This window comes from Paroedura picta, chromosome 8 (genome assembly GCF_049243985.1).
Source record: "Paroedura picta isolate Pp20150507F chromosome 8, Ppicta_v3.0, whole genome shotgun sequence".
NCBI lineage: Eukaryota > Metazoa > Chordata > Lepidosauria > Squamata > Gekkonidae > Paroedura > Paroedura picta.
The window spans coordinates 4,719,217-4,849,791 of NC_135376.1; the positions used below are offsets into that span (position 1 = coordinate 4,719,217).

Here is a 130,575-nt window from a genome sequence, read left to right on the forward strand (position 1 = left end):
CTCACTTTCCATGGAGGCCCAGGTCACTAAGGTAGCCCGGACGGCGTTTCTCCATCTACGCCAAGCTCGGCTACTAGCGCCCTACCTGCCCCCGGAACACCTGGCCACTGTGATCCATGCAACGGTTACTTCTAGATTAGACTTCTGTAACTCGCTCTACGCGGGCCTACCCTTGTCTCTAACCCGGAAGTTACAGCTGGTACAGAATGCAGCTGCACGGGTCCTCACTAAATCATCTTGGAGGTCCCATGTTCAGCCTCTGCTGAAGCAGCTGCACTGGTTGCCAGTTTGTTTCCGGATCAGGTTCAAGGTTTTGGTACTAACCTTTAAGACTATACGCGGCTTGGGTCCTGCATACTTGAGGGACCGCCTATCTCCTTATGCCCCCCGCAGGGCACTTCGCTCTGCGGGTAAGAATCTGCTGATGATCCCAGGACCCCGGGAGGCACGCCTGGCCTCGACAAGGGCCAGGGCCTTTTCGGTCCTGGCCCCTACCTGGTGGAATGAGCTCCCTGAAGAGCTGCGGGCCCTGTCAGAGCTCTCTGAGTTCCGCAGAGCCTGCAAAACGGAGCTCTTCCGCCAGGCGTTTGTCTAAGGCCGGGTGATGGCCCGGGGCTAAGATCGGACCCCTCTCCCCGGAGGGGGGAGGCCAGTACTAAACTGACCTGGTTCCCCAGAGTGTTCCATCCTATGCCCAATTATCCTCCGTTCCCTTTTGCTCATCCAGTGGGCCTGTACGGGAATAGTTTTAATCGCCATCATTGTGACTTAGTCATTGTTTTAATGGGGTTTTAATGGGGAATTTTAATGGTTAATATATTGTATTGTATTAAAATGTTGTGAACCGCCGCGAGCCGGTTTCCGAGAGCGGCGGTCATACAAATCAAATAAATAATAAATAATAATAAATAATAATTAATTAGACTTATTACCCGCCACTTCCAAAACCGGCTCATGGTGAGGTACAATTTGTCCATATAAAACCCTATAAAACCACATTAAAATTCCAGACATAAAAAGACAGTAAAATCAGACTCCTAAAAAGACATGGCGGTATGGAACTCCCCTATTCCCCCCCCCCAAATGTCTACATAGAGGAGTGGGAAGAGGGAGAATAGATGACAAATGCTAGATCACTTACCCTCTTAGCACCGGGGGTGGGGGGTGGGCATCAGATCTTTCTTGCTGCGCCGGCCTCAACCACTAACATTGTTTCTCCCCAATGGCCAATGGTGGCATGGAGGGGTAGGAAGGGGAAGGGGGCCTTGGGTGGACATGTACATGATTATGCTTCCCAACCATATTCCGCACAAAATTAGCTTAGGTTTAAAAAGGACTGTATTACATGTATTTCAATATTCCCCCAAATTGATGTTTTACTCCCTGTGACTTCAGAATTTCTGGAAATTTTAGATCTCTAGTCCCCATCCGAATTGGGCTGTTGTATACCTGAGAACCAAGTTCTCAGCACAGAAAATACAACACATGTCTGATCACCAGGGTTCACCAAAGTAGATATCGGGGGGAAGTGAAGACAATGTAATATACAGTATTACAGTCAGAGCAGCAGAGTTAGGTTTTATGCGCTCATTTAGTACTTCTTTACTTTTCCCTCATCCGTATTCCTAAAAGCACACCTCTGTATGAAAACATCTGTCAATTTCATCCTATGTTCCTAGGCATTCCTCTAAAGCGGGCATCCCCAAACCTTTTGAGCCTGTGGGCACATTTGCAATTCTGACACAGTGTGATGGGTGCAGCCAGAAAGTATCTTCTGTGGGAGGTTTAGTCAGATACAAAATGGCTGCTGTAATTTACCTTCAATCACACACCGAAGATCCTCTTTAGGGATGGATAAGAGAAAGGAAAATAAAGTTTTGTTTGGTTTTGCGATATCCCCGGTTCATTAAAAGTTGTTAACTTTTAAGGGCTAAAAGTAAATAGCAGCATGCCCGCTCTTGGTGCTCTAGAGCAGGGGTAGTCAACTGGTGGTCCTCCAGATGTTCATGAACTACAATTCCCATGAGCCTCTGCCAGCGTTTGCTGTAGTCCATGGACTACAATTCCCATGATCCTTCCTTCCTCCACCCCCAGGGAGTGTACCTCCCCCTTTGGGAACCCCTAATCTAAAACAGTTTTTTTCTTTTCAGGGGACCACTGTTATTGCAGATTTCCGATCTGCTCTTCTTGATCCTAAGAAATGGGAAAGCCCTCAGGAGTTTAACCCAAATCATTTTTTGGACAAGGATGGACATTTTGTGGAGAGTGAAGCATTCCTTCCCTTTGGAGCAGGTAAATGTAGAGTAGTTTATGACTGATAGTCTTATACATATTTTCCCTATTTAGCGTGCTGAGTTTTGCAGAAAAGTTAATTAGATAAGAGTTGATTAGTTAAGAGTTTTTCATAAAATATGAGACCTCCCTATCAATATTGTATTTTTTTTGTGGAGGAACCATAAGATCTTATATCTACAAGTCTAAGAAACCTTTCTTTGCCCACTCTTCCCTGGAAGCTTTCTGGGTGACTTTGGGTCAGCTACATACTCTCAGCTTAACCAGATCTCGACGGGCTGCTGCAAGGATGAACTAGAGGAGAGGAGAAAAGTATAAGCCACTAAAAGGTCCACATTGGGGAGAAGGGAGGGGGATAAATGAAGTATATGAAAGAATAACTTTTCTGTAACAACATAGAGGTATTATACAGAGTCAGGCCAAATGTATTAGTAATGCTTGTTTAGATGGAACCCTGAACCTAAGTCGGCCTGGGTAGTCCAATCTCATCAGATCTCAGAAGCTAAGTAGGATCAGCCCTGGTGGGTACCTGGATGGGAGACCACCAAGGAAGTGCACGGTTGCTACATGGAAGCAGGCAATGGGACACCACCTCTGCTTGTCTCTTGCCTTATGAGGTCACTGTAAGTGGCTTTCACTTGACACCACTTTCCACCACAGTTCAGCTGAAAAGCAGCCATGTTGTCAGCAGAAATCTTCCTTGGTTACTTGACCTCAGATTGCAAAACCAGACATGACCAGTGCAGAATGTGTGACCTCTGCTTTATCATGGAGTGATGATTTCTGTGCAGCTCCCTGCTTAGGCAGTATGCCATTACCAGTGTTTCACTGCAATGAGTCTTCTTCTGTGCTAGATCCCCATGACCCCATATTCTTCCTCCTTTCTTTGTATGGCCTGAAAATGGCCCACACCCTGCCTGTTTACAGAGTACAAATTCTAAACCTCACGCAGCTGTCAGGATTCCAAATACTTAATTTGGGGCTGTAGTCATCCATCCATTTCAGACTCTGATCTAAATCAATTCCTAGCAAGGCATCTCCCCTCCACTAACGCTCCTCCTCAGGTTTCTCCAAATTTCTTTAGATGTTTCCTCATTCAGGCATCTGACAACCCCCATGGAAAGAACAGCCCTATGGAAAGAGTTGTACTACTGGGAATTGCTGTTGGGCCTCTTGGAGAGAGGTTTTATAATCCACGACCTTCTCCAAGTCTAAGCTAGCTGTTGGTCAGGGAAACATATGAGTACATATTGAGTAGGTACAAGTCATTTGCTGCTTTTCTGTATTCCCTTTGAAGGTGCCCGTGTGTGTCTGGGGGAGCAGCTGGCAAGGATCGAACTCTTCATCTTCTTCACCAGGTTGCTGAGGTCATTCACCTTCCAGCCACCAGAAGGAGCGAAGAAAATCAATGAAGAACCCGTAGTACGAATGGTGACCCCTCCCCATCCTTACAAGATCTGTGCTATTCCCCGCAACAATGGATCATAAGCCTCAGATGTATTTAGAGTAGCGGCTTTGTTCCTCTCCGTTTGATGCTCATTCAATGAAACGTGATTAGTCATGTTCATGATTAGTCATAGTTGGTTATTGGATCTTCGTGTCTTTCAAAGATTAAATGGGAGACTCTTCAAGGGATAACATCAGTTGATCCGGCACTGTTTATTCTGTTAGATGGTATGGAGAAAAAGTGATCTCTTTATGATGTTGGAAGTCCTGAAGTTTTTAAAGTCTAGGAATGTCAAAATGGGCAAAGTGTCCCTCTTTTGGCATACCCTTGAAGCAACTCTAGGTTTCCTTATCTGAGCTGCGGGCCCTGCAGGAGCTTTCGACATTCTGCAGGGCCTGCAAAATGGAGCTCTTCCGTCAGGTCTAAGGTTGAAGCCGGCATGGCGAGGAAGATCTGATGCCCCCCCCCTCGGTACTAAGAGCGTAAGCATTCGCTATGTTATCTATGCTCCCTCTTCCCAATCCTGTACTAGATTTCTGGGGGTGTTAGTGTGTTGCCATGGCTTTTAAAAGGTTTTTAGGAGTCTTTTTATTGTACATGGATGGATGTCTGGAATTATTTTAATGGGGCTTTTAATAAGGACAGTTGTAACCCGCCACGAGCCAGTTTGGCAGTGGTAGGCAACAAGTCTAAACAATAAATAAATAATCACCTGGCAAGATGTATTCCTCAACAGCTTTGTTTATTTTGGGAGTAGTATACTGGCAAAATATTACTAGAGAACAGAAATGAAAAATTATAGAAGTTTTGAAGCCACTGGAAACAAGAAAAACACAAACAATTTTCCCAAGAAATACCCAAACAATTTTGGGGACATGATTACAGTGTATGTTTTAGATTTCTATTGTGTAAATTGTAATTGAAACGGAAATAAAATTGAAACTGAAATGAACAGACACCCTGTGAGGTGGGGGAGGCTGAGAGAGCCCTGATATACCTGCTTGTTCAGAACAGCTTTACCAGTGCTGTGGTGAACCCAAGGTGGCTGCATGTGGGGGAGCGGGGAATCAAACCCAGCTCGCCAGATTAGAAGTCCGCACTCCTAACCACTACAACCAAGCTGGCTCTCTACTGTATTTCCACCAGTCTGATGTCTGTTAAGGTTTGTAAGGTTTGTCAAAATGGGCAGTGTCCCTCTTTTGGCATACCCTTGAAGCAACTCTAGGTTTCCTTATCTGAGCTGCGGGCCCTGCAGGAGCTTTCGACATTCGACATGTGAGCATGGGTACTTTCATTGTAGGGTGTGAGATGCTTTTGTAACACTTTTTAAATTTTAGAATGTTAAGCAGCCTATTGCATCTTTCATAATAAACGCATTGATACATAAACCATAATTATACTAATGATACTGAACACAATTCTAAAATGCAATAGATAAGAAATAACATGGATGAATTCTCAGCCTGAAGCGCATATCACACCCACCCCCAGCCACCCACCACTGGGGTTACTTCATGGACAGTCCTCCCTTTCAACAACAACAACAACAACAACCCCCCCCCCAATGAAGCAAAATATACAAACAATCTGGTTGAGGCCAGGGCGAGGACCAGTAAAGACATCAATGGATCCCTCCTCATAGGTACAACCTGCCCTGGATGGACAGAATTAGGGAACATCTGCTGATCTGGTTGGAACTGTCTTTGGGGTCATGATTCCCGTCATCTTCTTGGGATTATTTTTTTAGTTCGTATAATCGGGGCTTTGTGGGGTTTTAATGTTGTATTTTACTGGTTTTATGTGTAAACCGCCCCGAGATGACTTCTCGTGAAGAGCGGTACAGAAGTTCGAAAAATAAATAAGATAAATAAAAATGTATTTTGTAAAGGAGAGTGCATGGCCCCATTCTGCAGGCATGCAAACGGCCAATGGAGTGAGGAGTCTACCTGAATCATAGAATCATAGAATCATAGAGTTGGAAGGCGCCATACAGGCCATCTAGTCCAACCCCCTGCTCAACGCAGGATCAGCCCTAAGCATCCTAAAGCATCCAAGAAAAGTGTGTATCCAACCTTTGCTTGAAGACTGCCAGTGAGGGGGAGCTCACCACCTCCTTAGGCAGCCTATTCAACTTCCTTCATCCCCAAGAATGAAATAACGTGTGTCGCAGAAGTAGCCAACATGGACATTAGATCGCTGAGCTAGTTATCCTTTTGTCCTTTCATGTAACCCTTTTCATGATATTTTTAGGAATATTTTTTAGAAGCTAAACATGCATTGAGCATTAATCGTCTATTTGCATGATCAAATTTCCCCACCAATACCTCTCCTCCATGCGTCTCATCTAATCCCTTTTCTTCTATCAAAGCTGTCTGTTCCTGCGGCCATCACTACATCCTCTAGCAGCAAATTTTGCACTGCAATCACTCTTTGTGTACAGAAGAAGAAGAAATGTAAGGGCAGGGAGTGCGCTGACAACTGCTATGTGGGAACTGAGCTGGCTAAAAAAGTATTCCCTTTTGTCCACCCTGAACCTACGTCCTATAATGTAGCGATCCCCAACCTGTGGGCAGCGGCCCACATGTGGTCCTTCGACTAATTGGAGGTGGGCCCCGAAGGACGCCTTCTCCCCCCCCCCCCGGCCCTTTACTTCATCTCCCCCCGGCCCTTTACAACACACTTCGGGTGTCATTGTCTCCCCTCACTCCCAGATGGGACCATCTCATTGCAGAGAAACAAGCTCAGGGTTCCCATTGATTTGTCATTGTCATAAGTTAAAATTTCCATGAAAATAAAATGTTCCTTATGTTCATTGTTGTGCCGTGTCTGTATCTTATTTTGAAGGGATGTTTAAACATTACCATAGCGATCAGAGAGCGTCAGGGCAGTGGTTGAGAGTAGAGGAGTAAACTACCCCCCCCCCCCCCGGGCCTCAGTAAAAGGTGTTGAGTGGTCCCCGGCGTTGAGTGGTCCCTGGTGATAAAAAAGTTGGAGACCACTGCTATAATGAACTACAAGCGTGAAAAGCAAACTAGTATGGGTTCCTGTTTTGTCCTCGGTTAAGTTCCAGCTACCCGTCTACCTTCCAAAGAGCTACAGGGTCAACCAAATGGCCCTGCTGTTCATTAACACAGAAAGGTAGCTTGAGTTCTCTATATGGTCTCCTCATCTAAAGGTTCTGGAATCTCCCTGGATGTTTAAAAAGTAGCTCAAAGACAGTTACTACTCCCACATGGACATTCCCAACCACTCGCCTCATCTTCAAAGGCTCTACTTCAGGTACTGCCACCAAATGATGCTAGACACGTAGCAAACCTCAAAGCTTCTCTCAAAGTGAAATAAAAGCAATAAATGACTCTTAGCTGGCCTTAACAAAAAAGGGCAAGCACTCAAGTAGTTCAGGGTGACTCTGAGATCAGGGTTTTGATAGGATATTTGTACCTGGAAGAACGCTATGTGTACTCTCAGAACAAATCAGCTCCCAGGGAGGAACCATCTAAATTGGTTTTTCACCCACATACAGGATGCTTCAACATCTAGAAAACTAAGATCATGGCATCCGGCCCTCTCAATTCCTGGCAAATAGATGGGGAAGAAATTGAGGTGGTGGCAGATTTTATTTTCCTGGGCTCCAAGATCACTACAGATGGGGACTGCAGCAAAGAAATTAAAAGATGCGTACCCCTCGGGAGGAAAGCTATGGCAAATCTAGACAGCATCCTAAAAAGCAGAGACCTCACCCTGCCAACAAAAGTGCGTCTAGCCAAGGCTATGGTCTTCCCAGTTGCAATGTATGGCTGTGAAAGTTGGACCATAAGGAAGGTCGTGTGTCAAAGAATTGAGGCTTTTGAACTCTGGTGCTGGAGAAGACTCTTGCGAGTCCCTTGGACTGCAAGGCGAACAAACCGGTCAGTCCTAGAGGAGATCAGCCCTGACTGCTCCTTAGGAGGCTAGATCCTGAAGATGAAACTCAAATCATAGAATCATAGAATCATAGAGTTGGAAGGGGCCATTCAGGCCATCTAGTCCAACCCCCTGCTCAACGCAGGATCAGCCCAAAGCATCCTAAAGCATCCAAGAAAAGTGTGTATCCAACCTTTGCTTGAAGACTGCCAGTGAGGGGGAGCTCACCACCTCCTTAGGCAGCCTATTCCACTGCTGAACTACTCTGACTGTGAAAATTTTTTTCCTGATATCTAGCCTATATCATTGTACTTGTAGTTTAAACCCATTACTGCGTATCCTCTCCTCCGCAGCCAATGGGAACAGTATCCTGCCCTCCTCCAAATGACAACCTTTCAAATACTTAAAGAGGGCTATCATATCCCCTCTCAACCTCCTTTGCTCCAGGCTGAACATTCCCAAGTCCCTCAACCTATCTTCATAGGGCTTGGTCCCTTGGCCCCAGATCATCCTCGTTGCTCTCCTCTGTATCCTTTCAATTTTATCTACGTCCTTCTTGAAGTGAGGCCTCCAGAACTGCACACAGTACTTCAGGTGTGGTCTGACCAGTGCCGTATACAATGGGACTATGACATCTTGTGATTTTGATGTGATGCCTCTGTTGATACAGCCCAAAATGGCATTTGCCTTTTTTACCGCTGCATCACACCGCCTGCTCATGTTTAGTTTACAATCCATAAGTACCCCAAGGTCTCGTTCACACACAGTGTTACCTAGAAGCGTATCCCGCATCCAGTAGGCATGCTTTTCATTTTTCTGACCCATTTTTCTGACCCAGATGCAGAACTTTACACTTATCTTTATTAAAGGTTATTAAATAAAGATAATTATTATTATTATTAAATAAAGATAAGTCTGTCTCTTGCCACCTCATGAGAAGGAAGGACTCCCTGGATAAGAGCCTAATGCTGGGAGCGATCGAGGGCAAAAGAAGAAGGGGACGACAGAGAATGCGGTGGCTGGATGGAGTCACTGAAGCAGTCGGTGTGAACTTAAATGGACTCCGGGGAATGGTAGAGGAAAGGAAGGCCTGGAGGAACATTGTCCATGGGGTTGCAGTGGGTCGGACACGACTTCGCAACTAACAAAAACAACTGGATGCTAGTGCTTAAAATCCAACAACCCGCTGATTCAGCAGGATCCGAATTCTGCTTACGGCCGCTTGGTTTTGTTATTAGTTTTTAGAGGTGTGGGTTAAGGGGGTGGGTATGGGTTGGGTGGGTTGAGTGGGTGGGTGGTTAGATTTAATTAGAATAGCTAAGTTAGGTCAGTGGTTGGGACTCAGTCTCCATTTTTGTGCTCTGCTGTGAACAACCCCAACCCTCGTATAGTTGCCGATGGAAGTTCTACAAATGAGCAGAAATGGGGGTAACGGGAAAGCGACCCTGCCCGGGACACAGATTCCAGCTATTCTGGGCCAAGGGAGACATAACAGTGGGAGGATATTCAATAATAGGAAGGCAGTGAAGTACGAAGGTCCAATAAGGCCCTGCTCATGGGTTTCCCATGACTGGTGGCCTGGTTGATTCATGCACTGCCCTTCAAATCTCCGTACCATCCCCAGATTTGGGGGAGAGAGGGCTAGGGTGGAACTGTTGTTGATGCTTTGCAATCCCAGGTCAATTAACCATGAGGCGTCAACCTTGTGGGACTATTTTGTGAGGCATGAGGTTGACCTGGCTTGCGTAACTAAGAGCTGGTTGGGAAGATGAGCTGGTCACCTTGGAAGATCTGGCCCCACCCAGTTTCATGGTCCTGCATCAGCCTTGGCTCCATAGCAATGTGTGTGTGGGGTGATCCTGGTCCGGGAGACCTTTCCTTTCAGGGCTCACCTGAAGTACCTCAAATTATTGACTTGTGGGGACATCAATGTCCATGTGGACATGCCATCTCCAGGACCTGGCCTGGATCTGGTGTTGGCCATGATGACACTGGGGTTCTTGCAATTTGTTGCTGGTCTCACCCATCAGGCTGGCCATATTCTCAATTTAGTCTTTGGTGCAGGAGTAGAGGTAGATCTGGTGGCAAATAAAATCTTTCCATGGTCAGACCACAGTGCCCTAAAGGCCTGACTAAGGATTCCACCTCTTTCCCATTGGGTGACAGACGTATTTTAATCGTCCTGTGGAGACTTAGGGATTTCTGGATGCTCTGTAGGACTCGATGTCCTCCAGCATCTCATTAGTGGCCTTGATGGAGAACTAGCAGTCCCACCTGACGGCTGCCATTGATGAGATTGCTCCTTGGCACCCTCTCCGCCTTCACCTCAAATGGGTTACTTGGTATTCCGAGGAGCATTGGGAAAGGAAGGAGGTGAGATGGCTAGACCCAAGTGTGGAGGAAGACTTGTGATGAGGCAGCAAGGACATCTCATCGCATGCTTATGAAGGCCTATGAGATGCCGGTGAAAATGGCGAAGTGTGACTTCTATGTCACAGAAATTGTGTCTGCTGGGTCCCGCCTGGTGCAACTATTTAGGGTAATTCTCTAACTACCCTCGAAGAAGAGTGCCAAAATACTAGTCAATTGGATTTGCAATGTGAGGCTTTAGGGAGCTATTTTGCAGACAAAGTCTGGTCACTCAGCTCGGATCTACCTGCCACATTTGATATGGATTGTAAACTGGAAGCCCTGTGGCCATCATGGGGGTTAGTGATGGCTTCAGGTGACTCTTGTTAAACAAAGTGGACAAATTGCTGGGGTCAGTGAGGGTGACCACTTGCCCCTTGGATCCCTGCCCATCTTGGTTCCTCAAATTGGGTGAACAGCAGATAGGAGGCCCCTTGAGGGAGATTGTGAACCTCTCCCTATTATCAGGTGAGTTCCCTGATGGGCTTAAGGGGGTAGTGGTGCACCCTCTCTTGAAAATACCATCGCTGGACCCTGCCAGCTACCACCTGGTCTCACATCTTGCATTTCTGGGAAAAGTAGTAGAGTGGGCCCCAGCCCCAACCTGGTGGAATGAACTCCCAGATTAGCTGAGGGCCCTGACAGAACTATTTAGGTTCTGCAGGGCCTACAAGGTGGAGCTCTTCCCCTGGGCATTTGGTTGAGGCTGGACAGATGACCGGGGTTGTCAGCTGTGGCTCCCCCTTATTATGCATTGAGACCATCCCCTGGGCTTATACTATCTAGGTTATGCCTATATCCCCTATAGTAGAACTGTGACTGAGTCCCTTTTTGTAGATTCAAATGGGTATTCATGTTGGTCTGAAGTAGCACAATAAAATCCAGTAGCACCTTTAAGACCAACAAAGATTTATTCAGGGCATGAGCTTTGGAGTGCAAGCACTCTTCCTTACATGACATGCCGTCATTTATTGTTCTGTTTATTGTTTTGTAATTTTTATTGGGGAATTATGGGGTTTTATTGTGATTTTTATTACTCTTACGTTGTAAAGTCAACCCAATCCTGAAGCTGACTTGGTTTGAACCATGCTGCAGGAGAATTGGGCCCTAGGATCAGTATGTAGTAGGGAGCTGTCTCCCTGCTGCATGGCTTTGGGCTAGCTACTCATACTGGAGAAGCCATCCCCAAGCCAGGAACATCAGGGAAGCCCATTGGACGAACAGCAGTGCATCTATGTCATGGCCCATGTGACCCAGAAGTGATGTCATCATGTCTGCTATGTCAGAGCAGAGTATTTGGGCCAAAGAATTTGGTATCTACCAAAGAGTTTTTGCCCACTTACCTGAGCATTGGTCTGACATCCCAGATGTAATGATGTCACTTCTGAGTCATATGGGCAGTGACGTAGATACATTGCTACATATCAGGTGGATCTCCTTGTTTTGTGATGGCGTAAGAAGGTTGTATTTTATTGGTACTATCTGGGACATATAAAAGGATATTACCAGATGGCACAGAATGAGAGAAGCTCCAGCATCTTTGAAGAAAACAAAGGGCCACTAGATTATACCAGAAAGCTTCAGAAACAGGACGGGTCATGTGGATATCAGGAACTCTGATGGCAGGACTACTGAGTATTATGCTTCTGCTCTTTCTGAAACAACTCTGGCTACACAAGAAGTATCCTCCAGGGCTTCTTTGGCTTCCCCTCATTGGAAGCACATGGCGACTACTCATAAACTTCTCTCAGGATTCTTTCATGGAGGTATGACTTTTAGAATTATTCATTGGCTGAGTAAGGGGACATAGGAAGAACATTTTGACTTGGGTTCCTCCTATGGGAGAAACATATTTGCAGCAGTTATTCTGGGCAGATGCACACCTGAGTGAGACATTTGCATCAAGGTGACCTTGGGAAAGTTATTTATTGTTGTTGTTGTTGTTGTTGTATTTTTATATTATTGGATTTCAAGGGATATCACAAAGAAGGAGGCTCCTTTCAAGAGGAGGCTGGGGCATATGCCAAAAGGGCAGAGAGTGACTTCCTTCAGTTTCTTCAGCTTCCTACTTACGGTAGCCCTATGAATTAAGGAACCCCCTCAGGTCCTATCATTAATTAATTAATTTATTTTCTTCAGTTCTCTTTGATTAACAGCCTTGTCCCGGTTTTGCAATCTGAAGGTCATGATTTCCTTTACCAAGTCATCATTTCTTGTTTCATCCTCCTCTTTTTCAACTGCCTAGTTTGAGTTGGGAGCCAGATTGTTAAAGCCAAATTGATTCAGCTTTTGATTTGGTGAGCTTTGGGATTCCCAGCTCAGCTCCATTATACCCTGTCAAGGGAAGGAGGGCGATATCGTCAGTATGCATTTGGAATCATCTCCTTTGCTTGAGGGTAACACTTCTCTCTTTTGGCCCCAATGACAGCTGGCAGAGCAATATGGAAACATTTACACTATATGGGCTGGGAATTTGCCTGTGGTGGTGCTGTCTGGATTCGAAACAGTGAAAGAAGCTATAATCAAGCACTCAGAATATTTTGATGAGCGACCAATGAATCCGTTCTTTGAAGTCATAGGGAAACGAAAGGGTAAGGTCTTGAGAAGATGTCAAGGTTTTCCTTCTTTTCTCTCGGGAGAAATCCCAAAGGAGGGTCATGCAAATAAAAAATAAACTGGAATCTATGAGCATACCAGTAAAGGTTGGCAGACTTGTGATACCTTTTCAATGATTGCTGAAAATTATTATTATCATTATAATTTTAATTATCATTATCATTATCATTATCATTATATTTTAGACCGCCCTCCAAATAGGTCTCAGGGCGGTTTACAACATAAACAGTTAAAACACAATAAAATCCCCAATTTGATATTAGCTCTGCAGAGATGCCATGTATTAGGCATTGAGGATGAACATTCTGATTTACCCTGAATACCTTAACAGCATTTTTCAGTATCCCAAAGGTATCTAGGATATTTTAAGAAAACCAGCAATCCCCCCCCCTCCCAAATCCTGGATATAGTTAGAATCATAGAGTTGGAAGGGGCCATACGGGCCATCTAGTCCAACTCCCTGCTCAACGCAGGATCAGCCCAAAGCATCCTAAAGCAGTTAGGAATTACTGGAAAGATTGGCAAAGCCCTCTGAACAATGTTCCCATGGCTCAGCTGTATTTTGAGAAAATAATGCGTAGCTAAAGAGCTGCATGCGTTGGTGGACACATTTCAGTATTGGATCGACTCTGGTGCTTTTCAGTGGGGGCAACATGTCTGCTGCTGAAATGTGTCCCCCCATGGAGATGGGAGAGAGGTTCCATCCTTGGAGGGGGGTGTTTTTTTAAATTTTGCAGGAAAGTAGGATTGCATGGGAACACAATCCCACCTTCCTGCAAACATTTTTTAAAGTCCCTGTCCACCCGTTGTGCTGCAAAGCTGTGTGGTAAATAAAACAACCAGAACGGACTCTAGATTTTGTTCCGTTTTCAAATAAACCTTTCATCAGTGGTTGTTTCCTATGTGCAGAAAGTCACAGAAAGATTACAATCAGTGTGAACTCCAACATGGTACATAATTTAACAAACCCAGTTTGTAAAAATACCTCCTATGATTTTGAAACTTATCCTAGAAGTTTTCAATATTTCAACCTGTAACACAATATAAAGAATGTTTGCCAACTAGAAAACATATTTAAGATTATTTAAATTGTATAGCTCTTGAAAAGTCATCTTACCAACTCAAATTTTTAAATCAAAGTTCTCTGCATATAATGCTGGTCTTCAGCTTGCTAGTATGGGAGAGCTTTATTTATTTATTTATTTATTTTATTTATTTGGATTTTTATACCACCCATTCTTTAAAGCTCTGGGCGGTTTACATGGAACAATTATGAAATTTTTTACATGGAACATTATATAATTAGCCCCACATCCATACTGACGCTGCCCTGGCCTTTTCTGCCCGTGTAGAATCGGCCTACTAGATCTCCAATATGCCACAGAGGTTTGTCAGGTGATGCCCTTTCAGGAAGGCCTACCTCACAGGGTTCTCATGAGGGTAAAATGGAGGACAGGCGATCTCTGCAGCATAATGTGTCCCCATTGAGGAGAAGGACTAGGTAGAACATTTTTTTTACCAATCTAATTTTTAATGACATTAAAAAGATTGCGCAATTTGTTATCTCACAAAGTACTCTTTAAAAGGGCTATTACATCTCATGCTAACATAATAATAATAATAATCTGTACACCGCCCGTGGCGCCGCGGGCGCCACGGACTAAATAAAAGAGTAAGGGGTTCTGGGGCGGGATGTGTCCGGGATGAGGAAGGGTCCGGATTGGACCCTTCCTCATGACAGACAATCGGAGGGACCAATCGGCAGGCGCTTCGCGCCTGCCGATTGGTCCCTCCGATTCCCAGCCCGAGCAACTGCGAGCCGCGCGCAGCGCGGCTCGCAGTTGCTCCCGGCCTGACGCAGTGAGAGGCGCGAAGCGCCTCTCGCCGCATCAGACCGGCCCCCGAGGGAGACCCCGGCAGTCGCGCAGAGCGCGGCTGCCGGGGGCTCCCTGCCCGGCAGCCTGACGCGGTGAGAGGCGCGAAGCGCCTCTCGCCGCGTCAGGCTGCCGCCACCGAAAACACAAAACTCCAGCTGCTCACCTGACCTCCAAAGCCACAGCCTCCGAGGCCCCAAGGGAGCCTCCGGCAGTCACCGCAGCCCTGGGAGCCCCGGCAGCCGCAACATGGAACCAAAAAACAAACCCCGGAGCAGCCTTCCGCCCCTTCAAGCCGGCGCGCCGGTGAGAAGCGGCAGGATAAAGAAAAAAAACACCCCGGAGCAGCCTTTTGCCCCTTCGAGCCGGCGCGCCGGCTAGAAGCGGCAGGATAAAAAGAAAAAAAACGGAGCAGCCTTTCGCCCCTTCAAGCCGGCGCGCCGGCGAGAAGCGGCAGGATAAACAGAAAAAAAACGGAGCAGCCTTTCGCCCCTTCAAGCCGGCGTGCCGGCGAGAAGCGGCAGGATAAACAGAAAAAAAACGGAGCAGCCTTTCGCCCCTTCAAGCCGGCGCGCCGGCGAGAAGCGGCAGGATAAACAGAAAAAAAACGGAGCAGCCTTTCGCCCCTTCAAGCCGGCGCGCCGGCGAGAAGCGGCAGGATAAACAGAAAAAAAACGGAGCAGCCTTTCGCCCCTTCAAGCCGGCGCGCCGGCGAGAAGCGGCAGGATAAACAGAAAAAAAACGGAGCACCCTTTCGCCCCTTCAAGCCGGCGCGCCGGCGAGAAGCGGCAGGATAAACAGAAAAAAAACGGAGCAGCCTTTCGCCCCTTCAAGCCGGCCGGCCCGCCGCCCGAAGCCTCCCTGCTTCGGCCCTCCCGATCCAACCCCCTCCAACCTCGCCCGGCTGCTGAGAAGACGCGCCATCCCCGGCCAGCCCCAAGAGGCAGCAAGAGGATGACGCCAAGGCCGCGGCTTGCATGCCCTGCCCACGCCCGCAGACTGGAGGAAAAGCCCGACGAGAGAGCCGCTGGCCGCCGATCGCCAGAGAGCCGGTGCCCGGAGGACACAGACGCCGGGAGAGGCACCCGGCCCCGCCCACCCGTGCGCGCACCCCGCGCCATCGCTAGCCGCCCGACCCCGCTCTCTCCTGAGTCTAACCTCTGCAGTCTCGCCCAGATTCGCCCAGCTGCCGCCATTGGCTGCAGAGCCACCCACACGACCCAACAGCCTCTGCAGCCGCTACGAAGACGAAGACGCCCCACCCACGACCAGGCCCAAGAGGCGGAGCCCGCCAGCCGCGCCCGCCTACCGCCACCAGCAGCAAAACAACAATGTCACGCCCGCGGCTCACGTGCCCTGCCAAGAGCCAATGACCGCCCAGAAAGCCTGCTGCGAGAGCCGCTGCCCCCCCGCCGCCGATCGCAAGAGGGCTGCTGCCCGAGAATGTGGACGCTGCAACAAGCACCTGGCCCCGCCCGCACCCAGCACCGCCGCCGCCAATGAGCTGCCCAACCCCGCTCTCTCCCGAGCCCACCTCTGACGCTCCGTTCTACGCAGACACCACCAACGGTAGGAAGGCTCCAAGCACGCCACCTGGCCAGCCTCACCTGCGGGGGGCCCGGTTTGGATGCTGCCAGCCGGTCCGGGAAGGGTCTCATGGTGCCTAGCTCCCGCTGTATTTAGGAGACAGCGGGCTTATTTACTAGTAATAATAATAATAATAATAATAATAAATTGATTTTTATACTGCCACTCCCATAACTGGCTCGCAGCGGTTAACACAATGAAAGAATCCTTACCATTAAAATCCCCATAAAGCCATTGAACAGTTTACACATATGGCAATGACAATGGCGACGACCTAATATAACCATCCCCCCCTATCCTGGGCATCGGTCAGTATAGCTGAAATAATAACTGAAGTAAAAACATAAGGGGGAAAGACCAGCTGGAGGAGAAAATTAGGCTCCTCAACAGTCTAGCACTGCCGTTCAATAGGGCCTTGGGGGGGGGGGATTGAAAACTCTGTGGCTGAACTGAGAGTTCTGTCTTCTGCTCCACGTGTATAGCCACTAAAACGGATTGTGTATGTAAAGGTTTGAGGCAGGGGGAACATCCTTTGACTTCTTTGACTTCTTTGCTAGATTCATGGGGAAATATTAACTGCCCCCTTCTGTTCATAATATGAATAAAAGGGTGATACTATAATACCATTAAGAACATACTAAGACCTTGACCTGGAAATAAATTGGGGGCCCCCAGGGAGAACGGGCAGGGGGAGAGAGAAATGAATGAGAAAAGAGCAGAAAAGGAGAAGAGAAATTAAAGAAAAAAGATTTGCATAGCACAATCTGCTTGTTTCTGTCCTGCTCAGACTTCCCTGAATCTCTAGTGGTTCATCCAGACCTGCATTAAAAAGTTTGGGATGGATGGATGCCGCCTGTTGCTGGCTTCAGGGACCCTCTAGCTGCCTCTGGATGCCTGAATTTTGTCCCCCCGTCCCCCCAGCAATGGACCTTTCTGAAACATTTAACATGAATGGTTATCTTTTTTTTTCATTGAAATCTACAGGTATTATCCTTTCAAATGGTCACAACTGGAAGCAACAGAGGAAGTTTGGGATGAGCACCATGCGGAAGCTGGGACTGGGGAAGAAAGGCATGGAGCCCCAAATAGAAGAGGAGGCCCATCAGCTTGTACAGACATTTGCAGATATGAAAGGTATATCTATTAATACTAAATTAAGACTAAATTACTCCATAATGTGTCCCTATCTGCAGAATTCTGTGCATTCCCTTTTCTCCTTTAACTCATTAATTTCTTTTACAAAAGTATTTACTGTTTCTCATTCTCTGAAAAAACCTATCCTGCTAGACCAGGGGTGGGTAAACTGTGGCCCTCCAGATGTCCATGGACTACAATTACCATGAGCCCCTGGCAGCAAATCTCGACATCTGGAGGGCCACAGTTTGCCCACCCCTGTGCTAGACCATTTCATCCTGCTGTGATAAAATTTGTACAATCATTTTTGTCTTCTTCCTATTAATCTTATATCCTGAGAGACAGCCAAATTCTTCAATACAGTAATGATTTTTCTGGGTTCAAAGCTGCTCAAACCCTATCATCTGCATAGATTTCACTTTAAATTCTTATGGCATCCACTTTTCTTCCTTTAATGCTTATGTTTTGTCTTATCTTTGCTGCTAAATTCTCTATCACCAAGATGAATAGTAAAGTTGAGAGAGGACAGTCCTGCCATGTTACTGTTTCAGTTGATATTATTTCTGCTAATTTCTTCTGGAATAAGCAGCATGACCACCAACTTAACCCACCAAGCACAATATATAGGTTCAAGGGCTTCTCAGAGATGCTGTCTGCTTTAAAAAAAGAATAATCTGTTCTCTTAAAACGCTACCATTTTTCAACCAAAAGCAAAAGGGGTCAGAGAAACTATACAGAAATTTCAAGACGTGCCCCATTCCTTTCCTCAGGCATGAAATGCAACACTCGAATATTCGTGGTAAATCACGGAGGTATTTTGGGCAGGATTTAAATTGTGACATTTTTAAATACAATTTTTATTAAACCTTTTCTAATTAAAATCACAAGATCACAAGATGTCATAGTCCCATTGTATACGGCACTGGTCAGACCACACCTGGAGTACTGTGTGCAGTTCTGGAGGCCTCACTTCAAGAAGGACGTAGATAAAATTGAAAGGGTACAGAGGAGAGCGACGAAGATGATCTGGGGCCAAGGGACCAAGCCCTATGAAGATAGGTTGAGGGACTTGGGAATGTTCAGCCTGGAGAAAAGGAGGTTGAGAGGGGACATGATAGCCCTCTTTAAGTATTTGAAAGGTGGTCACTTGGAGGAGGGCAGGATGCTGTTCCCGTTGGCTGCAGAGGAGAGGACATGCAGTAATGGGTTTAAACTTCAAGTACAACGATATAGGCTAGATATCAGGAAAAAGTTTTTCACAGTCAGAGTCGTTCAGCAGTGGAATAGGCTGCCTAAGGAGGTGGTGAGCGCCCCCTCACTGGAAGTCTTCAAGCAAAGGTTGGATACACACTTTTCTTGGATGCTTTAGGATGCTTAGGGCTAATCCTGCATTGAGCAGGGGATTGGACTAGATGGCCTGTATGGCCCCTTCCAACTCTATGATTCTATGATTCTAAAAAAACAACAACCCAGAATCCTGTAGCATCCCTCTCCTGGGGACCAGCGCCACTAAATAATCCTGCTCTTGGTATAAACGAGAAAGGCAAAACTAATATGAGCGCTATTTGTTTTATCTTTCAGGACAGTCACTTGACCCTTCATTACCCATGACCAATTCTGTCACCAATGTGATCTGTGCTCTAACTTTGGGCCAGCGGTTTTCTAGTGGAGACGAAGAATACCTCAAGTTCAGAGATGCTTTGCTTCTTCTTGCACAGTTCCCGGCAACCATATCCCATATTGTATGTTGCCTTTCACCCTTCCTACTGTAAAAGATGTGCCTCATCCCCCAAAGCTCATCCCGAACATACATAACTAAAGCTCTATTTCTTCATCTAACCTGAACACGAATTCAGACCCCTTTCTGAAAATAGTCTGTCCTTACGGGCCTGTAGAGGAGAATCGTGGGATGAAGGAAGAAGATATTTGCTTAAACCAGGGGTAGTCAAAATGCGGCCCTCCAGATGTCCATGGACTACAATTCCCAGGAGCCCCTGCCAGCTGGCAGGGGCTCCTGGGAATTGTAGTCCATGGAGATCTGGAGGGCCGCAGTTTGACTACCCCTGGCTTAAATTATACTAAAATATTCTAGCTTTTTTTTTTCTCAATGAATTTGACTTGATTGGCGAAGGGTCAGTAAGTCAAGTTTTGGGAACTTGAGCCACGGGCGGGGAGATATAGCCTGGGGGGTCTGGTGACCGAATGATATTAAATAATGAAATAATAATCAATCGCTATTCTTGCAGTCTGCCATCCCTGTGAGGCTCAGGGCGGGTGACATTGGACAATAAAGACAATTGTAAATAACATTAGAGCTGGTGGCAGGCAAATCTTCGGGGGAGGTTATATCAGTCATGGAGGGGTATGTGTGCGCGATCAGAGACAAAAAAGTTAAAGCTCACCATCAGCAACCATTGAAATGTGTTTCTTGCAATGCATGGCTTTTGATCATTCACATGCAGATTGCATTGCAATAACATCCTAGTTACCAAGCCTGATATACAGAGAAGAACCCATTGCCATCGACTTGATTAGATGAACCACTCATAAGCACACTTATTTTATCTAGATTTGGTTTACCAATCTTCATCTATCTTGTTGTTGATTTCACAGCGCCTATCCAGAATATCTATGGTTGCATCCAGACCACGGAAAAGGCAGAAATAACAATAAGCAGCTGTATGTTTATTGAAAGATTTCTGTCCCGTCTTTCCTTATGGCTTAAGTGGCTTATAAATCCCAATTAAAAACCATCCAAAATAAATTAAACCCCTCCAAACTATCTTATTTGCAGTTTGAGGAGATTTAAATCCAATTACACTCAGAGTAAGAATCCCACAGAACTGGAAGAGACCACAAAGGGCCCACCAGCCCAGCATCCCACCTTCTCAGGGACCGGACGACTTCTACCAGGAGTTTCATGTAGATACTGAAAAAATAAGGAACAAAGCAGAGCTTTGCAGGACACTTGGGTCAAGCAGGAGAGACCCAACAATTTCCAGCTGCCATGCACAACCTACTGGATAAACCCAGGGCAGGGCAATTTTTCCCAAGACCTACCATTGGCTAGAACAGCCATCAGCACCAAACCATGCCTGGAATAAATGACAGCTGAAGAGAGGGTTGGTGTAGTGGCATCTCCTATCCCAAGAATCTCTCCTTCCGCAGCTCATAATTACCCCCTAAAAGCGGAGAAGGAGAATCACCCTCAGTGGCTGTAATTGGTTGAGGAGAGTGATTGGGGGCGGGGCAGGGCAGGGCAGGGCGGGATAGTGGGATCTATTCTTTTTTTTTCTTTAAAGAAAGAGAGAAGCAGCTGGGAGGGGGTGATGGGTTGAAGAGAGAAATTAATTTCTTTATTTCTTTTTAGATTTATACCCCACCTCTCCCAGCAACTGCCGGCCCACGGTGGCTCACAATAAGACAATAAAAACAAGAACCCAATATCGACAATAAAACATCCCCAGCCCCAATAAGAACAACCTAATATTAAAACAAGAGCAACAGCAAGATGGCGGAAACAACACAAAAGAACCCCATAGCTCTGCCTCTCCAGCCACACCTCTCTGGGCATCCTTTCCCCGGCCTCAGCCAAACACCTGGCAGAAGAGCTCCGTCTTGCAGGCTCTGCAGAACCTTGATAGCTCTGGGCCTTGATAGCTCAGGGCCTTACCTCTCCCGGGAACTCATTCCACCAGGTTGGGGGCCGAGGCCAGGCAGATTTCCTGGGGGGCCTGGGATATAACCAAAAAATAATAGCCCAAGGAAGTTGCCAACTTCCATTTTGGCTCTGCAGTAGCCATAGCTGGACATGTGGAGGTTAAAGTTGTGAGAGATAATTCCTCCTTAAGGAGAGAAGTTCTCTCATGCTGATTAGTGACACCTGCAAGTAAGTGAGGCTTAAAAGAACACCTGCCAGTGAAGAAGATCAGTGCTAACACCTGATGCCCTTTAGGAAGGTGTTGGAAGAGAGCCTTTCACACAGGATCTGGATCTCAGGTATTTTCAACAGTGTCAGCTTACAAGGCCATCTCAATGTTTTATTTGGGGTCAGTATATTTTAGCTGTGATAGAGATACTTTCTTGTTCTTGTTCTTGTTCTTCTTCTTCTGAACCTTCCTGAGTATTATGGGGTTTATCTTTATCAACTGTAGCATTTTCTTTCTGTGAATGAACTTGCGCTTGAGACCTAACGAGGTGCATCCGGACAGTAAAAGAACCCTTAAGGCAAAAGGACAGGATAGTCCTTCTCTTTTCTTTATTTTAAGGCTCCCTGTCCATACAAATAAGAGAAAACAAACTAGCATGTATGCTGAAGAAATCCATTCCCCACAATTCATAGAATCATACATTTGGAAGGGACCTCCTGGTCATCTAGTCCAACCCTCTGCACTATGCAGGACACTCACATCCCTATCGCTCATCCACTGTCACCTGCCACCCCCTTGAGCCTTCACAGAATCAGCCTCTCCATCAGATGGCTCTCCAGCCTCTGTTTTAAAAACTCCAAAGATGGAGAACCTGCCACCTCTCGAGGAAGCCTGTTCAACTGCGAAACTGTTCTCACTGTCAGGAACTTCTTCTGGAGGTTTAGATGGAATTTCCTTTGCATTAATTTCATCCCATTGGTTCTGGTCCATCCCTCTGGGGCAAGAGAGAACAACTCTGCTCCATCTTCTCCATGGCAGTCTTTTAAATACTTGAAGATGGTTATCATTCAATGCATCCCAAATATGCTTTTCAGAAAGACAAAAAATTGAGATGTTAGGCCAGGTTCACTGGCAGGGGCTCATGGGAATTGTAGCCCATGGACATCTGGAGGGCTGCAGTCTGACTACCCCTGGGTTAGGCCATGGTGTCTAGATTCTGTTGCGGAGCTTCCTTGTGTCACTTATAGGACAATTCCTTTCTTTGTCTGCAGCTGTACGACCTCTTCCCCTGGCTCATGAAACATCTCCCAGGACCTCACAAGCAGGCGCTTGCTGCTTATGATTGTGTGATTTCATTTGCCATGAAGGAAGTACAAAAGCACAAGGAACACCAGGCTCTGCACGAGCCCCAGGATTTCATTGATTACTATCTGATTCAGATAGAAAAGGTGAGTCTTGCTTTCGCGTCCTCGTGGATGATCTTGGGGCATTTATTCGCTCTAGGCCTAGCTGACCGCATACATTTGCTCTGAGGAAGTAAATGAGTCGAAGCCATGTGTGCTTTTCCTGAGTTTGGAAAAATGTAATACTGTCTTTAAAAAACAAAACAAGCAAACAAACATGAATTAAAATGTCGTTGTGAATCATACTCCTGAAGTATACCGAATGTGCAGGGTGGGGTGTGAGAGGTAAGCTAATTTGTGGGCACACACACTCTCGCCTTGGTGTAGTGGTTAGGAGTGTGGACTTCGAATCTGGTGAACCGGGTTTGAGTCCCTGCTTCCCCACATGCAACCAGCTATCTTGGGCTTGCCAGAGCACTGATAAAGTTGTTCTGACCAGGCAGTGATATCAGGGCTCTCTCAGCCTCACCCACCTCACAGGGTGTCTGTTGTGGGGAGAGGAAAGGGAAGGCAACTGGAAGCCGCTTTGAGCCTCCTTCGAGTAGAGAAAAGCGGCATATAAGGACCAACTCTTCTTCTTCTTCAGTAATCTCAGGGCTCTCCCAGCCTCCCCTCCCTCACAGGGTGTCTGTGGTGGGGAGAGGAAAGGGAAGGCGACTGGAAGCTGCTTTGAGACTCCTTCGGGTAGAGAAAAGGGGCATATAAGAACCAACTCTTCTTCTTTAGTAATATCAGGGCTCTCTCAGCCTCACCCACCTCACAGGGTGTCTGTGGTGGGGAGAGGAAAGGGAAGGCGATTGGAAGCTACTTTGAGTCTCCTTCAGGTAGAGCAAAGCGGCATATAAGAACCAGTTCATTTCTTTGTCATGCATCATGAACTTTTCCAGAATCTCATTTTCCTCACTAGTATTTTCCAGTTTCATCGGGGATAGGGGAGCTGTTTTTATTTCCCTCCCTCTAATGCAGCCTTTTCCAGCTTTTTTACCATTGAGAAACCCATGAACGCGTCTTCAGGCTTTGAGAAATCCCAGAGGTGGTGTGATGTTGCACAATATGGTTGGTGAGCATAGTTGTGTACATGTCCACCCTGGGTGCCTCCCCTTTCCACCCCCTCCAGGCCCATCATTTGCCTTTTTGGGAGGGTGGGGGGTGGATCATGACCATATATGGCCAATCATACATTAAATGTTTCAGAAATTTAAAAAAATATATAAACAATTGATTAACTCCCACCCATTTGGGAAACCCTTCCACGGCCATCAAGAAACCCCAGGGTTTCACAAAATCCTGGCTGAGAAAGCCTGCTCTAATGGTTGATTCAATATTACACAGGTTTATGCCTGGTATAAAAACCTGCACTTTAGATGCTGGGCATAAAGGTAAAGGTATCCCCTGTGCAAGCACTGGGTCATGTCTGACCCTTGGGGTGACGCCCTCCAGCGTTTTCATGGCAGACTCAATACTGGGTGGTTTGCCAGTGCCTTCCCCAGTCATTACCGTTTACCCCCCAGGAAGCTGGGTACTCATTTTACCGACCTCGGAAGGATGGAAGGCTGAGTCAACCTTGAGCTGGCTGCTGGGATCAAACTCCCAGCCTCATGGGCAGAGCTTCAGACTGCATTTCTGCCGCCTTACCACTCTGCGCCACAAGAGGCTCTATGCCCAGTATAAAAATCTGCACTTTAGATGCTGGGCATACATGACATTAATTTGTCCACTAGAGGGAGAAACAGGAATTAACATGCACGGAAAATTGAAGAAGGATATAGACAAACTGGAGCATGTCCAGAGGAGCACAAAAAAGATGGCGAGGGGTTTGGAGACCAAGACGTATGAAGAAAGGTTGGGGGAGCTTGGTCTGTTTAGCCTGGAGAGGAGGCGACTGAGAGGGGATCTGATGACCATCTTCAAGTATTTAAAATGAGTGAGGAATCAAATCTGGTTCTCCTGATCAGAATGTACCTCCGCACCATGCTGGCTCTCCCTACAACAGTCACTTGGGATATAGGTAGGGCTGAGAGACCCAGCAAGCTTCCACAGCAGAGTGGAAAATCCAGATTCGAGGGTTCAACTCGTAACCATGCTGGCTCTCTAACCCTTCAAATTTTCCTGTTCAGATTGTTCTGTCTCCCAGAATTTTCAGTTTATTGAACAGCAGCAAAAGGCTTAACATTCACTGTAAACTCTATTTTCCACCTCCAACTGACAACAGCAGAAGAAGAAGGACCCCAGTTCTACCTACGACGAAGAGAACCTGGTGCAGTGCATTCTAGAATTGTTTAGTGCAGGCACAGAAACAACAGCTACCACGCTTAACTGGGGGTTGCTCCTCATGGCAAATTATCCAGATATTCAAGGTAAGAAACTCTTATGGTGGCAGCCTCCAGGTGGCAGCTGGCTCTCTCCTGGTTTTGCAGCTTATTGCCAGAAGACCAAAGTCAGTTTCCCTGAAGGGTGCTTTAGATCAGGGATCCTCAACCTGTGTCCTCCAGATGTTCATGGACTACAATTCCCATGAGCCCCTGCCAGCATTTGCTGGCAGGGGCTCATGGGAATTGTAGTCCATGAACATCTGGAGGACCACAGGTTGAGGATCCCTGCTTTAGAGGGTGGACTCTATGGCATTATATCTCACTGAGGCCTCTCCACTTGCCAAACTCTGCCCTCCCCAGGCCTGCACTCACCAAAACGGCCAGGTATATCCCAACCCAGAGCTGCTAACTCTTCTTTTGAGCAAAGAAAAGAAGTTAACTAATGGATAAAAGATATCGGAATACAGATCAAGATGGGAAGCCATGTTGGTTTGTGGCAGTAGAAAAGAGCTAGACTCTAGTAGCACCATAAACATTAACCAGGTTTTTGGTCGGGGATGAGCTTTTGCGAGCCATTGCTGAAGAAGTGAGTCAGTTGTGAAGAAGTGAGCAGTGTCTCATGAAAGCTAACTCCATAAGTGTTGACAGTGTTTATTGTGCTACTGGACTCTTGGGCTCCCCCATGTTCATTGCAAGGCCTTGTCAACTTTGGTTTGACTTTCAGGAGGGCACCTTGGGCTCAAGGATGACGCACACACACATTTCTGTTGGCTTAAACAAGGCCACAGCTTTATTAACTCTGCAGGAGTGTTGGTGCAGCATGGGAGAAGGAGGCTGACTTGCAGTCGGCTGACCTCAGAGGGGCTCTGGGCTCACCTGGTTCCCAAGTATTCAATAGTATTCAAATGATATATGTTTAGAATGGCATCACTAGGCTCCTTCACTCATTTTCGGCATCTAAGCCGTCATTCAGCATTCTTGAACAGAATGACATGGAATAATTTTCTATACAATAAATGTGCTTTTCTACATCCCTATTTCTCTCGCCTTTGAGTACTTGCAGCTTTGATGGTTGTTGTTTTTTTCCTGTTCTACAAATGTTTGGCTCCCTCTAGTGGTGCGTTTTCTATTTCACCAGTTTATGTTTGATGTAAAGCCCTGCAATTTAAATCTGCAAGGAGAGATGTTGGACAAATACTGGTAAAACATGGAATCAACCATCCGAGGGAGAAAAACTTGTGTGTGAACAAATAGAAACAAACAAGCAAGGAAAATGAGAACGTGGAAAAGTCCAACATCTCTCAAAATCTGCCCAGTAGCATGGCCAAAATAAAGCTTCGGTTTGATTTCCTTTAGAAAAAGTCCAGAAGGAGATAGACGACGTTTTTGGTTCCTCTCAGTTGTTTTCCTACCAAGATCGGAAGAAAGTTCCCTACACCAATGCTGTGATTCACGAAATCCAACGTTTCAAATATATCTTACTGTTTGGACTCCCCAGACAATGTTCAAAGGATGTGAAAATTTTTGGTGTTCTCATTCCAAAGGTAACAGAAGAATGTTATTTATTTACTGACATAACTTTCCTTTCTCACTGAGACAGCATAAAACAACCCGTGAATGCTACAGTAGGAGTAGGAGCTACAAAGCTAGAGAACACTGCAGACAGTAAATGATCTAAAGCAAGGCAACCTATAACGAATACAGATAGTAGGCGACAATGTAGTTGCAAATGCAGTAAAAGCAAATGTTACCTAATCACTGAAGTGGACTACAATCTTGTCCCTTTATAAAATTGCCTTCTTGGGCTTTTAAGTTCTGTTACAGTAAGGATATGATTCCTAAGGAACAAAGATACCCAATGCCCAGATAATGTTTTGGGGGAGTGGGTGTGGCCAGATAAGTTGTTTGCTCAGCAGAGCTTCTGATCAACTGTGAAGTTCTAAAAAAAAAAAGTTGCCTTGTCCACAGCTGCCACCATAGCACAAGGCTCTTCACTGAGTTACCAAGGTCAAGCTGCAGCAATAATTTTGTGGCCGGCCCTGCCTCCAGTGGTGGTCATTTTGTGGCTTGCGCCCACAATCCTGTTTCAGAATTCTAAATGTGCTTGCAGGCTCAGAAAAGGCCCTGGCTCTGGTCAAAGCCAAGAGAACTTCCCTGGGGCCGGGAATTACCAGCAAATTGGGACCCACAGAACACAAAGCCAAGCAAGGGGTGTAGGGAAACAAACGGTCCCTCAGCTACGTGGCTCCCAGACCACGAAGGGCCTTAAAGATTAAAACCAAAACCTTGAACTGGATCTGGGCCACAACTGGCAACCTATGCAGCTGCTTCAGCACAGGCTGGATATGGACCGTTCAAGATGTTCCTGTGAGGACCCTCACAGACATATTCCTGTACCGGCTGCAGTTTCCAGGTCAGGGACAAGAGCAGGCCCGCATCAAGCTTGATGGATAGATTAGACAGACAGATGGATAGACAGATATGATAGATAGAAGACAGAAAGACCATCTAATGTGTCTTAGGGGTAGGGTAGAAGATTAGATGATAAATAATGTACAGCTAAAGATGTTTTCATATCAATAATATAAACAACCACGATGGTCTAGATGCATAGAATCATAGAATCATAGAATCGTAGAGTTGGAAGGGGCCATACAGGCCATCTAGTCCAACCCCCTGCTCAACGCAGGATCAGCCCTAAGCATCCTAAAGCATCCAGGAAAAGTGTGTATCCAACCTTTGCTTGAAGACTGCCAATGAGGGGGGAGCTCACCACCTCCTTAGGCAGCCTATTCCACTGCTGAACTACTCTGACTGTGAAAATTTTTCAAAAATTAAAAAAGAAATTTAGACTGTGCATCTAAAAACAGTTTCTTCTTTTCAGGGATCCATTGTTATTTCAGATATCCGCTCTGTTCTTCTTGATCATACAAAATGGGAGACTCCTCGGGAGTTCAACCCAAACCATTTTTTGGACAAGGAAGGAAATTTTGTGGAGAACGAAGCATTCCTTCCTTTTGGAGCAGGTAAATATAGATGTTCAAACTATGCTTGCTATTGGTATAAATATTTGCCCTAATTAGTAGGTTGAGCCTTGCCCAAAAGTTCATTCGATAACAGCTTATTAGATAAGAGTTTTTCATAAAATAGGAAACCCTCCTATTAATATTGTAGTTTTTGGGAATGAGAGCTCAAGTCATATGACTATAAGTTGGAATTAATGAAAAACCTTTCTTGTCGTTTGTTTGTTCATTCCTTCCTTCCTTCCCACTCTACTTCCAATCTCCTTCCTTCCTTCCTTCCTTCCTTCCTTCCTTCCTTCCTTCCTTCCTTCCTTCCTTCCTTCCTTCCTTCCTTCCTTCCTTCCTTCCCTCCCTCCCTCCCTCCCTCCTTCCTTCCTTCCTTCCTTCCTTCCTTCCTTCCTTCCTTCCTCCCTCCCTCCCCTCCTTCCTTCCTTCCTTCCTTCCTTCCTTCCTTCCTTCCTTCCTTCCTTCCTTCCTTCCTTCCTTCCTTCCTTCCTTCCACCAGTGAGGTATAGGGGCTACAGTGTCAGACTGAGATCTGGGAGACCAAGGTTTGAATCCCCATTCTGCCCTAGAAGCCCTGGAAAATATAGAGAGGAGGTAGAGTGGATAAAACTTACTTGCTGCTTTTCTGTATTCCCTTTAAAGGGGGCCGTGTGTGTCTGGGGGAGCAGCTAGCAAGGACTGAACTCTTTATCTTCTTAACCAAACTGCTGAGGACATTCAACTTTCAGCCACCAGAAGGAATCAAAAAAATCAGAGAAGAACCTGTAGTACGAATGTTTACTCCTCCCTATCCTTATAAGATCTGTGCTGTTCCTCGCAACAATGGATCATAAGCCATAATTATATTTAAAGAAGCTTCAGAACAAAGCTGTCATCCAGAGGCACCTTTAAGTCCAGCAGAGTTTTATGCAAGATACTAGTAATAGAGCCCGCTGTATGAAGAATACAGCGGGCGCTAGGAACTAACCTTAGTGTCCTCCAGCGGCGGTCCTCTGGGTGGGCTCTCAGTGGCGGCGGCTGCTTGAGGGGGCGGCCTGACGCAGCGAGAGGTGCTTCGCGCCTCTCACTGCATCAGGCCGCCGGGCAGGGAGCCCCCGGCGCTCCCTGGGGCAGGCCGGGAGCAACTGCGAGCCGTGCTGCATGCGGCTCGCAGTTGCTGGGGCTGGGAATCGGAGGGACCAATCGGCAGGCGCGAAGCGCCTGCCGATTGGTCCCTCCGATTGTCTGACCAGAGGAAGGGTCCAATCCGGACCCTTCCTCATCATGGACAGATCCCACCCCAGAAGCCCTTAGCGAATCATTTAGTCTTAGGGGGAGATTGCATGGCAACCAATTCCTCCCACTTCTGTGGCCCTACTCCTTCTGTCCCCATTTTTTTTTTTTTACCATTGATATAATGTTATGTGCCCACATGCTTCTTTCACTGTTGCCCCTTAGAAGATGGATTTTTGTACTCTGCTGTTTACTACCAAAAGGAATCACAAAGCAGTTTACAAAAAACATTTCCCTTCATCTCCCCACAATAGACAACCTGTGAGGGATGTGGGGCTGTGAGAGCTCTGAGAGAACTGGAAATCATCCAACAGGCCTCAGATGCCTCTAAATGGTTTAAAATCACCTTTTCTTCCTCTCCCCATAACAGACACCCTGTGAGTGGAGCTGAGAGCTCTGAGAGAACTAGGAATGGCCCACAGTCACCCAGCAGGCCTCAGATGTCTCTAATCAGTTTAAAATTGCCTTTCCCCCCTCTCCCCATAACAGAAACCCTATGAGAGAAGTCGGGTTGAGAGCTCTGAGGGGCAGCCAGCAGTCACTTGGCCCCCGACCCAGAGCTGGAGTCTGTGCCTCAGCGCCCACTCCCAAGCCACAGAGGTTTTCTGGCATTGAGGGCAGCAGCAGGCAGGCCCCTCAGTCACCCACTCTCCAGACCAGTGCCCCTGACTCTGACCTCTGTCTCTGGCGATGTCCAGTGGCCAAATGGCGGCTACTGGCCTTGCGGGCTTTGTGGAGGACGGGCCGTATGTTTGCTGGCCAATCAGGAGGGATGTACCGGACAGATAGGGCTGGATGCACTGGACAGGGCCCCTACAGTCTCCTCCTAGGAGGCCGTTTCCATCTTATAAAAGGGAGCAAAAAGTGTTAAAGATGTGCCTTGATGCTTATTCTTGGAACCATGATCTAACATTGCGTTAATTTTGGTGATGCCTCTTCATTCTGTCTTTTGCTTTCTCAACTGGATTAGAGCTCTGAAGAGAAGGAATTCAGACAGATCTAAGATCGCTGGCTGTCTTCAAGCACTGGATGGACTTAAAGCACCTTATCCTGGTGCTTTAAGCTGATCCTGCATTGAGCAGGGGGTTGGACTAGATGGCCTGCATGGCCCCTTCCCACTGTAGGATTCTAGGAGTCTAGTTCAGCAGTGGAATGGGTTGCCTCAGGAGGTGGTGAGCTTCCCCTCACTGGCCGTCTTCAAGCAGCGGCTGGACAGATCCTGATCATGGATGCTTGAGGCTGATCCTGCATTGAGCAGGGGGTGGGACTAGATGGCCTGCATGGCCCCTTCCCACTCTTGGATTCTATGGGTCTAGTTCAGCAGAGGAATGGGCTGCATGAGGAGGTGGGGAGCTCCCTTCTCACTCTTGGATTCTATGGGTCTAAGACTGTTTTTATTGCATGTTTATCATCTCATATCGGCAGGTGTTCCTTATTTCCTAATTCTGCAGAAAATCTTTTTACAGAGCTCTTACCATTTCAGTGTTCAGCAGGGCCTGCAAAACAGAACTCCTCCACCTAGTCTATGGTTGAGGCTGGGGTAGCAAGGAAGATCACCCCCCCCCCCCATCGCGGTGTCAGGCAGCAATTAGTATGTGTCATCTTCACCCTCTTTCCATCCCTCTGGAGGTAGGGATGGGTTATTGGGGAGGTTGGATGTATTACTGCCATGTTCTGTTTTTATTGTGATTTTGTTGTCCATTTTAATGGGGTTTTATTGCATTTTTATTGGACATCTGTAACCTGCCACGAGCCGGTCTTGGGAGTGTCGGGAAATAAATTGAACAAACAAACAAATAAATAAAATAGAATTAGATTTTGGTCATTGTATCTATTTGTCGAGAGCCAGCTTGGTGTAGTGGTTAAAATCAAAATCACAAGATGTCATAGTCCCATTGTATACGGCACTGGTCAGGCCACACCTGGAGTACTGTGTGCAGTTCTGGAGGCCTCACTTCAAGAAGGACGTAGATAAAATTGAAAGGGTTCAGAGGAGAGCGACGAGGATAATCTGGGGCCAAGGGACCAAGCCCTATGAAGATAGGTTGAGGGACTTGGGAATGTTCAGCCTGGAGAAAAGAAGGTTGAGAGGGGACATGATAGCCCTCTTTAAGTATTTGAAAGGTTGTCACTTGGAGGATGGCAGGATGTTGTTTCCGTTGGCTGCAGAGGAGAGGACACGCAGTAATGGGTTTAAACTTCAAGTACAATGATATAGGCTAGATATCAGGAAAAACATTTTCACAGTCAGAGTAGTTCAGTAGTGGAATTGCTGCCTAAGGATGTGGTGAGCTCCCCCTCACTGGCAGTCTTCAAGCAAAGGTTGGATACACACTTTTCTTGGATGCTTTAGGATGCTTAGGGCTAGTCCTGCGTTGAGCAGGGGGTTGGACTAGATGGCCTGTATGGCCCTTTCCAACTCTATGATTCTGTTAAGAGCAACCATTTCTAATTTGGTAAACTGGGTTTGATTCCCTACTTCTCCACATGCAGCCAGCTGGATGACCTTGGGCTTGACACAGCCCTGATTGAGTTGTTCTGATGGAGCAGTAATATCCAGGCTCTCTCAGCCTCTTATCCATTTGGTGCCTCTTAATAATTGTAAACAGCCTTGGGGGACGGACTGTCTGGCCTCTCCGGGGCCAATCAGAGTGCCAATCAGTGTTCTTATGAACGGGCTTTGCCACAAGTAATATATAATATTCAATCTCACAAAAAAATCTGCAATAACATGGAGTTATTGAATATTTGGCAGAAGAAATATGGAACAACACACGTGAACAGGTACAGCAAGCTGAGTGTCAATCTACAAGGATCATTTCTAAAACACACTATTTCATTCAGAGAGCTGCCTTTGTCAAAAGGTTCATAAGCCATCTTCAAGTACCTGAAGGGCTCTCACATAGATGATGGAGCAGAGTTGTTTTCTGCTGCCCCAGAGGGTCGGTCCAGAACCAAAAGATTGAAATTAATTCACAAGAATTTTCCGCTACACATCTGGAAGAAGTTCCTGACGGTTAGAGCAGTTCCTCAGTGGAACAGGCCTCCTTTGGAAGATTTTAAGCAGAGGCTACATGGTTAGAGTTGCCTCACTAGATCTTCTCAATTGCCCCAGCCCTGGCAAATCAAAACCCATATTACCTTTTGTAAATTTTGATTGGCATTTTCGATGGCTCGGTTCAATGCATTTCCATCAGCACTGTTAAGTGGTAGACTGCAGAGTGTGCCTCTAGAGCAGTGGTCCCCAATCCCTGGTCTGGGGACCGGGACCGGTCCATAGATCAGTCGGTACCAGGCCGTGGCTCCTCCTCGTTCTCCTCCCTGGCTGCTGCCCTGCCACTCTGCCGCCAGCTCACTTTTGGTGCTCTCCAGCGGCTGGCATGGTTGGGGCTCCCCCTCGGCATGGCACTGTGCAGCTGCTGCTGGCAGCGCCCTCCAGCGGGCTGGCGGAAGTCAGGGGCGCCAGCGGGAAAGCAAGTGGAGCAGGGGCTCAGGCAGCAACGTTCCTCAGCCAAAGACTACCCATGCCCCCCTCCCGGGCCTCAGTAAAATTGTCAAACGTTGACCAGTCCACGGTAATAAAAAGGTTGGAGACCACTGCTCTAGACTTGTTGTTGTTAGATGCGAAGTCGTGTCTGACCCATCGCGACCCCGTGGACAAGGATCCTCCAGGCCTTCCTGCCCTCTACCATTCCCCGGAGTCCATTTAAATTTGCACCGACTACTTCAGTGATTCCATCCAGCCACCTCATTCTCTGTCGTCCCCTTCTTCTTTTGCCCTCAATCGCTCCCAGCATTAGGCTCTTCTCCAGGGAGTCCTTCCTTCTCATGAGGGGGCCAAAGTATTTGAGTTTCATTTTCAGGATCTGGCCTTCTAAAGAGCAGTCAGGGCTGATCTCCTCTAGGACTGACCGGTTTGTTCGCCTTGCAGTCCAAGGGACTTGCAAGAGTCTTCTCCAGCACCAGAGTTCAAAAGCCTCGGTTCTTAGACGCTTGGCCTTCCTTATGGTCCAACTTTCACAGCCATACATTGCAACTGGGAAGACCATAGCCTTGACTAGACGCACTTTCGTTGGCAGGACCAACTACGCCCTTGCAATTCAGGTGCAATTGAGTCAATTGCCCACACCATATTGCACTGTGACTTTTATAGGGATGCCAGAAACTGTTTAATTTTGCCCTTGTTATCTAGGCTCTCTGGACTTAGAGATGATCATCTAATTAACATCTTGCTTGCAAATAAAGATAATTTTATTTCTTACATGGTGGCGAAGTTTTGCTGCATTGCCAGCAGAGTGCAGAAATCCTTGGTTATCGTTGATGTTGAGTGATCTGGCTGTCAAAATGCTGTTAGAATGACTGTGGCTTTGTTTATATCTTGATGTCCTGGATGTTAAAATGTTGTAACAATGTATATGGTTTTATTCATACTTTGATGCTGGTCAATGACTGTACATAAAATAATCTATTAAAAAAACCCCTGGTTATCTGTATCCTTCCTGTTTTATGTAAACCACCCGAGCCTTTGGGGAGGGTGGTATATAAATTTAATAAATAAATAATAAATAAACCATTTGCTAATTATAAATGGGGAAGGTGTCAAGGGGGAGCAGCCTCATTGCGAGTCCTAACACCCATCCGCAGGGGCTCTGGCGGTACACATTTGTCGAAATTATTTAGACCTGCCTGAACTATGCTCATCTCCCAGCTATAGGGGGAGGAGAGGTTTAGTTAGGGTTCTTTTCTTTAATCTCTGCCCCACAAACTATTTGTATCATTACTCTGGCTCATTCTAGCTTTAGAATATCTTTTAATACACTTTTTAACAGATGTTTGGCTCTGGTGTGCTTTATTGGCTCTCTGTGTCTTGTGGGACCCACGGAGGGGCAGCCTGAGTCTGGCATACCCCGTGAGGGGGCAAGGGGGAGACCTCTAAATCTCCCTCACAACCCCTTCCTATACACTTACTACTTTCAGAACACCTGGTAACTGAGGGGAAGATTTGAAGTTTAATACCAACCTGGTTCCCCAAAATTGTTGAAGGCTTTATGGGTCCCCTCAGTTGGTAGGTAGAAAAGGTCTGCCAGAGTCACGTGGAATGGCATTAATATGTCAATAACTACATGTGACAACCAGAACCCCTCCTTGAAGGATTGCATTCCTAGATAATGCAATGATGGCGTAAGAAGTTTCGACATCCCTGTTATCTGGGATGTATGATAGGCTGTTAGTGGAGATAAAAGAACAAGAGAAGCTGCAACATCTCTGCAGAAAACGAAAAACCACTGGAGAAACCACCATTTTGATAGTACTGGAAATCTTCAAAAACAGAGAGGAAAAAAGGGAGGGCCATGTGGACACCTGGAACTTTGATAGCAGCAGTGCTGAGTGTTCTGAGTCTGCGCTTTCTGAAACGACTCTGGTCACGCAAGAATTATCCTCCGGGGCCTCTTCGGCTTCCTGTCATTGGAAGCGCATGGCGGATATTGATAAACTTCTCCCTGGATTCTTTCATTAAGGTATGCCTTTTTAAATTATTCATTTGCTGAATGATAGATGAAGGACCTTTAGAATCCTGTTCCTTGAATGGTCGAAACATTTTTGAAAATTCTTGAGCAGATGCACATCTGAACTATGCACTTGCACCAGTCTGATGCTGGGAAAGTTTGAAGGATTTCAGAAAGAACGAGACACTTTGGCCTGTCCTTTCAAGTGGAGGCTTGGGCATATGCCAAAAGGTGGGAGAGGGTCTTCCTTCAGTTCCTTCATCATGTCCCCCCAGGTCCTATCATTAACAGCCTTGCTCTGGTTTTGCAAACTGAAACTTGTGGTTTCCATAACAATAATATCTTGGTAAAAAAAAGCTCCTGGAAGAGTTGAGGGCCCAGTTGGAGCTGTCACAGTTCTGCAAGGCCTGCAAAATGGAGCTCTTCTACCTGGCTGTAGGTGGAGGCTAGGACCAGGAAATCCTGCCCCCCTCTCGACGCATGGCTGGTGGCATAATCTTTTAAAGCAAGTTTTCTGACATCAGTCCACAGGCTGCATATTGTCAGGGCACCGGGTGGTGGGGGTGGGGATTTGAATTTTGTTTCTACCTTCTGCCCTCATGGATTTTAAATTTGTAACTGGGGATTGGTTTTAATTTTATATTGTGAGGTTTTAATACATAACCCACTAACATGCTGAGAGTAGCAGGAAACAAATCTTAAAATTAAATAAAAACTAATAATAATAATAATAATAATAATAATAATAATAATAATAATAAATTTAGTCTTATACACCACCCTTCATAAGTTAAGCCATCTCTTGTTTGATCTTCCTTTTTTCCTATTGCATTCAACATTTCCCAGCAATACTGTCTTTTTCTCAGTGAGTTTTCTTAACTTCTCAGTTAACTTTGTGAGATGATGCTAGCCTTTCAGTCAAATCCAACTCTTGGTTATAAGGTAAAAGTATCCCCTGTGCAAGCACCGGGTCACGTCTGTCCCTTGGGGTGATGCCCTCTAGCATTTTCTTGGCAGACTCAATACGGGGTGGTTTGCCAGGGCCTTCCTCATTCCTCTTGGTTATACTACAGCACAATTGCCACCATGGTTTTCGATCTTGCACTACTTCTTTTAGTTTTATAATGACCTGGCCAGTGTTCATTTTGATTGTGTCTACCCACTGTGTTTTTTATTGCCCTGGTTTCCTTTTTCCACTGTCCAATCCTAGCATAATTGCTCTCTCCGTTGAGTTGGATCACGTCATCTGGCCCAAGTAAATGAGCTGGAGTTTCTTGATTTTGCCTGCCAGTGATAGATCAGGCTTTACGCACTGTACTATTTCCTTGTTTGTGACTTTTGGCATCCATGGAACCCACAGAAACCTTCTCCAGGGCCAGAGATAACTCTGCATCAATGCCCCAATGAAATAGATTTCACCCTCAGAAGACAGAAGCGAGAAGATTGTGCCCAGATAACATCTAAAATTGCTGGCCGGATATAGACAGTGGGGGGAGTTACTGGGACGTTGTTTGGTTCCCCCCCACCCATCTTCTTATTGTACATTGTATTTATTGTTAATGCGAGGGATTGTTTTTTGATTCTACTGTTTTATTGCGATAGGGCCTTGGGCTCATTTTATTCTGTGAGCCTCACTGAGCCGACTTGTTCGGAGGGGCAGAATATAAATAAATAAATAAATAAATAAATAAATAAATAAATAAATAAATAAATAAATAAATAAATAAATAAATAAATAGTTGTAGGCAAGCGAACTTGTTTACTCCGATGTAATCTCTGCCACCCAGTTTGTACTTTCAGTGAGTGACACACCTAACAACGCATGCCAATTGCCTTAGGAAAATTGCCTTAGGAGCTGAAGAACTGAAGTTCAAAATGTAGGACTGCAAAAATGAACAATAACAACAATTGTAAATACGTTATATATGATCTTTATTAATTGGACAATAGTCAAAGGGATCCTGTAACATAAACTTAAGAAATTCCTAGATTTATATCAATGAACAGCTTATATAATGACATGATACAATCAGACAAGAATCCTAGTTTAGTAATCCTGTAGAAAAGCAGACTAATAAACGGTTGGCAAGCCGACAAATGAAGACAAGCAACAGGCATCTAGAAATAAGCTTGTTTTGTAGTTGATCTTCCTTAAAAGTTTTTCTTACTAGGTCTTCGTCAGGAGTTACTTTCCTATTATTCCTGAGAGCCAGTTTGGTGTAGTAGTTAGGAGTGCGGACTTCTAATCTGGCATGCCAGGTTCGATTCTGCGCCCCCCCCCACATGTAACCATCTGGGTGACCTTGGGCTCACCACAGAACTGATAAAGCTGTTCTGACCGGGCAGGAATTTCAGGGCTCTCTCAGCCTCACCCACCTCACAGGGTGTCTGTTGTGGGGAGAGGACAGGGAAGGTGAATGAAAGCCACTTTGAGCCTCCTTCGGGTAGGGAAAAGCGGCATATAAGAACCAACTCTTCTTCTTCTTCTTCTATTATTTATAACTCTACAGCTATATGAGAAGCTAGACAGTCTTCTTAATCGGGTGCAATGCCTTCTGTGCTCCCATTAGCTGGCAAAACACTTCATCTCTTGTCTGCTTGTTTTCAGCTCATTATATAAGCTATTCAGACAGGAGCAGATAGCCTCCAAAAATCTCAGTCTGACTATCAAGGGTTCTGTAGGTCAAAATGGATACCACATGTCAACTTGGAAATACTGATGTGACCCCCACCCCCAAGATGCAGTGTTTTTCAGATTTGGCCCAAATCGATTAGAGCAGTGGTCCTCAACCCCCGGTCTGAGGACCAGTCCTGGTCTACAACTGGTCTGTAGATCAGTTGGTACCGGGCCGTGGCTCCTCTTCATCTTCCTCCCCGGCTGCTGCCCTGCCAGAGCAGAGCAGAGCAGGGGCTCAGGTGGCGGCGACGTCCCTCAGCAAAAGACTACAGCCCCCCCCCCCCCGGGCCTCAGTAGAATTGTCAAGTGTTGACCGGTCCCGGTGGTAAAAAGGTTGGGAGCCACTGGATTAGAGGACATCCAAATAACCTGAATCCCAGTTTAAATATAGTTATTCAGAGTCGGGTGATTCAGGGATAGCCAAATAGATTCGGTTCCATTACGACCTATGAGGCCATTAAACTAAACAGGGAGTCTAGGGGCGGGGAATGTGAGGTAGAATCAAAATCTTTGCCACATAGCTGCTGGAATCTCTCCTCAAAAGAACCCCCAAATTTCAAAAAGACTAGGCCAAGGGCTCAGATTCTATGGGCACACAAAGAGGGTGCCCCCATTGGACCGCCACCATTTCCTATGGCGGGGAATGGGACTAGGCCTAGAGAATCTCTGTAGGGAAATTGAAGGGGGGTATTTTTGCAAGTCCAGGCCAGCTGGAGAAGCAGTGCAATAAATCACAATTCCAGTGATTGTGATTGTTGCTCAACCCTTAAACCGCAAGCAATCACTGGAAATGTATTGAAGTTCAGTCCACACATAAGAAAACCAAACCTCAAGGAATTTAAAGGAAACTCAAAATTCAGGGGATGAAAGCGCTAATACACTCAACGAAGGCCCCTATCCTACCGTGCAATAACTGGACCAATGTACTTATAGGACTATCTTCCCTTATAAAACACCTCAAAAGCACTAAGATCATTGGATCAATACCTGCTCAGGATCCCTCAGCTCCCTTCAGCCAGAGAAAAAAGACGAGGGGAAAGGGGCTTCTCTGCCAAAAAGATGAAGTGAAATCCTGTGAGGGAGGGCTCAGATATAAGTATCCATTTGGAATCATCTCCTTTGCTTGAGGGTAACACTTCTCTCTTTTGGTCCCAATGACAGCTGGCAAAGGATTATGGGAATGTCTACACTATATGGGCAGGCAATTTGCCTGTGGTGGTGTTCTCTGGATTCGAAGCAGTGAAAGAAGCGATAATAAACCATTCAGAATATTTTGATGAGCGACCAATGTCCCCGTTCTTTGAAGCCCTAGGAAAACAAAAGGGTAAGCAAAGATGGTCAATATTTTCTCCCCCCAAAAATTCTAGAGGAGTGCCACACAAAACAAAAACTCAGTCTGTGAATCACTGGAGACAAGATTGGCAGAAAGGGTGGGCATTTGGATTTACCAAAGTTGAAAATATACCAGAAAAATCTCTTATTGGTATTTTATTTATTTATTTTTCAATTTGTACACTGCTGCTCCTCCAATGGTCTTGTGGCGTTTCACAGGAATAAAACATTAACATACAATAAAACCCTATAGAATCCTCCCTTACAACAAAGGCAGCAAGCAGTCAAATACCTTCCTAATTACTCCCAATGCTATCCCTCCTCGTTCAGCTGGAGGTCAGGTCTTCTTCCACTAGGAGAGGGTGCCATATCTGGTTGGACCTTGGGAGGATCCTCAGGTGGAATGCCAGGACTCTGCCCTGGCCTCAACCATATGCCTGGCGGAAGAGTTCTGTCTTGCAGGCCCTGCGGAAAGCTGATAACTTGGGCAGGGCCCTCAACTCTTCCAGGAGCTCATTCCACCAGGTTGGGGCCAGGACTGAAAAGGCCCTGGCCCAGGTTGAGGCCAGGTGAACGTCCCGGGGCCTGGGACAACCAGTAAATTCATATCTGCAGAGCGAAGAGCCCTGCGGGGGGCATAAGCAACCAAGTGGTCCTGCAGGTAAGTGGGACCCAGACCACATATGGCCTTAAAGGTCAGTACCAATACCTTGAACTTGACCTGGAAACAGGCTGGTAACCAGTGCAAATGGTGGAGCACTGGCTGAATATGGGCCCTCCAAGGTATCTAGTGAGGACCCTAGCAGCTGCATTTTGTATCAACTATAATTTCCAGAACAGAGTCAAGGGCAGGCCCGCGTAGAACGAGTTACAGAAGTCTAGTCTGGAAGTGACTGTTGCATGGATCACTGTGGCCAAGTGATCCAAGGACAGGTAGGCAAATGGAACTGAAGGGGGGAAGGGTCTGGCCGGCCATTAGGAAGTAGAGCTGGTGCCATCCACTTATTGGTGACAGCCCGGTTCATAGCCCCAGACCAGCTGGGCTAGAGGGAACATACAGATGTTAAAAATGACCCAAGAGGTCCCTTCCAACTCTATTATTTTAAGATTCTATGATTCTATGAAATGAGCAGTGCCACAATTCGGCAGCCCTTTTAAATGGGATGACACAACAGAGACTGAAGCTGGGAAGATGAATAAAAGTTCATCTGCCTCTCAGCTGTTGGTTTAAATGGCTGGAAGACATTTAAACCCCTGCTTTCTGCTCTCTGTCATTTAAACCAGTGGCTCCCAACCTTTTTATCACCGGGGACCGGTCAATGCTTGACAATGTTACTGAGGCCCGGGGGGGCAGGTAGTCTTTTGCCAAGGGACGTCGCTGCCAGGGCCTTTTCAGCCCTGAGTCCAACCTGGTGGAATGAGCTGCCTGCTGAGATACAAGGGCAGTCCAAAGTTATCTTGGCCTCCCTCCACCTCCTCTTTCCTGGCTCCCCTTATTCTGATGCCATCGTCAGCCGGGGGTAGCTGGCAAAAGGCATGAAGAGGATTGGAGGGGGGTGGGGGTTGGATGGGGTTTCAAAGTATGTTTTATTGCATATTGATGATGTTCGCCATTCAGTTAAATCTGACTCTTGGCGATCCTATGGCTCAACTGTCGCCATGATTTTTGATCTTGCACCACTTTTGAAAGATGTATCATGTTCTGGCCAGTGTCCATTATGATCGTGTCTAACCACCGTGTTCTTTGTCAGACTGGTTTCCTTTGATCACTGACCAATCCTAGCATAATTGCTTTCTCCATTGGGCTGGATCGCATGATATGGCCAAAGGGAGTGTGTTGGACTTTTGTGATTCTGCCTGCCAGTGATAGATCACACTTTATGCACTGTTGTATTTCCTTGTTTGTGACTTTTGCTGTCCATGGAATCTGCAGCAGCTTTCTTCAACCCGAGTTCAAATGAATCGATTCTCCTCTTGTCTAATTTTTTCATCATCCAAATTTACAGTCATAAGTGGCTACTGGAAACAAGATAGATCTAACTACTCTATATTTGTTAGGGTTAAATATTATTATTCAGACTAGCCAGCGGAGTGCTTTTTACTCACTAGTGGCCACAGACAAATCTGCAGTAAAATATTTCAATAGAAGTAGCCTGACGCTGGGCTTCAGCCCCCTCCCCCCCCCCACACTAACTTGGCCCCTATGGCTTTTGTCCCCCTAGTCCCTGCCCCCCGTCGGCAGCCCTATTCAAATCCTTTTACATGAACTGTTGTTGTAATTTTTCATTTCTATCTTCAGGTATTATTTTTTCAAATGGCCACAACTGGAAGCAACAGAAGAGGTTTGGGCTAGTTACCATGCGGAAGCTGGGCCTGGGGAAGAAAGGCATAGAGCACCAAATAGAAGAGCAGGCCCATCAGCTTGTTCAGACTTTTGCAGATGCAAAAGGTATGTATTACTAGGAGATTATTCCACAGTTTGTTCCTGTCCACAGAACTCATTCAACAAAGATTTATTCAAGGCGTGAGCTTGTAAGAAGATCATCTTCTTACAAGCTCACGCCTTGAATAAATCTTTGTTGGTCTTAAAGGTGCTACTGTACTCTGATTTTATTGTGCTACTTCAGACCAACACGGCTACTCATTTGATGCTACTCATGTGGACTGGCTTCTACCGATCATGGTGGGAAATAGGGGCACACAGTGGTGGGAATTGGACTCATGAGGCAATCATGCAGCTCCTTTTCCCCTCACGCTCAGGTTGGGTCTGCATGACCCAGAGAGAAGCAAGGTTTGTCAGTATCTCCCTGCTTGTAAATATTTAATGCTGAGGACCACAGGACTGTCCTATCCCCTGCCTGCTCAATGGAATCAAGATGCAGGGGGGAAATGAATCCTAAATCCCACAGCAGAAAATGAAACTGCAGAGCCAGCTCTTTGCTGTGTGTTCAGGCTAAAACCTGGAAGCCTGTTCTGCTCATGACCAACTGCTAGTTGTCTCAAAAGTAAAGTTCTTACTTGGGGAAAGGTGGGACTTCTGGCGTGGAATGGCTAATGGCAGTAACAATCCCCAATCAGAGGAGTCTCCGGGTAAAAAAGCCATAGAAATAGGACAGAAAGAGAAAAAACACAGAAATAGACGGGACAGGACTCTGTGCATCCTTCCTTCCTACTGTTCTTCCATCCTTTTGGCAGACACCATCTCTCATTCTCTCTCTTCTCCATCTTGCCACCATGCTTCCGGCATCTCCCTCTATCCTAGTTAGTTAGACAACATTAGAACCCTATTCCTTCCCTATCCTGTATAGAATAGAACCCCTTACAATAAGAAGGGCTGGTTTTTATACCTCACTTTTCACTATTTGAAGGAGTCCCCAAGTGGATTACCAACACCTTTCCCTTCCTCTCCCCATGACAGACATCACGTGAGGTAGGTGGGGCTGAAAGAGCTCTAAGAGATCTGTTCTGTCAGAACAACTGCAAGAGAACTGTAAATAGCCCATAGTCGTTTTCCATGGGTTTCCCCCACATTTTCATTTTCCTTGCCTGTAAGTTCCTGTTTTTTTAGTTTCTTCCCTATTTGCATGTTTTGCTCCCTCTAGTGTTTGATTCAATATTACACATTTTTTTGTTATGGAGATATGCTAATCTCCATGAGGGCTTTTATGCCGAACATAAATGGATGATATATCAAAGAGACCACTAGAGGGAGCAAAATGCTTTCAAAACAGACATTCCCTCCCCAATAGAAATTTTGAAGCATCGAAAATGAGAATAAGCTGCATGTCTACCTATGTTTAACCCACTAAGCAGAATGTATATAAGAGCAATCTGTTCTCTTAATGGATGGCCACTTTCAACCAACACAGTGCCTCAATGAAGCAAAATGGGACAGAGAATTTGTCCTGGAATTTCAACTTCTGCCTCACTTTCTTTCACAGACAAGAAATGTAACACGTAAACATTGGTGCTGATCATGGCAGCGCTTTATGGCTGGATTTAAAATTTTACGTTTTGGAATACAAATTTTAAAGTTTAGAAATATAGAATGGTATTTTTAAATTTGCTTTCTGATACAGTGAAACAGAATCCTGTAGCCTAACCTCCCTGGGGACAGCTCCACTATGTAATACTGCTCTCAATATTAACCAGAAAGGCAATATTAATATATTTTATTTTTCACTTGACCCTTTACTACCCACCACCAAAACTGTCAAATATTATTTTATCATTATTTTTTCATTCAATATTGTTTTATTTTTCAGGACAGCCACTTGACCCCATAATACCCATCACGAATGCTGTCACCAATGTGATCTGTGCTCTGACGTTTGGTCACCGTTTTTCTGTTGGAGATGAGGAATTCCTCAAGTTGAGAGATGCTTTGTTTCTTCTTGTACGGTTTACGGCTACCATATTCCATTTTGTAAGTGGCTTTTCTTTCTCCTGCTGCATCGGAAATGTCTCGTTCCCCAAAGCTCTCCCAAACATTCACCCATTCAATGTACTTCTTGGCATTAACATTTAACTGAATCTTAATTTCTTTCTCTGAACAGAAGAAGAATTCATTCCCCTTTCCTAAAATACCCCTTTCTTAAAATAAAACAGTCCTTGGAAGCATGCAGAAAAGAGGATGGGATGGTGGTGGAAGATATTTGCTGAGTAGATACCAAAATATTCTGTGGGGATTTGTTAGGGTTGCCAAAAACTTAGAGATTTGGGGGATGAAGTCTGGACAGGGAGGAATGTATGGTTACTGATTGAATGCACCAGAGCCAGGGTTCTCCCTTCCAAAATCAATTTGCTGGTTGGCCCAGGCCCCTGAGACATTTGCCTGGCCTTAACGAGGGCCAGGGCTTTTTTGTCCCTGACCCCAACCTGGTGGAATTAACTCCCAGAAGAGCTAAGGGCACTCATGGAGCTTTCTGCATTCTGCAGGGCCTGCAAAACAGAGCTTTCCCACCAGGCCTGTGGTTGAGGCCAGGTTGGTGAGGAAGATCGTTGCCCTTCCCTGGGCCAGTACTTGCTGTCCCTCCTCCTACCGCCCGATAGGCATATTAGGTTGGGGGATGAGTGCTATGTCTATTTATTGTATTTGTGATGTATTTGTATTTGTTGAGTTTTATTGTATTTGTGATGTCTGGTTTTAATGGGGTTTTATTATTTTTTTATGAAGGTCTATTGTAACCTGCCACAAGCCAGTTCGGGAGTGGTGGGAAATAAATTTAATAATAATAATAATAATAATAATAATAATAATAATAATAATAATAATAATAATAATAATAATAATAATAATAATAATAATAAATAAGGCAGGATCCACAGTTTGATAACTCTGATCACCGCCCTGGCCTCAACCAAATGCCTGGTGGAAGAGCTCCATCTTGCAGGCCCTGCAGAACCCAGAGAGCTCCAACAGGGCCCTTGGATCTTCTGGGAGCTCATTCCACCAGGTTGGGCCAAGCCCTAGTCGAGGCCAGGCAAATGTCTCAGGGGCCCGGGACAACCAGCAAATTCATACCCACAGAATGGGGCATAAGCATAAGTAGAACCATTGAATATGCTTCCTGGTATGTAATTTTGCCATATGATGAATTTCTAATTGGTGAGGACTTCCTGTGCAAACATATCGTGCCACAAAAAGCTAAGCCAGTTGGTTGTTGCCAGGCAAGAACAGCTCAAGCATCTCCTGCAGGACTGCCCACCGGAGCCAAGCCCCCCTCTCAAGCTGCTTGTGCAAAGGTGCCTTTGGTGCTGGAGCCCTCCCACACAGGGACAGAACTCACAACACCAGTCATTGGGGATGTGGAAGAAGAAAAACAGCCAGAGGTGTTGGCAGCTGAGTCTCCTGCAGGAGACCTGGCTCCCCTCCCTGGTCCTCTGGAGAGTCAGCCGGAAGTAGGAAATGGGGAAAGGGTGGGGCTCGTCTCTGAAGCATTCAAGGCCACCCAGCTCAAGTGTGATTGTTTGTTATTAAGAAAAGCCCACCATGGATTTCAAATCTCTTTCATCGGTCAAACATCAATAAGAGTGCCCAGAGTAACTGCAACATGTGAAACGTGCCACAAGATCATCTGAAGTTGTCCTCCCATTGGTTGGCCAGGTTTTCCAGTGACATCTCCTACCCCAAGAATCTCTCCTTCCGCTGCTCATAATGGCCACCCAAACGTATGTCAGCTTCCACTAGCCGGATAAGGAGAATCACCTTCAGGGGCTGATTGGTGGTGGGAGAGTGATGGTGGGGGGAGTTGGATATATTCCTTTTTCACTATAGGAAGAGAGAAGCTGCTGAGGGGGGGGGGTAAATAAATAGTAGGGTAAAACTAACTAGAGTATAAGGTTTAATCACTCCATTATCCCCAATTCATCCGTATGAAATATTGTGAAGTGGGGCCCAGGGGATTTTCATTTACAGATTGTATCACTGAGATTATAATGATAGTTACAGGACTGTACCTTTTTTTCTTGCCTGCAGCTGTACGACCTTTTCCCATGGATCATGAAACATCTCCCAGGACCTCAGAAGGAGGCGTTTGCTGGCCTTGAGTTTATAGCTTCCTTTGCAAGGAAGGAGATACAAAAGCATAAGGCCCATGGGACGCCGCACGAGCCTCAGGATTTCATTGATTACTATCTACTTCAGATAGAGAAAGTAAGTTTTGCCTTTGGGCCCTCAGAGATGATCTTGGGACACTTACTCTCTCCTAGCCCAATCAACCTCATATGACTGGTCTGAGAAACAATGAGGGGGGAACTGTGTACAATGTCCTGAGCTCCATCTATTTTACAAAAATGTGGTTTAAGATATTGTTGGGACTCCGACACTTGAAGTATCCAGTTCACTTAGCAAGTTTCCACACCTGGCTCTCTACTGTTCCGATTAAACTGTGAAGATTTTTCTGCCTCCAAGAATTTTTTTTCTCAGTTTACTAAATAGCGCTTTGATGGGAACCACAAAAGGCATAACATTCACTCTCTCTCACTTTCCTCGTAATCCATAACAGAGCAAGAAGGACCCTAGTTCTACCTACAATGAAGAGAATCTGCTGCAGTGCGTCATAGACTTCTTTACTGCAGGCACAGAAACTACGAGCAGCACACTGAACTGGGCATTGCTCCTCATGGCAAATTATCCAGATGTTCAAGGTAAGAAACTGTTATTTTGTGGTGCCAAGCATCCGGTGGCAATTGGAGATCTCTTGCTATTACAATTTAGCACCAGAAGAACAAGGTCAATTTCCCTGGAGAAAATGGCTGCTTTGGATGATGGACTCTCAGATATTATGCCCTACTGAGGCCCCTTCTGGACCTAAGCCCCAAGTTCCCCCAGGTTTCCCCCCAATATCCCCAGACATTTCCCAACTTAGAGCAGGCAACCCTTCTTTTGTGCAATGTGAGCACAAGGCCCTTTAATACTTAAAGATAAGAGGCGTTCTTAACCAGAGTTTCATGGAACTCTGGGGTTTCTTGATGGTTCTAGAAGGGTTTCCTGAATGGGTGGGAGATAATTAATTTGTGTATATATATACATTTGTTAAATATTTATTAGGATATAACATATATGGTCCTGTTGACCCACTGGCTGTCCCCTCTCCCAAATTGGCCAATGGTGGGCCTGAAAGGGGTGGGAAGGGGAGAGGCCCTAGGTTTGCAAGTGAATTGTGGAGAAGTGAGCCGTGACTCACAGAAGACCATCCCCTGCCAGAACTGGTGTTGGTCTTTATATTGTTACTGGACTCTTGCTCTTTTCTACAATTAGTTGAAGCTGTAATCCTGTGTTTCAGATAGACACGCCTCAACTGCAATACCATTATGAGGAATCGAGAGATATCAGACACCCCGGCCCTAGCCATACTTCTTGTCACGTTCAACCTCGTCCAAAGTAAATGAGCTTTTGAGCGGCACTTTGGAAAGATTAGGAGAAACTCTGTTGAACGCCAGTTGTTTGATCTTGACCGAATAAGGAAAAAAATGACTATTTCCATAAACATTTCCCCCTGTAGGTTTTAAGGCACCAGCACTCACAAGGTGTTATCAACTTTAGTATAATGAAAATCCATCTGTGATTTATATGGGCAATTGGACATAGATAGGAAATTTTTAAAAATTTGAGCCAGGCCTCAATAGCAAATGAATATTCTTTCCCACTCAGTGTCTAGACTGCACTTTATATCACAGGGAATAGAAAGCAGGGTTTAAATGTGCAGAGACTGATGCTGAATACAAACGGATGAAATATGGAATCAACCAGAAGAGGGAGCACATTAGCAAAACTTGAGTGGAACTGACCCCCCCCCCTCAAAGAAACAAGAACAGACAAGCAAGAAAAATGAGAATGTGGACAATAAAAAAGCTTTGGTTTTATTTCCCTTAGAAAAAGTCCAGAAGGAGATAGATGAAGTTTTTGGTTCCTCTCAATCGCTTTTCTACGGAGATCTTAAGAAAGTGCCCTACACCAATGCTGTGATTCACGAGAGTCTACGTTTCAAATATATTTTTTTATTTGGATCCCCCAGACAATGTTCAAAGGATCTGAACATATTTGGTTTTTTCATCCCAAAGGTAACAGAAAAGTGTATTTTATCTAGTGACTTATCATTTGCCTTTCTCACTGAGACAGTATAGAACAACCAGTGAATGATGCAAGAGGACTTGGAGTTACAAAATTAGAGGACAGTGAGAACAATATACTATTTAAGACAAGGCAAGCTATAAAGAACAAACATAGTAGACAAAAATGTAGTAGTAAATGCAGATAGTTCCCTAATCACACAGAATCAGAATCATGCAGAGTTCATAGAATCCTAGAGTTGGAAGGGACCTCCTGGGTCATCTAGTCCAACCCCCTGCACTATGCAGGACACTCACAACCCTCTCGCTCATCCACTGTCACCTGCCACCCCCTTGAGCCTTCACAGAATCAGCCTCTCCGTCAGATGGCCATCTAGCCTCTGTTTAAAAATTTCCAAAGATGGAGAACCCACCACCTCTCGAGAAAGCCTGTTCCACTGAGAAATCGCTCTGTCAGGAACTTCTTCTGGAGGTTTAGACGGAATTTTCCATTGTGTGTGAATTCAGCAAGGCTACTACAGACCAGACAGATAAGCAGAAAACCACTCTGTCCTGACTACTCCTTGGGTTAATTTTTCAAAATTAAAATTGGGTTTCTTGCTTAGTGCTTCTGCTGTTTTATTCCTTTTTAATACTGCTTTTGGGTTGGATCCAAATGTACTATTCTGACAGTATAACAATATTGTGATCTAGAGGAACAGTGTTTCTGTTGAGTGTGTGATTCTTGCTAGTTCCCTCATAGACACTGCAGACCCCCACTTTGCCCCTGCTATGTAAAAGGGTACCCTAATTATAAGGAACAGAAATTTTAGGTGCTCCATGGGCTACAACAGGAGCAGAGAGGCAGGAAAATCCCATTCTATGCACCATACTGTGGATCCAAAAACATTTTGCATGCCACATTCAAGGCTTTCTAAAGAAATAATCCAAATGGCAATAAAATAGCAATCAGGACCAAGAAAAGAAAATCACAAAAGAATGAGCTAAGTCAGGGGACCACAACATCTTACCTGCCGACACTTTTTCTGGCAAATCATGGTAATAAGTAGGTGGGGAGTAGGTGGAGCTTTTTGTCCAGTAGGGATTCTGATTGGCTGTACAGATGAAAAGGCATCTTATTAAACAGAGATTCTGCCTGGAATATTGAGGAATTCCTATCATAGTTACATATAACTTCTCTCCCTGACATTTGTAGTTGACTTTGCCTTGAATGGCAGCCATTTCGTGGTTGCCCCCCCCCCTGCTATGGCAGCCACTTTTGTGATTGATCCCACCACCCTGTGTCAGAAATCCAGAAGTGCCCACCAGCCCCAAGAGGCTGGGGACCCCTGAGCTAAGTATTTCCCAGAATAGAGTTGGAAGGGACCTCCTGGGTCATCTAGTCCAACCCCCTGCACTATGCAGGACACTCACAACCCTATTGCTCATCCACTGCAACCTGCCACCTCCTTGAACCTTCACAGAATCAGCCTCTCCGTCAGATGGCTAGCCAGACTCTTCTGTAGAATCGTAGAATAATAGAGTTGGAAGGGATCTCCTCGGTCATCTAGTCCAACCCCCTGCACTGTGCAGGACACTCACAACCCTCTTGCTCATCCATTGTAAACTGCCACCACCTTGAAACTTTACAGAATCAGCCTCTCCATCAGATAGACTAAGAAGGAGCTGATTAATCAACAACCTGGCAGCTAGAGATATGATAAATATTTCTAATGGTTTTAATGTTGTTAAATGGTTTTATTGATTATTGTAAGTTATACGAGATGACTGCACCAAAAGGTGCAGTTATAAATATCTAATAAATAAATAAACAAATGACCAGGTTGGAAGGAAACAGGTCTTGTTCTTTCAATAATGGCCTAACCACCACCTCTTTAAGTCTGTCCATAAACATCCCTGAATTCTAGGATAGATATCTTGCCCTGCAAAAAAGTCATGCAGGATTTGCAGTCTTATTTATGAACCTGGCATTGCACAACGTGAATGTCAGAGAGAGGGTGTTCTTCCTTACTCCACCATGGTTGTTTCTCAGGATGAGATGGAAATTAGAAGGGTTGTGAGCATTCCTATGTCTCCCATCCTTTCATTCTTACCAGCTCCTCCCAATATCATATTTTTCTCATCCCACAACCACTGGGATCCCCAGCCGTTGACTGATCTCACGACTGTGCATCGCACTTCTTCACCCTCTTCTGCCACCCCACTCACCAGTTGTCCCAATATAGTATCAATGTCCTCCCTTTCTCCAATTACAATATGAAAATATACAACAAATTTATACATGCTTAATTTTGGGTTGGCCGTGTTCTTGCCTGATTTCACCACCATTTGAAGGGGACTCTCAGGTTATAATTTCCTAATTAGTCAACCTTAGAAAAATCACATATTGGGTGGAGATTAACAGTCCCTTTTTCCTGGGGGGGGGGGTGGCAATGAGTTTCTTGCCCAGCTCTCTCCTCTCCTGTCTTCTCTGTTCCTACAGTGGTGGATGAGGGAATTGGTTGGTGTCTGTAAGTTTGTAATTCTAGTGATTTCTCTCTGCTCACCTACTGCTTCTCTTTTCTCCTCCTTCCCTCTCTTCTCTCAATGAAATGAATCTTTATGGGCAGTTGTAGATGATATTTGGGAGACATGTTAACATATAGTTATGGATCTCTCATCCCAGGCAACCCCTCCATCTGCCATCTTAGACCAATTATTTACCTCTAGATGACCAATGAGGTCCCTTCCAACTCTATTATTCTATGATTCTATGATTCTACCTCCATGCACCAAGAATCTCTACATATGAATTTCTAAACATAAAACCTATATTAAAGAGGTAAGACAATTTTCCTCCAAGTTGTTGGCAAACCTAATCATAATGACTTGTGGGATTCATTGATACAACATTCCTTCATGAGCAAATATATGTGATTGTATGGATGCATCAAAAATGAATTGTCCCAAAAGATACATTAAAGATCAGTAAGAGTTATATAATAATTTTTTTCCTTTCAGGGAGCTACTGTCATTCCAGATGTCCGGTCTATTCTATTTGAATCTAAGACATGGGAGACCCCTCAGAAGTTCAATCCAAATCATTTTTTGGACAAGGATGGACATTTTGTGCAGAGAGAAGAATTCCTTGAGTTTGGAGCAGGTAAATGTATATGTCCAAACTTGTTTAGGATTGTTATTCATATAAATTTTAGTGTTGAGCTATGCATAAAGGTTCATTAGGTAAGATCAATAGTGCAATGTTTTGTGGATGAAAGATAATGTCATTTGACTACAAGTTGGAGATTATCCATCCATCCATCCATCCATCCATCCATCCATCCATCCATCCATCCATCCATCATTATAGTTATACACTGCCATCCCCGGAGGCTCAGGTTGGATTACATAGAATGTAGAATCTATACAAGAAACAATCCATAATGTATAAATAACCATAACATAACTATACCCCCAGAAGAGCTCTACGCTCCGCCACCTCCAACTGGCTACGGATCCCTGGCCCTAAAGAGGCACATCTGGCCTCAACAAGGGCCAGAGCCTTCTCGGTCCTGGCCCCCACCTGGTGGAATGAGCTCCCCAAAGAGATCAGGGCCCTGCCGGAACTTCCACAATTCCGCAGGGCCTGCAAAAAGGAGCTCTTCCACCAGGCATTTGGTGGGGCCGACTGAGCCACAACACCTACAGGTGCCCCCCAGACTGAGGGACCGAACCTACTGAGGGATTGTTAAGTTATTGTTGAAGTGCTGTTCTAATTGTTTCAGTTTATATGTTGTTGTTATTGTTATATTGTTATATTGTTATATTGTTATATTGATTTTGATATTGATTTTGATAGTGTTCTATGTGAATGTTGAAAAATGTTTTATGTAAACCGCCCAGAGCCGTAGGGAAGGGCGGTATAAAAATATAAATATAAATAAATAAATAAATAAATAAATAAATAAACATTAATACTACTAACTGATAATTGTAACAGTCGTAACAGTACAACATTACAAGCAGATTCAAGTGGATAGCTGTGTTGGTCTGAAGCAGCACAACAAAACAAAATCAGAGTCCAGTGGCAGCTTTAAGACCAACAAAGATTTATTCAGGGTATGAGATTTTGAGTGCAAGCACTCTGCCCCAGTGTATGCCATGGGTCTGGCTTTGGGCTAGGGAAGAGAGGGCATTGGTGAGCAATTTTGGTTAGGATGCAGAATTCTAATCTCACAAGCCGGGTTTGATTCTGCACTCCCCCGTATGCAGCCAGCTCGGTGACCTTGGGCTCGCCACAGCACTGGTAAGCTGTTCTGACTGAGCAGGAATATCAGGGCTCTCTCAGCCTCACCCACCTCACAGGGTGTCTGTTGTGGGGAGAGGAAAGGGAAGGCGAATGGAAGCTGCTTCTTCTTCTTCTTCTTCTTCTTCTTCTTCTTCTTCTTCTTCAACAAGGACTTGATGATGAGACCAAGATCATTTTCCTATTAAGAAACAAAACCAACCCTCTCAAGTTATTGATATTGTTGCCAACTTTGTACAGCTGGCTATGAGGTTCCATAACTGTACAACAATGAATGCATCATGTATTTTTTTGCTGTCATCTTTCTTTGTGTGCCATTAAAAGTCTTCTGATTCTTATAGAGTAGGCACAACTCATATGTTGCTTTTCTGCATTCCCTTTGAAGGAGTCCGTGCATGTCTGGGGGAGCAGCTGGCAAGGATCGAACTCTTCATCTTCTTCACCAGGCTGCTGAGGTCATTCACTTTTCAGCCACCAGAAGGAGTGAAAAAAATCAACGAAGAACCTGTAGTACGATTGGTTAACCCTCCCCATCCTTACAAGATCTGTGCTATTCCCCGCAACAATGGATCATAAACCATAAATGTTTTCAGAGTAGCGTACTCATTCTTATCCATTTGGTGTTCATTCATGGAAACATGATCTCTCATTGTACTAACTCTTGCTCAAGTCAGTTCATTCTGTCTTTTGCTGTCTCTTGATTAGAGCTGTTTAGAGAAGGAATTCAATAGGTACCTTAAAGGGAAACAAACAAACAAACAAACAAAAAAAACCCAACCTGAAGAACAGGTGAGAACCCCAAAACGATTAGGGATGAAAGCAATTATAAACATTTTATTGGAGCTCATATGTTTAAAGACATTTAAAATGTCTGTTGGCACACATGAAATATCTAGGTGAGTACACAAGTATTGCCAAGTTGTTAGGACCTGTAACCTAACACATTTCAATCTAACAAAATTTCATCAGAGGTAAATTGATAGATGCACACATGTAAGTATATATTTGTACAATATTGCAGGGGGGGGGTGAAAAAACTTATTTGATCTGGTATAGCTAGTTCTGGGCCTGCAAGGTGTTCTTATTTAGCAGAATCCTCAACCAGCTTATATCTTATAACTCCCCTGGATATTCAAGAGTTCTACTGCGTGATATTCTGAAGAAAGGTCCAAAATGAGGTCCAAAAGGTATTTCATGTGTGCCAACAGAGTATTCAAATGTTTTTAAACACATGAGCTCCAATTTTCAATTTAAATCTAAAATGTCTCCATTTTTATAATTGCTTTCATCCCTAAACTTTTTGTTTCTGGTAGAGAAGGAATTCAGACTGATCTAATATGTTCTTAATCACATGGTTATTATCCCCTAATAAATGCAGGTGTTCCTTATTTCCTGATTCTGTAGTAGGCTTTGTGCAGAAACTGTGACAAGGTGTATAGCTATCTAGATGAAGGTGTGTTGGTTTGAAGTAGTAGAACACAATTTGAGTTCAGTGGCATCTTTAACACCAACAAATTTAAGCTTTCATGTGCATGCACATTTCATCAGATATCCTTCAGACACCTCTCTCCCATGGACTGCAATACATACTATATCTAGTGATCAAAGTTTGAGTCCAGTGGCACCATTAAGACCAACACATTTTAATTCTGGATGTAAGCTTCCATGTGCATGCACACTCCTTTGGCTATCTTGAACAAATCCCTGCTGGTTTTAAAGGTGGACTCAAACTTTGATCAATTGTTCTGTTGCCGCAGACCACAGCTATCCCCCCCTGAATCTATCGATATTATCCTATTGCTTATTTGTCTCTTGTCCCTCTCCAGTGCTGGGCTGTCCTTAGATTCTGGACTTCCTATTTGGCCTGTTTAGCAGAGAGACCAGATAGTTCTGTTTCTGGCCTGCAGAAGAAGCTTCTGCGCTCCCCCACATGCAGCCAGCTGGGTGACCTTGGGCTCGCCACAGCACTGATAAAACTGTTCTGACCGAGCAGCGATATCAGTGCTCTCTCAGCCTCATCCACCCCACAGGGTGTCTGTTGTGGGGAGAGGGAAGGGAAGGGGACTGGAAGCCGCTTTGAGCCTCCTTCGGGTAGGGAAAAGCGGCATATAAGAACCAACTCTTCTTCTTCTTCAGTAATATCAGGGCTCTCTCAGCCTCCCCTCCCTCACAGGGTGTCTGTTGTGGGGAGAGGAATGGGAAGGCGCCTGTAAGCCGCTTTGAGCCTCCTTCGGGTAGGAAAAAGCGGCATATAAGAACCAACTCTTCTTCTTCTTCTAATTAAGGCAAGATTAGCAGCCATTTTTCTGTATTCCTGGCCATATTTATAGCCAGAAGAAAGTAGATTTCTATGAAATGTGGCATAGGAGGAGAGTTTTACTGAGGACCTAAACCAGCTACCTGCACACCTAGCCTAATCAATGACAAAGGATCAAAGACATACAAAGATCAAAGGGATAAATACATCACAGCAAGGGAATGAAGCTATGGCTAAGGCTTGCACTACATTGTAGAAAGAAAATGGCAAACGTTTGTGAAAAACATTTTGACAACCTTATTTGACTGCTTTTGATTCTATAAACTGGTTTTGAAATAGGACCAGAGAAGCAGAGGCATATTAATTTAAGTGGATCTACAAATAAATCTTAAAACAGTGTGCATTATACAAAAATGCACATAAAGGGTGCTTTCACAGGCATGGGACAGTTTACAATATAACATATAAGGACTGTGAGATCCCCTCCCTGGCCCGGGGCCTTGGGCTCCACCTGGGACCTGTGTGTCACGAACCAACATATAGGCTGCACCCGACTTAGACCATCTGATCAAATCCTCGAGACTCAGAAGAGGCTGAAGGCATTCACTTGGCTTCCTGTGAGAAAGACAGCAGCAGTAATTCTCAGGTCAGGGCCAATATATGAAGGGAACTGACTTTATATTACCTAAGACAATAATAGAATATACTCTCATAACAGACTATACTCTCATATGTATCAACAATTACTTTGCTAAGAAAGATGGTAATAACTTCTAGATTAGGACTAATATGTGATGGGAACTGAATATGTATGTTAAAAGAGGATGGCAAACTATACTTTCATATGTGTCAATAATTATTTGGTTAGTTGATTGTCTCTTTTTCTTCATAATTTAAGCGATGGGAATTGAGTACGTACTTTTCAAGATAAGAATGGATTGTGTTTTTATACAGATTAATGATTACTCTGCCAGCCGGCTGTTTCCTTTTTAATTTTCCCTCTATTTTTCTGTAAACTTAAGAAAGACAGCAGTAACTGCTAGGCTAGGACTAATATGCAATGGGAACTGACTACATATTTCTAGAGATAATATCTGATTATACTATGTATGGTATACACGCACAGACGATGTATAGACTGTGATTTAATAATTACTTATTAGCTGGTCGTTTTTCTTTTTCTCTCTTTTACTTTTCTGTAAATGCTTTACATAACAATAAACAATAAAATTTCACACACAAAAAAAGAGAAGAGGCTGAAGGCATAGTACTCACTAGGCATTACAGCAAACCCCTAGCAACGTTGGAAGCAGGAATCTTGACAGAGACAAGAAGAAGAAGAAGTTGAAGAAGTAGTAGAAGAAGAAGAGTTGGCTCTTATATGCCGCTTTTCTCTACCCAAAGGATGCTCAAAGCGGCTTACAGTCGCCTTCCCTTTCCTCTCCCCACAACAGACACCCTGTGGGGTGGGTGAGGCTGAGAGAGCGCTGATATCGATGCTCGGTCAGAACAGTTTTATCAGTGCCATGGCGAGCATGGATGGCCCTATGATCTAAGAGGCGTGAAAAGTTATAGCAGTCTGACATCCTTTCCCAGGCCGGGCACCTTTTGTTGAGACGTTGCCCTGCAATCCAAGGATACCTTCCCAAGTGAGGAGATTAAGGGGACTCACAGCAGGGAAGGGGAAGCTATGTACAGGTAGTCCATAAAGATTAGGAGCCTGGAGGAGAGGATTAAAACACTGCATGAAATCAAGAAAGGAGAGTAATTCATTGATAGGAGCAGTACAAACCAGCATATGGAGGAGGAGAAAAGAGGAGAATGGTAATATTGTCTTCCCACTGCTGTAACATCAAGCGAGAGCTCAGGAACAGATTTCAAGACGTTGCAGAGGAGATGGAAGCTGCATCAAGGATAGAGGAAGTACCTAAACAAATTCAAAGACAGTATGAAGAGGGCATGGGAACAGGAGGAATTGGCATTCATAGGAAAGGGAAATTATTGGTCATCGGTGACTCTCCAATGAGAGGCATGGAATGGTATTTGGCAAGGCCTGACTCCCTAGTTCGAGAGGTGTGTTGCTTGCCAGGGGCAAGGATTAAAGATAGTATGGACAGGATGCCGAAACTGATAAAACCTATGGATCCCTATCCATTTGTGATTAGGGTTGGGCACTTCAGCATCCACAACGGCCGTTCACGCCCGAAGCAGCCAGCGCAATGGGTGAGGTACGGGCACTGGCACGCCGATAGGCGTGCCGGAGCCTGCACCTCTCCTCCCCCCGCACCGCAGTGCTGGCTGGTTTGCGTGCAAATGTCCACTTCGGATGCTGAAGCACCAAACCCTATTTGCGATGGTCCACATGGGAACGAATGACATGGGCATCAACAGAATTGTGTGTATTACGAATGTCTATGGTGATCTTAAAAGGCAGCTGAAATGACAGGGGGCAGGAGAAGAGGAATAAGTTGAGAGCTGACGATAATGGAGGTAAACTGCGGGTTTTGTTGGTGGTGCCAGCAGACGGGATTTGGATTCTGGGGCCACAGGATAGGCTTTCTAGAAGAAGGACTGCTTGCACAAGATACGTTTCATTTGTCCAAGTTGGGAGATAATGGGTTTGGCAGGAAAATGGGGAGATTCTGGATAAAAACTTTAGCCCCCTTATTGGAGACATAATGTTTATCTCCATGCAATGAGATCATATACTTGTCTGTTTGTTTGTTTTATTTATTCAGTCAACTGACCCATATAATATACTTGTCAATTTCAACACATTAAACCTCCATTAGTTTGTTTGTTTGTTCATTCATTCATATACTGCCCTCCCCGAAGGCTCAGGGCAGTTTACATCAAACAGGAACAGTACAAATAACTCAGTTTATAATAATACAATAATAACAACATTATGAACAACAGAACATTGGAGAGAAAAATAAGTCAATGCTTATTGATGGCCTAGTGGGGTGGGCGAGTCTGCAGTGATGGTTGTAGGAGGGAGGCTTGAAAGGGGGGGGGGACTGGAAGTGGTGGTTCTGGTTGAACTTAACCAAATGCCTGATGGAGGAGCTCCCTTTTGCAGGCCTTGCAGAACTGTTCAAGTTCTGTTAGGGCCCTGATCTCCTCAGGGAGCTAGCTCTATCAGGGTGTAAACTGCACGGAGCTTTTATTCCAACCCCAGATCGATTCAGTCCCTGCCCTCTACACAGAATGCGATTTCCGTTTGGATTTGGGGCGATTTTAATTTTCCTTCTGCAGCAAGAAGGATTGATCCGGAGTGACCCTACCTTTATTGTGCGATATCTCAGACTGCTGCTAATCCTGAATATATTCAGAAAATCGCATTGTTTTGAATCGGGGCTCTCCTCCGTGATAGAGGACCCGTGATTGGCTACAGGTGGTCATGTGACAAGCCTGCCTCAAAGGAGAAGCCCCTAATTTCTCTCAATTTCTGTGGGCCTTGGATTTTTTTTGTGCCTTCTTTGTTCCCCCCCCCTTCAAGAAAAGAAAGGATTTTTTTCCTCCCTCCTTTGACTTCTTGGATCCTCTCCCCCCCCCTTCAAGAAAACAAAGAAAGAGTCTCCATTTACCTCCCCCCCACCTTCTGAGCCTCCCTAACCACGTGCCGAACACTTTCCTGTTTCAATGGGGAGGGAGAGGGGAGAGGAAGACCCGAGTTCAAAGCGATCTGAATTCAACGGGATTGACAATGGAATAAACAAAGTAAGTGCAGACTCTGCCCAGGGCTGAATCTGCACTTACCTTGTTTATTCTATTGTGGATCCTGCTGAATCCAGATTTGAATTCTGGTCTTCCTCTATCCCCCCCCCCATTGAAACAGAAACGTGTTCTGCATGTGGTTAGAGAAGCCCAGAAGGGAAGGGGGGACCCAAGCTCAGCAGGAGCCTCTTTCTTTTCTTGGGGGGGGGAGAGGATTGGAGACAGCAAAGGAGAGAGGAAAAAAACAAGAGGCAAATCTCTACCGAGAGAAGTTAGGGCTTCCCCTTAAAGGCAAGCCTGCAGCCTTGGAATGAGGAGACTTTTGAACTGAAGCCTTGGCCAATTAGGGCTTCTGTCATGAACCCTGATTCGTGCCAGCTAAGTTTCGTTTTCTTGCTAGCCTGTTTGCTTCTCACCAGCCTGGCCAAGCCAAGGCCATAAACCAATAAATCTGCCTGCAGGCTTCTAGCCTCCCTTCCCTTTCCCAGCGGGAGTTTTCCGTTGCTGATACTTCTATCTCACTATAAGTATCCTTGGGGAGACAACCCAAGTCTCACCAATGTGGCAACGACTCAGATAAGATTCCGGGCCATCTGGTCTCGTGGGAATTGACTCACCTTTACTGCCCTTTCGCTCTCCGGCCCAAATTCCTATGTACACCCTCCCTTATGTGATGGGCTCTATATCTGCCCTGGGTTTCCTATTGTTCTTTGTTATTATCAAGATCTTTGCTTAGGAAGATCTTGGCTTGCTTTAGCGTTCTGTAGACTCTGTTTAATAAAGCTCTCTTTGGATTTACAACTGGCTGTTGGATCTTGGATGTGCCTTTATCACGGACTCTGCAGGCTAGGCTCAGCCTGGTTCCTGACAGCTTCTCTACCAAGGAGGCTCAGCAGCAAGTTCGGCAGAAATCTGCATGCTTTCTAATGCTGATTTTTCAAATATTGAGGGTTATATCCACTCTAGGATATTGTGGGGAAAAGGTAGAGTCTCAAGCAGATAAATGTAGATGTCTAAACAAGTTTATGATTGATATTCACCTTCCCTTTCCTTTCCCCACAACAGACACCCTGTGAGGGAGGTGTGGCTGAGAGAGCCCTGAGATTACTGAAGAAAAAGAGTTGGTTCTTATATGTTGCTTTTCTCTACCCAAAGTTGTCTCAAAGAGGCTTACAGTCGCTTTCCCTTCCTCTCCCCACAACAGACACCCTGTGAGGGAGGTGAGGCTGAGAGAGCCCTGATATCCTTGCTTGGTCAGAACAGCTTTATCAGTGCTATGGTGAGCCCCAGGTCACCCAGCTGGTTGCATGTGGGGGAGTGCTTAATCAAACCTGGCTCACCAGATTAGAAATCCATGTTCCAAACCACTACGCTAAGCTGGCGCTCACATAAACTCACAGGCAGGCAAAGATGGCAAAGAGCCAATGACAGGAAAGGAATGCCAAACAAAACAAACAAGTCTTCAACCCCTGGCAGAAGACCGTGATAGAGGGAGACAGATTAATCTCTCAGGGGAGGGAGTTCTACATTTTGAGTATCATGACTGAGAAGGTAATTTCTGTTTGCCACATGTCTAGTCCCATTTGGTGGGGGTACCTGAAGCAGGGCCTCTGAAAATGAGGGCAGTGGTTGGGTTGGTTCATATGGGAGTAGCCAGGATGATGATTGCATATGATCTATCTAAATCCCTTCTTAAACATCCAGAGAAATTCCAGAAGCTTTAGATAAGTTGATCAGACAGGGAGATCAAACAGCCTACCCAAGTTAATGAACAACAACCTAGTCCTTTGAAGGCTGGACAGGTAGCTGAAGCTTAGCTGAGGACAAAATAAGAACCAAACTGGGGTTGCTTTGCATGCTTTGTGGTTCTGTATGGGCCGTAGGTTCAGGACAGAGAAAGAGAAATATTACTTTACACAGAGAGTGATTAAATTATGGAATTTGCTGCCAGAGGATATACTGATGCCACAGGAATAGACAGCTTTAAAATAGGAAATGGGATTTGATAAGCTTTATGGAGGAGAGGTCTGTCGGTGGCTACTAGACATGATGACCCAGGGGAAACACCACCTACAGGGGCACTAATCTTCTGAATCCCAGGGCCAAGAGGAAACATCAGGGGCTTGACCTTTACTCCCCCTATTGCTGCCATCCAGAGGAACTTACCAGAAGATGACTTTCCAGAGGGGAGGGGAGGAATGCCAGAAATTAACATGGTGTGTCTATGTGACCTGGAAGCAATGTAGGCATGTTGGGGGTGACACTCTGCTTTATGGACAAAACTCTATGGTAGAAATAGCTATCAGAACTTTCAGTTCGCCAGCCCACTTTTGAGACCCAGCTTGGTGTAGTGGTTAGGAGTGTGGACTTCTAATCTCGCAAGCCAGGTTTAAAATTGAAAGGGTACAGAAAAGAGCGACGAGGATGATCTGGGGCCGAGGGACCAAGCCCTATGAAGGTAGGTTGAGGGACTTGGGAATGTTCAGCCTGGAGAAAATGAGGTTGAGAGGGGACATGATAGCCCTCTTTAAGCAGGATGCTGTTCCCATTGGCTGGAAAGGACACACAGTAATGGGTTTAAACTACAAGTACAACGTTATAGGCTAGATATCAGGAAAGAAATGTTCACAGCCAGAGTAGTTCAGCAGTGGAATAGGCTGCCTAAGGAGGTGGTGAGCTCCCCCTCACTGGCAGTCTTCAAGCAAAGGTTGGATACACACTTTTCTTGGATGCTTTAGGATGCTTTGGGTTGATCCTGCATTGAGCAGGGGGTTGGACTAGATGGCCTGTATGGCCCCTTCCAACTCTATGATATCAATCTTTATGAAATCCAGATCTATGGTTCAATCATGCCCCCATACTGTACAGGACAAATTTAAAGGATTTTAAAAAAATAATTGGAGTTAAGTTTTTCGTATCCTCTATTGTAAAAGGAAAGGGTTCCAGTTCACACTGTGATGGAGAAATGTTTGTACTTCCTGATGATCAAAAGACTCTAGTGATGCTAGGAGTGAGATTTGTAAGCAAGTGCTGAAGAACTTGGAATGTCTCCCTCCCTCCCTCCCTCCCTCCCTCCCTCCCTCTCTCCCTCTTTCTTTCTTTCTTTCTTTCTTTCTTTCTTTCTTTCTTTCTTTCTTTCTTTCTTTCTTTCTTTCTTTCTTTCTTTCAAAATGTTGAGGCTAAAAAAATCTATGCTAGGTTGATTCGTCCTATAGCATGCACAGGTGTGTACAATCAAGAAAGCTTCATATGAAAAGTGGTTTCAGAAGAGAGTTTTACAGTAGTGAACCCATGTGAGGACAGACTGGTATTCATCAGCCATGCAAACACAGCATGAGTTCCGAAACGTGGCAACTCCCAGCCAGATGTCTTCAAGCCCTCCTCCAGAAATGTCCCCAGCTGGATTTGCGATAAAAAAAAATGTTTTTCTAATTATAAATGGGGAGGGTGTCTTGGGAGAGCAGCCTCATTCTGAGTCCTGACACCCACCCACAGAGGCTCTGCTAGTACACATTTGTATAAAGTATTTAGACCTGCCTGAACTACGCTTGTCTCCCAGCTGTAGGGGGAGGCAAGATTAAGTTAGGGTACTGTTCTTAAAATTTCTGCCACACAATCGATTTGTATTGTTACTCTGGCTTACTGTAGCTTTAGAGTATCTTTTAATACAACTTTTAACAGATGTTTGGCTCTGGTGGGTTTTATTAGTTCTGTCTGTCTTGTGGGGCCCACGGAGGGGCATACCCCATGAGGGGGCAAGGGGGAGACCACTAAATCTCCCTCACAAGCCCTTCCTATACACTTGCTACTTTCAGAACACCTGGTAAATGAGGGGAAGGTTTAAAGTTTAAAACAAACCTGGTTCCCCAAAATTGTTGAAGGATTCATGGGTCCCCTCAGTTGTTAGGCTGAAACAATCTGTCAGAGCCATGTGGAATGGAATTAATGCATCAATCACTACATGTGACAATCATAATCCCTCCTTAAAGGATTTCATTCCTAAGAGAATGTAACGATGGCGTAAGAAGTTTCAACATCCATGCTAATGTATAAAAGGGGATTAGTGGAGAGAAAAGAACAAGAGAAGCTGGAACATCTCTGCAGAAAACGAAGAACCACTAGAGAACCACCGTTTTGATAGTACTGGAAATCTTCAAAAACAGAGAGGAAAAAAGGGAGGGCCATGTGGACATCTGGAACTTTGATAGCAGCAGTGCTGAGTGTTTTGAGTCTGTGCTTTCTGAAACGACTCTGGTCACGCAAGAATTATCCTCCGGGGCCTCTTCGGCTTCCTGTCATTGGAAGCGCATGGCGGATATTGATAAACTTCTCCCTGGATTCTTTCATTAAGGTATGCCTTTTTAACTTATTCATTTGCTGAATGATAGATGAAGGACCTTTAGAATCCTGTTCCTTGAATGGTTGAAATATATTTGAAACAGATGTGCTTCCAGCAGTCTTCTTGGGCAGATGCACATATGAGTTCTGCACTTTCAGCAGTCTGCTGTTGGGAAAGTTCAAGGGATTTTAGAAAGAACCGCTGAGCTGGACACAGTATCCGGACAGCAGATTTGTCCTGGACACTGCCCCAGATACTGGACTGCCCTTAGTGCCTTTTCCAAAATATATAAAGGCACTAATGGTTACAGATAACAACAACAACAACAATAATAAATGTATTTTTATATGCCATGCTTCAAGAGTCAAGTAATGCTTTCCTAGCATTACTGCCTTTTCCAGTCAGTTTTCTTAATTTCCCAATTAACTTCATGAAGATGATGATGAAGTTAGCCATTCAGTCAAATCTGACTCCTGGTTATCCTATGGCACAATTGTCACCATGGTTTTTGACCTTGCACCACTTCTTTTAGTTGTATAATGCTCTGGCCAGTGTCCATTTTGATTGTGTCTAACCATCATGTTTTTTTAGTGGCCTGGTTTCCGTTTTCCACTGACTGATCCTAGCAAAATTGCTCTCTCCCTTCAGTTGGATCTCATGATTTGGCCATAGTGAGCTGGAGTTTCTTGATTTTGCCTACCAGTGAGAGACCAGGCTTTATGCGCTGTAGCATTTCCTTGTTTGTGACTTTTGCTATATAGGGAACCTGCAGAAGCTTTCTCCAAACCCAGAGTTGAAATAAATTTATTGTCTTCTTGTCCTATACTTTCATTATCTAAATTGACAGTCATAAGTGGCTACTGGAAACAAGATAGGTCTTACTACTCTACATTTGGTGCTGACATTATCTGTTCAATTGTGTCCGACTCTTGGTGATTCTATAGGAAAGTCTTCACCATGCGCCCCTGTCTATGGCTGCTTCTTTCAGTTGGTTCATGGTCATCCCTATATTGGCTTTGATCATGTCGAGCCAGCAGATCCTTTGGCAACCACATTTCCTTTTGCCGCTGACCATACCGAGCATTAATGATTTTACTAACGAGTTTGATCGCATGATGTCTCCAAAGTAAGTGAGCTTTAGCCGCAATATCTTCCCTTCTAATGATATAGTTGGTTTGCTCCTCTCTAAAACTATCTTGTTGGTAACTTTGGCTGTCCATGGTATTTGCAGCATTCGTCTCCAACACCATAATTCAAAAGCATCTATTCTCCTCCTGTCTTCCTTCTTCAGGGTCCAGCTTTCGCATCTACAGGTTGTTATGGGGAAGACAACGGCATTGACTAGCCGGCACTTTGTATTAAGCTAACATTGGGTTCCGGCCCAATGTTATTCGCTGTTTGATTTCATGGCTGCATCCACCACTTTGATTGATCATAGAGCCAAGAAAGATGAAATCATCAATACATTCAATATTCTCATTGTCAATTGTGACTTTGGTGCTACTGCCAGTAGTTGTCATGATCTTGGTCATTTTGATATTTAGGTATAGTCCCATCTTTTTACTTTTTTCTTTTAGTCTCTTTATCAGGGTCTTCAGATCAGTCTCCGTTTCAGCAAGGAGTGTTATATCATCTGCGTAGCGGAGATTATTGATGTTACAACCTCCAATTTTGACACCGATCGTAGACTCTTCCAGATTAAGCTTCCGCATAATTACCTCTGCATAAAGGTTAAAAAGAAAGGGTGATACACCCTTGTCTCACTCCTTGGCTGACCTTGAACCAATCAGTGTCTCCAGTGAGAGCCAGTTTGGTGTAGTGGTTAGGAGTGAGGCCTTCTAATCTTGTGAGCCGGGTTTGATTCCCCACTCCCCCACATGCAAACAGCTGGGTGACTTTGGGCTCACCACAGCACTGATAAAGCTGTTCTGACTGAGCAGGAATATCAGGGCTCTCTCAGCCTCACCCACCTCACAGGGTGTTTGTTGTGAGGAGAGGAAAGGGATGGCGACTGTAAGCTGCTTTGAGCCTCCTTCAGGTAGAGAAAAGCGGCATATAAGAACCAACTCTTCTTTTTCCATATATTGTTCCTACTGTGGCCTCCTGGTTGGTGTACAATGAACTGATGAGGTGGGTTAAGTGGGAGGACACTCCCAATTCATGTAAGGCATCCCATAGCTTCTTTTGATCAACACAGTCAAACTTTTTAGAATAATCATTAAAGCATCGATAGATGGCCTTTCGATATTCATGTATTTTTTCAAGAATCCAGCACCAATTTGCAGTGTGGTCTCAGGTGCTGCAACCATGTGGAAAACCAGCCTGGACATCTGGCAGCTGAGCATCAATTGTTGATTTGAGACGGTTCTGGGAGATCTTCAATAAGATTTTACTTGCATGGGAGATCAGGGCTATAGTTCGGTAGTTTGAGCAGATTTGGTAATCAGAGTTAAATATTATTATCATTCAGATTAGCTGTCCGAGCGCTTTTTATTCACTAGTGGCCACAGACAGATCTGCAGTAAAATATTTCAATAGATGTAACCTGATGCTGGGCTTCAGGGCCGCCCCAAATGATTTGACCCCTCTGGCTTTTGTCCCCTTGGTCACTGCCCACCCACTCCCCACCCCCATCGGCAGTCCTATTCAAAATATTTTACATGAATTGTTGTAATTTTTTTCATTTTGGTCTTCAAGTATTATATTTTAAAATGGCCACACCTGGAAGCAACAGAGTTAACTTTGTATCAATGCCTATATCAAATAAAACACACCTTTAGAAGACAGAGGGGAGGACATTGTACCCAGATAACATCGAAAATAGCTGTAGACAGGCAATCTTGTTTACTCCCATGTAATCTCTGCAATTCAGTTTGTACTTTCAGTGAGTGACACACCTAATAATGCATGCCAATTGCCTTAGGGAAATTGCCTTAGGAGCTGAAGAACTGAGGTTCAAAACGTAGGACTATGATAATGAACAACAACAACAACAACAACAACAATAAATTAATTTTTATAGCTGGCTCTTCCCAATTGGCTCTGGGCAGGTAATAACAAGGATCTACACATGATAAAGTTACATTGATAACCATTAAATTATTTTTTTTTAAATAAACTGTAATTAAATTATTTGAATGAACTGCCTCCATTAGAACCTTATCAAGGGGAGCTCCATTTCTGCTGGGGGGGGGGTTTGGTGATTTTTGGTGCTTTGCTGGTTTGGGGAGGAGGGAGGCCTGCAATTTCTCAGTATTCGTTTTCCGGTCTGAACCGTAGGTCTGGCAGAACAACTCTGTCTTTCACTGCTTCCAGAACCGTTGAAGGAAGTGATTTAGAGCTCCTACGTTTTATAATAATACTAGAGGCAAAGCCCGTTATATCCAGGAATACAACGGGCGCTAGAGCTTGGCAGTGGGAAGAGGAAGGGGAGGAGTTGTCCAGTCTGTAAGGGCATGGGGTTGAATGTGTGTTGTGTGGGAGGTTGTGGTGGTGTGGTGACAAATAAGGGTATGGGTGTGGAGATATGGGTGTCAAGAACCTGTGGTGTGGAATTTTCATTGAATATGGGAGAGGACTGACCTTTGGGAATTGCAGCATAGTGGTTACAGATGAGCTTTCCAGAGCCAAGTCTTCAGATATGTGAAGGGGAAATCAGACTGGAGACTCTTCTTAGGGGGAAATTACATGGCAACCAATTCCTCCCAATTCTGCATTCAACATCATTTCCCTTCTTGTCCCCCTGCCCTAATACACATGGGGTAGTCACAGTACACAGGTGTCTACCCTGCTTCTTCTGTCTCCATTTTTTTACTGTTGATAAAATGTTTTGCACCCTTCTGTTTACTACCCAAAGGAGTCTCATAGTGGTTTACAAACATATTTTCCCTTCGTCTCCTCAAATGCTGGCAGGGCTCATGGGAATTGTAGTCCATGAACATCTGGAGGACTACAGGTTGACTACCCCTGCTGTAGGAGACAAATCCATGCTGACTTCCCCAGATCAACAAATTGTTCTCCAGATGGTTGAAGATCGCTCCCTTTAAAATAGCCTAGCCTTAATACCAGAGGGAGTTATTGGGTTGTGAACAATTATTTGGTATTTACTGTACACAAAGTTACCTCATTCCTATTGTCTGTTCTGTGTCCTGCACCTGATTCCAAACTGATCTTTTCCCCTCAAAGTGAAATTAAACTATTCTGTTCTTTTTGAACTACCATCAGCCTCTCATGTGCCATCATCAAACCAAGGATTTTGACGTCTACCCTCAGCTCCCTAGGCTAGGGCAGCACCAAACAAATAAGATTCAGTGAGACAAAAAAGAAGAGGAAAAAGGGGCCTCTCTGCCAAGATGAAGTGAAATCCTGGGAGGGAGGGTGAAATCATCAGCATCCCTTTGGAATGATCTCATTTGCTTCTCTTTGGCTTTCGAGTACAGCTGGCAAAGGATTATGGGAATGTCTACACTATTTGGGCAGGCAATTTGCCTGTGGTGGTGTTCTCTGGATTCGAAGCAGTGAAAGAAGCGATAATCAAGCACTCAGAATATTTTGAGGAGCGACCAGTGTCCCCGTTCTTTGAGGCCATAGGAGAACAAAAGGGTAAGCTATTGAGAAGAGGGAAAGGTTTTCAATGTTTCCTCCCCCAAAATTCTAGAGGGGTGCCATCTGTGAACACAAAAGTAAGGGATGGCAGGCTGGAGATATCCTTTCAGTGATCACTGGAAACAAGATTGGCTCTGCGGAGATGTCATGGCATTGGGCATAATAGGTGAGCGTTTGGATTTTCCTATGTTGAAAATACACCAGAAAAAATATCTTATTTGCTGACACCATAATAATAACCACCCTGTGCCTGAACTGAGAGTTCTGTCTTCTGTTCCATGTGTACGACCACAAAAACAGACTAATGTCCCATTATCATGCATGGCAAGGGTGGAGGAGTTGGGAAACATTCTTTTACCACTGTGGTAGATTGTGGGGAAATATTGGCTCCCCTGTCTGTTCTTCATATGAATAAAGGTGTGCTACTATAACACTATTACATACATATTACATTGAGATCAGGACCTGAAAATAAATTGGGGGAGGGAAGAAAAACTAGTTAGGACAAGAGAAAAATGAATGAAAAGAGAGCAAAAAAGGAGAGAAATTAAGGGAAAGAGGTAAAGATTTTCTCTTGCTGGCTGGTTTGGTCGGTGGACATAGCATAGTCTACTTGCTTCAGTATGTCTTCTTGGGAGAATTATGCTTGGCCCTGGCCCCAAGAACAGGTGCCTTGTCTTAACAGAGCCAGGGCCTTTTCAGCCCTGAGTCCAATCTGGTGGAATGAGTTGCCTGCTGAGATACAAGGGCAGTCCAAAGTTATCTTGGCCTCCCTCCACCTCCTCTTTATTGGCTCCCCCTATTTTGATGCTTAATTGTCTAATTTTTTCACCATCCAAAATTGACAGTCATAAGTGGCTAAGAGATTCCTGATATTACTGTTTGATCAAAACAGCTTTATCAGTGCTGTGGCGAGCCCAAAGTCACCCTGCTGGCAGCAGATTTAAACCCAGTACACCAGATTAGAAGTCTGTACTCCTAACCACTACACCAAGCTGTCTCCTTACGCTGGGTTTCAGTGCCCCCCAAATGACTTGGTCCCTCTGACTTTTGTCCCCCTAGCCCCCCACCCACCATTGGCAGCCCTATTCAAATCCTTTTACTTGAATTGTTCTTTGTAATTTTCTGTTTTCTCTTCAGGTATTGTATTTTCAAATGGTCAAATCTGGAAGCAACAGAGGAAGTTTGGGCTAGTTACCATGCGGAAGCTGGGCCTGGGGAAGAAAGGCATAGAGCACCAAATAGAAGAGCAGGCCCATCAGCTTGTTCAGACTTTTGCAGATGCAAAAGGTATGTATTACTGGGATATTATTCCACAATTTGTTCCTGTCCACAGAACTCATTCTGTGAGTTTTCCTTTTTCCTTTTGCAAAAGCACATGCTCTATCTTGCTAGATCATCATATAGGAAACTCCAATGGGTAAATCCTCATAGCCAGAATTAACACATTAAGGGAATCCTGTCATTTCTCCCCTGGCCATGGAAATCTTGCCCACGTGGAAAGTTAGTATCATCACTTAATGCAATAAAATCAGAGTCCAGTAGTACCTTTAAGACTAACAAAGATTTATTCAAGGCGTGAGCTTTCGAGTGCAAGCACTCTTCGTCAGACTAAGAACTGACCATCATAACAGTAGGGATATATAAACAAAAGTTAATCTTGTTACATTAGTAAACTGTGTCACAGCATCCAAACACAGCCACATGATAACTCTCTGCCAAACCAGCCAATCAAACCCCTCAAACCCATTTGTAGTTCACACGGACATATTAGAAATAAAACTGTCAAAGCCAGTGATCCACAGCTCACACCCTACTATTTACTGCCGGGCCCCATCTGTCTCCATACCAGTGTGAAACTTTCTTACAAGTAGAAGCTAAGCTGGCAGCTATCTTGTCCTGGGACCAGAAAGTAGAATTCAAAATTACATTACATGTTACTAACAGTCACATAATCCCAATTAAAATAAATTGTGAGGAATGTGGGTACACAAGTTACATAAGGTTAGCATGCATAGTGAGATAAAAAACCTTTGTATTGAGTTGTAATAACTTTCATTTCTGCAATCTCCCTTTCTAGCCTGTTCTGTTAAATGGCTTCTTCTTCAGTAATATCAGGGCTCTCTCAGCCTCCCCTCCCTCACAAGGTCTCTGTTGTGGGGAGAGGAAAGAAAAGGAAAGGTAGAGAAAAGAAGCATATAAGAACCAACTCTCCTCCTCCCTCCTCCTCCTAATATTAACCAGAAAGGCAGAAATAATATTAATATGATATTTTATTTTTCAGGACAGCCACTTGACCCCATAATACCCATCATGAATTCTGTCACCAATGTGATCAGTGCTCTAACTTTTGGTCAGCGGTTTTCTGTTGGAGACGAAGAATTCCTCAAGTTGAGAGAGGCCTTATTCGCTTTTACAAAGTTTGCAGGAACTTTATTCCATTTTGTAAGCTGTTTTTTTTTCTCCAATTGTGTTGGAAACATCTAGTATAAGAATGGAGAGGCTGGAAGTTAGCTCAGGTTTTGGAAGGATAGAAGGACTAGACCTATGAACTGCTGTCATAGAATCATAGAGTTGGAAGGGGCCATACAGGCCATCTAGTCCAACCCCCTGCTCAACGCAGGATCAGCCCCAAGCATCCTAAAGCATCCAAGAAAAGTGTGTATCCAACCTTTGCTTGAAGGCTGCCAGTGAGGGGGAGCTCACCACCTCCTTAGGCAGCCTATTCCACTGCTGGACTACACAGAGGAATGCTTTTTTTGGTCTGTAGTTGAGCTGTCTAATGCAGTATACAATGTGTTAGGTAGTTTAGCTAGCTGCCATTATTTTTCAGCTCTTTAATTTTAGAGAATTGTGTTGCTTACTAATATATATTGATAAACTGGTATTTCTAAATTTCTTCTAATAATATTTTTAGAAGCGTCTATTACTTGAACAACCTGGGGATACATGGGATTCAGGCTAGAACCCCTTAACTTGGAGGCAGTGGCGGAATTAGAGCCTTGGGTGTGAGTACAATACATTCTGTAGATCTGTAGCAAGTTTGCTGTTTTGGTGAGTCAGGATGGATCATTTAGGCCAGATATCAGGAAGAGAGAACCTGCTAGGTGGGCATGATATGCTGAAAAAAACAAATAGTAGGATAAAACAATGGGCCTCTTGTGGCGCAGAGTGGTAAGGCAGCCGCCTGAAAGCTTTGCCCATGAGGCTGGGAGTTCAATCCCAGCAGCCGGCTCAAGGTTGACTCAGCCTTCCATCCTTCCGAGGTCGGTAAAATGAGTACCCAGCTTGCTGGGGGGTAAATGGTAATGACTGGGGAAGGCACTGGCAAACCACCCTGTATTGAGTCTGCCATGAAAACGCTAGAGGGCGTCACCCCAAGGGTCAGACATGACTCGGTGCTTGCACAGGGGATACCTTTACCTTTACCTTTTAGGATAAAACAAGCTAGAGTGTAAGGTTTAATCACTCCACTACCCCCAATTCACCCTCCAAAGCATTTTGGAAATATAAAATATTGTGAAGTGGGGCTCAGGGGATTTTCACTTATGGATTGTATTGCCAAGATTATAATGATAGTTGCAGGATTATACCTTTTTTCTTGCCTGTAGCTGTACGACCTCTTCCCGTGGATCATGAAACAGCTTCCAGGACCTCACAAGAAGGCATTTGCTGGCCGTGATTTTATAGCTTCCTTTGCAAGAAAGGAGATAAAAAAGCATAAGGCCTATGGGGCAGTGCAGGAACCCCAGGATTTCATTGATTACTATCTACTTCAGATAGAGAAAGTAAGTTTCGCCTTTGTGACCTCAGAGATTATTTCGGGGCACTTATTTTCCTCGTAATTGCTTGTTTCTTCAGGAGAAAGCTCTGTTTCAAAAATGTTTTACCTCCCTCTAGTGGTTGTTCAGTATTATCCATCAGTTTATGTCAGGCCTAAAAACCAGCATTCTAAATCTGCAGGGAGATATGCCAGTCATACGCTTACATGATATGCAACTGATCATATGAGCAAGAAAACCCATATGGAACAGAACATGCCTGAGGAAACAGGAGCTCACAAGCAAGGAAAACGAGAATGCGGAAAAGACCCATGTTTCTATTGTGATATCTTCAGCTGTTGGGCCTGGTGGGTGATCATGCCACTTATCCATGTCTGGATTGGTCACATTTCTGGGCCTCTCCTGGTGAAACACCACTTTCCACCATTTTGATTCAGACGTTACTGAGGCCTCAGAATGAGAGTGGAGGGGTTTACATCTCTCTTTGCCTCTCTTTCAGACAACCTTTCTTAGACCTCAGGGGAGTTGTCTCACATTCCTCTCCAGGCTGTTGACTGGCATTCACTTTTCTACCTATTTCCTACCCCTAGCCCCGCCATCTCTACTGTCTTCCTTCCTTTTATTACTATTTTTCCTTCGTCCTTTTCAGCTCTTCTTCACTTCTTCACTCCACTACCCCCAATTCACCCTCCAAAGCATTTTGGAAATATAAAATATTGTGAAGTGGGGCCCAGGGGATTCACTTCACTTTCCTCATCTCATGTTTGAATTGGACAGCCACCCTGTCCTGACCAGCTGGCTCCAAGGCTTCTTCCGCCATCCTCTTGAGTTGGCCTCTTCCTCAGTGTTCCTGCTAGTAACTTTCCTTCTGGGTCATGCTTGGTACTTCTGAGTCCTCTTGCATAAAATTCATTGTAAACTCTCTCTCACTTTCCTTGCTATCCATAACAGAGTAACAGGGACCCCAATTCTACCTACAATGAAGAAAATCTGCTGCAGTGCATCATAGACTTGTTTAGCGCAGGCACAGAAACAACGACCAGCACACTAACCTGGGCATTGCTCCTCATGGCAAATTATCCAGATATTCAAGGTAAGAAACTGTTATTTTGTGGTGCCAACCTTCTGGTGGCAATTCTGGTGGAACCCGAACTTTCTCCCCCCCAAAAAAAACAACAACAGACAAGCAAGAAAAATGAGACTGTGGACAAGCCCAGTAAAGTGTCCCAAATAAATATTTCCTTTTATTTCCTTTAGAAAAAGTACAGAAGGAGATAGATGAAGTTTTTGGTTCCTCTCAATCAATTTTCTACGAAGATCTTAAGAAAGTACCCTACACCAATGCTGTGATTCATGAGATTCTACGTTTCAAATGTATCTTCTTATTTGGAGTCCCCAGACAATGTTCAAAAGATCAGAACATGTTAGGATTTTTCATTCCAAAGGTAATAGAAGTGTCTTATTTTATAATTTGCCTTTCTAACTGAGATATGAGCCTCTTGTGGCGCAGAGTGGTAAGGCAGCCGTCTGAATGCTTTGCCCATGAGGCTGGGAGTTCTATACCAGCAGCCGGCTCAAGGTTGACTCAGTCTTCCATCCTTCCGAGGTTGGTAAAATTAATACCCAGCTTGCTGGGGGGTAAACGGTCATGACTGGGGAAGGCACTGGCAAACCACCCCGTATTGAGTCTGCCATGAAAACGCTGGAGGGCGTCACCCCAAGGGTCAGACATGACTCGGTCCTTGCACAGGGGATACCTTTACCTTTTACCTAACCTAACTGAGATGGTAGAGAACAAACTGTGAACAATAGAATCAGACTCAGAATTATAGAATTAGAGGACATTGAGAACTATATACTATCTAAGACAAGGTAAGCGATAAAGAATACAGATAGTAGATGATAATGCCATAAATGCAGATAAAAAAGGGGGAGGATACAACAATCCTTCATTAGTAAATAAACAGATGTGATTGTTTGAATACATCAAAAACAAACTGCCTCAGAAGATACATTAAAGGTCAATAATAAGAGTTATCTAATAATTGTTTTTCCTTTCAGGGAGCTACTGTCATTCCAGATATCCGGTCTGTTCTATTTGAACCTGAGAAATGGGAGACCCCTCAGAAGTTCAATCCAAATCATTTTTTGGACAAGGATGGACGTTTTGTGGAGCGAGAAGAATTCCTTATTTTTGGAGCAGGTAAATGCAGATGCCCCAACTTGTTTATGATTGATATTCATATAAATAATTGTGGTATTTATTGTTGGGCTTTAGTGCAGGAAGGTTCATTAGGTACGATCAATACTGTAATTTTTTATGGATGAAAGATGATGTCATATGATAGATTTAAGTGGGTAGCTGTGTTGGTCTGAAGTAGTACAACAAAATCAAAGTCCAATGGCACCTTTAACACCAAGAGGGATTTATTCAAGGTATGAGCTTTCGTGTGCAGGCACACTTCCTCAGACAATGGAACTGGGATCATAAGAGTACAGATATAAGGAGAAAGTAAATTAATAGCAAATTAGTAAACAGCTTCATAAGCCCAAATATGCAGCATGATAGTTCTGTGCTAGAAAAGCAAATCAGTCCTATGATTCAGGAATATGGGGGACAGTCTTTCAGTGACTGCTCTACATTCTCCATGATTGCGGACAGAGTCATGCTCCTGCAAGCTCTCATAGGGAGTTCCATAGGGTATGGTTTTCTCCCCCACTTTATCCAACATCTTCATGTACCCTTTACCCAGGTAGTCTGGATATTGGAGCTCAGATGTCATCAATACACTGATGACACCTACCTCTACCTCCTTATGGATGGCCATCTAGATTTATCCCCTGGAGACATTTGCCAGTTGTTTGGAAGCAATGACAGCACAGCCATCTGAAAATCAACCCCTCCAAGATGGAGGTCCTGTGGAGGAGAGGAAGTGTGCTTACCTTACCTAGATGGTGTGCACCTAACAACTACTGCTAGGAACTTAGGCATGGTCCTTGATTCCTCCTTCTCTATGGAAGCTCAGGTCATTAGAGTAGCTTAGCTAGCATTTTATCATTTCCACCAGGCCAAGCTACTAGTGCCCTACCTGGCCCCAGAACACCTAGACACAATGATCCATGTGATGGGCACTTCCAGGCTAGACATCTGTAACTCACTTTATGTGGGCCTACCTTTGTCCTTGACCCAGAAATTACAGCTGGTTTAGAATATAGCAGCAAGTCCTCACAAGAACACTGTGGAAGGCCCATATTTGGCCTAGTCTTAGGCAACTGCACTGGCTCTCAGATATGTTCCGGATCAAATTCAAGGTCTTGATATTGACCTTTAAAGCCATCCATGGTCTGTGCTCATGTACCCGAAGGACCACCTAACTGACTATATGCCCCAAAGTGTGCTCTGCACTGCCCATAAGAACTGGCTGATGAATCCTGGCCCTTGAGAATCATGTCCGTCCTCACCCACGGCCAGGGAATTTTCAGTTCTGGCTCCCACCTGGTAGAAAAAACTCCTGGAAGAGCCATGGGCCCTGCAAGCACTTTCTCAGTTCTGAAGGGCCTGCGGAAGGTATTCTGCATGAAGCCAAATAAAACAGTTTAAAAAACAACCAGTTTAGACAGATTTTTTATATTACAGTTGTTGTTCTGCATTGAATATAGTCTGCTAAAAAACTATGTTGCAATACTCTCTGCATGAAACAATTCATAGCCCTGCCCCCTGTAGTTTTGCAACTCCGCTTTCTTCTCTAATGCAGTCACTAATCTGCATAACTAAAGAGCTTCTCTGCAGGACTAATAGTGCGTCTAAGACAGGCAGGAGAGAAATGAATCAGTGAAAAGCATCTTTCAGAAACAATGCTTAAAAGATGCTTAAAGCACCGAAGAGGCAGTTCACCATGCAGAGTAAAATCAGTTTTGCGGAGCAAATTAACTCTTCTGTGCAGAGATCAGAAAAACAACAATGTGTTTAGTGAGTTTTCATCAGCTTTTCCATCGTGCAGAAGAGGCCCAGGATGGGGCTTTCCCACTAGCCTTTTGGATGGAGCCACTGAAGTGGCTGATAATGACACCACTGACCAGGCCCTCCCCCTAAAATAATTAGATTGTATAACAAATTAGATTGTATAACATAGTATATGTACAACAATGGATACTAGTTTGATTTTTAACAGGTTCACTGACAAAGACATTTGTTTTTGAAAACGTTTCATTTCCCGGGGCTTCTTGTGATGTCGAGTAGTTCCGACTCATTTGCTACTTTTCTGTATTCCCTTTGAAGGGGCCCGTGTGTGTCTGGGGATGCAGCTGGCAAGGATCGAACTCTTCATCTTCTTAACCAAACTGTTGAGGTCATTCACCTTCCAGCCACCAGAAGGAGTGAAAAAAATCAATGAAGAATCTGTATTAGGAATGGTTACTTCTTGCTATCCTTATAAGATCTCTGCTATTCCCTGCAACAATGGATCATAAGACATACATGTATTTAGAGAGCCAGCTCGGTGTGGTGGTTTAGGAATGTGGACTTCTAATCTGGGTTTGATTCCCTGATCCTCGAGTGCTCTTTTGTATTTATGGACGTCCTGTTGGTGTGCCTTTAAACTTTTTTCACAGTGGTGTGGTGTTAATTTAATTCTGGTATGGTAGGTGATGAATAAGTTAGGAACCCAAAGGTTGAGCTGTGAAAATAATTTAGATTTTTTTCCCAAATATTTATTACATAAAATTGTTCTGACCGAGCAGTGATATCAGGGCTCTCTTAGCCTCACCTCCCTCACAGGGTGTCTGTTGTGGGGAGAGGAAAGGGAAGGTGACTGTAAGCCACTTTGAGACTCCTTCGGGTGGAGAAAAGCGGCATATAAGAACCAACTCTGCTTCTTCTTTGCACTAGATCTAACAGGGTGAAATGGGAAATCTACTTGTGACTGATCGCTAAAGTGCACTGGAATTGGATTGAAAGTTCTTTGTTCAGTGTATGTAAAAGCACCTAAAATCAGTACAATATCTCTTTCCTCCAGCCACGTAGCTAGCATTCTCTCTGTCTCTGTTAGTTTCTAAATATAGCAGTTTTCTTGATCAGGTCATGTGACTGATTCTGGTGTATGCAGGATTGGTAATCTTGAACTGTGGTGTGATTCCCCAGTCTTGGGACCTTTCTACACTCTCGGTGCATTCCAGAGCATTTTTGTATCTTTAAGGAGGCTGAGGTTTCAGGAATGGTAGCCTATATGTATATCATAACACTTGCAAACAGTTCTGGGTGTCGATGGAATTAGGAAGGGGTAACCGTATTCCTGCATTTCTTGTTTATCTACCTTCTATTAATGTATCTATTAATGTATCCCATATGAATTTCTGTAGCCACATATCAGTTACAGGTTTTTCCGTTTCCTTTCTTTTTATTATTTATATACATGTATCATGCTTTTGAAGTACATTCTGCCTAGTGCCTCAATAAATGACTCAATTTGCACCAAATGCATTCGGGAGTTTACATCTTACAGGGGCGGGGAGAGGGAAACAGTGGTTGTGTGAAGCTCTAGCTGGCATTGAAGAGCACGAGGTGGCAGCCTCATGGCTTGAGGGCTTCATTTCCTGTCTTTTGTTCCTTGAGGGCTCTACAGTAAGGACAAGCTGGGGGAAGGGAAAGTGCTGAAGGGGCATGAGGCAGCAGCCTCAGGGTGAATGATAGGGGCACAGCTGGCCAAGGAGGCGGTGGGGGGGAGAAAATCCAAAAAGGCAAACATCTGTACATTGAAGAGAGGGCTTTCAGAGCACTTTTCTCCATTTAAGCAGATAATATCCACTCTGGGATATCCCGGGCGCTAGCAGCACTCTTACGAGGTGGACCTCTGCCTTGTGTTGACCATTCCCAGCTGGATCCCAGATGCCTCTGCCAGCCTATGTGTAGGTGCTTCCTTGGTCAATTCCTGCTGTTCAGGCATCTACCTTGGACACTCTAAGAGAAAATGGCCCATTGTACCACATTGGCTTTTCTGGTGGCCCCACACTGCCTTTCTGACTTGCACGAGCTCCTGGCTTACCCCCACTGGGCTGATGTTTTCTCATTCTCTTCATGATCTGTAATTGGCTGTCGATTTCTCCAGCCAGGTGCATCCAGCCCATGATGGTTTGCGCAGCATCATACTGCAGTGCTTGGTCTAGGATCTTCAGGTTGAGACCATCCTGGAAGGACTGGGCTTTGGTTGCATTGGTCCATGCATGCAACTTCCTTGCTACCTTGTGAAACTCCACAGCATAGCGCGGCACTGACCAGGATCCCTGTTTCAACCATTGCAATTGGTTGTGAGCCTGGTTCACGTGCATCGAGTCTTCAAAGCACTCCCAGAGAGCCTGCTTAAACAGCTCAAAGTTTTGCAGCCCCAGGGCTTCCATGTTGTACAAGTCCACTAGCCACTCAGCTGCGTTTGTCTCCAGGAAGGTGCCAACATAGCACAATCAGCTCACATACAAGTCAAAATTGCCCCCAAAGTTCCTCATGAATGAGGCCACCTGCATGATGAAATAGGACAGCCTCTCCACAGACCCAGTGGACCAGGCCTGCAGCTTCTGTACAGCTTCAGGGGAACCCAATGCTGGGGCTGCTGTGGGAGAGGGTGGTGACAGCAGCTGCTGCTGTTGTGCGGCATCTTGCTGTGTCAGCAAATACTGATCCAGTTGTGGATCAGGTCCTTGATTTCTTCCCCCTCCCACTGAAGGAATACTGTCTTCTGTTCTGCAGTGTTCTGTGTGTGGTTCATGGGCTCATCCCAGCCCCTGCATTCATCATACTTGGCATACACTTGATTATCGCAGTTCTTCTGAGATACCATCACTCATGGATTCACACTGGACTTCTGCCATGATGTGGCCCGCTCTTTCCAGGTTCGGGTGCTCACTGCCTGTATGGTGGTCAATAAAATCAGAATCCAGTAGCACCTTTAAGACCAACAAAGATTTATTCAAGGCGTGAGCTTTTGAGTGCAAGCACCCTTCGTCAGACTATGCTTGCACTCGAAAGCTCACGCGAATAAATCTTTGTTGGTCTTAAAGGTGCTACTGGACTGATTTTATTGTGCTACTTCAGACCAACACGGCTACTCATTTGAATGTATGGTGGTCAGTACTTGGTGTCTGGTTGCCCCTTGGCTCTCCTCCATCTTAGGTGGCACCATTCCATACTGGGTCTTCATGTCCCTTCTAGGGGTCCAGTTTACTCCCCATCACTGAAGGCAGACATGATGATGCTAACTGTGGTGGTTTGGGAATTGTTGAGTGAGGGAGCCTTAGCAAGTTTCTGTTGATTACTCCCACTAAGCAGAATTCATTGAAGGAATCAATAACAATGGAACAGATACCTATTCGGGATCAAAAACCACTGTAATAGGCAGACAGGACAGAATACAACCCATAGCAAGGTAAAAGAATAAAAGATGATTATGACATCAAAATAGTTCATGGCAAGGCAGGTCAAGCAATACATGGCAAATCATCTAGCCATGGTCTTCAAGAGCTATTGCCTTTCCTGAGAAAGAGCCTTAGCTTCTGGACTCCACCTGGCTCTTTTACTCATGTTCCAGCAGGCCAGTACAGAAATTGGGTTGGAAAGTTGGCTATCTAACCGATAGTGGATTTGGGCAGTGAGATTAGGATACATAATCACAATCAAAGCCAATAGTTCCTTATCAATAGATGTTAATTTTAGCTTGTGCCACATTTGGGCATGTAATACCTTATCAAAAGCTGCCGCCAAATCTACAAAAGCAGCAGCAAGGATGCCCCATTTTGGTGTAGTGGTTAGAAGTGCGGACTTCTAATCTGGCATACCGGGTTTGATTTTGCATTCTCCCACATGCAGCCAGCTGGGTGTCCTCCTCCTCCTCCTCCTCCTCCTCCTCCTTGTCTCCTATTCTCTGAGTGAATACAGTTACCAATATATTTTTCCACCAAGAAATATTGGGTTTAAAGATTTCTGGGGGAATTCTGGGTCTCCGCAGTTGTAATTTGAGAAATTAGAAATCTCACTTAGCTGGTAGAATGGGGAGGTGTTGAAAAATGCTAGGCACTAAAATCAAGGAAGGACTGCCAAGGACCAAAGAAGCTCTATTTGGCACACCGTTTCAACAACAATGTAAATGATTATCAGATGCCTCGCATTTCACATTCACAGGCTCCCTAATTATGTCCTCATGTTCCAAAATATCTCACCAGCTTAGAAAAGGGGCAGGCAGAGGCATTTGTATGAAAACGAAAAGGCCTGTGGTGCTTGACGTTATGAAGAAGGAAGAGCTATACTACATATACTGTTTTGAAAACAGAATGAGAGTTGAACTAGAAGGGATGGTGTCTTTTGGCTGAGTGTGCGTGATGACCGAGTAAGAGCAATCAAACAAAACGCTCTAACAGTATCTCTTCCTCTGTGAGCTTCTGCGAGTGAGCTCACTTCTTCACATAGGGTGGGAAGAATGTATTCTCCCGTGAATTGGAGACATGAGCTCTGTCTCACGCAAGTTTGTACTAGAATAAGTGTTTTTTCGTTTTGGGCTGCCAAGTTGCTTCCATTTGGTTTTAGCACATGTTAGATTCCCAGCATTACTGCAGAGGAGGAGTTTGCCTCATGCTCCTAGGATTCGAAGGAGGAATGAGGCCAAAGTGGGTGTCATAATATCCGAGGAGCCAGTCGAAAGACCTGACTGATCGGCACACACCTCTACCTCTCACACAAGTAGCCAATCCCAACTTGGTCTGAGCAGAAGTCTTTTGGGGCTTTCCCTGATTGGCTTAAGTTAGCCAGTTGAGTGGCCCTTATGACAGCAGAAAGCCTAGGGTGGTTTTTTTTGGTACAATGAATGAATGGATGAACAAGGAGCGTAGCTGAAGCCAGGTCATTGTCCGGAATGCCGACACGCAAGGAGATGTACACGGATGAAGATTAACTAAGTTGGCTGGGCAGAGGGAAGAAGCTTATGCTGCTGACAAGGTGAGATGTTTCTCTCACTTTTGCCTGGGTAGCAGTCGCTGAGGCTGCTGTGTGTGTGTGTGGGTGGGTGGGGAGGCCAGTATGGGCGGGCAAGAGGGTGTTCTGCAGCCTGCCAGGGAGTGGTTACTGTTGAGTTTTCTGTGGAAGGAAGGAGGAAAAGAGAGTGGCAGGGAATTTGCAGCTGGGTGAGTGTTGCTGTCAAACACATTTCAGCATTTGGGATCACGGCAGGTGATTCCAGCATGGTGGACTTCTGGCAAGGAATGGGTTACACCTCAGGGCAGTTGGCAGAACCCGTTTTGCTCAGAAACTCACAAATGTCATTAGGGGGAACAAGTCGGCTTGACATTGGCACTATTTCAAGATACAATCAAATACAAGGTAAAAAAGCTGCGTCATCAGATTGCGAAACAGTTTGGTATGCCAAATTTCTGTTTACAGAAATTAAAAAAATATTATTTCATTCCTCACTCCATCAATATGAGATGCTTATATACTAGTGCACACAGGGGTAGTCAAACTGCGGCCCTCCAGATGTCCATGGACTACAATACCCATGAGCCCCTGCCAGCATTTGCTCATGGGAATTGTAGACCAGGGACATCTGGAGAGCTGCAGTTTGACTATCCCTGAGCATGGGCAATAAATAAGTCAAATTAGGATTATTACTACTACAGAGCAAATACAATACAATGGGCATCTCTCAGACTAGGTGGGACAAGTCTCATAATTGGAATGTATCTGCTGTGGGGTATAATTTATATAATTTATATATTAGGAATTGGCCAAATAAGAAAGGGAGGGGAATCACACTGTAGGTCGGGAGTGACTATTCTTGGGAGGGGGTCCATGATTTTGAATTGGGAAGTCAGGTTGAAAGCATTTGGGTGAAAATTAAGTAATTATAATTATAATTAGTTATAATCACAGTCCTACTGGGGGAAGAGTGGCTGCCTGCACAGCAAATATCAAAAGAACCAGACCTTTGATGAAGAAGGCATAGAGCCAGGAGAGGGGGCAGCATGACAAAAGGGTTGTCGTTTTACATTTCCTGCCACTAATGCCCTTTCTATCATTAGAATCATAGAGTTGGGAGGGGCCGTACAGACCATCTAGTCCAACCCTCTGTTCAATGTAGGATCAGCCTTCATGTATGGGAAGTTGCTGAGCAGGAATTTCTGGAAGGAACAAACCATTCAATTTTTTTCCAAGGTAGTTCAGGAACTGCTCATGCTAATATCTGAGCCTTTTGTCATCTCAGCAACAGATAATTAGCTGTGATAATCATAGAGTTGGAAGAGATCTCCAGGGTCATCTAGTCCAATCCTCTGCAGAATGTGGACTCACAACTACCTGCCCTCCCATGGTGAACCCAATCCCATGCCCAAATGATGCCCCCTCCCAAACCACAATCCCTGTTTGACAGAAGATTTGGCTTGTAACACAATCCTGGAAACTTAAGGGATGATATAAGGACCCTCTTTTCTAAAAACCTTTTCAGTTTTTAGTTTAGAAACTGAAACCATGTTCATGTCCAACAAAACAAAACATTTTATTTAACATACAGCAGAGGGTTAAATAGAAGGAGATAAAAGCTTTGTTGCTAAAAATAGACTGTTGTACAGTTTGAAAGCCTCAGAATCAGGCTTTTGACAGGTATAGAAGACCCATTTGTTTCTATGTTTACAAAACACTTCCGTATTTGTCTTTGAGTTCCTTTGAACTCCCCAGGTTTTCTTTGAAGGCTGGTACCCAACCTTACTACCCCAACTCCCTTAGAAACACCAGTTTCCCTCTAACTCCTGGGGTGTCTGAAGCAGGTTTCTTCTCACACGAGTCTAGGGAAATCCTCACACCTAATTTCTCCTTTTTAACTAGGCAGGGAACCTTCTCCCCTTTCCCCTGGCCTATTTAGGAGTCTCACAGCCACTACCCAAATCACTCTGCCAATTATTATTCCTAGTTCTCCCAACTGTATAGAACTGCTTTCAGTTCTATATAGTTATGTTGACTATTACTCAAGAATGTCTTCTCTAAAACTCTTCACAGAGCAGATGTTTCACAGCAGAAGCACAGAGAGATTGTCTCTTAACATTTGTTGTTGTTAGGTGCGAAGTCGTGTCCAACCCATCACGACTTCATGAACTATGATCCTCCAGGCCTTCCTGTCCTCTACCATTTCCCGGAGTCCATTTAAGTTTGCACCAACTGCTTCAGGGACTCCATCCAGCCACCTCATTCTCTGTCGTCCCCTTCTTCTTTTGCCCTTAATCGCTCCTAGCATTAGGCTCTTCTCCAGGGAGTCCTTCCTTCTCATGAGGTGGCCAAAATATTTGAGTTTCATCTTCAGGATCTGGCCTTCTAAGGAGCAGTCAGGGCTGATCTCCTCTAGGACTGACTGGTTTGTTCGCCTTGCAGTCCAAGGGACTCGCAAGAGTCTTCTCCAGCACCAGAGTTCAAAAGCCTCAGTTCTTTTATCTCTTAACATTGGCTTTTCTTAAAATCTGAATACCTTCCTTTCAGCACAATGCTCTAAACTCACAGCTGTTGCTTGTCAATGAGATTACTTGGAGCAGCTCAAATCTATGCCTCAGTGAAAAATTAACCCTCCACTTGCTGGTTCTCTGTTACTTCAGCACTCAGAGCCTTACTTTTAAAGTGCTATGTACAGCACTTGTGTTGTCTTAAATTATTTACAAAGTTACTTAGAATAATTATTAGGGACTGTGGTCTATAGTACTGTGTGTGTATACCTCGTTAAAACTAGGCCCCTGCTGTGGACTTCTGCATCATTTCCTGCGTCATGTTAATGCTTTGCCTGAGTTCTGATTTTAAACTTCTGGTTGGTTCTGCAATCCTCAGTCGTATTGGATTGTGATTGAAAGTCCCATCCAATGGTTGTATTGACTCCCTGTGTGTAATCCACCCAGAGTCCAGCTGAGAAAGGTGAAATGAATAAACAATACCACTGTTATGTGCATGTGTGATGAGGTCGTAAAAACAAAAGGCAACAAAGCTATGAAGCGATTAATTTGTGCAGCAATAATTTCCCCCAGAGTTGCTGTTCTTGATGACTACTCTATAGCTATGTTTATGAGACTGAAAAGTCTTTTTTTGGAAGCGAGGTCAATAGGAATTACTTGGCCGTCTTTGAACTCAGAGGTTCTGGAAGTTGTACAGCCAGTTATTGTCAGCTAAAGCTGTTGGGAAACAGACTACTGCTTCAGCTCTCCCGAGGGGAATAATAAAATCATAGAATCCATAGAGTAATAGAGTTGGTAGGGATCTCCAGGGTCATCTAGTCCAGCCCCCTGCACTATGCAGGACACTCACAACCCTCTCGCTCATCTACTGTCATCTGCCACCCCCCTGAGCCTTCACAGAATCAGCCTCTCTGTCAGATGGCTCTCCAGCCTCTATTTTAAAATCTCCAAAGAGAGAAGGGAAGAGACAGGCCAAAGAGAAACTGCTCTTTGTTTTGAAGTGAAGGAGCTACTCTGCAGCTCGGGAGGGGGAGAGGGAGGGGTAAGGGAGCCTGTTGACGATGAAGAGGTTATTTGTTTTATCCACCTCTGCTAAGAGGAGTGTGAAAGATAACAAAAAGTGCAAAGTTCTGGTGTAGTCATGTGAGATGAAAGTTCAGTGGCATCTAAAACACGAACAAATCTAATCTAATCTAATAAATAAAAATGAACAACTTGTGCTTCAGTGGGAGCCATCATGAGTTTCTGGCCCCTCTTCAGATATATATGTGGAAATTTAACTGCGAGTTCTCTTAAGGGGGTAGAGGGTGAAGTCTGAGGGTTAATTCAGGCAGGAGTGTTTGATGTGTCAACTTTCTGCCACAGGGAAAGGAAAAGGAAACCAAGGGATGGGTTAATCTGCCAATAAGACTTCCAAGTGCAAAACTGCTGCCAGCAGGAAGATTCCTGAGGGACAAAGAAACAGCTGGTGGGATTCCGAGTGCTGGGAAACATCCATTTGTGGAACCCAAAAATCCTGGTGCATGAACAAAATATCCAGAAATGGATTCCAGTCCAATAGGACGTGGTCAAAAATGTGATTTTTGGCCCTGACCTGGGTAGCCAAGGCTAGCTCAAACCTGTCTGCTCTTGGAAGCTAAGCAGAGTTGTCTCTGCTTATTATTTGGATGGAAGATCACGGAGGATGTCTAGGATCGCTGTGCAGAGCCGGAGAATGGCAAATCACCTCTGAACACTTCTTGCCTTAAAAAGTTCACTGGATCAACAGAATTCAGCTGCAACTCAACAACAACAACAAAAACAAAGCCAAAACAATTTGGACAGACAAAACAGGGATCCAATCCCCCCCCCCTCCTGTGCACACCTCTGCTACCTAAGTAAGTAGAAATGAAATGAAGGAATAACTAGCAACATTACATAGCCTGTCCTCACTGAAGATGATTAACGTGTATATAACTACTGAAATCTTCATTGTGCAAATTTGGGAGGGGGGAAAGGGGCAGAAAGACTAGTTTTCTGCAGGAGCGAAGGAAAGCAAAGACACTGTAAATAATCCTTCTTTCCATAGATATCTTAAGTGCTCGTATTCTCAGAGAGCAGAAACAAATGGGAACACTGTGTACATTTCCTGAACATAGGGAACACACACTGCATAAAATTAGCCCTTGGTAGTTTTGCATGAGACTTAATATTAACCTCCCCTCCCAATAATTATCCAAATAACCACAAACATTTTGATATCTGCGTAAAGCCTGAATAACCACATTCCAAGAAACCTGGCTATTGTGCCAGGAGACTTTCTGGTATATAATGTATTGACTTTGTAAAGGCTTGCGAGTAGACAACTAAGGCTGCCATCGACCAAGAAAGAAAAAGCATTCATTCCACCTTGTTGAAAACGACCAAGACAAAGAGAAAGAAGCAAAGATGGTGTCGGGAATGCAGGCACTTTGGATGGCTCTGCTGGGTGGTCTCTTGATTATCCACTTTTTGAAACAGCTCTGGTCCACCCGCTCCTATCTTCCTGGGCCCCTCCGCCTTCCTGTCATCGGGAGCATATGGCGAGTGGCCATCGATCTTTCTCTGGATGTTTTCATCAAGGTAAGTTGTTCTAAAATAGCAACCAATGATCTGAGGCAAATACCCCTCAATGACCTGAGTAGCCAATTTGCTCAGATCGTGGTCAGTTGAATCCAGTAGTTGGATGGGAACCCACTAAGGAAATCCAGAGACACTGTGGCGAGGGAGGCAGTGTCTTCTCTTGCCTTGAGAACCACTTGAGCAGGGGTAGTCAAACAGTGGCCCTCCAGATATCCACGGACTACAATTCCCATGAGCCCTTGCTGGTGTTCACTGGCAGGGGCTCATGGGAATTGTAGTCTGTGGACATCTGGGGGGCCGCAGTTTGACTACCCCCTGCTCTTGAGGGATCGCCATTAGAGGTGGGCAATTTTTAAAATTAAAACCTGACTCCCTTGGGTAGATTTGGGAATGTGTTCTGATTGGCATGAATGTATGGTTCTGAATTCCACCGGTGCATATCTACAAATGTTTTAGGATGCTTAGGGCTGATCCTGCGTAGAGCAGGGGGTTGGACTAGATGGCCTGTATGGCCCCTTCCAACTCTATGATTCTATGATTCTATGAAATCAGGCAATGTTAAGACAGCAATCCTTCTCTGATAGGAGCGGCTGAACAAGCCTTTCTTGCAGGACGTGGTTGATTTGACAAGATTATGTTCTTGGCATGGAGATCGGCAAATGGTCCCTCCTGTGTTTATGGTTGTATCGCTTATTTATTTTATTCATTTCTTGGATTTTTTAATGCCACCCTGCCATACGGCTCAGGCCGGTTTGCATATAATATTGCGGGGTAATATGTGGAATGACCTAATCATAGAACATAGTCAGAAATAACCTCAACAATAATCCAACAGTGGTTTTATTTTAAGATAATTTCAATGGTTTGATCAACATAATATAACCGGAACAACAACTTAGATAAGTACCCCAGAGAATCCCCCTGCCCCCCAGGGAATTGTGTTTGTTGAAGGAAATTCAAGAGGTGAGTTCTGATGCTCTAATGCAGGCAACAGCTTCTAGGCTCTATCATTGGCCCATGGAGGAATTTGTTGGCCACTGAATGAGGCAAGATGCTGGGCTAGTTGGACTACTGGTCTGATCCAGTGGGGCCGTTCTGATGTTCTTATGAAGGCCTCGGCCTCTCTGCCCTGTTCCTGCCCCTCCAGAAGAGCTGGTTGGCAGCTATGTGAGACAGGAGGCTGGACTAGAGGGACCCTCCCTGGTCTGATCCAGCAGGACCCTTCTGATGTTCTTCTGAAGACCTTGGCCTCTCTGCCCTGTTGTTGGCTACTGTCTGAAACAGGATGTCGGACAAGGTGGACTAGATAGACAGGATGTTTGAATGGATGGTTTAGCAGGACTCTAATGTTCTTATGAAGGCATTGGCCTTTGTTTCCTGTTGTTGGCCATCCAGAGGACTTTGTTATCTACTGTGTGAGGCAGGATACTGGATCGTACCCAAAGAGTAGTTGTCAGTGGTATTTCATCAGAATGGAGGATTAATGCAATTTGTCATAAGCCCGCTGTATTGGTTAAATTGCATCTTGAGTCCAGTGTGCAGTTCTGGAGGCCTCGTTTCAAAAAGGATGTGGACAAAATTGAGACGATGCAGAAGAGGGCAGCAAGGATCCAATCCCTATGAGGAAAGGCTCCCCTGGATATCAGGAGGAGGGGAAATTTACCATCAGGCTAGTTCAGCAGTGGAATCTGCTGCCTCAGGAGGCGGTGAGCTCCTCACTGGTAGTCTTTAAGCAACAACTGGACATTATCAGGAATGCTTTAGGATGATCCTGCATTGAGCAGGGGGTGGGACTAGATAGCCTGTATGGCCCCTCCAAAACTATGAATCTGAGTCTGATCCAGCAGGGTTCTTTTGAGGTTCTTATAAAGGCCTTTGCTTCTCTCCTTTGTTGTTGGCCCTCCAGAAGTGCTGGTTGGCCACTGTTTCAAACCATTTGTTTGACTAGATCAGGCTTTCTCCAGCAGGGTTTCATGATTCCTGGGGTTTACTGATGGCCCTGGAATGGCTTCCTGAATGGATGGGAGATAATTTTAACATGTTTTAATATTTTCAATATATTTAAAAATGTGATTCATCAGGGCCCTTCTGATGTTCTTAGAAGGCCTCGGCCTCTCTGCCCTGTTGTTGGCCCTCCAGTCTGGCCACCATGTGAGGCAGGATGCTGGACTAGATGGGACCCTGGTCTGACCCAGCAGGGCTCTTCTTATTTTCTTCTTATATTCCAATGAGATGCTAACAGAAACATTGTACAGAAACAACAAATGGCAGAAGCCTGCACAGTTGCCGCATGGGGACATGTAGGAAACCACACCTTGCCTGACACATCGTCCACAGATGGTCTTCACTGTTACTTTGGAAAACAGAAGGCTTGTGGCTCTGTTGACCGAGCTGTTGCAATCTTAATCATGCCCTGGACAGCTGGAGCAATGAAAAGTTTAGAAGTAAAAGTGTCCCCAGGAGAAGATAAAATGGGCTGAGAGCAGCTTATGGACAGGAAAATGAAAAGTACACCTTCTGTTGAAGCACACCTGCTATATTAATTCTGCCAATTTGTTTGAATGTAACTCTCCTCTTGTCTCTTTGGATGCAAATTGCAAACGGCAGATGGCAAAGCAATACGGAAACATTTACATTTTGTGGATGGGAAACACACCTCTTGTTGTACTATCTGGATTTGAAGCAGTAAAAGAAGGGCTGATCAACCATTCAGAAGACTTTGTTGACCGAGCAGTGGGCGATTTCCTCAAAGCCTTATCCCAAGAAAAGGGTAAGTTGTCGGGACAAATACAAGGTTGTCCTTGTCTTCTCTGCAGAGGAATCACAGAGGTGGAAGGAATCCTCTGGCTATTTCAGTCACTTTCAGATATCTCCGGCTGATGAAATCTGGATACCTAAATCACTGTGTATTTACTAGCCAGATTATTTGGCACTGTTACATAAATGGTTGTTTAGTGAGCCTGGCACTAATAAGCCAAGGGGTTGGCATACCTGAGAATAGAATATTTAATTTCAATACTGCCTCTCCCCGTATGGGTTCAGAGCGGTTAATAACAGTAAAAACACATTCAATAAATTCAATTACAATAACAGAAGAGCCAGATTGGTGTAGCAGTTAGGAGCGCATACTTCTAATTTGGTGAGCGGGGTTTGATCCTGCACTCCCCCACAGACAGACAGCTGGGTGACCTTGGGCTTGCCATGACACTGATAGAGCTGTTCTGACCGAGCAGGAATATCAGGGCTCTCTCAGCCTCACCTCCCTCCCAGGGTGCCTGTTGTGGGGAGAGGAAAGGGAAGGTGACTATAAGATGCTTTGAGACTCCTTCAGGTAGAGAAAAGCAGCATAAAAGAACACACTCTTCTTCTACAATAATAAAATAAAATTTTAAACCCCATTCCTGTCCCCACCCTCTTCATATCCTCCACCAGCTACCCCAGACTGGAGAGGACATCAGATAAAAATAAACAAGTAGGGGGAGTCAAATAGGAGGAGATGGAGAGAGCCCCCTAAAGTTTTGAACTGCCCTTGTGTCTGTCATAGGTCCGGTGGAAGAGTACCATTTCAAAGGCTTGTTGGAACTCTGACAGCTCTGTTAGGGCTCAGATCTCAGTGGGCAGCTCATTCTACCAGGTTGGAGCCAGGACCAAAAAGGCCCTGGATCTGGCTGAAATCAACTGCAAAACCTTGGGGCATGGGATCACCAGGAAATTGGTGTTTGCAGAGTGCAATGCCCTCTAGGGGATATATTGGGAGAGGCAGTCCCTTAGAGTGTCATGGTGTAATTATCTCTCTCAATAGGAAGTCCTTTTTTCTGTTGTTAAAGATGCTGAGTTTTCTTTGTGGCCTTGGGATATGGGGGTTTCAGTTAGTGGTTGCAAACTTTCAGAGTACCCGAAGAAGGTTCTTCCCAAAAGACCCTCTCCTCTAATTTCAAGAAGATTGGAACTGGGTCCCATCCAACATCCATTGTTTCCAATGGAGAAATACCAGACTAGAGAATCGCTCATCAAATCACGGCCAGACAGATCAATGGGGCTGGCCGTTTTTGGATAATCGTCCGAATCAAGCCTGATTTCTATACTTTTCATCCCAAATAGTCCACAATGCACATGCCTATAGATGAGTATTAAAATAAGCAGAACGCACAAAAGCATGTGAAATGAAGCTTCCTCTCCTTTTCCAAGTGACAACCTTGTGCCCTCTTGCCCAGTGGCTATGGAAGTTTGGGCTGGGTTGTCACCAATATGTAGATGACACCCAGCTATCCCTCCTTATTGATGATTGCCCTGACTCTTTCCAGAAGCATTAGCCAGCTGCCTGAAAGCAGTCAGGAGATGGCTCATGCAGAGTGGTCTGAAACTTAACCCTTCAAAGATGGAGGTCCTGTGGAAGCATACCTACCCACCCTGGATGGTGTGCAGCTCTCAACATCTCACTCTGCCAGGAACCTGGGAGTGATACTTGATGCCTCCCTCACAATGGAAGCCCAGGTCACAAAAGTAGCACAGCTGGCATTTTACCATCTCTGCTAAGCCAAACTACTATCACCCTACTTGGCCCCGAACACCTAGCCACAGTGATCCATGCAATGGTCCATCTCTAGACTGGACTTCTGCAACTTCCTCTACGCAGGCCTGCCCTGAACCTTGATTCAGAAACTACAGCTGGTCCAAAATGCAGTGGTTAGGGTCCTCACAGTAACACCGTGGAGGCCCCACATCCAGCCCATCCTCTATCAACTGCAATGGCTACCAGTCAAATTCTGGATCAGGCTAAAGGTTTGGTAATTTCCTTTAAGGCCATATGCAGTCAGGGCCCAGTGTCCTTGAGGGACTGCTTCTCTGCTTATGCCTCCCAAAGAGCTTTATGCTTGGCTACCGCCAACCAGCTAAGGATCCCTAGCTCAAAAGAAGTACGCTTGGCCTCAACCAGGGCCAGAGCCTTCTCTGTCCTGGTCCCCACCTCGTGGAATGAGCTCCCAGAGGAGATCAGGGCTCTGACCGATCTAAGACAGTTCTGCAGGGCCTGCAAAAGACAGGTCTTCCACCAGACATTTGGCAGAGGTTGACCGGAATCAATAACATCTACAAGGCCCCTGAACCTCCCCCTGAAGAGCCCATACACATGAACCATGAACCTATTCAAACTGTTATGAATTACACTGTTACTTTCAGTTATGATTTCTATCGTCATTTCTATTACTGTTACAGTCCACTTATGTTACGTTATGAAGAAAAAAAGTTCCATGTATTGCTTATGTTCCATATGAACCACCAGGAGCCTCAGGGGAGGGCAGTATACAAAGATAAATAAAATAAATAAAAATAACTGTTCAGATACTTCAAGAGAGCCATCCTGTCACCTCTCCACCTCGTTTTCTATGGGCTGAATATTCCCAAATCCCTCAGCCTTTCCTCACAGGGTTTGGTCCCCAGGCCCTGGATCCTCCTCCTCAGTCTCCTCTGCACCCTCTATATTCTGCCCACATCCTTTTTGAAGGGAGGCCTCCAAAAATGCACAAAGTATTCCAAGGAGGGGTCTAACCAATGCAGTATGCAGGGAGATTATGACATAAATAAATAAATAATGGATGACGGGAATGACAGAGTATCTTGTTTCTCAGAAGTATATAGAGCTGGCAAGCATCTGAGTCTTGCCACGGCACCCAACAATGAATCATTTTGCATCAAAGAAGCACTTTTATGAGTAAAACATTCCATTCATAAGCATATATAAGGATTAACTTTGATATTTTCTAGGCAGGAAACTGAAACTTCAGGAAAATATTATTATTATTATTATTATTACTAGTATTATTATTATTATTATTATTATTATTATTATTATTATTATTATTATTATTATTATTATTATATAAATAATGAACTTTTAAAAATTAATAATTTGTCTGCATACCAATATTTCATGGATACTTGATGGCTTTAGGTATTGTATTTTCTAATGGCCATACCTGGAAGCAACAGAGGAAGTTCGGACTAACCACCATGCGGAAGCTGGGACTGGGGAAGAAAGGCATGGAGCTTCAAATAGAAGAGGAGGCCCATCAGCTGGTTGAGACTTTTGTGCATGCTAAAGGTATGTGGGATTAGGAAATGAAACTGTTCCCCATCTTATGTAGCCAGGCTGATTGCTATTAGTCACTGGGGGTTTGAACTGAGCATGACTATCAAGGATCTTTGCCCTGCATGTGCAGAGCACCGTGTCCACACTCATGATATATTGTGCTATCAAACAAAAAAACAAAATACAAATACCAAATGTTTATTCTCTTTTAAAGAAGAAAAAAAAACGACGCTCAAAGATAACAAAAGAATATAGAAATAAACATCCATCACTTTGCAACAGAACATCTCCATTCAGAAATTAAGAGAAACGTCGGTATCTGTTCCACTTAATATTTCTGGTAAGGCCTTGGAGGAGGAGCTGGTCTCATGCCTTAAGCGCCACTTAGTGCTTAACACCAACTGAGGCCAGCTGTCCCGCCCATGAGTGACTCCTCCTCCAACCGGCTTATCTGTCTGTCCAGCGGCCAGCCAATCACCTTCCGTCCCCCACCCCTGACCACCCCTCCTCCTTCCACATCCTTCTGAAGTTCGGAGGCTGCAGATCCCTTCCGCGTGAGAGCTGCCCCTGCCGGTGAGTTCCCTAACAGCTGCCTGAAGCCTTTCCAGGTCCTGGGGGGAGGGCGAGGCCATCCACAGAGTTCTTCCACCCCACCCACCCCAATCTAGCGCCAGTTGTATTTCTGAATGCAATGGGATTGGCCCCTAGCGTGGTATAAAACAGTGTTCCCCAACCTTTTTATCACCGGGGACCACTCAACGCTTGACAATTTTACTGAGGCCCGGGGGGGGGGGGTAGTTTGCTCCTCTACTCTCAACCACTGCCCTAACGCTCTCTGGTCGCTAAGGTCATGTTTAAACATCCCTTCAAAATAAGATACAGACACGCCACAACAATGAACATACGGAACATTTTTTCATGGAAATTTTAACTCATGACAATGACAAATCAATGGGAACCCTGAGCTTGTTTCTCTGCAACGAGATAGTCTCATCTGGGAGTGATGGGAGACAAGGACACCCAAAGTGTGTTGTAAAGGGCCGGGGGGATGAAGTAAAGGGCCGGGGGGGGGAGAAGGCGTCCTTCACGGTCCACCTCCAATTAGTCGACGGACTACATGTGGTCCGTGGCCCACAGGTTGGGGATCGCTAGTATAAAAGAACAAGAGTTCAGTAGCATCTTAAATCAGCCTTTCTCAACTTTTTAACCCCCAAAAACATTCTTCAGGCTTCAAAAAAATTGCAGAAGTGGTGAGATCAGGCTGAATATGGTTGGGAAGCAGAGCTGTAGACATGCCCACCAAAGGCACCTCCCCTTCCAGGCCCATCATTGGCTGTTTTGAGAGGGGGGAGGTGGGTCCTCCCACCCATTTGGGAAACCCTTCCAAGGCCATTTAGAAACCCCAGGGTTTCATGAAACCCTGGTTGAGAAATCCTGCCTGAAAGACTCACTTCCTCAGCAGTGACTCATGGAAGCTCCTCCACTGCCCCAAATCTTGTTGGTCCTTCAGGTGCTACGAGACCTTTGCACTTTTCTACTGCTCCAGACATAATAACATGGCTACCCATTTGGTCTTTCTTTATATGGCTGGCACTTGGATGGGTTGTTAGAAAATCATTGCCTTGCTGTGATACAGCAATGGCTGAGTTTCTTAAATGGAAATCCCTCCCATATTACGAAGGGGAAACGACTGCTCTGCAGGACTGTGACAAGGAAATGCAAGGAAAACAGTCATGTGGACTCCCCAGGACCAAAGTTGATATGAATGCCAGTGAGAACAATGTGGAATTTCATACCCATGTGCAAGCAGCCATTGTTAAATCAGTCACAAATCATTTAAATGTCATAAATAAATGTGATATTAAAAAAAAAAAGAATTGTCCCTACCACTGGCTGTTTTACCAAGGGGGAGTAATATTACTTTTTCTGAAACCCACTAATTTATTTTACTGGCTTTTTAAAGAAGAGTTTCTCCTTCATTTCTCTCTTTCTCTTTGTCGTTTTCTGTTAGCCCCTATGCTCTGCACCAGTGGTCCTCAGCCTTTTTATCACCGGGGACCGGTCAACGCTTGACAATTTTACTGAGGCCCGGGGGGGGGTAGGGGTAGTGTTTTGCTGAGGGACGTCGCCGCTGCCTGAGCCCCTGCTCCCCTTGCTTTCCCGCCAGCGCCCTGACTTCCTGCCGCCCACGGGGGGGTGCTGCCAGCAGCAGCTGCACAGTGACACACCAAGGGGGAGCCCCAGCCATGGCAGCCACCAGACAGCACCAAAGGTGAGCTGGTGGCAGAGTGGCAGGGCAGCCCCCAAGGCAGCAGCTGGGGAGGAGGACGAGGAGGAGCTGTGGCCTGGTACCGACTGATCCATGGACTGGTACTGGTCCCCAAACCGGGGGTTGGGGGGCCACTGCTCTACACCACAGGTAGGAAAGCAGGAATGTTGGGGAAGGCATATCTTATCTCTGATCTTCTACAAAATGAAATTCTGAAATACTGTAGAATCTCCCTTCCTGACCCACCTCTTTTTGAATGAAACGGAATTGATCAGAAACCAAATTACGCAAAAGAAGAAAAGAAATGGACTGTTGGATTTCAGGGAGAAACTGGATAAAGAGGAATTAAGAGAATTCCTTTTCACTGTAGTACATTAATCCCAGAGAGCTCTAATCTCTAGTGATCATAATTTGCTCGGGGTCCCTGTCCCCAAAGAAGTAAATCCGGCCCTAACGATGGCCAGGCCTTTTTATCCCTGGCAGCAGCCTGGTGGGATGCTCTGCCTAATGAGATTAGGGCCCTGTCAGCCTTAATGACTCCTGCAAGGCATGTAACATAGAACTGTCCTACCAGCCCTACAGTTGAGGCCCAGAGGTAACATCAATAAATACTTAATGGTATGCACAGAAATAAAAAATTTCATATCCTCCCCAAGCTTAATTACCTATTGATATAAGTCCCCGTGAGGAGGTGGCAGCTAGAATTGGTTGGTTTTAAATTTTAAATGTAATAAAGGTAAAGGTATCCCCTGTGCAAGCACCGAGTCATGTCTGACCCTTGGGGTGACGCCCTCTAGCGTTTTCATGTCAGACTCAATACGGGGTGGTTTGCCAGTGCCTTCCCCAGTCATTACCGTTTACCCCCCAGCAAGCTGGGTACTCATTTTACCGACCTCGGAAGGATGGAAGGCTGAGTCAACCTTGAGCCAGCTGCTGGGATCGAACTCCCAGCCTCATGGGCAGAGCTTTCAGACTGCATGTCGCTGCCTTACCACTCTGCGCCACAAGAGGCTCTTTTAAATATAATATTAAGTGTTAAAATTAAATTGTATTTTTTCCTGTTATTTAATATTGGATGGAATCTGGTTGCTATCCTCCCTGAGCTGTTACGGAAGAGGGGACTACAAGTAGAACAATAATTTAAACTAGAATCTTCCTCTATGTTAGGGGTTCCCAAAGTGGGCTGTATACTCCCCCCCAGGGGGGGCAGCAAAAGGATCCAGGAGGCAGTGAGGAATTTTGAGGCAATAGTCTGACTTTTCCTATTGTGTCTATTTTCTTAGTGAGAGATGTTCCAGGATAGCTTGACTTTGCTTGCCCCTGGGTAGCAGGAACCCTGGACTTGCTTGGTGGTCTTCCATCCCAGTGCTGACCAGGGCCAATCTTGCTTACCTTCCTGAAGGAAATGACAACTTCACAAGGTGGGCTGGATGGAATCATATTGCTTAATCCTAAATGTCTAGGAACTGCATAATCCAGGGTTTGCAACCCTGTTCCAAAAGCTTCTATCTTTGGGAAGCTGAAAAAGTCTTCTCCTGCTTGCTCCTGGCCATGGGATTTTCCTGTTTGCCTCTCTCTCTCTCTCTCTCTCTCCGTCTGTCTTTCTCCCCACTGAGGACGCAAAGCAGCTTTTACCAATGACTTTTATAAAGAACTTACATATTTTTCCAGATTAAAATATGGCCGCTGCACAAGAAGCAAAAAAGATCTGGAGGCCATATAGTGTGTTTTGAATTTGCAGTACACTTAGCATTAGGAAAAAGTTGTGTGTTCATTTGTGTATGTGTGTATGGGGAGGGGGCACTAGGAATGTGACTTGGGAGCCAAGAGGGTGGTAACCCCAAAAAGTTTTGGAACCACTTCTCTAAGTCCACATTATCAATATTAATGATTGCATACCTATTAGGAACAGTGGTGGTTTAGCATATAGGGAGCTGGGCATCCCATCTGTCTTCTGGACTTCAAACTGAGGTTGGTCACATTCTGTTTATCAAATTACATCACTTCCATATTAAGAAGAAAGTGGGGTATAAAACTGAACATTTTAAGTTCAGGTGGATTCCTATTTAAATGTGTTTGTAAAGAAAGGGGGAAAAAAACAACCAAAAGGCTCAGAGAAAATTTTAAAAGAATGTTTATTATTCAGTCATATGGCTTTTGGAAAACGTCAGAATGGAAAAAGTAGTTACAACAAAGTGAGGAAAGCATTCTAAATCCTGAATAGTTTTTAAGATAGTAGGCTGGCAAGCTCTTTACTATGCTCATAATGATAATATTCTATAAATAACTTTATTGAAATCACAGGGCACCCTCTTGATCCTGCATTACCGCTTACTAATTCTGTCTCCAATGTGATCTGTGCCGTGGCTTTTGGACATCGATTTTCCGTTGAAGATAAAGAATTTCTCAAGTTGATGGAAGCCATTAGCTATATGGCAACCTTTGGTGGGAGCTTTTTTCATGGCGTAAGTCATTTTTGTTCTTGTTGCTTCTTTGTTTGCTCCTGTTTCGATGTGGTTCTGACAGATCTTGTCTCTATCAGCACCTCTCCCTCCAGGCTGGGCCTGAATAACTGTATTAGATTATACAGAAGCATTTCATGTATATACTGCCTTGACCCACACTAATGTTTCTGTAAAATTTGCTGCCAGAGGATGTAGTGATAATCACAGGAATAAACAATTTTAGAGTGATTGGATAGATTCATAGAGGATCAGTCTATCAGTGGCTACTGGCCATGGTGGCTGAGGGGAACCTTCACATTCAGAGGCAGTAAGAGTCAGGAGGCAACATCAGTGGAAGGCCTCAACCTCTATGCCCTTTTGTTGACTCTCCAGAGAACGGGGAGGGGGCATTGAGTGAGGGGGATGCTGGACTAGATGAACCCTTGGTCTGATCCAACAGGGCTCTTCTGAGGTTCATATGAAAGCCTTGGCCTCATTGCCCTGTTGTTGGCCCTTCAGAGGAACTGGTTGGTCTCTGTGTGACACAGGAGTCTGGACTAGATGGACCACTAGTCTGACCCAAGAGAGCTCTTCTGAGTTTCTTATGAATGCCTTGGCCTCTATGCCTTGTTATTGGCCATCCAGAGGAACTGGTTGGTCTCTGTGTGACACAGGAGTCTGGACTAGATAGACCACTAGTCTGACCCAAGAGAACTCTTCTGAGGAGTGACAACTCAAAGGGCTAGTTTTATGGACTGTGTTACTGACATGTTCTCTTGGTTATGATGGGATATTGCTTTCATCTTTGCTGCAGATGTATATGCTCTTCCCAAGGCTCATGGAACATCTCCCAGGTCCCCACAAGAAGGTGCTTGCATATGCAGAGATGATGCGATCATTTGCAAAGGAGGAGATAAAAAAGCATAAGGAGAAACATGCTGTGCATGATCCACAGGATTTCATTGATTTCTATTTACTTCATATGGAGAAAGTAAGTTTCCATCTGGTATGTGAAATCGTATAACTCAATAAAATGAAGGTAAAGGCCAACTGTCGCCTTTAAACCCTTTATTATCCATTTGCTGTACGAGAGGATTGAAGTGGTTGGTCCTAATAAAAAGGACTTTGTTCTTGGACCAGTATAGCTTTTTTTTCAACCTCTTCCCACTTTCTTAATATTGGCTTAGTTTTGAGTTATGTAATACTTCAAAACATTCAACTCACCAGAAATTTTAAAGTATTTGTAACAAGAGAGAGATTGGTGGGACTGTGAAGTTTAGGGATGGGCACAAACTGCATTTTTGCAGTTTGGTTGGTTCATGGTTCATGAGCAAGCCATAAACTTTCTGTTCCCTGCTGCTTTTTTGTTTGGTTTAAGTGGCTCAAAGCCATTTAACAACCCCCCCCCCCCGCTTTCTGCTCCCTATGGCTTTTCTGGGATGCAAAAAACAGTGGTTTAAATGGCTCCCAGCCATTTAAATCAAGCAGCTGTTTTTTTTTCATGAAGAGCAGGATCAAGGGCTTAATCCCCTGCTTTCTGCTCTTCATGACCTGCTTCAAAATTTCTGAAAGTTTCCGGTGGTTCTTCATTTCATGAACATTGCTTCACAAATCACCAAAAATTTGTCATGAACTTAAGTTTGTGACCATCCCTAATGCAGACACAATTGCAGCACATTCCATGTAATTTTGAACTTAATATGTGCAAAGTGCAGTCAAGTCACAGCTGACTTATGCTAATCCTGTAGGTAGGATTTTTAAGGCAAGACACATTCAGAGTGGTTCACCACTGCCTACCTCTGTCTAGCAGCCCTGGACTTCCATAGTGGTTTCTCCTTAAATAGGGCCAAACAGCATATACATCACATAGTCCAAATAATTCTTTGGAAGAAATGTCATACCAATCTCCTCTGAAAAATCTTGCCTGCTGATCTGATAGTTTCTCTGTGTATTCGTAGAACTTAATTCATGTGGTTGCAGAGTCAAAATACGTGGATTTTTGTAACCTCCCCCCACAGTCTCTTTTCTTACAAACAACAGACCATGAAGGACCCCCACTCTACATACAATGAAGAGAACCTGGTTCAGTGTATTCTTGACCTCTTTGCTGCAGGAACAGAAACCAGTGGCACTGCTCTGCAGTGGGCATTGCTTCTCATGGCAAATCATCCAGATATCCAAGGTACGGTAAACTTCTGCACTAATTCAAGGAAAAAGCACGTTGATTCAGTGTAAAGCAGCTTCATGCGCTCACTAGACTTCAATCTTGTGTTTAGTTTGACAGGAGGAGAAAGAATAGATTACAAAGAAAGCAGTGACTGATAAATCAGTCATGAATTTAGTTGTGAATTTCCTGCATTCAGCAGGGAGTTGGACTAGATGACCCTGGAGGTACTTTCCAACTCTATGATTTTATGATTCTAAGGAGAAAACAGAGGGTCAAGCAGAGTGGAAGTACTTCTGAATCCATAGAGAGGTTCTGGTGATTCTCTTTTGGATTGGAAATGATACAAAAAGAATGCCAATTATTTGACAGTATTTAAAATGTAGCTCCAATGATAAATGATTTCTATATTTTGTGAATGTATTTTGTCCCACTCTAAAGGATTATATTTGCTTTTGTTTATTCTGTATTGCAGTGCATCCTTCTGCACTTTTCTTCCTTATATTGTATTTTTTTAGTATGCTATTAAAGGCTTTGTTGTTGGTGTTGATTTCTATACCCAAAGGTGTATCATGATCAGCCTAGAAATTACATTCTAGTTCTGCTAACCTATATGCCCGTTTAGTTGTGTATTGCTGAATGGACCAAATAATTCATCCTTAACATATTTATTTATTTATAAATGTGATCTCTTGAGCGTTCCCTCCCTTTAAACGGACTCAGGACAGTTTACAGCAAAAGTTATCATTTAAATCAATTCTCCATAAAATAGAATAAAATATAGTAAAATGTTTAAAATTCATACATTCTAAAGTGCTCCACCCACCATTTCACTCTTCTTGCTATTATTTTACTGGGGATTTTCAGGTTTTCTGATGGTAATGGGTGGTGTGGGCGGAGAAAAGGAGGGAGGCCCAATGTAATGCTAAACTGCTCTAGCCTCCACCATAGGCCTTCCATCACACTTGGTGGAAGAGTGCCGTTTTACAGGCCCTGCGGAATTTAGGTTTCATTCATTCATTCAATCAATCAATCAATCAATCAATCAATCAATCACCTGCCACTTCCAGGCTGGCTGGCTCATGGCAAATTAAGATTAAAAACCTCACAATAAAATCACAACCCCCCCCCCAGATGTTACAAAATCCTTGGCAGCAAAAAACTTCTCTAATCCCCCTGCCCCCTCCTACTTCCCATAGCTTGACAAACCCCCTCCACCCAGTGCCTTGGAGTGGGGATGTAATAGGGAATTAGCTTGATGTTCCAGCTGTGGTGAGGAGGGGACCCTGGATTTTAATTGACCCTGCCTCAAATGAACACCTGGTGGAAGAGCTCCATCTTCCAGGCCCAGCACAGAATCCTGTAGAATAGGTTCAGTGGATCCAGAATCTGCAGAGGTAAAGAACTGACTCTCAAACAAAGCTTCTTTGTTTTACTGTTTTCCTCAGAGAAAGTCCAAAAGGAGTTGGATGATGTTTTGGGTTCCTCTCAATCTTTCAGCTATCAAGATCGAAAGAGGTTGCCTTACACCAATGCTGTCATTCATGAGATCCTGCGTGCCCACTATGTCTTGTTCGTTGGGCTCCCCAGAAAATGTGTGAATGATGTGAACATATTTGGCTTTTGCATTCCCAAGGTATTATAGCTGTATCTGACAAGAGATGCCCATCACAGGTGGTGCTTATGGAGAAATGGCCATAGAGTACCCTCCTTTGCAGAGATTTCTGAAGGGGAGAAAGACTCCTGTTTCCACAAGGGCAAATTATAGAAGGATTTGAGCTCCCAGTGTACTGGAGTATTTGTCCTGGTGCTTGCTTATTCATTTAGAACATTTATCCAGTCATTAGATGAAAATAAATACACCCAAACTGCTTATGCAGTTAACATATCTTTTCCTTTAAAATCTTTTCTTCCACCAGTGCTTCACTGGAAGTCTTCAAACAGCGGTTGGGCAGATCCTTATCCTGGATTCTTGAAGCTGATCCCAATTTGAGCAGGGGGTGGGACTAGATGGCCCCTTCTCATTTAGGATTCTATGAGTTTAATTCAGCAGTGGAATAGGCTTCCTAAGGAGGTCGGGAGCTCCCTCTCACTGGCGGTCTTCAAGCAGGGGCTGGACAGATCCTTCTCCTGGATACTTCAGTCTGATCCTGCCTTGAGCAGGGGATGGGACTAGATGGCCTGCATGGCCCCTTCCCACTCTAGGATTCTATGGGTCTAGTTCAGCAGTGGAATAGGCTGCCTAAGGAGGTGGAGAGCTTCCCCTCACTGGCGGTCTTCAATCAGTGGCTGAACAGGTACTTATCCTGGATGCCTGAGGCTGGTCTTGCATTGAGCAGGGGGTTATAGTTGATGGCCTAGATGGCTCCTTCCCACTCTAGGATTCTCTGAGTCTAGTTCAGCTGTGAAATGGGCTGCCTAAGGAGGTGGGGAGCTCCCCCTCACTAGGGGTCTTCAAGCAGCTGCTGGACAGATTCTTCTTCTGGAAGCTTTAGGCTGATCCTGCACTGAACAGGAGGTGGGACAAGATGGTCAGTATGGCCCCTTCCCACTCTAGGATTCCATGGGTCTAGTTCAGCCTTGGAATGGGCTGCCTCAGGAGGTGGTGAACTGCCCCTCACTAGCAGTCTTCAAACAGCAGCTGGACAGATCCTTATCCTGGATGCTGAATTGAGCAGGGTGTTGGACTAGATGGCCTGTAGGGCCCTTTCCAACTCTATGATTCTATAATAAAGGCAGAACAACACTTCACAACCTTGTCACAGCCAGATCTTCTGGTTTCACAGTGTAAATTGCCACCAGACTCAAATAGGAAGATCTGAAATTTTAAAAACTGGGTGGTTTTTGTGGGTTTTCCTGGCTGTGCAGCCATGGTCTGGCTGTTTTAGTCCCTGACTTTTCCCCAGTATCTGTGGCTGGCATCTTCAGAGGTAGGACCCTCTATACTTTGGCTTACCTCTGAAGATGCCAGCTATAATAACTGGCAAAATGGCAGTGATCAAAATGACTAGACCGTGGCCACGCAGCTTGAAAAACCAACAACAGCCAGGTGACTCTGGCCGTGAATTCAATGTGGTTTTTGATTTGTTCTGTTTGTTGTTGCTAGGAATGATGTTTCCAGGAATACCACATGTATTCTTCTCTACCTTCTTCCCATTTGTGTCCTCCAAATGCAAACTTTATTTTTATTTTCTCGCGTTTTGGTCTAGATGCATTCCAAGTCAATGCTCCCTTTTCCTTTCAGGGGGCACATGTTATCCCGGATCTCCGTTCTGTTCTTCTTGATCCCAAACAATGGGAGAAACCTCAGGACTTCCACCCAAATCATTTTTTGGACCAGGATGGAAGCTTTGTGAAAAGAGAGGCTTTTCTTCCGTTTGGTGCAGGTATATCTAGAAAACTAGCTCTCAGCCTGAAAGTGGAACAAAGTGGGGGAGGGGAACAAGGATGATTTGGAGCAATTGGGCCCAGCATTGACTATCAGCCAGGGAGTTCTCAAGATGCTTCCTGCATTACTCCCTCTGGTCTATCCCACCAGTTACTTCTCTCTTAGAGTTTTGACCATGCCACAGAATTGGTAAAGCTAAGATGTGAAAATACAGCACCATTTGAATAGAATCAGTAATGACAACTAAACAAATTATCCTCTATTATCTTTCTGATACAGATAACACTGAATCTAGAACTTTAGAGAGGGGGGACTTTAGAGAGGCATGCTTTGTGTTTTAATTGGGGGGATTTTTTTTTTGCTTTGCCTGAATGATTTAACTCCTTAACTCCTATTCGTTGCTATAGGCAGTTTGCTTAAAAAAAAAAAAAAACATCCCCAGGAGAAGAGAGAGGGAGGCAGGTGCGAGGGCAGGATCTGGAGGCAGAGATAGTGCTACTTCGGCTCCACACGTTTCCTTGGTGTGTGGCTTTCTGGTTTCTCTCCTCTAGCTCAGTTTGGGGAATCCACTTTATGCAATTCCTCAGCTAGCGCTTTATAATGGAGGATGTAGCTACCGGTTTGCTGCTTGGACGCTGGATGTTGGAGACGTTGTGCAATATGCCAAAAATATGGTGTCTGCAGAAAGTAAGCATTACACTATATTTATCGGGTACAGAATGGCCCTAAGAATTTATCCTGTATTATTGCCAAATATGCAGGATTAAATATGTAGAAAGTTTAGGAGGGACATATTGGATTTATGAGGTATTCTGGAATTTTTAATCAATATTTTTTTTTGTATTCTACTATATATTTTGTAATGGTTATCTCAGTAACCTTATGGAGTTCTCTGAGGGGGTGAACGAGGATTTGGACAAAGGTGACCCAGTAAATGTTGCTTACTTAGACTTTCAGAAAGCTTTTGACAAAGGTCCTCATTAGGCTTCACAGGACAGAAAGTGAAAATAGAGGGAATTTTTTGCAGGATACTAGAATTTGGGGGCATGTATATAGATGCAGGAAAGACAAATGGAAACACTTGTTCAATGAGTAAAAAAATATGCCAAATACACTGCCACAGGATACAATGATGGTCACAAGCATATGTTATTGATCCATCTGGAGAATCTGGTTGGCCACTTTGTAAGACTGGAAGTTGTAGAAGATCAGCATTTGATCTTCTCATGTTCTTAGAATTCATGGAAAGGTCTTACCTTGGCTTCTTTCCCTTGCAGGAGCCCGTGTCTGTCTGGGACAGCAGCTGGCCAAGATTGAGCTCTTCATCTTCTTTGCCAGCCTCCTGAGGACCTTCACCTTCAAGCTTCCAGAAGGAGTGAAGGAACTCAGCACAAAGCCTATTTTGGGGGGATCTTTGCACCCTCATCCCTACAAACTCTGTGCTGTTCCTCGTTGCACAGCATCGTTAATTATTTGACTCATGCTCAGTTTTTCCATCGTTCCTTTCACGTAGTCCTGAGACAGCCAGCGTGGTGTAGTGGGGTTAAGACCAGTGGACGATAACCTGGAGAGCTGGGTTTGATTCTCCACTCCTCCACACGTGGCCAATGGGATTTTAACTGGGCTAGTCAGTTTTTTTACAGCTGTTCTCACAACAGTTCTCTTAGGGCTTTCTCAGCCCCAACTGCCTCATGAGGTGGGGAGAGATGAAGCAAAAGGGGTTTATAAGCCACTTTTGTCTCCTTTGAGTAGTGAAAAGCAGGATATTTTTTTAAAAATCTCTGTTTCTCCTTCTAAATGGCTGTATTCATTCTCTTCTCAATTTATCTGACAGAGTTTGACCGATGCATTCTCAAAATGGAATTTACGTAGCTCTGTTTCTGAATCTGTTATTATTGCCCAGCATATAATCTTATTTCTAGCTTGATAGCTTCAAACAAATGTTCAGTATAGGATTCTCATGACAAAGAAAATTTGAAAAGTGCACAAGCCCTCTCTCTAATGTGCTTTGTAACTTCTTTCCTCTCTTTGGACAACATATGTGAAATTGAGCTTATGTGTGATAGACTAATAAAAATCAACGGAAATGTAATTTAAGAAGGTGGCTTCTTGCAATTAATTAATTACTGCAATTGATTTTAATATGTTGTTGTTGTTGTTATGTGCGAAGTCATGTCTGACCCATCGCGACCCCGTGTACAATGATCCTCCAGGCCTTCCTGTCCTCTACCATTCCCCGGATCTACCATTTCCCTCCATTTAAGTTTGCACCGACTGCTTCAGTGACTCCATCCAGCCACCTCATTCTCTGTCGTCCCCTTCTTCTTTTGCCCTCCATCACTCCCAGGATTAGGCTCTTCTCCAGGGAGTCCTTCCTTCTCATGAGGTGGTCAAAGTATTTGAGTTTCATCTTCAGGATCTGGCCTTCTAAGGAGCAGTCAGAGCTGATCTCCTCTAGGACTGACCGGTTTGTTCGCCTTGCAGTCCAAGGGACTCGCAAGAGTCTTCTCCAGCACCAGAGTTCAAAAGCCTCAAATCTTTGATGCTCGGCCTTCCTTATGGTCCAACGTTCGCAGCCATACATTGCAAAATTTTAATATAGTTTATTTATTTATTTAATTAATTTATTTAGATTTCTATACCGCCCATCTCTTTGCAGCTCTGGGCGGTTTACACTGAACATTATACAACTTACATGGAACAATTTGACAGGAGCTTCAGGGTGGTTTTTTTTTTTTTTAACAAGACCACAATCAGTGATCCAATAAGGCATCCAATAAACATATGAATGCGATGCCTGAGATGACCTTTGAAATACTGGGAATCCTTAAACTGGCATCTTTCTTTCAGTGAGAACCAAGGAGAAGCAGGTCAGTGAGGTTACAAATAGAGAGCAGTGGTCAGGAAAGTCACACCATCCCCCCCCCTAAAAAATAAACAGCCCAGTAGGTGTGGGGGGATAAAATGGGAGAGACCTAACTTAACCCCCTCCCCTCAGGCTAAGTAACCCTAATCCCTCCTCTAAGGGGTTACCTTGTTGAATGGGTTCCATCTTGCAGGTGTTCGGAATTGTTGCCTGGATTTGCCTGGTTCTGTTATTTCCAAGAACACAGCTTGCCTGGGATAATTGGTTATGTGGGGAAACAAGGTGTCTCAGAATGGGAGTGGGTGCTTCTAACTGGAGTTTGGTTGTATCCTGTTCTCTTATTATTTCCAAGAACAGAGCCTCACCTGGGATAACTCGTTATGTGAGAAACATGGGGTCTCAGGATAGGAAGGGAGAGTTCGAAGGATGAGGTAATTTTCTAGAGGTTATTAACAAGGATGGATTCTAGTTGGTTCAGAGTCACCACCTGACTTAGGCCCCTTGCAAACTATTATCTAGCCTGGATATTGAAAACAGTTAAGCTAGCTTTGATTTCCAGAGGCCCATGAATTGCTGCAGAGATGTAGGAAGAATGCTTGAATTGCATCTGAATTAATGTATCTCCTAATCTTGACCTTTACGTGCTTAGTAGTAAGCTAGCTTTATTATTTTCTTTGTTTGTTTTAGAGTGCTGTGCTGTACCTAATATATTCGTGTGTATATATATATATATATGTTCAAAATAAATTCTATCTAAACATCCGGAAGAAGTTCCTAACAGTGACAGTGAGAGCGGTTTCCCAGTGGAACAGGCTTCCTCGGGAGATGGTGGGTTCTCCATCTTTGGAGATTTTTAAACAGAGGCTGGATAGCCATTTGACAGAGAGGCTGATTCTGTGAAGATTCAAGGGGGTAGCAGGTGACAGTGGAGGAGCGACAGCCGGCGGTTTACAAATCCAAGAATAAATATATAAAGATATTCCTGCTCAAGGTTGTAATTACAGAACATATCTAATTAACTTCAGCATGATTTCAGTCTTAAGAGTTGATGTCATAACTTCAAAAGAAGAAGTGGGTGAGCAATAAGATACAGCTCTGTAGACGGTAGCCACTGGAAAGATCTGAGGAACTCTGGTAATTGCTGCTTATACTCAAGGCTCCAACCCAGAAGGATGGGCTATAAAAATTGTTGTTGTTGTTGTTGTTGTTAATAATAATAACAATAACAATAATAACAATAACAAAGACAACATAACAGCTTGAGAAGGGATGTTGCTTGTATTATTGTTAGAGAATAGAAAGCAAACCTGGGTGAGGCAAGAAATGTCCAATGGAGACCAAAAATAAACAATAGCAAAATATTCTTCTTGAACATAAAACAAATGCTTTTCAAGAAATAGTAAAAAGATCATAGAATCATAGAATCATAGAGTTGGAAAGGGCCATACAGGCCTTCTAGTCCAACCCCCTGCTCTACGCAGGATCCAAGAAAAGTGTGTATCCAACCTTTGCTTGAAGACTGCCAGTGAGGGGGAGCTCACCACCTCCTTAGGCAGCCTATTCCACTGCTGAACTACTCTGACTGTGAACATTTTTTCCTGATATCTAGCCTATATCATTGTACTTGAAGTTTAAACCCATTACTGCGTGTCCTTTCCTCTGCAGCCAACGGAAACAGCATCCTGCCCTCCTCCAAGGGACAACCTTTCAAATACTTAAAGAGGGCTATCATGTCCCCTCTCAACCTCCTTTTCTCCAGGCTTTACATTCCCAAGTCCCTCAACCTAATTTCATAGGGCTTGGTCCCTTGGATTCTAAGATGTTTTTCTTAGAATCATGGAGTTGGAAGAGATCTCTGCACAATGCAGGAACTCACAGCTACCACCCACAGTGACCCCAATTTCATGCCCAAGTGATCCCCCACACACAAAAACAATGGGATCCATTAATCTCCATGGGCATGTGAAATGGCTTTCCACCCATGCAGGGAGGAGACATCAAAGTCAACCACGTTCAATAATCACCTGACCAGGGTAAGGACTGATCTCATGGTTCTTAATTAGATCTTTAGCAAGCTGCTGGGTACAGAAAATAAGGTCCACCTTTTGTTGTTTTTCACATGTTGGACACATCACATCCTAAGACAAACCCATTATTGTGATGATGGCCATGATGTCCTTAGTTTAACCTTTCAAATTCAATATGCATTCTCTAGTCCCTGAGGACACTCACCCTCAATCACCTTTTTCAACTCTGCAAGGGACCCACAGGAAAGCTAGGTGGACTGTATCCTTAACTTGTTATTGTTGCCTAGCATAAGGTACATATGCTCAGTAAGCTCCCCTTTGTCTTGCATTGGATGTCTACTGATAGAGGAAGTCTCATGGAAAATAGTCTCTACCACTTCCCATATCCTCCAGTTCACAGTTGCAATTCTTCTTGTGAACAGTAACAACCAATTATGTGATAATCCTACATGACTTAGTTATTGCAGAACAATTTCCGTTTCCATTTTTCAGCAGGTAGAGGAATGCAAACTGACTGCATTATATTAGTTCAGCAAGTCTGTTGGAGTGTAATACATGTAGTTCGCTCTTCTTTAGCTCCTGGCTATAGGTAGCTTTCTCCTCTGCCCATTTCCTTTTCCTCACATTTCTGCCTGTCCCCACTTAGTCTTAGCTTCCCTTCCTAGGGAGCTCTCTGATTTCTCAATATCCCTTTAAAGCTCATAGTCTGATTTTTTGTCAGACCTCCTAGCTGCCCAAATCAAATCCTAGACAAATATGTTCTACTAAAGAATTATTTACTTATTTAGTACATTTTATCCTTTTCTTCTTCCAAAAAGCTTTAGGTGTCAGCATGGTGTAGTGGGTAAGAGTGACAGCTTCTAATCTGGCACGCCGGGTTTGATTCCCCACTCCCCCCTCCACATGCACCCTGGATTTATCACAGTCATGATTGTGCTGTTCTGTCCAAACAGTCCTGTCACAGCTCTCTCAGCCCTACCTACCTCACAGGATGTCTGTTGTGGGACAGGAAGAGAAGGCAATTGTCAGCCACTTGGAGAGTCCTTCAGGCACTGAAAAGTGGGGTATAAAATCTGACTCTTCTTCGTATACCACTTTTCCCAACTGCACCATAAATTTATAACAGTAGATCAGGTTGAGAGAGAATGACTGGGCCGAGATGACTCAGTGAGTGTCCTGGCCGATTTGGTATTTGAACTGGAAATCCTGTCCATGTGAAGATGCCACAAGGGATTAAAAAGGGACCTTCCAGGTATCCAAGGTCTCTGCAGAGAACAGGAAGTGTTTTCATATTGGTATCATCAGCATTAGAGTTCACTACTAAAGCAGGTTGATCAAAAACTAGGCCATTAAAAAAATGGGAGGAGGCTGATCTGTATTCCCATGCTGAGCTCATTGATAATCAACACGTGCTGTAGCAAGCACTAGTGACTAGTCATGGCAGCATGTTATCACTTTGATATCATCAACAAGATGTATTTGAGAGCCAGCATGGGGTTGTGATTAAGGAGTGGCGGACTGGAGAACTGGGTTTCATTCCAAATTCTTCCACATGCAGCCAGCTGGGAGAACTTGAGCTAGTCACAATTCTCTTAGAGCTGTTCTCCCAGGGCACGTCTCTTAGAGCTCTCTCAGTCCCATCTACCTCACAGGGTGTCTGTTGTGGGGAGGGGAAGGAAAGACACTTGTAAGCCGCTTTAGGATCCCTTCAGGTAGCTGCTAGTTGCTGCCCAGATCAGGTTCAATATTTTGTTTTTGACCTTTAAGGCCCGTTGCAGTCTGGAACCCACTTACCTGAGGGACTACTGGTTGCCATATGCCAACTTTACACTCTGCAGGTACCAACTTGCTCGTCATGCCTAGCCCCCGGGAAGTTCACCTGGCCTCAACCAGAGCCAGAGCCTTTTCTGTCCTGCCCTCAACCTGGTGGAATGAGCTCCTGAAAGAGATGCAGGCCCTGCAGGAAATACCAGTATTCCACAGGGCCTGTAAGATGGAGCTCTTCCACCAGGTCTAAAGTTGAGGCCACGGCATGGAAGATCATAGAGACCCCCTGTAAGATATTGCCACCTTATCTGTAGAATACAGTTGTAGTGGTTATTGGCAAATGTGAGCTTTCTAGTGCACCATGATGCAGTTGCTTCATCTGGGGGATGGGATGAGAATTTTTCATTGCCAAGTTTTTCTGCTGTAATATAGGGGTTTTAATAGGACATGCATTATATGTTTTATGGGAACTTTTAATGAGGTGACCCACCATGAGATGGCTTGCCAGTTTGGTGTAGTGGTTAGGAGTGTGGACTTCTAATCTGGCGAACCGAGGTCGATTCTGCGCTCCCCCACATGCAGCCAGCTGGGTGACCTTGGGCTTGCCATGGCACTGATAAAACTGTTCTGACCGGGCAGTGATATCAGGGCTCTCTCAGCCTCACCCACCCCACAGGGTGTCTGTTGTGGGGAGAGGAAAGGGAGGGAGACTGTAAGCCGCTTTGAGCCTCCTTCGGGTAGGGAAAAGCGGCATATAAGAACCAACTCTTCTTCTTCTGTGCGTGGCAGGATATAAATTTAATAAATAATAAAAAAAATTGGGAAACACATTAAAACTTCCAAAATCTCCCAGAGAATTGTCAAAATCAATATGATCTATTACTCTGCAGTAATCTTCATGGGTCCACTATCCTTCAGGAGTGAGAGTAGGCCATTCATAGTCATGTCTTCAGCAGGTAGCAAGTTGACCACTACAACAGCCATTATTCAGTACAGGATAGCAAGTCCTACAAAAGATCTTTTTTTTAATGTGTGAAACCCTATCCAGAGGAAGGCCCATTTTTTTGAAAAGAACTGGCAAGCTAACTTCATCATGAGCTCTATCTGTGCATTATTTCACCATAGGTCAATGCCAGGACATCGCATTTTTGGTCCATAAGAAATAATGATTACATGATTGCACTCATCTGGTTGGCTTGGTTTTGTGTACCACCACTATGGCAATAGGTGTTCCTTTATATTTGTGATACTGGCATCCTGCGAGCTTACTGTCAAAATGGAATTCTAGTACATTCATCAACTGCTGAAGAAAGCATGTCAATATACTGACGAAGATGAGGAGCAAATATTTACTAACAAATACTGAGATGGCAAACAAAAGAACGAGATAGTCTGACCATGGGGAAGAGCTTGCATGGACCAAACCCAAAACATTATAGGCCTTAACTCTTGACCATATCTCAAATGGAATTGACATCCCAATGAAATGCATCATGCAAAGACTCCTGGAATACTGACGTTGACCTCTCTTCTCTATCATTAATAGAGTCATTATATCAGAACTGAACAGGAACTATATCCAAATTAGATGCTTGCCTGATGATTGATTCCAAAATGAGTTAACAATGATCCCGAATGACTTACTATATATTTAGCTTTATCAGAGATGAATATAGAAGGAGGTCCATATAAAACGGCCAGGGCAACAATCTGGAAGGAAGGAAGAGTCAGGAGAGGAACACCTCCCAGCTGAAAGATACCAAGACAGAGAAAAAGAAGCAAGGAAAATGTTGGGAATACAGGCAATTTTGATTACCTTGCTGCTGGGTCTCTTGTGTGTACAATTTCTGAAACAATTCTGGTCACAAAATCCCTACCCTCCTGGACCTATTCGATTTCCTGTCTTCGGAAGCATGTGGAAAATAGGACTGAAGCTTTCTAAAGATACTTTCATCAAGGTATGTAACTCCATATCATTAAACTATGCGGTGAATAAAGGGAGAAATATCTGTAATCCTTTTCATACCAGGCTTACACAGGTTGCTTGGTACTGTTTCATAGTCATGGATGCAGTCTCAGATATGAGCGCAGGAGCTGTACTTAAAGAAAGCTGTAGCTTCCTCCTCAAAGACAGCCACTCTGTCCTATCTTCTGAAGGTGTGGTCTACAAAATATTCTCTACATAGTTGCTTCATGGCCATCACATGAATGCCCAACTCTAAGGAAGGGGACTTGTAAGGAAGAATGGTAACTTTTCTGGCCATCCACCGAATAATCATCAGTTTCACATAAGCAACCTGTTTTGTTTGTTGGCAGTCTTTGTGCCATTCAAAAAATGTGGTGTCTAGGGGGCTAGATACCTGATGTCAGGTGCTGGTTTCCTTAAAGAAACAGTTCCCAAAGGTTTTTCAAAAGGAGCGTCAGTTTTAGCACAATGCATCTCTCAAAATTTCTCTAAGGCTGAAGTTAGTGACCCAATAGAAGACCCGCACAGACATGTAACAGAATATCTGGAGAAAGGAGCAAAATCAGCCATCATATGAACCCTTTACAGTATTAGCTTCTTATAGAATCATAGAGTTGGAAGGGGCCATACAGGCCATCGAGTCCAACCCCCTGCTCAACGCAGGATCAGCCCTAAGCATCCTAAAGCATTCTTGATAAGTGCATATCAAATGTTAATGACAGGTATCTTCTTCAATATTTGAAAGACATGTTTATCCCTTTTATAGGGCTGGAGTGGCAAAGAAAAGGATTTTTTACCTTCTTGAAGGCATAGCATATTAGAGGCAAAATGCTACTCCACTAATTAAGTTATAGAATCCTAGAGTTGGAAGGGGCCATACAGGCCATTGATTTCTTTAATAAAATATTTATACCATATCTTTCACAGTGTGAGACAGAGGCTGAAATGCAGGTATGCGCTCAAATGCAGTGGTTGAAAAGGCAGGTAGGAACTCAAAACACATGAAATATTTGTAAATTCGCATTAGAACATTATGAATGCTACTATATGAAACGATAGGGGGGGGGGGGAAGCCAGTCTTAACTCTGTTTCTACTACACTTACTCCTCTGCATAAACATTGATTTTGCAGAATGTCAGAATGGGATCTCAGCGACCCAGGTTCCAAACCCCACTCTGTCTTTGAAGCTTGCTGGGTGACATTGTCCCATTCACATGGTCTCAGCTCATCCTGCTTCACAGGATCCTCATTGAAAATAATGGTGAGGTAGAAGTGAAATGAGTAAGGGTAGACAGGTAAGATAAAGCTATAGATGGATGCTGAAAAAGTAGAGTGTACTACAGGAAAGGCAGGAGAGAAAGACAGAAAGTAAGGAATCCGAGAGAAGGGAAATGGGCGGAGAAAAGAGCTGCATTTGGCCAGGAGCTGAAGAGGTAAAGAGTGAACTGCATGCGTTACATCCAAGCAGACTAGTTGAATTTATGAAATGTTTTCTCTTGTCTCTTTCAACATAAATGGCAGCTGGCAAAACAATATGGAAACATTTACATGCTGTGGATGGGACCTATAAAGTTAGTTGTACTTTCTGGATATGATGCAGTGACAGAAGGGCTGGTCAACCATTCGGAAAGCTTTGTTGATCGGCCAGTGACCCCTTTCCTGAAAGCTATAGCAAAAGAACAGGGTAAGTCTTTGGGAAGCATAAATATTTGGGATAGGAATTGTTCCACCATCCCTCAAATAAAGACATCACACATTATTCAACTGGGATTTATTTATCAAAATGATCTGACCCATATTAATATTCAACCTCCTGGGTGAGGACCTACCCACTGGGCTGCAAGAGGCACACCTACCTTAAGTACCTGATAATAACTAAGTTCAGAGCCGGGTTGCTTGGGTCTGCCGTAACATCGGGAAAAGTGCCAGGCAGAGTTCAGAAGCTGCAGTTCTGTCTCAGCCGAGGCTGGCTGGCTTGGGATGGGAGTGGGATATTGACTGCAAGGGGGAGTGGGGTGGTGGGTACACTGCTTAGTTTGGGCTATGGAGGCTTTGGTTGATTGTGGGGGTTTTGTTGCACTATAACTCTGCTGTCCAGCAGGTTAGATCCCCCCACAGGTGGAGAGGGAAGCCAGAATAAGCTGTGAGATGTGCCTTGGGAGTCAGGTATGGGGGTGGGCAAAGAGTAGGGATGTATACCTCCCCAATTGGTATTTTTTTGATTCAGCCCAAATCAGTTTGGCTATATTCAGTGGTCAGGGGGAGGCAGTTGAGGTAGAGGCACCAAATGTTTGATATGTTTGCTGGAGCTTCTCCTCAAAGGAACCCCCAAGATTGGACCAGAGGGTCCAATTCTATGAGCACCCAAAGCGGGTGAACTGCAAACAGGGCGAATGGTGGGATGCTCTCCACCTGATGCCCTGAGCCCCCAGAACAGCCTTCCAGACATAAGCCACATTCTGCCATTGCACCATCCAAAGACTGAATTGTCTGCCTGGGAGCCCAGGGGCCAGCGGACATGATGATGGGTCTTCCCACCATACACGCGGCTCCCGAGCTGGTGAGTTCATAACGTTCTTCGTTCCTCCCCTGCTAGTATCAGCCAGGGGGAAATGCCTTGGAGGGTCCCAGGTTCACAGTAGAAGGAAGAGGAGGAGGAACAATGACTGCCAGAACCAGCAGTCGTGGTCTCCCTGCCGAGGCCCCTACTGGACTTGGGGCCAATTGCCTTGGCGTCCTTCCCCAGAGATGATGGAACTTGCCAGAGAGGCCTTTGTACATGAGCCCAGGGATGTTCCTCAGTGCCAGGCCGCCGGGTTTTATGTCTGGGTTTTTTTTATTGGGGATTTTATCCAGACTGTTGTAACCCGCCACAAGCCATTCGGGAGTGGTGGCCCCAGATTTATGGTCTCTTTATACTAAAGTCTCAATGGCAAAATAAAATACGCTAACGCTGCTCTGCCACCTTTTGATATTAATCACCAATAGCCTTTTGGTTCAAATGAATCCCATCTCTTTCAAATGGATTCACCTTGTCACTAAAAGTTTCCCAGGGCCTAACAAAAGTGAACCCTTTATCCCATCACCATTTTCTCATGGTGATTTTCTCATTGAGACCCCTGATCTGTGCTGGTCAAGCTAGCCTTTATGAGAATGTTACCTATCCAGACAGCATGTTATGTCCGCAACCTTCACACTAAGCAGGCAAATCACCATGGAGTACAAACATCTGTAATAGGCCCAGTTTCTATATCCTTAATTATCAAATCACCGGCTACCAGAACCACCCCCCCCAGCCCTCTAGCAGTATCCTCTCTATGAGAGGATTTTGGTCTATCACCAAAGGAAGGGGTCTCAACTTTTTGTTGGGACTTTTGGACTAGATTCAGTTCTAGGTCTCCCCAGAAAATTAGAGCTGCAGAATAACAGAGCATTTTGAAATTTTGCAGTTATTAGTTACCTTTATGGGTGAGGCATAGATCCAGACTCACAGTACTTTGAGGTTTAAAATAAAGATAATCTTTACTAGGAAAGATTACTAATAAAATATACCACATTCATTTGATTCCATTTCCTTACTGAAGCAGAGTACAAAAATTTAAAAGATTGTATCAATCAAATAAATCACGTTGCAGGCCCCTATTTCTGGCAGCCAGCAGACTACATGCCCATACATCAGCAGAGATCCTTAATTGAAAACATTGCTTCTTGCATCAGAACACACACTGATTTTTTTCTTCTTCCTGAAGAAGCAGGAAGTAGGTGAGAGTCTACCTTAAACAAAGAAGACTCAGATCAGGTGCTGGAGTTTTTCCACTGTTCATGGCTGCAATTCCCAGCATTAACCACCCGCACCACTAGTGAGCACACAGGTGCAGTTTAGCTGCTTAAACAGCTTAACAAGCATCTTAAACAGCTGACTTCACCAAATTACTTGCTGATTGCAATTCCAACACTCTCCTTCTCAGACTGATGAGACCTTGAGACTCTCACTCTTCCCATCAGTAGAACAACTGTGAACACAAGCATGGGAGTGTTCTGGTAAGTCCCTGAAGAATTCTTTGCCTCAGCTTTTCTAAATCAGGAAGCCTAGCTTCAAGGGAACAAAGCAGCACTGAGCGTCATAAGCTCTGTGCGATGAGCACATAGCCATAGTTTTCATCCAGTGGGTGAATAATCATACAGCCTCTGCAAAATCCTGGATAGTCTCCACATTCTTGCTGGCTTTCCACTTTCATAACTGGTTAGTGATTTAAAAGTATCTAGAGTAGCCTTTCTCAACTTTCTTTTTAACCATTGAGAAACCCCTGAAACATTATTTAGGCTTTGAGAACCCCCAGAAGTGGTGAGATCATGCCAAATATGGTTTGGAAGGAGAGCTGGGTACATGTCCAACTGGGCCCCTCCCCTTCCCACTCCCTCATTGGCCATTTTATGGAATGGGTGGGTGGGTCAACATGACCATACATAGTCATATCATCCAACAAATGTTTAACAAATTTTTAAAACTATATTAAATACTAATTAACTCCCACCCATTTGGGAAACCCTTCTAGGACCATCAAGAAACCCCAGGGTTTCATAAAACCCGGTTGAGAAAGCCTGAACTAGACTGATGCTGGGTCCTCAGGCCTGATCTCCAGACCATGAGCCCTTTGGTTCTCAACCTGCAGCTTGCATCTCTGCCTGGGCCAGGGGTGGATAAACTGTGGGCTCTCCAGATGTCCATGGACTACAATTCCCATGAGCCTCTACCAGCATGCAGTTCAGAGCCTCTCAACCCCCACCTCCCAATTGCCAAAGGTGGCCTTGAAACATTTCCAGGCAAACAGACCTTGCCCAGTGAACAACAGATCAGACAAAGGACCCAAACAAAAACCACTCTACAGCAGGCTACAAGCACCCACTCACCTTCAAACTCTGTCTTCTCCCAAGCAACCCCAGGTAATGTTCCTCAGTAGTTTAGCAAAGGCAAAAATCCCCACATTCACCTTTCCAGCATCTCTCTCCTGTATTCTTTATCCCAGTCCACCTGGCTCAGTTCTGTTTCTCAGTTGCAATTCCAGATCCCCAAGTCCTGCCATGAGACTGGCAAACCTTACTGCTGCCCTTTCTAATACTGCCCTCTTGCTGAGCTGGGAAGTGCTAGCAGCCTGCCCTACCTTCAGGGAGGAAGAAAGAGAGACTGTCACCTCCCGCCTTCTTGTTGTGAGCTGCTTGTCTCTTATCACTGTGGAGAGCCCTGCTGGAAAACGCTGGAGCACAAGAGGAGGATTAAGAAGGTGCTTGAGTCCATGCACTTGAGGGATAGCTCCTGACTCAGCTCTATCATCAGTCAGTCATTTGCAGCTCTCTGACACATTCAGAGGATGAAGCCAGAATTGGTGTTCCCCTTTGGCACAGGATTCTAGTAGCTGGTGAGACATTATTGTTAGTAGTACTTCTTGGACCTGAATGGTTGGAAGCCCATCTGTTAAAGTGCTAATAGTTTCAGATGTCAAGGGGGTGGGGTGTGGGTACCACTGGCTTGATACATCCTGTGTTTGGGCTCAGTTCTAGGTAGGACACAGGGGGGCCAGCTTCAGGAGTGCATTGGGTGAGGCACGTGCTAGGCCCATTCCTGCTGTGAAATCTTTGGGGTATTTTCCTGGCAGTACAGACTTCTCACCTTAGTAGACTGGTGAATGGCAGCTTTATTACTTCAGAGTGAAGAGCGATGGATGCTAAGCTCTCACCAAAGTCAAGGGGCAGCTTGCTCACTCTAGTCTCACTCTTCACCTCTCTTTTTGCTTGTTGCAACATTTGTAAAATAAGTTCTGCGTGTCACAGAAAAGTACAGATGGTTGATGTCTAGTATTTATCCTCAGAGCCAGCTTGGTGTAGTGGTTAGGAGTGCGGACTTCTAAACTGGCGAGCCGGATTTGATTCCACGCTCCCCGACATGCAACCAGCTGGGTGACCTTGGGCTCGCCACAGCACTGTTCCGACCAGTGGTAATATCAGGTCTCTCTCAGCCTCCCCTCCCTCACAGGGTGTCTGTTGTGGGGAGAGGGAAGGGAAGGCGACTGTAAGCCAGGTTGAGTCTCCTTTGGGTAGAGAAAAGCAGCATATAAGAACCAGCTCTTCTTCGTCTTCTTCCGTTGCTTTCCCCCACAACTGCAATATTATGCTTGTGCATGCTGCAGAGAGTTATGGCAAAGCGAAAGGGATGTGTTGTAGTATCCCATCATTTTAATTCAGTATTTTCTCCAGCATGCTGGGACTGGGGTGGTCTTCCAGCACTTGCTGAAGCAGGCCCTGAAAGCTCTCAAGCATCTTGGAACGCTCCATGTTGGAGCAGCAGCCGTCACCACAACTAGCTGAAGCATCAGAGGGGCTTCCTCACAGTAGATATACTGCTTATGATGGGTACACCCAGGCAACGAAATATGCTCAGCTGTCGACCTCAAGGCAACTTTTTAAAAAAAGGTAATGAACCAATTAAATCAGGAGCCGATGGTGCAATATCAGAGACATATCACTGAATCAGATAGGGGTTGATTCTGTATCAGCATTGTGTTTGCATGCTTGTTAGAGAAGGGGTAGCTTTTCGATACGTAGAATCACAGAACCATGGAAGGGGCCATACAGGCCATCTAGTCCAACCCCCTGCTCAACGCAAGATCAGCCCAAAGCATCCTAAAGCATCCAAGAAAAGTGTGTATCCAACCTTTGCTTGAAGACTGCCATTGAGGGGGAGCTCACCACCTCCTTAGGCAGCCTATTCCACTGCTGAACTACTCTGACTGTGAAATTTTTTTCCTGATATCTAGCCTATATCGTTGTACTTGAAGTTTAAACCCATTACTGCGTGTCCTCTCCTCTGCAGCCAACGGAAACAGCATCCTGCCCTCCTCCAAGTGACAACCTTTCAAATACTTAAAGACGGCTATCATGTCCCCTCCTAACCTCCTTTTCTCCAGGCTGAAGTGTGCTGATATATTTGATCAGTTTGTTATTTTCTAGGCTTATAGTAAACCTTTCCCAAACAGTAATGTCTTTTGGAATGAATTTCTCATTGATTCTTCATGGCCCTAGGTATTATGTGGTCAAATGGCCACACCTGGAAGCAGCAGAGGAAGTTTGGACTCATCACCATGCGGAAGTTGGGACTTGGAAAGAAAGGCGTGGAGCACCAAATAGAAGAGGAGGCCCAGCAGCTTGTTCAGGCTTTTACACTTACAAAGGGTAAGTGATGTCAGGAAACTGGGCTGACCAATGGTTGATGTAGACCATTTTAAAATTTCTCATGGAGGTTTTGATTAATTTGTTGGAATATTAGGACAATGTCCCCATAATTAGCAGATTGCATAATGAATAACAGGAACAGCAGAAGCCGTGTCTTCTATGTGCATTCAGTAAACAAACATGCACTTCCTTACTGTTGGAAATCCATTCTAGAGAGAACAGAGGAGAAACAGATTATTGAGCTATTATAACTAACTAGGATGAAGAGACACAATAAAATCCAGTAGCACCTTTAAGACCAACAAAGATTTATTCAGGGCGTGAGCTTTCGAGTGCAAGCACTCTTCCTCAGATTATGATCTCCTTACATGACAGGGAATATATAGCAAAAATCAATTCTGTTACATCAGTAGACTGTGTCACAACCAAATACAGCCAATGATAATTTTTTGTCAAAATAGCCAATCAATCCCCTGGAATACAATGTAGTTTACAAAAACACAAGGAGAAACCAAACAGCCTGTTGTCAGTGATCAAAGGCTGTCACTTCCTCCATCCATCTCCATACAACTGTGAAACATTCCTGCCAAGGAATTGCTGGTAACTATCCCAAGGCCAGCGAGTCAAACTTAAAATTCCATTGCCATATCTTACAGTCACATTATCACAAATAAAATACATAGTGAGGAATATGGATACACAAGTTGAACAAGGTTAGCATGAATAGTGAGATAAAAAACCTTTGTCCCTGTTGAGTCCTGGGTATGTCATAGTATTGAGTGTTGTAATAACTTGCATTTCTGCAATCTTCCTTTCTATCCTGTTCTTGAAGTTCCTTTGTAATACAACAGTTTTACTGTACCCTAAGAGTACCCTTAGTGAATGTCCTGGAAGGTTGAAGTGTTCTCCCACAGGTTTTTCAATTGTGTAGTTTTTTAAAGAGAAATTCGGGAATCCATCCTGCTTTCATGCTGCAGAGATGGAAACGGCAGTCTGTGTGATAGAGAGGGATTGAAGAAGGCAGAAGGAAGGAATTTGGTCCCCTAAGAGGATCAGTCTACACACCAATCAAAGGGATAGCAATGAAGTTGAGACAGGGAGGCTCTTCTGTCCCCTGCCCATCTGTCTTTCTAGCTCTCTGCAGTCTGAGGATAAGAGACATCGTAAAAGTCCTCAACATCCACTCTTGATACCTCCTGGCTCAGTCCACAAGATTCATCTTCTTCCTCAACTCTTCAAAATGCACCGTAATGAGTGGCTTAGAACAAGGGCTGCTCGATAACTTCTTCTCTTTGCAGGTCTCTCACTAGGTGATACTTTATGGCAGCAGGCTTGGTACATAGGTGCCCATTTTCTTGGTTGGATACTTGAATGCAGCTTGGGTTGTCTTCATAAAGTTGTATGGGTTGTGGCACATACAAGCCTAGGTCTGTCAGCAAGGGGCGCATAGAGCTGATATGCACCCAGCTTCAGTGGTAGACACAGCAATTATATTAATATTTTTGCATCCAACTTTGTTTTCAGGGCAGCCATTTGACCCAGCAATGCCCATCACTATTTCCGTCTCCAATGTGATCTCTGCTGTGGCTTGTGGATATCGGTTTTCTCCTGAAGATAAAGAATTCCTCAAGTTGTTGGAAGCTATTGACTATATCTTAAAAATTTCAACTACCATCTTTCATACTGCAAGTCATTTTCTTTGGTTTTCCTATTAGCTCAGAAAAGGTTTTTTGTGTGTGGTTCTAGCCAGCTCTTCCTTCCCTCTAGTGTGGTGAGGCCCTTTTGTCCTCTGCAAGTAAGGGGGCCCTTAGAACTGGATCCATAAGACTTGGACTCATTGCTTCAGTTTGCTTGAAACTCAGGGAGTTTCTAGACTAGAGGGAGTATATTCTGTGCAAATGTTGTGCAATTCTTTGCCCCAGACCATTAAACTGGGTTCCTATTGAAAATAATGGTCCTGAAATACCAGAGCGTGAAGAACATACCCATATTTGGTACCCAATTGTGCAATGTCCTACCCCAAAGCCAAGAATGTTAATCTAGGCCATAATGCTGATCTAGGATTTTTTTGAGTTCATGCATTGGCATCGGTGTGCATTAATGGTTTTATCAAGTCACTTCATGGTACTGATTCCATATGGTATCTATCGTTCCTGTAGATGTTCATAGTTTTCCCATGGCTCATGAAACATCTCCCGGGGCCTCCCAGGAAGGCACTTGCCTACAATGATGTTATTCATTCCTTTGCACGGAAGGAGATAGAAAAGCATAAGGAGCATCAAGCTGTTCATGAGCCACAAGATTTCATTGATTTCTATCTACATCAGATGAAGAAAGTAAGTATCTGCCTTGCATGTGTAATCAGATGCCCCCTATGAAAATCCCAATGATAACGGTAAATATAAATGGATTATTTGAAATCTGTATGCCTATTACGTTATAAGAGCTCTGGGTTCTCAAGAATGGAAGAAGCTGTCCTCTCTTGCAACTGTTGGCTAAAGAGGCAGCCTCCTAATTAGTTGGGAAATTAGTTTTAAGGTGAAAGAGCATGAGGGAGTAACTGGGATTTTATGCCTATATATATATGGGGATTTCCCCCCTTCTGAGAACACTTAAATAAACCAGGCAGATGTTCAACTGGATCATTTATATTAAGAAAAAAAGAGTAAAACAAAAAGAATGACTACAAATATACACAAGAGCTAACTAAGAGGAAACTTAGGGAGGAAAGAGGAGAAGTATGATAATTACCACTCTTGGAGAGGTCTATAGAAGCAGCAAAATGATCTGCATCTTATTTATTTATTTAATTACATTTGTATACCACTTTCCCCTGAAGCTCAGAGTGGTTTTGTGAAGAGAACAGAGACTAACAAAGTTGGGATGTATATGGAGGATCCAAGATTTAGGGCAAAATGTGTCCTCTGGCAGATGTGAGATGTTTGCCAGAAAAAACAGTAAATGAATGGCTTTCCTCAGTTGGACAGTGGATGTGAATGGGTCTTGATGACCTTGTAAGCACAGGACGGGAAAAGCTACTAGGTTTGGTGAATAGAATTAAGTGCTGCCTAATTAAGGTAAATGAAGGAAGTGAGGCTGGACTTTGATGAGATTTGTCAGAGGTGAATCCAAAGGTTCTGGGAGGTCCCATTGTCCAAAATTATACATCTTTCCTGGGGGCAGGGGACAGCTGCTCATACTCACACTTCTAAACTGCATGTCTAAGCTTGTTTCTGACTGACATACATTTTGTATCATTTTGGGACAGGCAGTGTCTTGCAGTTATGATTTTTCAGGAAATACTTTAGGAAAGGACTTTATCAGTATTCTTGCTATAAATCCCCCCCCCCCATTAGAAGAGGGCATTGATTGCTGATACCACTGCTATAGTTGCTAAAGTGTTATGCACTGCCTACAAACATTTCAACTACTTAGAAATTTCATTTTCATAGGACACAGGACTTGATGGTGCTGGGCAATACTGTTGGAAAGGGAACTGATTAAGCCAATCTTTCTCTTACAATTGAGTTGAACAAGTGGATTATAATGTAACTATGACTAGTATAATGCAAAGTAGTTTGAAATAGTAAAGGTAAAGGTTAAGGTATCCCCTGTGAAAGCACTGGGTCATCTCTGACCCTTGGGTTGACGGCCCTCTAGCGTTTTCATGGCAGACTCAATACGGGGTGGTTTGCCAGTGCCTTCCCCAGTCATTACCGTTTACCCCCCAGCAAACAAGCTGGGTACTCATTTTACCGACCTTGGAAGGACGGAAGGCTGAGTCAACCTTGAGCCAGCTGCTGGGATTGAACTCCCAGCTTCATGGGCAGAGCTTCAGACTGCATGTCTGCTGCCTTACCACTCTGCGCCACAAGAGGCTCATAGTTTGAAATAGTATATATGCTTGGTCTGTGAACAGAGACAGCCAAATGCTCTACTTCAAAGATGATGCCTCAAGATGCTTCCATGATTGAGAGGACAGGCAGGAGGCAAAAGGGCAAGGTCTCTTCTAACTGCTGTCAGCAATTGGTTATCTATTTGCCCATTATTCTCTTAATGGCCCATTATGCACGGCCGCCGAAACGGCGATTTCGGGTCACGTGGAAAACGCGGAGGGGGAAGACGCGACGCATACCGGTTATGCACGGGGTGGGGCGCGACGGCGGCAAAACCCAGAGTAACCGATTATGCACGCGCCGATCCGGGCGCCGCTTCTGGTTGCGCCCCGCTCACCCGGAAGCTGCGCTTTCTTCCGCGTTTCACTGACGCGGCTTTTTCGGCGGCATGCACCGAAGCTGCAGCCGGTTGCAGCCGGCTCCGTGCGTTATCCGTGATTTTAGTCGCCGCCATTCCACCCCGAATGTGCGCTAAAACCCCCGTGCATAATGGGTCAATGTAGACACATTAAGTTTCCCATGCGATTCAAACTCAAGTGAATACAAGCATTGTATTCTGTTTTTGCTGTTTTTGCTGTCAAATTGCTGTTTTTCCCTATTTATCTCTGGAATCTGTTAATAATTTTCATGATGCTTGTGTTAATTTACTCTCACATGCTACCTATAAGTTTAAACTGATTACTTTCATTCCATGACATAGTATCTGAGGAAGTGTGTGCGCACACAAAAGCTCATACCTGGAATAAAACTTGGTTGGTCTTAAAGGAGCCACTGGACTTTAAATTTGTACTAAGACTATTTTAATTCTTTTAATTCTTTATGCTTTCTGTTCTGTGTTTTTGTATATCTTTCCATTACATAATGCTTGTATTTATGAATTTTTCTTCAAGGTACCATGCATAAAACTACATTGGACCCTGCATGGTTTACTGATTTTCTTTTTAATTGATAGATGGATATTTTGATTTCTTCTGAACAACATTTGATTTTCATTTGATATGTTGTTATTTTGGGGTCAAACAGGCCATGGTATGTTTATATCAGAATGTGGCTTTGGGTATGCTTGCAGCTGGTATAAGACTTTTTTCACGGCATTTTGGAGAGCCTTATAACCATGGCTGCACACTCAAAATCCTTAGAATTTGTTGAAAACCCTTTCTTACTTTTTCATTTCCCAACTACAGAGCAAGAATGACCCCCAGTCGACTTACAATGAAGAGAATCTGAGTCAGTGTATCTATGACCTCTTCATCGCAGGAACAGAAACAACATCCTTGACATTGCGATGGGCACTGCTCCTCATGGCAAATCACCCAGACATCCAAGGTATGTGCTGAATCAAGGAATGTCCCCTGGCCCAAGTTTTCCTCTTCTTTTAGTAGTCCTTTTGGGCTTTCATACAGAGTAACTAGTACAATCCAAGGCATTCGTTTGTTTCATTTCCTATTTAATATCAGCTGCTGCATGGCCCATAATGCTGCGTTGCTTTTAATGTTTTGGGATGCTGAACCAAGCCTAAAGCTTGATGTATATTGAACATGTGATTGGTTTTACTGAATCATAAACTCGATAAAGGCAAATACCATAGGGTATGCCAACCTTGGGAAGGGAAATTCCTAGAAATCTGGGCAGGAGACCTATCAGGGTTTTGGGAGGGGTGGGACATCAGCAGAGCATCTTGTCATAGTGTCCATCCTCCAAAGCAAGCACTTTCTCCAAGGGCTGCATCTGGAGGTGGGCTCCAGACTAAAGGGGCATATTTTTAATTATTTTCCTAGAGAAAGTACATCAGGAGATCGAAGATGTTTTGGGTTCTTCTCGACCTTTCAGCTATCAAGATTTGAAGAAACTGCCATATACCAACGCTGTGATTCATGAGATCATGCGTTCCCAATATATCTTATCATCTAGCATCCCTAGACAATGTACAAAGGATGTGAACATGTGTGGTTTTCTTATTCCAAAGGTACAGGGAATACTTATGCTTGCATTCTAAGAATGATGTCTACATGACGTAGCACTTTGTAAGATCTTTGGCTATAACACCGTCCTCTGCAGCAGTGACTGAAGACTACAGCTAGTCTCTCAACTAATATAGGCATTATTGTGTATGTATGCATAGACACAAGCCACAGTTCTGTAGTTTGTTTTGGCTTGTGGTTTGGGTCCAAAACACAAATTGAATTGCAAACTGATACCAACTGGGAAGCTGATTCACAAACTGAGACGTTTTATATTGGTTCACGACCCCTGATTTCTGTCCCTTGCTGTTCAGCTATATTTCACTGGGAGCAGAATGAAGGATTTAAAAGGACTGGAGCCATTTAAACCCTTGTTTTTTAGCTCTTCATGGACTGTTGGGAATTGCCATAAACTGCCATTAGAATCAGAATCACGCAGAGCTGGAAGAGCCCACAAAGGGCTATCCACCCCCCCTTCATGGGGACTTAAATCACACACTTATGACAGGTACTCATCCAGTCTCCTAAACGTTTCCATCAACGGTGCTTCCATCACCTTCTGAGGCAGCCTATTCCATCTGTGAACAGCCACCATTAGAAAATGCTTCCTAATATTTAGGTGGGATCTCTTTTCTCATATTTTGAACCCATTGCTTCTTGTCTCTAAAGCTGCAGCGAGCAAGTTGGTTCCCTCTTTAACATGTCTACCTTTTATGTAATTAAACATAGCTATCATATTATCCCATGCTCTCCTCTCCTCCAAGCTACATATACCCAATTCATAAGGCATGGATTACAATCCCTCAGCCATCCTAGTTGCCCTTCTCTGTACACATCCCAGCTTGTCAATATTCTTCGTAAACTGCAGTGACCAGAGCAGGACACAATATTCTAAATGAGGAATAACCAATGAGGAATAGAGTGGTACTTCCCTTGATTTAGATTCTGTGTTCCTAGCAATGCAAATATCCTATTAGCCTTCTTAGCTGCCACATTGCACTGTTGGCTTATATTCAACTAAGTCCACCAGAACTCCTAAGTCCCTTCTACATGTGCTACTATCAAGCCAGGTATTCCCCCCTCTTATATTAATGTATCACATTTGTATTACCCAGATGTAATACTTTACGCTTCTCTGTATTAGCATTCATTTTGTTGGCTATGGCCCAATTTCCTAATCTATCCAGATTTCCTTTCCTCTGTGGTATTAGCCACCTCACCCAATTTAGTATGATCTGAAAATTTGAGCATTGTACTCTCTATTGCTTTATCCAATTCATTAATGAAAATGTTAAGCAATACTGGCCCACAACAGAACACAGAGGTACTCCATCCAAGATGAAAATGAACCATCGATGAGCACCCTTTGTGTTCTATCAGCCAGCCAGTTACAAATCCTGTGGATTGTGACCATATCCATCCCAGTTTTTACCAACTTGCTCACAAGAATATTGTGGGGGACCTTATCAAAAGCCTTACTAAAATCAAGATATACTATATCTACCATCTTTCCTGCATCAGATTAGTCTGGCAGAACGTATCCCCGAGGAATCCATGTTTATTGAGCACCATATTATCTAAGTTCTTCCACACTGCATGTTTAATGATCTGTTCCAAAACCTTTCCTGGTTCTGACGTTAACCTGGCTGGATGGTAGTTATTGGGGACTTTTTTCCCCTTAAAAGAATGGAGACCACATTTGCCCACCTCCAGTCCACTGGAACTTTGACTGATCTCGAGGACTTCTCAGAGATTATTACTAAATATTCTGAGATGTTCTCTGCCAATTCTTTCAGCACCCTAGGATATAGTTCACCAGGCCCTGGAATTTTAATTTGATTTAAAGTAGCCAAATATTTTGGTACAGCCTCCTTATCAATTTGATCATGTATCCCTTCCTCAATATTCTTTCTTCCTTTCCCCACAGTTGAATATTTCTTCCTTATGAGAAAATGCTAAAACAAAGAAGGTCTTAAACATTTCTACCTTGTCAGGCATCTCCTGTCATCATGACACTATCATCTCCATCATCTTTAAAATTAGTGGAGGTTTATGCCAGCTCCGTGGTTCACAAACCACAAAGTGTCCCAATTTTTTTTCATTAATTAATTTGTGACTCAACACATGCCCAACTTCCGGGTAAATCCCAATTTAGCTGCCCCTGTCTCTTTTGACCTATTTGTGGTAGTTGCATTACATTTTATTCAGAAATGCATCTAATGATCAGATGACCATGAGTACCCAACGTGTCCAGACGTTTAGCATGGGTTTCTGAAGAAAGATTTTCTCATCCTAAATCCTGGGCAGCTCTTTACAAACTCAGAAGTAAAACAAGACATGCTTTTGTATATTTTTGTTGGAATGGATCGATGGCTTCGTGCTTAGAAACCAAGCTTTCATTGGTGAAAGAAGTCATTGATTCCTGAGATCCAAGAGACTGAAACATGTATACATGGGAAGGACCCAGGGCCAGTCTTGGCCTGAAGCTGTAATAGGGCTTCGAATATTCCCAAATATGTATCACTCTCTTCTTGGTGACATATTTTGTTTTCATTTTTCATCACTCTTCCTCTGGATATGGCTGACGTCTGCAAAAGCTAGAAATGGCTGGTGTGGGCCATTCTGGAGCTTTGAGAGAGGGCTGGAAACTATGATGGCCACATTTCCCACTACAGCAGATGTCAGAACCAGGTTGGTTCTGTCAAATGACTGTGGTTTTACTGTATGTGTCTCCAACCTGTTCCCCACCGCCCTTATCCTGAGTACCTATGGAACTTTGCTATGTAAATTTCCCAGAGGGGGGAACTGCTTTGTATTGTAAGTCCTGTTGAGATCTATTGAAGCATTGATCTGTAAAAGCTGTGGAGATCCCTGGGTCCGGACAAAGTCTAATAGCCTATTGGAATGTTGTTTCTGTTTCATGTGCATGCCTATGTTTATTCGTTTGTTATGGTTAGCTGTCTCTAGGGAGTTATGGCTATACCCTAATCTCCCATGGTATCCATCCTTGGGTCTCACAGAGAGAGGCCCCAGCTGCCTGGCTTGTTTACCCTATGAAGCTTCCCATGTTAATTGGATCCCACAAAGCAATTCCCCCCCCCCATGTAATTCTGCCATTATATATATTCTATTGATTTCGTAGGTTCCTTTAGACATTAATGTATGCCCTGATGTATATTTGTATATATTGCATATACATACACATTCCTTCACGCCTTCCCGTCTTTCACACCCCTGTGTCACCTCACCCATTTGATCCATGAGTTCCCAAGAGTGCCATCTCTTCTGATGTCCAGCCTGTTATCTAACATGGTTACATATTATGAATCCCTTTGAACTGTGCCTGGTTTGGATTCCCGAGGGGAGGGAACGCTCCTCCAAGCCTCTAGAATCTGTACCCCCCCCTGCCTATTGAGTCAGTCCAGATCATGACGTTGTAGGGTAACTTTTACTTCTAATAAAGAAACTGTGTTTCATTACAAGTTTGCTTATTCAGAGTAGAAGGACCTGACAGCAGGTAACCTTCTGTCAGCAGCCCTCAGAACAGCACAGCTACTCAGCAGGCCAGAGTAGTAAAGTAAGGCGGAGATCACTATCATAATGAAACTGGAAATGATTATCACACAAATCCAGTATTCAGTGGAAAACAATGATGGCTTTACTATTGGGTTTCCACTGAATCCTAGAGCAGCATGTTCAACCCAGACATGATGCCCTTAGTGTGATGGCACCAACCATCTCTCCTCCTCAGTCTCCCCCCAGTTGCCAGCCACAGGATGGAAACACGAGGAAACAGAAATGATTAGACAGTGACAGAGGGACGTTTAATATTGCTGTCTGCACGTATCCCGAGCCAATGTTTTCATCCTTGCAGGAGGCCATTGTTATTCCAGATCTCCGCTCTGTTCTTCTGGACCCTAAGCAATGGGAGAAACCTCAAGAGTTCAACCCTAATCATTTTTTGGACAAGGATGGAAGTTTTGTGGAAAGAAAAGAATTTATTCCATTTGGGGAAGGTAAAGACCAAATCCAGAACTTGTGTATGAAACAAACCGTGTTTGTTTCACTTGTGGAGTATTTTTAGTAATCACTTTTTATGCCCAATATATGATTTTGTGTAGAAGAAACTACTGAAAAATATACATTGCTGGATATAGTTTGGCAACAATGAAAAACTATTTTCCCTTTTCTTCCTCCCTCTATAATATCATAGAGCTCTTATACTAATATCCTATAACATCCCAGCATTCTCATACTAAGTCAGATCAATGGCCTTGTATTATACACTCTAACACCAAAATGCTGTTTGTAGCCCCAGCACCAAAAGGAGGGAAGAGACAGTGAGACCATCTATAACCCCCAACACATCATAAGAAGACAACACACAACTATCTGGGTAGAAAATGACCAAAACATTATTAGTTAAAGCAACTGCAAGAACCTTGGCACAGCAAGAGGCAAATGAATCCCTTCTACCTGATGAGGGGGTCAACCAGGGGATAGTAGCCACTGTGTGGTTCCTCCTGCCACTTGAGTGCAAAGGTGACAGCACCAAGCTGGACATGCTCCTTGAAGCCCTCACCCCCAAAATTGCTAAAGGGGACCAGCTTTTCTCAACTTTTTTTACCATTGAGAACCCCCTGAAATATTCTTCAGGCTCTGAGAACCTCCAGACATGGTGCAATCATGCAGAATATGGATGGGAAGCAGAGCTGTGTCCACACCCACATGGGTACCCTCCGCTTTCCACACCTTCCCGACCCATCATTCATCATTCGCCATTTTAAGAGGGGGGGGTCAGCATAACCATATATGATCATGTCACCTGATAAATGTTTAACAAATTCATAAAAACTCCTCCCACCCCTTCAGGAAACCCTTCCAGGGTCATCAAGAAACCCCAGGGTGTCACAAAATCTTGAGAAAGCCTTTTCTAGACAATACTTGAGTTTTCAAAGACAGTGTGGAATATAAATCCCAAAATGAATAAATAATATTCCTCATGTATTGCCTTCCCTGGTTTCTTTTGCAGGAGCACGTATCTGCCTGGGAGAGCAGCTGGCGAGAATTGAAATTTTCATCTTCTTCACCACCCTACTGCGGGTGTTTACCTTCCAACTGCCAGAAGGAGTCAAGGAGCTCAGCACGGAACCTGTAGTTGGCCTATCATTGGTTCCTCAACCATATAAACTCTGTGCTGTTCCCCGCTTCAGTGAATGATAGACTATACCGATTGGTGTGACTCATTTGCTCCTTCTTCCCTTTTGCTTTATCCTAAACCTGCTCTTGGATTTCTCTGTGATGGAGGCCTCTCGACATGGAATGAAGGCAGACCTGTCATGTTCCTGATTCTTCAGCTATTAGTATTACATAGCAAATGTATTCGGGGAAGTGGTTAATATAGCGGAGCCCAGTCACAAAGGTGTGACATTGGGTGCAGTAAAAATAAATCTCCCAAGAAGTTTAATGTCAAAATAAACCCTACATCAAATAGATTCAGTTCACATTCAGGCTCCAGTTGAAAGCAGAGAGAGAAAACCTTACTCTAAAGGATACTCGGATAACCCAATGTCCAAATATGTTGAGTTCCTCAGCTGAAAAAAAACAACCCTTAATTGTATTATATAATTAATTTTTGCTCAAAACATAGCTCTACTGATACATAAAACAGACAGATTCAAGTCCAGTAGCATCTCAGGGATCTAGAAAAGGGGCAATCAACCTGTGGTCCTCCAGATGTGCATGGACTACAATTCCCATGAGCCCCTGTCAGCATTTGCATGCACATCTGGAGGACCACAGGTTGACTACCCCTGATCTAGAAGATAATGGGGTATAAGCGTGTTTTTTGTTGGACAGGAGTCAGAACAGAGATCCTTATATCCCAGACAGAAGGTGGGAGGGATGTTTCAAAGAAGGAAGTTGGGATGCAGAACTACAATGTTGCACAGTTGATTAGAGTAGAGGGGAAATTCATGAGGGCCGGAAGTTAGCTTGTGAGGGCGGACACTTTGGCAGAGGTCCTTCCCATCCCCAAACCCTGATCTCCCCAGGCTCCACCCCCAAAATTTCTGGGAACTTCCCAGCTTCAAGCTGGGAACTCCCTAGGCATGATTCAGTAAATGAAGGAGGCCCACAATATATGCAGATGTAAGAAGAAGAAGAAAAAGAGTTGTTTTTTTTTACCCTGCTTTGAAGGGTCTCCAGGTGGCTTCCAATCGCCTTCCCTTCCTCTCCCCTCTCCCCACAACAGACAGCCTGTGAGGGAGGTGGGGCTGAGAGAGCTCTGACAGGTCTGCTCAGTCAGAACAGCACTGCCAGGACTGTGACAAGGCCAAGGTCACCCAGCGGGCTGCATGTGGAAGACCAGGGAATGAAACCTGCTTTACCATATTAGAAGCTGCCACTCTTAACCACTACACCACACTGGCTTCACAGGACAGGATGAGCTCACGGTCATTGTGTCTTACAGACTGCAACCCTGAACTCTGGCTTAAACTGTGAAATGTTATTAGCTGAGTCCTTGCTGAACTGGTCTCAGCCTCAGAGGGCTTGGTCTCCAGGGCCCTGATCATCGGGATCACTTTCTTCTTCAACTGCTCTATTATGTCTGCACCCTTTCTGTCTGTCAAAAGCACGGAGAGTATCCTTTCCAAGGCTATTTTGGCTTTTCTGGTTTCACTAATCAGAGTCAGGCCCAAGAGCAATTACTGGACAACTTCCTAACCTGCAAGAAGAGTTGGTTCTTATATGCCACTTTTCTCTACCCGAAGGAGGCTCAAAGTGGCTTACAACAGACACCCTGTGAGGTAGGTGAGGCTGAGAGAGCGCTGATAGCACTGCTCGGTCAGAACAGTTTTATCAGTGCTGTGGTGAGCCCAAGGTCACCCAGCTGGCTGCATGTTGGGGGAGTGCAGAATCGAACCCGTTCGCCAGATTAGAAGTCCGCACTCCTAACCACTAAACCAAACTGGTTTGCAACACAGTAAAGTGCGAGATGGCTACTGGATGACTTGATGCCACACTGCTCATTTAGGCCTGGGAGAAGCGTCCATACAACTTGAGTGAGTTGGCTGGGCCATTATACAAGTCATCTGAACAATTTGTTCACAGAATCATAGAGTTGGAAGGGGCCATACAGGCCATCTAGTCCAACCTCCTGCTCAACGCAGGATCAGACCTAAGCATCCTAAAGCATCCAAGAAAAGTGTGTATCCAACCTTTGCTTGAAGACTGCCAGTGAGGGGGAGTTCACCACCTCCTTAGGCAGCCTATTCCACTGCTGAACTACTGCTGAATTGTGAAAAGTTTTTTCCTGATATCTAGCCTATATCGTTGTAGTTTAAACCCCAGCACTCAGCCCTGAAGTACCCCGTTACTCACCTCTCTCCAGTCTGATGAAACACCATTGACAACTCTTTGAGTGCGGTTCTCGAACCAATTCCCTATCCACTTAACTATCTGAAAATCCAGATTGCAGATTGATTCATCAGAAAGGCCAAAGCTGAGAGTGAGCTAAGATTGGCCAGGGAAGCCCATTGTAACAAGAAAAGATTTTTCAGTTATGTGAGGAGCAAACGTAAAGTAAAGGAGGCAATAGGCCCACTGTTGGGTGCACATGGACAAACTCTAACGGAGGATGCAGAGAAAGCAGAAAGGCTTAGCGCCTATTTTACATCTGTTTTTCCCCACAGGTCAAAGGGTTTAGGCACATCTAGAGATAGCAGTAGCCAAAGAATAGTGTCTGGGTGGCAGGTTGACATGGATAGAGAGGTTGTTGAGAGGCATTTAGCTGCACTGGATGAGTTCAAATCCCCTGGGCCGGATGAAATGCACCCAAGAGTGCTCAAAGAACTTTCTGGAGAACTTGCAGAACCCTTGTCCATCATCTTCGGGACCTCTTTAAGGACTGATCCTGCGTAGAGCAGCGGGTTGGACTAGATGGCCTGTATGGCCTCTTCCAACTTTATGATTCTATGATTCTAAGCAAACAAAAGCCCATTTCCAGTGTGTGTTGACTGGAGAGCTGTTTGCCTCAAGGAATTTGGAGTTTCCTTCCTTACCATTTGATCTAAACCAGTGAGTCAAATATCCAAAGCAATAAGCGACAGGCTCCGCCCAGCTCATTTCTCCTCATCTTAATGACTGAATAGGAAGGCTTCACCTCTCATTCAGTCATGTAAAATAACTAGCCACTGACACAATATCTAGCCTCTCAGCATTCATTGCAAACAAAGAAAAGTCGCTTCCAAAATGCTGATGAAGATGTCCTTTTCCAGTTATCTCTGAGTTTTTATCTATCTGTCATCACCAAATCAGCTCCCTTTTTTTCCCCCCAGTCGTTGTAAAAGGTGAGTAACAATTCTTGGTAGCTGATTTAGAATCCATCTAGTTACCCCAGTTCAACAGCTGGCCTCTCTGGTTCTCTGTCCACGTAACTTCCTG

At 44.5% G+C, this 130,575-nt stretch overlaps 6 protein-coding genes across 10 annotated transcripts in view; all 6 read left to right on the top strand.

Annotated features, from left to right (window-relative positions):
- Positions 1 to 4,066, top strand: part of LOC143842863 (cytochrome P450 2J4-like) — a 23,626-nt gene extending 19,560 nt beyond the window's left edge. The window contains exons 8-9 of the mRNA XM_077348142.1: positions 2,151 to 2,292; positions 3,590 to 4,066. Of these exons, the coding sequence (XP_077204257.1) occupies positions 2,151 to 2,292; positions 3,590 to 3,780 (333 nt within the window). The 3' untranslated portion in view covers positions 3,781 to 4,066. The remainder of the gene's footprint in view (positions 1 to 2,150; positions 2,293 to 3,589) is intronic.
- A 7,583-nt stretch (positions 4,067 to 11,649) lies between these two features.
- On the top strand, positions 11,650 to 28,633 carry LOC143842864 (cytochrome P450 2J2-like). The gene is made up of 9 exons (XM_077348143.1): positions 11,650 to 11,817; positions 12,480 to 12,642; positions 17,113 to 17,262; positions 18,844 to 19,004; positions 22,184 to 22,360; positions 24,528 to 24,672; positions 25,984 to 26,171; positions 27,512 to 27,653; positions 28,299 to 28,633. The coding sequence occupies exons 1-9, from the start codon at positions 11,650 to 11,652 to the stop codon at positions 28,487 to 28,489; spliced, it is 1,485 nt and encodes a 494-aa protein (XP_077204258.1). The 3' UTR covers positions 28,490 to 28,633.
- A 5,593-nt stretch (positions 28,634 to 34,226) lies between these two features.
- LOC143842869 (cytochrome P450 2J4-like) lies at positions 34,227 to 53,746 on the top strand. Its single transcript, XM_077348152.1, has 9 exons — positions 34,227 to 34,447; positions 38,274 to 38,436; positions 40,744 to 40,893; positions 42,710 to 42,870; positions 44,923 to 45,099; positions 45,452 to 45,593; positions 46,822 to 47,009; positions 50,019 to 50,160; positions 51,689 to 53,746. The coding sequence occupies exons 1-9, from the start codon at positions 34,280 to 34,282 to the stop codon at positions 51,877 to 51,879; spliced, it is 1,482 nt and encodes a 493-aa protein (XP_077204267.1). The 5' UTR covers positions 34,227 to 34,279; the 3' UTR covers positions 51,880 to 53,746.
- A 7,382-nt stretch (positions 53,747 to 61,128) lies between these two features.
- Positions 61,129 to 75,486, top strand: LOC143842868 (cytochrome P450 2J2-like). The gene is made up of 9 exons (XM_077348150.1): positions 61,129 to 61,631; positions 66,059 to 66,221; positions 67,365 to 67,514; positions 68,509 to 68,669; positions 69,836 to 70,012; positions 70,958 to 71,099; positions 71,264 to 71,451; positions 72,068 to 72,209; positions 74,286 to 75,486. The coding sequence occupies exons 1-9, from the start codon at positions 61,464 to 61,466 to the stop codon at positions 74,474 to 74,476; spliced, it is 1,482 nt and encodes a 493-aa protein (XP_077204265.1). The 5' UTR covers positions 61,129 to 61,463; the 3' UTR covers positions 74,477 to 75,486.
- Positions 75,487 to 78,523: 3,037 nt separating this feature from the next.
- On the top strand, positions 78,524 to 102,520 carry LOC143842866 (cytochrome P450 2J5-like). 5 transcript variants are annotated; one of them, XM_077348145.1, is made up of 10 exons: positions 78,529 to 78,983; positions 82,832 to 84,067; positions 86,675 to 86,837; positions 90,018 to 90,167; positions 94,729 to 94,889; positions 95,683 to 95,859; positions 96,909 to 97,050; positions 98,481 to 98,668; positions 100,277 to 100,418; positions 101,698 to 102,520. In XM_077348145.1, the coding sequence occupies exons 2-10, from the start codon at positions 83,894 to 83,896 to the stop codon at positions 101,895 to 101,897; spliced, it is 1,497 nt and encodes a 498-aa protein (XP_077204260.1). In that variant the 5' UTR covers positions 78,529 to 78,983; positions 82,832 to 83,893; the 3' UTR covers positions 101,898 to 102,520. The 5 variants fall into 5 exon arrangements, with proteins under 5 accessions (XP_077204263.1, XP_077204260.1, XP_077204264.1 ...); XM_077348148.1 differs by lacking the exon at positions 82,832 to 84,067 and having other exon boundaries at positions 78,524 to 78,983; XM_077348149.1 differs by lacking the exon at positions 78,529 to 78,983 and having other exon boundaries at positions 82,691 to 84,067; positions 100,242 to 100,418.
- A 6,233-nt stretch (positions 102,521 to 108,753) lies between these two features.
- LOC143842874 (cytochrome P450 2J2-like) lies at positions 108,754 to 127,660 on the top strand. The gene is made up of 9 exons (XM_077348163.1): positions 108,754 to 109,038; positions 110,568 to 110,730; positions 116,124 to 116,273; positions 117,798 to 117,958; positions 118,433 to 118,609; positions 121,354 to 121,495; positions 121,948 to 122,135; positions 126,005 to 126,146; positions 127,163 to 127,660. Exons 1-9 carry the CDS (start codon positions 108,868 to 108,870, stop codon positions 127,348 to 127,350), a joined length of 1,482 nt encoding a protein of 493 aa, XP_077204278.1. The 5' UTR covers positions 108,754 to 108,867; the 3' UTR covers positions 127,351 to 127,660.
- Positions 127,661 to 130,575: the final 2,915 nt, after the last annotated feature.

What these genes read in the sequence shown, in the direction of transcription:
- LOC143842864 (XM_077348143.1), top strand. Translation starts at nt 11,650, where the DNA reads ATGTGGATATCAGGAACTCTGATGGCAGGACTACTGAGTATTATGCTT. An exon ending in AGTCATAGGGAAACGAAAGG is followed by an intron (nt 12,643 to 17,112) that starts GTAAGGTCTTGA and finishes TGAAATCTACAG; the next exon opens with GTATTATCCTTTCAAATGGT. An exon ending in ATTCCTTCCTTTTGGAGCAG is followed by an intron (nt 27,654 to 28,298) that starts GTAAATATAGAT and finishes TTCCCTTTAAAG; the next exon opens with GGGGCCGTGTGTGTCTGGGG.
- LOC143842869 (XM_077348152.1), top strand. Translation starts at nt 34,280, where the DNA reads ATGTGGACACCTGGAACTTTGATAGCAGCAGTGCTGAGTGTTCTGAGT. An exon ending in GACTTTTGCAGATGCAAAAG is followed by an intron (nt 40,894 to 42,709) that starts GTATGTATTACT and finishes TTTATTTTTCAG; the next exon opens with GACAGCCACTTGACCCCATA. An exon ending in ATCTACTTCAGATAGAGAAA is followed by an intron (nt 45,100 to 45,451) that starts GTAAGTTTTGCC and finishes AATCCATAACAG; the next exon opens with AGCAAGAAGGACCCTAGTTC.
- LOC143842868 (XM_077348150.1), top strand. Translation starts at nt 61,464, where the DNA reads ATGTGGACATCTGGAACTTTGATAGCAGCAGTGCTGAGTGTTTTGAGT. An exon ending in CAGGAACTTTATTCCATTTT is followed by an intron (nt 68,670 to 69,835) that starts GTAAGCTGTTTT and finishes TCTTGCCTGTAG; the next exon opens with CTGTACGACCTCTTCCCGTG. An exon ending in ATCTACTTCAGATAGAGAAA is followed by an intron (nt 70,013 to 70,957) that starts GTAAGTTTCGCC and finishes TATCCATAACAG; the next exon opens with AGTAACAGGGACCCCAATTC.
- LOC143842866 (XM_077348145.1), top strand. Translation starts at nt 83,894, where the DNA reads ATGGTGTCGGGAATGCAGGCACTTTGGATGGCTCTGCTGGGTGGTCTC. An exon ending in GTGGGAGCTTTTTTCATGGC is followed by an intron (nt 94,890 to 95,682) that starts GTAAGTCATTTT and finishes TCTTTGCTGCAG; the next exon opens with ATGTATATGCTCTTCCCAAG. An exon ending in AAATCATCCAGATATCCAAG is followed by an intron (nt 97,051 to 98,480) that starts GTACGGTAAACT and finishes TGTTTTCCTCAG; the next exon opens with AGAAAGTCCAAAAGGAGTTG.
- LOC143842874 (XM_077348163.1), top strand. Translation starts at nt 108,868, where the DNA reads ATGTTGGGAATACAGGCAATTTTGATTACCTTGCTGCTGGGTCTCTTG. An exon ending in CAACTACCATCTTTCATACT is followed by an intron (nt 117,959 to 118,432) that starts GCAAGTCATTTT and finishes TCGTTCCTGTAG; the next exon opens with ATGTTCATAGTTTTCCCATG. An exon ending in AAATCACCCAGACATCCAAG is followed by an intron (nt 121,496 to 121,947) that starts GTATGTGCTGAA and finishes TTATTTTCCTAG; the next exon opens with AGAAAGTACATCAGGAGATC.